Source organism: Emys orbicularis, chromosome 4, assembly GCF_028017835.1.
Source record: "Emys orbicularis isolate rEmyOrb1 chromosome 4, rEmyOrb1.hap1, whole genome shotgun sequence".
Taxonomy (NCBI): Eukaryota; Metazoa; Chordata; order Testudines; family Emydidae; genus Emys; species Emys orbicularis.
In genome coordinates, this window is record NC_088686.1 from 137333251 (window position 1) to 137477004 (window position 143754).

Here is a 143754-nt window from a genome sequence, read left to right on the forward strand (position 1 = left end):
CGACACATTCGGTATGTCTACACTGCAATCAAACACCCAGGGCTGGCATGAGTCAGCTGACTTGGACTCATGGGACTGCAGTGTTATAGCCTTGAGCCCCGTGACCCCCAAGTCAGCGGACACAGGCCAGCGGCAGGTGTTTGATTGCAGTGTAGACGTACGGTAGCCAGGTGCTGGTCTTTACAAGGCACGGAGAAGCAGATGGGAAGCCAAGCTTTTTAGAGGAGCCTAAATGAGACAGGTACCTAACTCCGATTGGATTTCAAAGGGAGTTGGGCGCCTCGGCATGAGAGCTGAGGAGCAGGCAGTGGAAACACTCTGGCTACATCTATACTACAGGGGGGGGGTCAATTTAAGATACGCAAATTCAGCTACGCGAATAGCGTAGCTGAATTCGACGTATCAGATCCGACTTACCCTGTTGTGAGGACGGCGGCAAAATCGACTGCCGCAGCTCCCAGTCGACGGCGCTTACTCCCACCTCCGCTGGTGGAGTAAGCGCGTCGATTCGGGGATCGATTGTCGCGTCCTGACGAGACGCGATAAGTCGATCCCCAAGAGATCGATTTCTACCCGCCGATTCAGGCGGGTAGTGTAGACCAGGCCTCTGTCTGCATCCCGGAGTTCGGATCTAGGCACTGTCCAAAGGCAATGCCTCGGCTGATTCACCCATGGGTCCGTGTGTGGTGGGGTGGGGGAGCAGTCTCTTAGGCAGTGGCAGATGGGACGCCAGGGCAGTTCACAGAGCACTGGCGCTATCTGTGCTCCTCATGGCTCATTCCACTAAGCCAGGGGGCTGCTGCCTCCTGCCCTCCAGGGTAGTGCCAAGCACAGCAAGTGGCAAGGGAATAGGGAGGTGCCCAAGGCCTGGATTGCTGTGATCAGATCTGCATCAGAGAGGAAAGGCACCCTGTAGGTGCACACAGAGGACCAAATCCCCAGTTGGGGTAAATCAAAATAACCCCATTTGCAAATGATGATTTACACCAGCACGAGTGGCGCTGGAAAATGGGCTTTCCCTTTTCTTCCCTTGAGTTCTGGGTTCCCGTCGCCCTGACTCACTGCTCCCTAAGACAGAAGCTCTCGCCTAATGCAGGCGCTGTATAACCGGCTGCCATATATTCTCCAGTCCCTTTCACTATTCGGTGTCAGCCTCTCATCTGCTTCCGTTTCCATCCCCAGTGCCAGTTGCTTCCCCCAGAGGCCACACTTCCCCCTCCCCCAGGAAACAACTTCTTGCATCTGAGCTATACCCTTTGAGATACCAAAAAAACAAAAACAAAAAAAACCCCAACACAGCCCACAACAAAAGCAAGGCTTATTTCAATCGCGTCTCCTCCATAACACGCAGCGTCTCTCCGCTCGAGGGCTTCTAGGCAATCAGTCCAGCTAATGGATGGATGAAAAGGGCTTTTGTGACATGCGTTTTGTTTTCTAAGCCATGGAAAGACATTTCTAATTATCGCATAAAAAGGGGCTCTCAGCCATGCACTCCTCCATTAACCGGCTCGGTGCAGCGCAGCCGAGTGGCTGCAGATCCTGGCCCCACCGTCGCTGTCAGAACCACACTGCATTTGTGTCTAAATGCTTCCCTTCCCTGGCAGATTCCTTCCATTTATGATCATGTTTGCCGCTTCTTCTCCCCCCTCCCTTCCCGTATGGCTGTCCCTCCTCCGCCCGCCCCCAGTCTCTCTGTTCCTCACTTTGCCTGTCACACTTACTCCCTTGCGTTTTTTAAAAACCCTTCATGAGCTCGCTCCAGCCGATCTCACAGACCTTGTGTCTCTCTTTCTATTTCCTTCCCTGGTCCCTCCACTCACTTAGTGGTGACTCAGCATCACTGGGGATGCAAGAGCTTTCTCCTCTGCAGTTCCTGGAAATAGACTTTTGGCTGGTTTCATCTGCTCTCCAAGGGCCAGACCCTCAGTTGGGATAAATCAACGTTGCTCTGATGCCATCACTTGAGCTACACTCAAATTTGCTTAATTTAAAGGCCCAGATCCTGGACTGTGGCCAAGGAGCACTTGGTGTAGCTCAGGATCCTGGGAATTCTGTGTCAGGCTGGTTCTCAACATGAATTAGAGCAGCCTGGGGGCTGCTCTAATTTACACTGGCTGCTAACAGCCCCAAGAAGCTATTCTGGAAGCTGGAGGATCAGCTGGGTGTAAGGAAGCCCCAGCCCCATACACTACAGGAATCCACCCGTGGTCAGCTAAGCCAGCTTTAGGGCGACACTGATCCTGTGGGTTAGTGAACAGCTGCCTCATGATGGCCAAGAATCAGGCCCAGACACTATTCCCATTAGGTTACACCGGGCCAGAGTCTCAACTGGTGTTAAGTTGGTGTAGCGCCATTGATTTACACCAGTGGAAGAGCTGGCCTATGGGCAGTCCACACACACGAGGAATTATCCAGATTTAACTTTTTGATACATCTCCTTACAAACTTATTTTAACAGACAAATACTTTTGAAAAGCCACTAATTGTGGCACTAAGTAATAATTCACTCTAACTGCAGTGAGCATGTCTCTTTCCCGTGACTAGTGTAAGACACAATTACATTTTTGGAACAGAATCAGTCATAACAATGGATCCTAGAAGGCATCTCTACAAGCACATGAAAAGACAACTATGTCGATTGTCACATGTCCCACAAGCAAGCCTCAGGACAGCAGCGGAACACATACAAAGAGGAATCACTTTCAGCAAAATGCAGCCACCTCTGGGATGGAACAAAGCAAGTATTTAACAGCCTGCAGCAACACTACCCAACTGTTCATGACAGGACAGGAGGATTTGCATATCCCTTGGAAAACAGAGTGGGAATTTTAGGGAGGCAGAGTATAAATCCCAGAGCTGGAAACTGACCAGGGCACCAGGATTCTTGCAGAATATACTGTGGTTGCTTTAATGACACGTACGTCCAGGGTCCTTGGTTTTCCATGGGGCTGGGCAGAGTCTTGGGGAAGGAAGAGGCCTTGTGCAGCTTATTTCTGTCTCCCACCCCACTCCCCAGAGTAATGGGGAAGTCACAGTTCATTCCCTGCTCTGTTCCTGGGGCAGTGCAACCACATGCTGCCCCTTACTTGGGGTGGATTGCAAGATGCCAGTCTAAGCCTGCGAGCTGGGCACAGAGAGACTATCAACGTCCTCCTCCTCTAGGGTGTGGTGCCTCTGCGTACACAGCTCAAGATTACACGGACCTTTCTTGCTGCTATATCACACTGCAGACCCATCTCTGTTCAGCAGGCCAAAATCCCTAGAGTGACCATACGTCCCGTTTTGGCTGGGACAGTCCCTTTTTTAGGCCGGGATAGTCCCTTTTTTAGGCCCTGTCCTGGCCGTCCTGAGTTTTTTTTACAAAACTGGACATTTGTCTAATTTTGGGGGGGAAAGTGGGGCGAGACCCCTAGTGGGGTGTAGAGGAACATGTGGGTGGGGGGCAGGGGATGAGTGGCAAAGCCAGCCCTGCGCTGGAGGGAGGGGAAGGGAGAGTGGATCGGGCTGGCCAGCCCCACATGCGGGGGGGGGGGGGGGGGGGCTCAGGCAGCCCCGGGTGTGGGCATGCGGCGGGGGACTTGGACCACCAGTCCTGTGCATGGGGGTTAAGGATCCGCAGGGGGAAGGGGGGGCTTGGGCTGGCCCCAGGTGCCAGTGGGGAGGGGGACCTCAGACTGGCCCAGCGTGGGCAGGAAGCTGGGAGGTTTTGGGTGGCCCTGGGTGTGGGGGAGCGGCAGGAGGTCTTTTGCATGTGCCAGGGGAGGTTTGGGCCGGCCTTGCGTGGTGGGGAGGGGCTCAGGCCAGCCCAGGGGTGTCCCATTTTCCCTTTGGGAAAATATAGTCACCCTAAGTATCCCCCTAAAACCCTTTCAGCATTACAGCCTCCTGATATCTCCCTCCAACTCGGTCTCTGGCGGTGCAATTATTTTCCCCTCATCTATATCATCTTGCATTCCCCTTCCCTCCCCCCACCCCCAAAATGAATTTGTGCCTTTTACAACCATGTAAATACAATCTGGCTCGCTGCCCCCCTCTAGTGGCTGGACCACATAAAGGTTTAAGGCTGCTGCAGACTTTGAGCCATGAAAAAATAAAACATCTTTAAAAGAAAAAAATCAGTTTAACCTTATCGGGGACCACAAACACTAAAATCATAAGGTTCCCGCACTACCGGGCTGAGTTACTGGTGTTTGGATGTGGTAATCGCATATCCATACTTTTTTTTTTTTTTTTAGTGCAATCTTAATGATGACGTTTCTGGGGTTTGCACTGGTTGAAAAAGATCTGGGGGTTACAGTGGACCACAAATTTAATGAGAGTCAACAAGGTGATGCAGTTGCAAAAAAAAAAGGCTAGTACCGTTCTGGAGTGTATGAACAGGAGTGTCGTATGTAAGACACAGGTGGCAATTGTTCCGCTCTACTTGGCACTGGTGAGGCCTCAGCTGGAGACCTGTGTCCAATTCTGGGCTCCTCACTTTAACAAAGATGTGAATACAGCGGAGAGAGTCCAGAGGAGAGCAACAAAAAATGAGAAAATATTTGGAAGACCTGACCTATGAGGAAAGGTTTAAAAAAAAGAACTGGGCATGTTTAGCCTTGAGAAAAGAAGACTGAGAAGGGGACCTGCTAACAGTCTCCAAATATGTTAACTGTCCTCTTTATAAAGCCCTTATCAATTGTTCTCCGTGACCACTGAAGGTAGGACAAGAAGTAATGGACTTAATCTGCAGCAAGGGAGATTTAGGTTGGATATTAGGAAAAACTTTCAAAGTCTCAGGATAGTTACGCTCTGGAACAGGCTTCCAAAGGAGGTTGTGGAACCCCCGTCATTGGTTGGACAAACACCTGTCGGGGTGGCAAAGGGGTTTACTTGGTCTTGCTTCAGTGCAGGGGGCTGGACTAGATGACCTCTCGAGGTTCCTTCCAGCCCTGCATTTCTATATTACACTGCAGCCAGAATGTCAGCATTCATCTCCAAGCCAATCTGAATTAATTTAGGGAGCGAGATTTTTATTACAGGCTAAATCGAATGTTTCACTCATCTAACTACACAGAGAGCAGCTGCGGCTTTTTGCCGCAGCTCCGTGGAGTCATGCAGGGATTGCACAAGGGAACACAGCTCCTACTCACAGGAAAGTTACTGCATTAGTATTATTAGCAATTATTTGTATTATAGTAGCAATACAAGGTCCTTATCAAGGACCAAGGCCCCCTAGCGATAGACACCTTACAAATAAGTATTTATATTGATCATTATTAGGGTTGCCACAGCACTAGGGTGCCCAGCCATGGACCAGGACCCAATCCTGCCTCCTGTACCGATGCAGGACAAAAACGCAGCCCCTGCTCCAGAATGCTTACTGTCTAGGGGTGACATCCTAGCCCCATTGAAGTCAATGGGAGTTTTGCCACTGACTTCACTGAGGCAGGGATTTCACTGCAGGGATCAGGGGAAACAAACAGGTGTGGGAGGAGGGGACGGGAGGAAGAGTAAATGGGGCACAGAAGAATGGACTTCCAGGCTTTCAAGTGATGGAATAGTGTCTGAAAATATCCATCCAGTTGGGCAAGATTTGCTCTTTAACCCCCTCCCCGTCCCCCCATGCACGGCCGCTTATCGCTCATGCTTTTACTACCTGTTACGCCCAGCCCCACTCGGCAAAGCATTTAAGCATATGCTGATCTGTGGCCTGCCTGTCAAGAGCCTGCTCCGTTACTTCGACGGTCTGAACCAAGGCTCCAGGAGCGGCGCAATCTTAGACGGGAAACTCTTGCGGGGCAAGGGCCGTCTTTTTTGTTCTACGTTTGTACAGCACCCGGCACAGTGGCGCCCTAGTCATAAATAATTCATGACTGAACTGTGCCAGATGCGGGTGGCGATTTGGTGGTCACGATAGGAAGCAGGTTCTGAAGATGCAGGAGCAGGAGGCCAAAGGAATTCAGGGGCCGTGTCAAACACCTAAGCATGCTGGAATGCAGTAAATTCATCACAGAACATTAATACGCCTCCGATCCTGCCTCTCCCCTGACTACACTTCGCTTTGCACAGACTGGCATCCCTCCCGTGACGCCTCAGCGTCTGCACACAAGAAAGAAACAGCACCCCCTGAAGGAAACCTTGCCCCTTGGCAAGTTTCAGCAGGTGACTGAAATATTAGCATCGGTGGATTTCTGGAGTGCTGCAATTTGTCTGTGCTGCAGGCTGTTCTGCAAACGCCATGTTCTCGGAGCAGAGAGGAAAAGATGAAGAATAGTTCGCGCCAGAAAGAAACAAAAGGCTAATGATGTAGAGAACAGTGAACAACAAGCAATGGCAAGAGGCAATTCATTTGTGCGGGGGTTTGGGGGTTGTTTTTTAGACTCTTCAAGACAAAAATGGATGTTTGTTATTCTCCGAATACGAATACGCTGGAGAGATGGATTTTTACAAGGCCCAAGCCAGAGAAACACCAGCTGGTAGGAGCAGCTGCTGGAGCAGCCAAAGCAGGGACTTCTGCACTGGGGGGAGGGGGGCCCACCCCTATCCCCAGCACCCCTCAGAAGTGTATAGGGAAGACCACTCACAGTCTGGGCAAAGTAGAACCACATGGTGCCTCCTCTCTTCCCCATTTTGTGGCTTTGGGGGAAAACGGAAGAGAGGAGCCAGCCAGAGACTCCAGACGGAGCGGGGACCTTCTGCCATTCAGAGAACACTGTACAGTTTTGATTGGACTTTCTGTGCCCTGTGCTGCTTGGCTGTTTGCACCAACCCTCTCCCTTCCCATGTGACTCAAGGACCTCTTGATGCCAACTGGCAGAGAGCATGGAGTGGTATCTACATAGTAGTTCGCCAAAGAGTGTCATGCGAGGTCACTCTTGAAAGCCTGTGTCACACTGGTCCTCATAACCATTGTGAGATGGATGGATGGATAATTGTAAAGAATTACATGTAACTCCTGAAAATCATGTTCTGAAGGTCTGTGACTTGGAGTGGTCACCAAAAGGCAAGAAACAGGTTTCTTTCCGGCTGATGATGTTTATCTATTGGTCTGTCCACATGTAAATTAAGTACTGCATACTTCACACCAAACGCCTATTTACAGTCTGAGCAACGTGCTAATCCAGTAATTGCAAAGTCTCCAGGGGAGATCCTAGATAGGGAAACACAAGCAGTGGGGGTTTGCAAGTTAGCTGGGAAAAGAGACGATTAAGGAGGGACACGAGAGAGGTCTACAAGCTCCCGAATGGTGGGGAGAAAGTGAATGGGGAAGTGTTATTTGCCCCTTCACATAACACAAGAACTAGGGGTCACCCAATGAAATTAATAGGCAGCTGGTTTAAAACAGAAGGAAGTACTTCATCACGCAACGCCCCGTCAACCTGTGGAACTCGTTGCCGGGGGATGTTGTAAAGGCCAAAAGTATAAGGGGGTTCAAAAAAGAATGAGGTACGTTCATGGAGGATAGGTCCATCAATGGCTATTAGCCAAGATGGTCAGGGCCACAACCCCATGCTCCAGGTGTCTCTAAATCTCCAACTGCCAGAAGCATCTGGCAGTGGCCACTGTCAGAGGCAGGATATGGGCCTAGAACCAGATGGACCATTGGTCTAACCCAGTACAATCGTACTTATGTTCAAGTGAAGATAATGGATTTTTGAACTATAACTGTGGAGACAGAGACAAACACTGGGGCGTGAAGAGGACAGTGTGCTTGTCTCATGAACAGAAGACCACAGCCAAGCCTGGCTGTGACACACACTGGAAGCATTGGGGGCGCACATTTGCTCTGATGATGGCACAGTGTGTTGGTAGGATAGCTTAGGCTCTAGTAGGTGTGTTATGATTTTATTTTTATTGTATCCTTTCTTTCCAATCTTTCTGCTTGTGCATTTCAATCTCTGTTCTTTGTTAAATAAACTTATAGTCACTGGAAATCCAAGTGCTGTGTTCTATGACATAACGGGGAAGCTGGATGGCCTGTTCCTTTGGGACCAAAGGATCTGGGAATTCTGAGAGCACCCAGTGGACCAGGGGCTGGGCACTCCCGGGAGATGCTTGGAGGGCTCCAGGTTTGGATTGTGCCTATTGTTAAGCTTCCGTCCTTCACTTAGGACAGAAGAATCCCATGCACTAGGGGCCGAGTGGCTAGGCAGCAGTTCTGCAGAAAAGGACCTAGGGGTTACAGTGGACGAGAAGCTGGATATGAGTCGACAGTGTGCCCTTGTGGCCAAGAAGGCTAACGGCATTTTGGGCTGTATAAGGAGGGGCATTGCCAGCAGATTGAGGGACGTGATCATTCCCTTCTATTCGACATTGGTGAGGCCTCATCTGGAGTATTGCGTCCAGTTTTGGGCCCCACACTACAAGAAGGATGAGGAAAAATTGGAAAGAGTCCAGCGGAGGGCAACAAAAATGATTAGGGGGCTGGAGCATATGACTGACGAGGAGAGGCTGAGGGAATTGGGATTATTTAGTCTGCAGAAGAGAAGAATGGGGGGGATTTGATAGCTGCTTTCAACTACCTGAAAGGAGGTTCCAAAGAGGATGGAGCTAGGCTGTTCTCAGTGGTGAATGACAGAACAAGGTGTAATGGTCTCAAGTTGCAATGGGGGAGGTTTAGGTTGGATATTAGGAAAAACTTTTTCACTAGGAGGGTGGTGAAGCACTGGAATCAGGGCTGGCTCTAGGCACCAGCACTCCAAGCATGTGCTTGGGGCGGCACTTAACAAGGGGCGGCACTCCAGCTCCTTTTTTTTTTTTTTCCTTGGGGCGCAAAAAGCCGAGAGCCGGCCCTGAGCGGAGGGGAGCTGCGGTGGTGGGGTGAGCGGGGAGGTCCGCAGGAAGTAACCCGGGGGGGCAGAGGAACCGCTCCCCCCCAGCTCACCTCCGCTCCATTGCCGCCTGCTCCCCCGAGCGCGCCGCCGCTCCGCTTCTCCCCCCTCCCTCCCAGGCTTGCCACGTGAATCAACTGTTTTGCGGCAAGCCTGGGAGGGAGGGGGGAGAAGCGGAGCAGTGGTGGCGCGCTCAGCGGAGCAGGTGGAGCGGAGGTGAGCTGCGGCGGTGGGGGGTGCGGGGAGGGCCTCAGGAAGTAACCCGGGGGGGGGGGGGGAGGGCAGAGGAACTGCTCTGGCTTGCCTGGGACAGGAGGGAGGGGTAGGAGGGGAAATGTGGCGCACCCAGGGGAGGAGGCGGGGCCTGGGATTTGGGGAAGGGGTTGGAATGGGGCGGGGAAGGGGCGGAGTTGGGGAGGGGCGGGGGGCACGGGACATTTTTTTTGCTTGGGGCGGCAAAAAACTTGCAGCCGGCCCTGACCTGGAATGGGTTACCTAGGGAGGTGGTGGAATCTCCTTCCTTAGAGGTTTTTAAGGTCAGGCTTGACAAAGCCCTGGCTGGGATGATTTAGTTGGGAATTGGTCCTGCTCTGAGCAGGGGGTTGGAGTAGATGACCTCCTGAGGTCCCTTCCAACCCTGATACTCTATGATTCGAACCTGTAAATAGGCAGTGAGGCCTGGAAGACAGCGTTTGTGTTGGGGAACTGACTCACAGCAGGCACAGCCGCGGCTTCCTCCCGCTAAGGGCAGGTGCTTCACAATCCTGGAAACCCACGAGAAGCAGCCCACCTCCCTCTAGTCTCTTCATTTCTGCTTCACTCCTCACCTGCAGCTCTTACCCTCTTCTCCCCTACCCTGTCCCCTTCCCTTCCCATGGAGCCGATCCCCTCCTAACTAAACCCACTGATCCCAAATCTAAACCTAAGTCCTGCACCCAAATCTTCATGGAATTAACATGGAGTTTGCTGCCATCACTTTGTTCACTCTGCTGGTGCATCCTACCTCCCCACCCGGTCTGTGTCTGGTATATTTAGATTGGAAGCTCTCTGGGGTAGGGACCATCTCCTACTCTGGGTTTGTGCAGTGCCTGGCACAATGGGCCCCCGCTCTTGGTTGGTCCTTAAGCACTACCATCATAAACATGATTAATAACAGCCAGATGTGCAGGTACGTGACAACCGAGAGATGCCCCAGTGGTCAGAACAGTAGGCTGGAACTTAGGAGACAAGTTTAATTCCCTACTCTAGCACAGATTCCCTGGGTGATCTTGGGCAAATCACTTAGTCCCCCAGATTTTTGAGGCCGTCTAGTGCCTTAGAGAGGAAGGACGGTTCAATGGTTAGAGCACTCTTCGAAGAGTTGGACTCAAGTCATTGCTCACCACAGATTTAGCATCTCTGGGCCTCACTCCCCTTCTGTTCAGTGGGAAGAACAGCACTGACCTAGCTCACGGGGGGGGGGAGGGGGAGGGGGGTTGGGAGGGTGGAGGGGGCTGTGAAGATCAAGACATTAAATATCAGGTGCTCAGACACTATGGTAAGGCAGGGGGCCTGTGGTGGGTGGCTCTTGTGGTGAAGGCACTGGACCAGGATCCTGAAATCCAAGCTCTGCTCCTGCATCTAACACAGATTCCCTGTGTGAGCTTGGCCACGTTACTTATGGTCAGTCTCTTCCTCCTCTTTAAATATAATCCTTCCCATGGCTGTTTAGACTGTAGCTCTTTGGGGCAGGGACTGTCTCTCACCAGTGCCTAGCACAATGGGACCCTGAGCTCAGTGAAGACTTTTTAAAAATAAAAACAAGAAATAATAAAGCTGGGACTGCTGCCAATAGCTCCCATTTTAAGCGGCTCTGTGCCTCAGTTTACCCCGTCTGTAAAAGAGCAGGGATAATGATACCAACCTCCTTTGTAAAGTGCTTTGAGATCTACTGATGCAACACACTATATAAGAACTAGGTGTTGTTATTAACCATTGCCTCCCAGGATAGCAAAGCTTTTGACAGACTACTCCAGCAGGTCGACAACAGGTGTGGTTAACGCACAAGACTATCCAGGTGTTTCAGACAGAGATCTTCCATTTGCAGCCTTTCCGAGCTATGCATCACGTCAGAGGCATCAGCTTTCATTTCAGGATGTCCAAGCCTAAATCTGAAAGGCTAGTCCTGGGAGCTGACAAAATCGTTAGGCATTTATAAGCATGGCAGATTGGAAGAGAGTTTCCCCAGTGCAATTCCTGCTCTTTAAAGCAAACATTGGTATCTATTTCTTACCTTGGCAAATCCAATAAACTTGCTGCACTAAATTCTTTAAATGGAAGGTCTCTGATCTGAAGGAATCTCGTGTTGCATTTGGTTTCCTGCATTCTGTTTCCAATGCAGCTCCAGGGTCAAATTTTTCTCTCGCTCACACAGGTTTAAGGCCCCCGTAGCTCCACTGAAGGCAAGGAGGGTTATGCTGTGTAGATCTGGAGTGAGAATTGGGCCCAGAGTGTCTATATTTGGCTTAAATCATATTCATACTGAGAAGAGAGACCCAGAATCTCCTGGGAGTGAATAATGATCAGCGCTGTGTGAGGTTGTTAGGAAAGTTTCAAGACAAGAGGAACTTGACTCGTTTGGAACTGACCTGGTTTTGTGAATTGAGCTGAAGGTGAGCATCTTTTCCATCTCCTGGGCCATTTTCACAACCAGCCAGACTCATGCAGGCCATTATTTTTCCTACAGGCACCCAGACTGACTCATGCAAGCTGGTACAGGTCACACACGTTCGCATACGTCATGATCCACACAACAGCGTTCTTCATGCAAATGGAGGGGGGTTGCAACTCATGCATAGCTCACATCACACACTCCAGCAGTTTCCACCTGCGACAGGGCAAAACTCACCCATTTGAGCTGAGCACCTGTTGTTGGTTGGGTCTCCCACCCCACCCCACCCCACTGGGGTGATAGGGCCCTGTGCTCACCCAGCCTCCCTTCCATCAGCAGCACAAGGTCCCATGGGAGCGTAACCCTTCCAGAGCTACTAAAGGTCCACAAGCAGGTGGGGAGAGAAACAAACTGATAAGCCCCCAGCTGACCTTCCTTCCTTCCTGGGGCAGTCCTTGCTCCTCAGCCATACTTTTCTCCTGGAGCTGACATACAGAGATCTGTTCTTCTTCCAGGGCTGTTGCTAATTGAGCGGCATGTCCCCTTGGTAGGCCCTTCTTCCAGGCCTGACGTGCCCTGCAGTTGCGGCGGGGCAGGGCCGCTTGAGCCCAGAGCAGTTCAACAACCCGCACCTGGCCCGTGCATAGTTTGTACAGCCTCTCACAGGCCCAACTTGGAGCACTTTGCAGAGACCTCAGCGGCAGAAATGAGACCAAGTAGAAACCTTCTACACGTCTCTGATGGTGATCATAGGCCTGTGGCTTGTCTGCCAGCTGGCTCCTCTACCGCAGGGCAGGCAGAATTACTTAGTGACTCTCTCAGTCGGATAGCTGGACAAATTGCAAATGCATCCCCCCTTGTGTCACTGTGGTGACATCTGTGGTCTGGAGAGGTAGCTGCATAGACTACATTGGAATAATCTAATGAGAGCATCATCAAGGCAGGGGCCTCTGGGGAGAGGTCAGCAGCAGAGAAAAATGGTTGCAAAAGAGAGGTGGGCACTTCCCCGCCAGTGGCACTATCTAAGCATCCAGGAACAATCAGGGCTCCAGCTGTGCCCTATAAAAGGCGTTGGGACTGTCCTTAAAGGGCCAGCACACTCTTTTACACACCCCCATGTTGTGAATTATTATGGTTAATTATTTGGGTTATCGTAGCACCTAGCAGCCCCAGTCATGGACCAGGCCCCCATCGTGCTAGGCGCTGTACAGACACAGAACACAAAGCCAGCCCCTGCCCCAAAGAGCTTCCAGTTGAAGTCAGGAATAAATGTCTGCCCTATTATCATGACGCCTGCCCCCCCTCACCTCCCGCCCCAGAGATTGTGTTGTGCAAACTCTCAGCCCAGAGATCTTCCCCCCAGGGACAGCTGGAACCAAACTTCCCACCCTGCAGAACCCTCTGAGGGGAGCGCTAAAAATATCCTGGGCCAGAGTTTGAATGGCTGTGTGACATAAGTCTTGCCTAGGTGCCTTGACAGCCTTCAACCTTCACCCCATGCCTAACAATGTACCTCGGTGAAAATTCTTCGTCATACCTTGCAATGGCTCATGGTTTAATTGTCGAACTGTCACCGAAGGTCCTTGTTGAGTGTGATTCTTGTCAGTTGCCAGGAGAAGACAAGTGGTTTACAAGGCCACAAGACCACAGGTGTCAGACTGAACTATTTTCTTTTATTATTATTACCCATAACAAGGGAAGCGAAGCATTTTCTGATGGTAGCCTGCCTAGAAACGGGCTGGATAAATATGCCACAAGCACAGATGAAGAGCCCACTGGCTGAGGGCTGTTTCCAGCTCCTTACTGTTATGCTGAGTGCATGTTTAGAATAGCAAACTGATTATTCATGAAAGCTGGTCACACGGCAATCTTTTTGGATGGAAAGTGGCTTTTAGCCCAAAACAAACATTCCCACAGAAAAATTTCAGGTTGGACAAAAAGAACAAACCCAACAACTCTAAATCAGAAGCTGAAAACTTGACAGTAAAAATGTTCAGCTTTCAGTTTGGGGGGGTTTCAGTTAAAAAAACCCCTCAGTGTTTGGTTTTTGAAAATCAATTTTTTAAACCAAAAATGGCTTTTGAAAACCCAAAAAATTGTATTAAGGAAATGAATCGGAGGGGAGGTTTAAAAAGTAATTTTCCCCCTAAATTTTCCAGGAAAAATAATTGGCCTTTTTCAACCACTGTTGTTACTCATTGGGAAAGTACCACATGCCAGAGGGCATGATCTTGTAGGGAAATACTGACTGTGGGCAGGGCCGGCGCAACCCATTAGGCGACCAGGGCGCTGACATTTGGGGGGCGGCGGCCGCCGTGGTCGTCGTCGGTATTTCAGGGGCAGGATCTTCCGCCGCCTCCGTCGGGGGCGCCATTTTGGGGGCGGGACCTTCTGCCGCCTAGGGCGCCAAAAAGGCTGTCAGCCCTCCTGGCTGTGGGTATGTCTGCATTGGAGTGGGGCTGTAATTTCCAGCTCGGGTAGACATATCTGCGCTAGCTCTGAGCTAGCATGCTAAAAACACCAGTGTAGCTGTGGCAGCATGGGCAGCAGGCTGGGCTAGCCACCCAAGTGCGTTCCGAGGGTGTCAGGTGGGATCATACTTGGGCAGCCTGGGGGTACACTGCTGTTGTTAGCATGCTAGCTCAAACCTGGGATTTACAGACCAGTCACTTTAACTTCTGTGCCCAGAAAGATAATGGAGCAAATAATTAAGCAATTTGCAAACACCTAGAAGATAATAAGGTGATAAGTAACAATCAGCATGGATTTGTCAAGAACAAATCGTGTCAAACCAACCTGATAGCTTTCTTTGACAGGTAACAAGCCTTGTGGATAGGGGGAAAGTGATAGACATGGTATATCTCAACTTTAGTAAAGCTTTTGATACTGTCTCGCATGACCACCTCATAAACAAACTAGGGAAATGCAACCTAGATGGAGCTACTATAAGGTGAGTCCAAAATGGTTGGAAAACCATTCCCAGAGAGTAGTTATCAGTGGTTTACAGTCATGCTGGAAGGGCATAATGAATGGGGTCCCGCAGGGATCAGTTCTGGGTCCGGTTCTGTTCATTATCTTCATTAATGATTTAGATAATAGCATAGAGAATACACTTATAAAGTTTGCGTACGATACCAAGCTGGGAGGGGTTGCAAGTGCTTTGGAGGATGGGATTAAAATTCCAAATGATCTGGACAAACTGGAGAAATGGTCTGAAGTAAATAGGATGAAATTCAATAAGGACGAATGTAAAGTATTCCACTTAGGAAGGAACAATCAGTTGTACACATACAAAATGGGAAATGACTGCCTAGGGAGGAGTACTGCGGAAAGGGATCTGAGGGTCATAGTGGACCACCAGCTAAATATGAGTCAACAGTATAACACTGTTGCAAAAAAAACAAATGTCATTGTGGAATGAATAGCAGGACTGTTGTAGCAAGACACAAGAAGTAATTCTTCTGTTCTGCGCTGATTAGGCCTCAATTGGAGTATTGTGTCCAGTTCTGGGCGCCACATTTCAGGAAAGTTGTGAACAAACTGGAGAAAGTCCAGAAAACAGCGACAAAAATGATTAAAGGTCTAGAAAACATGACCTATAAGGGAAGATTGAAAAAATTGGGTTTGCTTAGTCTGGCAAAGAGAAGACTGAGAGTGGACATGAGATCAGTTGTCAAGTACATAAAAGGTTGTTACAAGGAAGAGGGAGAAAAATTGTTCTTCTTAACTGCTGAGGATAGGAAAAGAAGCAATGGGCTAAAATTGCAGCAAGGGAGGTTTAGGTTGGACATTAGGAAAAACTTCCTGTCAGCATGGTTAAGCATTGGAATAAATTGCCTAAGGAGGTGGTGGAATCTCCATCATTGGGGATTTTTAAGAGCAGGTTAGACGAACACCTGTCAGGAATGGTCTAGATAATTAGTCCTGCCATGAGTGCAGGGGACTGGATTAGATGACCTCTCGAGGTCCCTTCCAGTCCTATGATTCTATGATCCAATTGGAGCTAGCGCAGGCAAATCTGCTTGAGCTGGAAATGATACCTCCAGCATAGATGATGTACCCTATCTTTGGAGAACAGGGTTCAATCCCTGGCTTGCCACTTGTGGCAAGTCATTCTTCTAGTCCTGATTCCCCACCCCTGACTTGAATGACAAAGAAGCATAGGGTGGCTCTGTCCTTTGTTTCCCTACTTTGAGATCCCTGGGGAGGGTGGGACAGAAGCATAGGGTGGCGTTAATTGTCATGCCCACAACAAGCTGAAGACCTGAACATGGAGTGTTTGTGTAGCAGGAAAGATCACTTGGGATTCAGTTCAACTGGAGTTCAGAGCTACAGACTACTGTTCATTTCGCCTGTTAGCTCCACGGCACGAGGGATGAACAGAGACCACAATCTCATCTTTGGGCTCACAGTTCACTTTTTTGTTCATTGTCTCACACCTGTCCCAGTGAGATAAGGCACAAGGTGAGAACACCGCTAGCAGGGCTGGTACACATGAAATATACTCTCCAACTGTTAACCCTTTCTACTCAGGAACGGAGTGTAAGCAGTGCGTAGGCCTTGCTCCAGCCCTTGCCAATGGATTTCCCCCCTTGTACACACCCAACTCAGATAGCAAGAAAATGCTCTGCACATGTACGTGGAAGGAAACTAATTTTGCCTCCCAGTCACTAAAGAAGACACCAGATGCTAGCTGCAGATGATGATGATTTATGGTGCAGTCGTGCCAACCAAGCTGTGAACCCCACTGCGCCAGGTGCTGTACAAATTCAGAATGACAGACAGCTGCTGCCTCCAAGAGCTTACAGTCTCAAAAGATAAGGCAAAGGGTGGGAGAGCAAAGTGACTTGCCCACGGTCAAGCAGTAGGTCAGTGGCGGAACTGAGGCTAGCACCCACCTTGCCAAGCTCTTAGTCCAGTATCTTAGCCACTAGCCCATGCTGCATAGCACCATCAAGGCATCATGAAGGCTACTGTAGGCTGACAAGGTTCAGAGCGAGGATACCCCGCAGAAGTTATGGCTTTGAAGGGAGTGGTGCCTAATAGTTTCCAATGGAGATCAGCTTTCTTCAGTGCTTTCTTCAAGGCCAATTTCAGAAGCAATATACATAAAGTGCAGTAAATGAGCCTAACAGTAACTTAGATAACCCCAGTCAAACTGGACTGGTCTGTAGCAGCATGGTTCTCTTCCCCAGGGTCCCCATCTCCATCTCGTGCTGCAAAGTGTAAGCTTTTTAAAAACTTCACCCTCTCGTCTTTTCGGTTGGTGAAGCCTCTAGAGTTGGACCTTCATAAGATGAGCTGAGAGTAATTGATGGGGCGACACTCACTTGAGTTTCCAGGCAAACTGCTCCCAATCATCTGGATTGTGAGCCAGCGGTTCTCAAACTGTGGGTCAGGACCCCGTTTTAATGGGGTCGCCAGGGCTGGCATTTAGACGTGCTGGAGTCCAGGGCCGAAGCCAAAGCCCGAGGGGTCCCAATCAAATACGTTTGAGAACCACTGGAGCCTACTGATGACAATCTTAATACCGACCTGAACTATTTCCAAGCAAACAAGACAGGAGAGGGGCAATCATATCTGGAAGGCTCGCACAATCTACAGTGAGTGGCGTCCCATTTTGGCATCACAAGTAGGTGAGGCTTAGGTGTGGGGGGGGCAGAGTTTGGAAGGGACATACAGTTCATTTTTTTTCTAATCCAGCTGGTAAATTCCACCAACTCAGCACATCAATTGAGTGGGTGTAAGTAAGTCTAAGGGACTCTGAGTGTAAGGGCATCTCAGTTTCACCACCTTACACATCACCTGTACATTTGGCCCTATAAGCCCAGTCCTCTGTAACTCAGCTCTTGTATCTAAAACCTCAATACCCATGACTACTTTGTCACAACCATATTGAGAACAATATCTCCCTACTGTATGGGTTTTTCAGCCTGCGCTGGTACAGCTACTTGTGAATCCCAGGCTGCAGTCATGTTCTGAATTGTGACCATAGTTCCTCTGGGTACTGCATTATAAACTGCCTGATGGCAACTGGGGGAATCTGCCAGAGTTTAAAGAGACAAGGTGATGTAAATGAGGCTGTCACAGTTGAAAGCATGGAATTGTGCTTCATTAAAGGTGCTTTGATTCTGTTTCTCAAGTCATGTTAGATTACCGCTGTGCAGCTGATGCTGGCATTGTGTGACACTGGGGGAAAAAAGAAAGGGACTGGAGAGGAGTCTGAATATTTGCAGCTCACCTGGAGCTTTGATCTTGTTGGAACTCAGAAGATAAATAAGGATGGCCCAAAAGGGCGCATCTCATGGTGCTGGGTGCTGCACAAACACAGAGAGTGTAGGTCAGAGATGGGCAAACTACGGCCCGCGGGCCACATCCGGCCCACGGGACCGTCCTGCCTTGCCCTTGAGTTCCTGGCCGGGGAGGCTAGCCCCCGGCCCCTCCCCTGATGTTTCCCTCCCCCCGCTGTTCCCCCCCCTTCCCCACAGTTACACCGCCGCGCGGGCGGCACAGCTGGCTCCGGCATAGTAAGGGGGCAGGGAGTGGGGGGGTTTGGATAAGAGGCAGGAGGTCCCAGAAGGATGTCAAGGGACAGGGGGCGGTTGGATGGGGTGGAGGTTTTGGGGGGGAGGGGGACAGTCAGGGGACAGAGAGTAGGGGGGGGTTGGATAGGCATGCGAGTCGCAGGGGGACTGTCAGGGGTGGGGGGGCCCCAGGAGGGGGCGGTGAGGGGACAAGGAGCAGGGGGGTTGGATGGGTCGGGGGTTCTGAGGGTGGCAGTCAGGGGGCAGAAAGTGGGAGGGGGCGGATAAGGGGCAGGGGCCAAGCTGTTGGGGAGGCACAACCTTCCCTACCTGGCCCTCCATACATTTTCGCAACCCCGATGTGGCCCTCGGGCCAAAAAGTTTGCCCACCCCTGCTGTAGGTGAGTCATATAGGACGCTCTTCCAAGTCAATATTGAACCAGCTGTGCTGAACAAGGCATAAAACCAACATCTTAATAAGAACATAAGAACATAAGAAAGGCCGTACTGGGTCAGACCAAAGGTCCATCTAGCCCAGTATCTGTCTACCGACAGTGGCCAATGCCAGGTGCCCCAGAGGGAGTGAACCTAACAGGCAATGATCAAGTGATCTCTCTCCTGCCATCCATCTCCATCCTCTGACGAACAGAGGCTAGGGACACCATTCTTACCCATCCTGGCTAATAGCCATTTATGGACTTAGCCACCATGAATTTATCCAGTCCCCTTTTAAACATTGTTATAGTCCTAGCCATTACAACCTCCTCAGGTAAGGAGTTCCACAAGTTGACTGTGCGCTGCGTGAAGAAGAACTTCCTTTTATTTGTTTTAAACCTGCTGCCTATTAATTTCTTTTGGTGACCCCTAGTTCTTGTATTATGGGAATAAGTAAATAACTTTTCCTTATCCACTTTCTCAACATCACTCATGATTTTATATACCTCTATCATGTCCCCCCTTAGTCTTCTCTTTTCCAAACTGAAGAGTCCTAGCCTCTTTAATCTTTCCTCATATGGGACCCTCTCTAAACCCTTAATCATTTTAGTTGCTCTTTTCTGAACCTTTTCTAGTGCTAGAATATCTTTTTTGAGGTGAGGAGACCACATCTGTACACAGTATTCGAGATGTGGGCGAACCATGGATTTATATAAGGGCAATAATATATTCTCAGTCTTATTCTCTATCCCCTTTTTAATGATTCCTAACATCCTGTTTGCTTTTTTGACCGCCTCTGCACACTGCGTGGACATCTTTAGAGAACTATCCACGATGACGCCAAGATCTTTTTCCTGACTCGTTGTAGCTAAATTAGCCCCCATCATGTTGTATGTATAGTTGGGGTTATTTTTTCCAATGTGCATTACTTTACATTTATCCACATTAAATTTCATTTGCCATTTTGGCCATTTGTGATCAACAACTCCAACTGCCTAATTACAGTGACACAAATTAATCCCTCCGGGTCTATCCTGTGGAGCAACCAAAGAATCCCCTGGGGTGAGATGTCTTTCCTTGGGTGTGACCAAGGAATAACTACGGCTCATTGTATTGGCTAAACGTTCCCCAGTGTTCCAGCTGAGGAAGATCTAGTTTTGCATTCCGGAGGATTGCTGTACTACTTAAAAACTGCCACCTTCCATCCCAGAGGTGGCTCTGTTTCAGCGATAGGTGAAATGATCCTTGTACGGTATGCCAGTGTTTCAGTGCTCTCTGGATGAAAGGGATTATATAAGTGTCCGTCACTATTATTGTGCATAGCAAGAGCTAATTCTTTTTCTAAACTTCCCAGGCAGCTGCGAGACCAAGGAGAAGGAGATTTGATGGGCCAGAAAATAAAGGAAACTGAACCATCCCAGTGGATGCTTCACTCAACAGTGGACTCATCGGGGCAAACTTTCTGCTGCTGTAAATTGGCCCACTGACATCAGTGGACCTGTACTAGTGGACACCAGCAGAGCATTTGGCCCGTCAACGAAGAATGGTCCTCTCTCCAATTCTCCTCCTGGAGCAGACAGTCCCATCCTTGGGCCGATTCAAAAACGAGACAGAATCTTTATTTTATTCAGCTGTTCATACAGTGTGTTGCAGAGCCCTTCTGAATAGGCCATGGGACGCAAGTGTGTGAGAGCCAAGCTGCTGGGAACTGGGCTGCTGGGAGAGGATAAGGTCCACGGGAGAATGTTACCCACAGAATGAAGTGCAGATCTGATTCAATTAATCTAATCCTAAAAGAGAGGCTCAAGGGAATAATTTCTTGTTCCATCATCCCCAGAAGGACCACCTTTCCCTTGGCTTTTGCTTCATGTAATTTCTTCCACAGCAGTTGTGTTTTTCAGGTCAAAGACACCCTGCAGCCACCTTACGGATCCTTCATTTTTCATACTTACCTTTCTGAGGGTGACTTTGGCTTTTTGAAATCAACAATGAAGGTTGAGGCAGCAGAATGAATTAAAAGAATGAGAGAGAGACAAATGAGCAGATCACTCTAGGAAGGCACACAAAAATCTCACCATATGCCTTTAGACCACCTTTCCTCAGGGGTGCGCAGCCTAATTGTCCTAATTTTCATTTATCCTCACGTATCTCAGATGAGAAAGGAGACAGGATTTATTGATGACATTTGCCTTCTAGAGATGAACTGTATGACACTCTCGAAGCTGCTTGGATTGCTATTGGACCATCTTTCTACCTGTGTGGCTGCTTTCTGACAAGAAGTTCTGTTGCCCTGGAGCTAGGTCTCCATGGTAACTCGCTTTTCAGACACTCAATGGAAAATGCTGGCACAGAGAGGCTTGTGCTGGAATACTGATTCACGCCAAGCGTCTGTAACACTGACTGCATTTTAATACCGCTCAGCTACCCGGTGGGCTAAAAATACACAGCGCTCCATCTCCTCCTGAACTTGAGTAAGCATCTTAAAGCAACACCATGTTGCTGAGCCTCTGAAATTCCATGAATCAGCTAAAATTAGGAAGCTGGCAGAACTGTTGAGGAAATGTAAAATGCGTATCACGCCTCTTCCCTAACGCTACAGTGATGGGCTTCTCGTTGTGTTCCGAGTGTTGGATTGGGTTACCTAGGGAGGTGGTGGAATCTCCTTCCTTAGAGGTTTTTAAGGCCCGGCTTGACAAAGCCCTGGCTGGGATGATTTAGTTGGGAATTGGTCCTGCTTTGAGCAGGGGGTGGGACTAGATGACCTCCTGAGGACCCTTCCAACCCTGAGATTCTATGATTGGGGGTCCACAGGTTATGTCTGCACTGCATTGTAAACCCGGGTCTTGGGGACTCGGGGTTGCCAAGCCTCATCCTGCATTGTAAACCAGGGTTTACAATTGCTGGGCCTGAGGTGTCTCAGCCATGTGAACGCATCCACAGTGCACTATGCCGACCTTCTGACCAGGGCCACCCAGAGGATTCAGGGGGCCTGGGGCAAAGCGAGGGAGCTGCGGCGCTTGTACTCACCCGGCGGCGGTCCGGGTCTTCGGCAGCATTTTGGCGGCGGGGGGCCCTTCAGTCGCTCTGGGTCTTCGGCAGCACTGAAGGACCCCCCGCTGCTGAAATGCGGCCAAAGACGCGGACCGCTGCCAGGACAGGGCTTGCGGGGCCCCTGCGGGGCCCGGGGCAAATTGCCCCACTTGCCCCCCCCTCTGTGCGGCCCTGCTTCTTACTCGGGTCTGCGGTTTGAGCGGCATCCACCCTGCAAAATGACAGGGCTTGGACCTGCATGACAGCTGGACTTGGGCTTTGACACCCTACACAGCAGAGCCCTAGCACACAGTGCCTGAGGGCTGGCTGACCCAAGTCAGACTGATTTGTGTATGGATGGAAGCAGGGCTGAGGTTCAAACCTGAGTCAGAGCCTGGCTTAGTGGGCAGTGCAGACTGGAGCTGGGACCAGTACTGGCTTCACTCTCTACACCCCCCCCCCCCCCGCAGAATGGAAGCACTTGAAGACCCAGTGACTTCCCCCCTCTCCCGTGGAGGATTTTCACAAGGATTTAGAGTGCTCTCAACTTACACAGATTTCAACTCTGCACCTCTTAGGAGGTTGTCACAGACATGCCTGCACCACGGTGCCCCCTGCTGGCTGAGCATGATGCTGCAGGCACTCCCTGCCTCACTTTCCTGCTCTGAGGTGGGCCCCCTCAGCCTTTCCCACCCAGGTTGGGCTGGTGATGTGATTTAACCCTCCAGCCAAGACACCAGCTAAAACAATCTCTTCCAGGGTAACAAAAGTCCAAACAAACACCCTGCTTGGGCTCCTTCTTCAGCCCACCCTCAGGGCTCAGTTTGCAGCCCTTTCTGGCCTACCTTTCAGTTCTCCCCACTTTGGGATAGAATCCTGAGGCCCAGCCTGCTTCCCTGAAGTCCTCCCAGATCTGCTTCAGGGCCTTCCCCAGGTGCCCAAGTTACTCCCTATCATTTCTCCCCCAAACTGAGCTCTCTGCCCTTTGATGAGGCCCAGCTGTTTATTAGGCTGTCATCTGACTCCAATTAGTCCTGCCTCCTTAGGCTGGGTGGCTGCTAATTATGGCACAGGCACTGCTGGTGTCATATCACCATAAAGGGCCAGTCACCCTGTGACAAAAAATGCACTCAGCACCTCACTGTTTTGGGTTCTTACAAAGATAGCCTGGTGTAAGAATTCCCTCTGACCTGAGGTGCCACGCCAGAGAAATATTAGTAATTCCAGTTCTTCTTGGATTGCTGGACACCGGCTGGGCTGCGTTGTGGCACACCATTGACTGGGGTAATGCACCAATCCGATTGATGCACCTCTGCTTCTTGAGGAGAAGGTCCATTAGGAGAATGACACTTTAAATCTAGGAGAGGCAGGGCCTGGATGGCTCGCAGGGCTGGTGATGGGAACTTTCATAGCTTGTTCAGCAGCTCAAATGTGGGGCCAAAAAATCATTCCCCTTTGAAGGGTTTGTGGTGGCCACCGTGAAATAATCGTATGTTGTCCTTCAGCTGAGGAGTTAAAAGTGCTTCAGAAGCTGTATTGGAATTGGAAGAGATACAGAAAAGGGCAACAAAAATGATGAGGGGGTATGGAACAGCTTCCATATGAGGAGAGATTAATAAGACTGGGACTTTTCAGCTGGGAAAAGAGATGACTAAGGGGGGATATGATTGAGGTCTATAAAATTGTGACTGGTGTGGGGAAAGTAAATAAGGAAGTGCTATTTACTCCTTCTCATAACACAAGAACCAGGGGTGACCCAATGAAATTAATAGGCAGCAGGTTTAAAACAAACAAAAGGAAGTATGTCTTCACACAACGCACAGTCAACCTGCTAGTCTGTATCCGCAAAAAGAACAGGAGTACTTGTGGCACCTTAGAGACTAACAAATTTATTAGAGCATAAGCTTTCGTGGGCTACAACCCACTTCTTCGGATGCATACTCTATATGTATCCGAAGAAGTGGGTTGTAGCCCACGAAAGCTTATGCTCTAATAAATTTGTTAGTCAACCTGTGGAACCCTTTGCCAGAGAAGGTTGTGAAGGCCGAAACTATAACAAGGTTAAAAAAAACTAGATAAGTTCATGGAGGACAGGCCCATCAATGGCTATTAGCCAGGATGGGCAGGGATGGTGTCCCTAGTCTCTGTTTGCCAGAAGCTGAGAATGGGTGTGTAATAGAGTGAGTCGGGGCTCTACCCTGCCGGAGGCGGAGGGGAGCCACGCCGACTCACTGCGGCCGAAATCAACAGCCGGTTAGCTCAGGGCTCAGGCCCTCTGGTGTGGGGGCTGAGGAAAAACAACAGTTCAAGGAGCCTAGGCCCTCTGTAGCAGGGGCTAGGCAAACGGTAGTTCAAGGAGCCCAGGCCCTCTGTAGCAGGGGCTGGGCAAACAGCAGTTAAAGAAGCCTAGGCCCTCTGTAGCAGGGGCTAGGCAAACAGCAGTCTAGGAGCCTAGGCCCTCTGTAGCAGGGGCTAGGCAAACAGCAGTCTAGGAGCCTAGGCCCTCTGTAGCAGGGCCTGGGCAAACAGCAGTAAAGCTCAAGCCCCTTTGGAGCAGGGGCGGATCAGGCAAGTAGGCAAAGGGGGCCCAGGTTCCTACCTGAGCGTTGGGTGAGGGGGAAGCCTGCCACCCGTGTGTAGGGGTGGCAGGGGGGGACGCAGGCCCACCCACTCCACTGCGTCCCAGCCCGGGGCCCTAGCAGCGATGACTCTCGCTGCCGGTCAGTGGGGTATCCTGACCGAAACACACTGACATCGGCTCACAGGCCTCTGCAGCCTGACCGGGGTCGGCTATCCCCGGGCTACTTCCAAGATCCCCCTCAGGGCCTACCTCGTCTGTGGGGCTGGGTTCAGGCCAGTCCACCAGCATCGGCTCCTCGGTGGCGGGGCTGGGGGGCTGGTTCGGTAGCTCCTCCCCGGGATAGCTGGCACAGGGCAGACTTGACTCCTCCTCGGGGCCGCTGGTCCGGGGCAGGCTGGGCCAGTCCTCCTCGGGTGGCCGGGTCCGGGGCAGGCTGGGCCAGTCTTCCTCGCTGTAACGGGTCCGGGGCAGGCTGGGCCAGTCTTCCTCGCTGTAACGGGTCCGGGGCGAGAGGGAGGCTAGACCGGCGCGGGGCGTTAGCAGGCGGTTCGCGGTCTGCCGGTGTCTCCCAGGCGGGAGCTTGGTCCGGGACGTCTGCTCTCTCCGGCCGGCTGGCTACTACTGAGCTTTGGTGGTGGGCTTTTATACTTCCGGGTCGGGGCCGTGACCTCGGAGGGGTGGGCCCCGGACCTGGAAGCTCCGCCCACGCTGGGGATGGAAGCAGCTCTACCCTGCCGGAGGCGGAGGGGCTCCACGCCTCACTACAGGGTGACAGGGGATGGATCACTTGATGAACCTGTTCTGTTCATTCCCTCTGGGGCACCTGGCACTGGCCACTGTCAGAAGACAGGCTATTGGGCCAGATGGATCTTTGGTCTGGCCCACTATGGTCGTTCTTATGTAGAAGCATTAATGAAGCCTCCCAGAAGCATTCCTGTAGCTAGATGAAGAAACTAACAAAGAGTCAGGGCGTGGGGCGCATGGTGAGCGCATTGTTTATCTATTGTCTTGACTTGGGCACTGATAAGGCCCCCATTAGCATTGTATCTGAGTCCCTCACAATCTTTAATGGAGTGAGGCTCACATACCTCTGTTCAGGCATGGCTTTTATGCCCATTATACAGATGAGGATCTTTTAAGGGCCTAATGTTCCCCCTACCCCCCAAAAAAAATTCTCTACCTTTCCCCTCCATTGCTCTTAGCCACCTTATCACCACAGGTGGTTGGTCATTCTTTTCTGTTTCATAGAAACAGAGAAATTAGGAAAGGTGTGACAGATTCCCCCCGGGGTGCCAACTGGAACTGGGGTACCATTGAGCCCTCTGATCCACCAGCCTGGGCTCCCTCTCACACTGTGCTGCTGTGACAAGCTGCAAGCTTGGAGGGCTTTGCACTTTCACCTGCATTCACACAGTTAGGGACACACCCAGCTGCAGTCACACGTGGGCTCTCTACCCACCAGCCTCGGACCCCAAAGCAGTACCATCCTGCTCTGGTCTAATCTGGCCAGTACATGGGTTTAATACCCACTCTGCCTCTCCCTCAGTGTGAAGAGGACAATGCACACTTGTGGTAACCAAACTGAGATTTTCCCCAGACACCTTAATCAAACACACACTGATTTGGATTAAGACATAAAATAAATTTATTAACTACAAAAGGATAGATTTTAAGTGATAGGAAATAGATCAAAGCAGATTACCTAGTAAATAAACAAAACTGCAAACTGAGCTTAACACCACTAGATAGGTAGGATATGAATTAGCAAACTCCCACCCCGACTGATAAACAGGCTGTCAGATTCTTAAGGCACAAGCTGCTTCGGCTTTGCAGCTTGGATTTCCCAGGTTTTCATACACAGGCTAGGAATCCCTTAGCCTGGGACCATCACTTCCCCCCCGTTCAGTATTTCTTCCTCAGGTGTTTCCAGGTATGTTGTTGTAGGCAGAGTGAGGTACCATCATGATGTCATTCCCCCCCCCTTCTCCTCACTTGCTGGAAAGCTCTTTTGCTGTGACCTGGGTCAAACAGTTCCCATTGTGTAGCATTATCTCTGAGAGCTTTCTATTGCATACAGTTCCTGGGGTAACCCTTGTGTGCATTTCCTCAATAAGCCATTAACATTGTTTGGCCTTTTTACTGTTGTACCTGAAAGGCTGCTTGTGGGTGTTTGCAACCTCACAACATGTTTCAGTAACACATACCTAGCCAAACTTCATAACTTCACATACAACCCAATGAGATATTACTGTCTAGCAGATCAAGACTTTTGGAATGATATCTTACAAGGCATACTTTGTACAAAACATATCCTAATGACATGACAGTGGTGAATATTGGGTGTCACAAAGGGGAAAGGACATTTTAGGTAATTTTTGTCTGTTCTTCGAACAGCTTCATCCTGACGACAAGAAGATTAAGGCAAATTTTCCCATCAATTCCATGTAAGAAGGAAAATAAAATAAACCTGTATGAGGATCTCTCTCTCCAGCAAAAAAAAAAAAAAAAAGTAGGTTGAGAGTTCCACTCCTTACCTGTAAAGAGAAGCCATTCAGGGTCTGATTTATTTATTAGCTTGCATCACATTAAATTACCGGGAACTGGACATAATCAACGAGCTGTCCTGTGACAAAATCTCAATCTAGGCCCCATTAGAGTAAAAGTCTGAAGTGTCAGAGCGGAAATGGACGTGCAGAGAAGGCACAGCCAGGAGAGCTATAGACTGCTGTCAAATTAAACTGCCAAGAGTCCAGGGAAGACAAGATGGATCTGCGATGGGGGTGGTAAATATTGATGGCAGAAGGCTTCGGACATTTAGGGGCTGGCTGAGTTCTTCACGATTAAGCATATTTGCTAGCAAACCAGGCCTCATCCACACTGGGAATTTGCCCTGATTTCAGCAGCTGGTGTAGTTACACGGGACGAAGCCCCAGTGTAGAGAAAGCAAAGTCACTAGTTGCACTGATGGAGCTGGGATAATCTGCACTGGGACAAGTCATGGTTCAAAGCACTGTAAATAGGGTTACACCTACTGTATGAATTGGTGGCCAGCCAAAGGTGGCTGTTATCAGGGACAAAATCCCTGTCTAAGATCCTTTTGCAAGCAGCTAACTTGTCCCAAAGGTATTTGTTATTCACCACGCTGTTCCAGAACTCATTTTTGGGTTGGTCGCTGCAATTAGTCACTGTAGGGTATTCATGCAGAGTGATTGGGCACCTAAGTCACATGGTATTGGGCCTGCTCCATAGTTATTTTCTGATGATGAATTATTATAGAGTCTAGATACCCCACTGGTCCAGGCACTTGGGTCTCATCTAGCCTTGGAGAATGAATGGTGTTTTCAAACGTATCCACTAGCACTTTTTAAACACATTTTTAAACTAAGGCCTTGTCTACACTATTAAGTTGTACCTCTTTAACTACACTGGTATGGTTAAAGTTTTACAACTTCCCTAAAATTCCCCTAGTATAGATGCAGTTATATAGGTATAAAGGTCCTTATACTAGTATAGTTAGTCCCATACAGGAAGGGGAATAAACTATGCTAGAATAAAGCACCTTTATACCAGTATAACTGTGTCTACACTAGGCTTTTACCTGTATAACTATTTCAGTTAAAAAAATAAATAAATCACACTCCTATCCAAAATAGTTATAGCAGGAAAATCTTTCCAGTGCAAACCAAGCCTCAGTGATGTTTAGTTAGCTAGTCGTGGTTAACCCCTTTGGGATATGTCTACATTAGGGCCTTGTCTACACTAAAAAGGGTTTATTGCTATAGCTAGAGAGGCAAGCCCCCCCATTGGAGATGCAGCTTATACCAGCCAGAGTTCTTTTGATGGCATAGTGTCAGCCAGTTCCCCAAATGGAATAAGCTGTACCAGCAACTGCGTCTACATTATGGTTTTTGCTGGCATAGTTATGTCGGTGATTTTTTCACACTCCTGTCCAACGTAGCTATGCCGGGAAAACTTTCTAGTGTAGACCAGGCCTAGAGTTTTTTACCTTGCGTTACTTACCAGGTTAATTGAGTTAAACCACAATTTTTTGGACACTCGCCAAAGGTTTGTTCACCCCAGACTTGCTTTTACTGATCAGCCTCTAATGCTGACATACCCTTTGGGGGTGCTGTGTTTTTTACCCTTTATTTACACAACCAAAATAATCTGAAAAAAAAAAAAAAAAACCACATGGGCACTGTCAGATCTCAAATAACCATATTTACCAAATATACCCAACATGTCAGGCCTAACTACGCACATACACTGCTGTGCTGGCTGGCAGGCATTCTGCAGCTTCTAAAACACTGAACACAGTGAGCAACACTACAGGGCTCACAAGCTTCTTAAAGGGATTCTGTCCTATTCCTGTAAACCACAGCAGTGTCAGTGACCAAAACACAGGCAGGCATCTCTAGTTGTTAGAGCAGGAATTGGAAGTCTGGAATAGGCACCCAGGCCAGAGTCGGAGTCAGGGGCCAGGCATCAAAGCCAAGGGTCAGAGCTGAAATCACAAGTCAGGAAACAGAGCCAAGGGACTAGACCGGGTTACCTGGAGTGAAGCAAGGGTGGGAACAGGAGCTGTCAGAGCCATGGGGGAATGCTTTGAGCAGCCAGTGAACTGCTGCAGAGCTTATGAGTGGCTCTGCTGACTCTTCAAACAATGAGGTGGGGTAGCCAATCAGGCTGTCAATCCAGGCCAGCTGTGCTTGTTAGGTTGCCCAGAGACTGGCTCTGCTGCAGGCCCTGCTTCCTGACAAGTGAGGTTGCTAGATTGTAAGCTCTTTAGGGCAGGGACTGGCTCACGCCATGTATATGTACAGCGCCTAGCACAATGGAGCCCTCTTGGTACTACCGTTAGACACAAAACAGTAGAGTAAGGGAGTATGATTATAAGTGTAGTGAATCAAGCACTCACCACCACGGCGCCTCCTGCTGGTCAGTCCGGGAATTAGCTCTTTCCAGGCTCAGAGCACTTCCTGCTGGCCGGTGTCTAGCCTGCCACAGGCCCCGTGTCCCTCCCGGACCCCAGTGCCCCATACCTTGAGGTGCTGCTCCACAGCAGTCCCCACACACTGGGTCTCCCCTCCCCCTATGCCCACCTTGCCTCAGTGGCTACTGCCAGTCATCATCTAGCCCCCTTTTCCTGGGGCACACTGCAGTCTGTTATGGCCATTCATCATTGGCAAGGGGGTTGGACCAGCTACCTCTGCAGCCCCAGTACCTCCTTAGGCCTTTAACAAGGCCTCAGCCTGGGGAGTTGCCAGGCTGGAGCGCCGCGCCCCGCCCCAGGTACCCTGTACTCCCAGGTAGCTAGGTCCTTCTCACTCTAAGGTTGAAATGAGACTCACCACCTTCACCCCAGGAGCCCTTCTTATACTGGCCCAGCTGGGCCCTGATTGGCTGCCTCAAGTCCGCTCATGATTGGCTCCCCGGGGCAGCCCTTTCCCAGGGCTGTTGTTAACCCCTTCCAAACTGGAGCGGGGTGATTGCCCTGCTACAGTAAGAGATAGACAAAAGGCCACTATCAGAAGACCTCCCCTGCTCTGGCTGCCCAGCATGGGTCAAAGGGCTCAGTATGATACATACCATCGATTTCATCCAGCGACTATTTGATCGGCTCCTCCCCATCGGGGAAGTCTGCGCTGTCTGTCTCTCTCTCTCTCTCTACCTCGAATCCCTTACATGAAAGAGGGCTGCTTCAATCAGCCCTTTCAAAGGCAGACTTGAGCATCAGCCAAGTTAAAACAGGGGCTGCCGGCAGATCTCTATCCCCCAGGGTGGGCAGGGAACAGCTTGCTACAGGCCACTTGCCTTTCGTTTGACCAGTTAGCGGCGGAATCAGAAGTGACTGGTGCATCAGGCACCTTTGAAGGAAGGTTGGTGGCTGAGCATGTTAGTTGCGGTGGGGAGAATTTGACGCACAAGCACAGCTCCAGCAAAGGGGGGAAACTACTTATTCTACTTGCCAGAGGCAACACAGCTACCTTAGGTGATAGGTCGACTGCCTGTTGGTCAGGAGTCAGGCCACGCCTCAGCTCCATGCTGCTCCTGTCTTCAAAGGAACTAGTGAAGAGCCAAAATTCTGCTCAAAAGTGCACCACTGACTCCTATTGCAACCAGCAGGGGCTTCACATCAGGGGCGGAATTTGGCCCAAAGGGTTTCAATGTTTCTATCTCACAGCATCCATCAGCCTTCTCAGTGAGGTTAGGATTCCTCCTTAGCCCCAGCCTGGATAGTAACATTGTGCTCTCGCTAATTATTATTTATTCCCTTTGTAGTAGTGCCTCATCGTGCTAGGCGCTGTACAACCATGTGACAAAAGGACAGCCGTGGCTCTGGCTAGCTAGCAATCTCAGTCTCGCTGCTTTGATTTTACAGTGCTAAACACTAATAGTCCCCTGCATTGAGCTAGCATGTGCCAAGCAAGAAGCTTGACACACTTCACTGAGGTGGGTAAATATAATTATCTTCATTTTACACATGGAAAAACTGAGACCCAGAGTGACAGACTTGCCCACGGGCACAGAGCAAGTAAGCTGCCGAAAACCCAGGCCTCCTGACTCCCAGTTCCCCGATTTAACTACTGACAGCCTTAATATCTTCCTTTCCTGTACAAGATTGGGATTGGTTGCAACAATAGCTCTGATCTGTGAACATAAGAATGGCCCTACTGAGTCATACCAAAGGTCTATCTAGCCCAGCATCCTGTCTTCCGACAGTGGCCAGTGCCAGGTGCCCCAGAGGGAATGAACAGAACCGGGCATCATCAAGTGATCCCTCCCCTGTCACCCATTCCCAGCTTTTGGCAAACAGAGGCTAGGGACACCATTCCTGCCCATCCTGGCTAATAGCCATGGATGGACCTATCCTCCATGAATTTATCTAGTTCTTTTTTGAACCCTCTTATGGTCTTGGCCTTCACAACATCCTTTGGCAAGGAGTTCCACAGGTTGACTGTGTGTTGTGTGAAGAAATACTTCCTTTTATTTGTTTTAAACCTGCTGCCTATTAATTTCATTTGGTGACCCCTAGTTCTTGTGTTATGAGAAGTAGTAAACAACACTTCCTTATCTACCTTCTCGACACCAGTCATGATTTTATAGACCTCAATCATATCCCCCCTTAGTCATCTCTTTTCCAAGCTGAAAAGTCCCAGTCTTATTAATCTCTCCTCATATGGAAGCCGTTCCATACCCCTAATCACTTTTGTGGCCCTTTTCTGAACCTTTTTCAATTCCAATGTATCTTTTTTGAGATGGGGCGATCACATCTGCACACAGTATTCAAGATGTGGGCGTACCATGGATTTATGTAGAGGCAACGTGATATTTTCTGTCCTATTATCCATCCCTTTCTTAATTATTCCCAGCATTCTGTTGGCTTTTTTGACTGCCACTGCACATTGAGTGGATGTTTTCAGAGAACTAACCACAATGACTCCAAGATCTCTTTCTTGAGTGGGACCAGCTAATTTAGACCCCATCATTTTATGTATGCTGGTACGAGAGCATCAGAGTGAAACTCAGGGAAGTGGACATCCAGAGCTAGATCTGAAATGTGTGGGAGGAGCCCTTCTCCAGGGCTAAATATATATAACATTTATTTTTCATTGGATGTTTCCACGGTCTGGCTTTACGCGCTTTTCACTGCAGTGCTGAATGATGCATAGGGGTGACAGCAAATGAAATGTGGGTGTGCAGTGCAATATGGCAGCTATATAGGCTAGTGCCGGTCTGCATATTCTGCAAAGACAGCCCTTCTCTATCCTTCTCCAGTGCAATTGCCACCATAATGATGCATTTAGTCTTGGGCATCTCTTTCCCTGAAAGCTATTGACAGATGGGAGGCAGCCCAGATGCTGACACCCCTGCTGGGTTTTGTTCCTGCCTGATCGGACACATGGGGCTACTTTCCTAGATTAAAAGTAATGCAATCAACCGTTTGGCTCAGCAGCACAGGACACTTCAGAGCAGCCCCCCTCTGCCCATTTTACAATATTGTTTTTTTGCTTATTAAATCCCTTTTATTACATTCTCCAGCTCATCGCAGGCTCACCTGCAGGCATGTGGTGCCCAGTGTCTATTTTTGGATTCGTGCCTTCGTCCCAGTTTGTCTTTCAGTCTCTGCTCTAGTCTCTCACGGTCTGTCTCGTTCTGGCTTTTTTTCTCCTCTCGCCGGCTGACTGCCTTTCCCTTTTTCCTGTCATTCCACCTGTATTTTCTCTCCTCTTGCTTTCTCTCTGTCCAGCGCTTGGAAATAAGATACAAAGTGCTTTGGGGGGCTATAAATCCAATCTGGTGGTGGGGAGGGGGGATTGTCTCTTTGTTTTCGGGGAGGAAACAGGGCTTGTGAGTATGTTGCGGACTCATTCCCTCCTGTCTCGTATTGCCTGTGATGGCTTTATACACAGAGGCACTGTTGAGCCGAGTAATACAGTCCAACAGCAAAAGTCTTGCCAAAAGAGACTTATTCCAAGGGCTTGCTGTCAAGAACGGGAGTCTAGAGAAAACACACACACGCCCTTAAATAAACAGCAGATTCCCTTACAAAACCCCCTTGATCAGCTGGAGTTCAGGTTGCTGCTGCACAATAGTGTCTTCTGTTCTCTGTGTCCTTTCTCGACTGTGGTATTTTAATCCCCCTGTATTCAAATATTAGAAATTATGATTAAAGTCTCCCTGATTATCCCCCAAAAGAATGTTAGCGTGGTAAGCAAAACCAAACAAAACTAAGCAGGAAATGCACCATTCAGCACCCCTGCTTCAAATGGGGAGCCAGGATGCCTGGGTTCTCTTCCTTCTGCAGAAGGGAGTGTGGTCTGATAGTTAGAATGGGGCATGGGGTGGCAGGACTGGTTTCTATTCCTAGCTCTGTCACTGCCTCATCATAGCATTTAAGGGAAGTCACCCGAGGCCAGATTTTCACAAGAGCTCAGGGTCAGATTTGCCACTTGCGCTGAGATTTTCAGAGTAGCTCAGCACCCAGCAGCTCCCATTGGGATACTACTGGTCAGATTTTCAGACAAGCTCAGCACCCACCATGCATGCCGCCTTCTTTTGAAAAGCTGGTCCTTAACCTCTCTGTCCCGCAGCTTCTCCTTCTGTAAAATAGGCACCCTGTCCAGCCTCCCAGGGGTTCTGGCGAGGACTGGTTAATTAATATCTACAAAGTGCCTTGAGACCTGTGGGTGTAAGGCTCACTAGAAATGCAAACGATTGTGATCATTATTACCGAGGAGAGCAGCTAGCCAGCTGCATCCTTCCCAAGGGGGAATGTGTGCGTAATTTACAAGCCATTCTTACCCCGGCATGGGTTATTTCTTTTATCTGCCAGGAATCCCCCTTTGGGCTTAGTTAAATAATTCATCTTTTCCCCACCATCAAACACTGGTATTGCAGCCAGAGCACTCATCTCTCTGTCCCTCTGGGCCAGATCAGAAAGGGTTAAATCCCCCCCCCGGGAGGGGATCCTGCCTCCTGAGTGTTCCAAACTTGCTATAGCAACTCTATAGCAACTGGCTTTAAACAACTACTTTGGGATGAACGCAATGCTTGGCTGGACCCAAGCAAGGCCTCTGCGTCTTGTTAGTAAGCAGCAGCTCCCCAGTGCAGCAGCAGGAGAGGGACTCTGCTGCACCCGCCGGCATCCCTCATCTCTGCTTCCTCCGCTCTGTGGCTTGTTCTTTCCCCCGGTGCCCTGCTGGCCTGCCGTGTTCACACTGCAGGTGCCATCATCAGCTCCAGCAGCGCGTGCTGATGAACAGCGGGCTTGTTGTATGGCTCTATCCCGCCACAGCATGAGGGCACCAGATAGAGCAGCACAGGAGGCCGCACCATGTCGCAGTTGGAGAAGGGGACCATAGCCTGGGGTGGGGGACTGGATTCTCTGCTTGATTGTGACCTGCAGCAGGGGAGAGGAGGTCCCAATTTCACGCTGGCTCCACAACTGTCACACTGGAGTGGCTCCACTAACGTCAGTGGAGTTACCCCCGTATTGGCACGGTTCTGACTGGGTTCTCTGGGCTCCAAGCCTCAGCTGGTGCAAACGGCTGCCGCTCCAGTGTCTTCTGATTTACACCCCGCGGAGGTTTTGGCCCCACATCCCTCTGCGACTGACAGACCCCATCTTTAAACTGGAGACAATGCTAGGTGACCCTACCTTTCTAACGCGCTTTGATCTCCGCAGTCGGAAGGTGCTAGGGATGTGCCAAGTATTATAAGGGCAGGCAGTGTGGCCTAGTGAATAGAGCACTCAGGAGAGCTGGGCTCTATTCTGTTGGCTGACTTTGGAACCAGTCACTTTCTCGCCCCGTGCCTCACTTTCCTCAGCTGTCAAGTGGTGGTGATGTTACCAACCCTCCTTTGCAAAGTGCTTTGAGATCTAAGATAATAAGAGAGAGGTGTTATCATCTCTGAGCAGACAGCACTTGAGATAAAGATATTTGTAGCCATGGGGGCTGGGATTTTTAAAAGGAGCCGATGGGAGTTAGGCACCCAACTGCCATTGTGTTTCAATAGGATTTGGGCACCTAACGCCCCAGGAAAGGTTGGTCTTGCTCTTGCCCCTCCAGGAGGCTGTGAGGGCTTCCTCCTATCTTAACACTAACCCAGACACCTGCCCCAATCAGGCCTTGTTCTCTCACGGGCTGCGGAGGATTATTTTACACCAGAATCACAGCCCTTCCTCATTAAGGCACAGACACAGCTAATCGCTTCAGAGGGGTTTGTTTGCTTCCAGCTGGATAAGCATGTATAAAGCCTTGGGGAAAAGCAGAGGCCACATCCAGTAGATTCCCACCTTACTGAGATTGGAGATCCACACTGCTGTCTCAGGATCAAGAAGCCCTACTTGGTAGGGATCCCACTTCTATCTCCACTGCACCTCTCTGGTCCATACTCCTCTGCCTAGACCAAGTGCAGGGAACACATCTGTTATGGAGGATGAACTTACTGGATCGCAGCAAGAGCCCAGGTTAGAAATGCCAGCAGGTTTCCATTTGTGGCATCTTCTGCTGTTTGAACAATAGCAGGTATCTTACCTGGAGTCTGCTACTGCAACTGCTGCATACACAACTCCCTGGGACCAGCCACTGGAAAGACTGCACCTGGTTCACCTGGCTTTAACTCCTGGAACCAAAGAAGCCATTTGGTGCAGCAGCCATGGCCCTGTCTGGGGCAGGAACCTCTGCATACATCTTAAAGGCTCTATGGCAGGGTGGGCCACATCGGGGTTCCAAAACTGTATGGTGGGCCGGGAAGGGAAGACTGTGCCTCCCCAAACAGCCTGGCCCCTGCCCCCATCCGCCCCCTCCCACTTCCTGCCCCCTGACTGCCCCCCTCAGAACCCCTGACCCATCCAACACCCCCGCTCCCTGTCCCCTTACCATGCCGCTCAGAGCACCAGGACCGGCAGCCGCGCTGCCTGGCAGGAGCTCGCAGCCCCGCCGCCCAGAGCACTGGCGGCACGGCGAGCTGAGGCTGCAGGGGAGGGGGGCAGCAGGGGCGGGTCTGGGTCCTGTGGGCCGTAGTTTGCCCACCTCTGCTCTATGGCAATTCAAAGCTCAGCTCCCATCCAGTCTCAGTGTTGCAGACCAGTCCAAAGGGTATTAGGCACCCAAAACCAAAGTTGGATGCCTGATTCCCAGCCATAGGCTGCTTTTGATTGAGATGGAAGCAGAAAGGAGTTGCAAGAGAGGGGCTTTCCCATCGGTAGGTTTACTTTCCAGATGTGTGAAGCCACAGAGAGAAAGGAGACGAGGGGAAGAAAAGAAAAAGGATTTCTAGTTTTCTTCTATTTCCTTTTTGTCTCCAGGCTACGTCAACAGTTGCTCTCTGGCCCACTCCTTTAGTCCCTTTCTTCTGATTCAATCTCTCATCAGCTATGCTGCGTCTCTACTGCTCCGCTCCCCTTTTCAGGATGTGCCATTTTACTCGGCAATCAACCCATTTGGTCTTCTGTAGCTAGGCTGCCCCCCTCACTCCTCTCTTCACTGTTTAACGCTGAATGGTTTGGTCTGGCTCTCAGCCTGAACATCTGCATACATGTCTGCTGGGCTACTTTCTATATGGCTATTTCAGTCATGTAGGGACCCCTCCGTATTTTAGCAGCCATGTTTCCCAAATGCTTTTCCAATCGCAAGGGTGCGCCTCTCTGTGTGAACATGTGTTGTGTTCTTGAGCATCTGCATGTGTGCATGGAGAGGCGTCCCACTCTGGCAGGGCACCAGGTACAACAGGGAGGTTCTGAACCCACACAAGTGACCTCAGCATTTCCCATTCTGGCCAAGATGCTGCAACAAACAAACCCACCACAACCCAACTGTTTTTTCTGCATCTGTTCCACAAATGGCCAGTCTCCTGCCACCTCCCAGCTCTGGCATGTCTGCCTGCCACTTGAACAGCTTTATGGTGTGGCTAGCTGGGATCATAAGGTGATTGGCACCTTAAAGCTATCTTTAAGGGGGAGGAATAGCTCAGTGGTTTGAGCATTGGCCTGCTAAACCCAGGGTTGTAAATTCAATCCTTGAGGGAGCCATTTAGGGATCTGGGGCAAAAATCTGTCTGGGGGATTGGTCCTGCTTTGAGCAGGGGGTTGGACTAGATGACCTCCTGAGGTCCCTTCCAACCCTGATATTCTATGATCTGCCACAAGAGAGATTAGGAGCAGGACGCATGCTGCAGCAGGAGGGACAAAAGGATGTTTTGGAGCAACAGTGTGGTGTCAGAAGGAGATGGCTGCAATCAGGAGCAACTAAAATGCTCAGGAGATATAACCCACTCTTGCATGACTTAGGAACATCCTTTGAAGCCATCTTCCCCAGCCATACAGCTCCTACCTTGCACCAGAATGGAGCCCACTTTGCAGAGGCATAGAAGCCCTGGGTAGCATCTGCTGTCTCATGCTCGCTCCATGTCTTCTGCTGCTACCTATCCTTCTCCCTGCAGGTGTCACAAGGGACAGATCTACCATTACCCATTGGATTCCAAAGGGAGTTGGATCAGGCCCCAAATGATCGCGTAATTGATGAACAGTGCTGGAGGAAGCAACAAAAGCCAGCAGAGCTCAGCCATAGGGCACGATTGTATCACATAGAAAGGGGGCAGGGGGTGGGGAGCTTAGCCACCAGCTGACGGGGAAGAGAAAGGTTTGGATCTACCTATTGGGAGAGACAGGAACCAGCGGGAAATTCCTGACCCAGATCAGAACTTCCTCAGTGTTTGGGTGTGTTCAGCCCTGGGGTTACATGTCTAGTTAGAAATTGGGTTATTTTGAAATTCCCGAGCAGATGCATGCCAGATCTGGGGCTGAGTGTGTTAACAAGCTGATAATTCGAGCTGGTTAACATTTGCCCCCAAATTAATTGTTTTTGGACAAAAATTTTAATCAAAAGCTTTGAATTCCAATGAGAAAAAAACAGGACTTCCTCCACGAGTTTCATCTCATTTTCTCGTTGAAGTTTCAACAAGATTCCAATAATCGGTTTGTTGATGAAAGTTTCAATGGCAGAGTAACAGCTTGGCTTTGAGCTAGTGACAGTGCCCCCTAGTGGTGCCAAATTGGATAAGGGACATAGCACCACTGCCCTCTAAAGGAGACCAAGAACGGCTGGGAAGAGAAGGTCCCTAATCTTCTCCTTCTGCCTGCAACGTTGCCCCAGTTGCTTCTTTCTGTTCCACACTTGCCAAGGCCCCTTGCAGTCTCTGAGCTGTTCATATTGCTTGCTGAGCACCTCCTCATACATGGCCCAGCCCTGCATTGACCTAGATAGTTTGCAGCAAATACTCATCTATCTTTGACATCTCCACCAGTGCTTGCCTTGCTTGACCTTTCTGTGATCCCTATTCTACCACCCTGGGGCTGCTGCAAGAGAGTCACTCTGGCTTGAGAAGTTGAACTCTGGGCTATGGAGCCCAGGCGTGGACTCATCCCACAGCACGGTCAATCAGCAAGTGCCACTGTGGTCCTGCATCACCGAGGTGCTCGGGCCCATTTACGCAGTGACTCTGAGCTGCTTTCAGACCCAGACAATGAAGCCACTTGCTCAGCATTGATCTTCTGAGAGCAAAACAGCGGCATTTTGGAACCGGGCCATGGAGTTTAATATAATTATGAAGCCAGTGGTGCAGCTTTCAGCCAACCTGGTTTGCAAATGGCTTTATCTCATCTGAGTGGGAAATATATAGTTTCTCTAAATGTCTCAGAGAAAGGTTTTATCTTTAATTGATGCTTGGCCATCAGCCACAAAACCACTGATCACTCAGGATTTGACACTGCTTTCTTTCCAGTGTTATGGAAGGCCTTTCCCAGTGATACATTCCCAGGGGCTGAAACCCTCTAGTTCTGTTTCTGATCATCGCATTTCACCATCATTCACAAAAACCAGCCCCCGCCTGTGTACATTCTCTCCAGAGTCATTCCCAACATGTGTTTCTTGTGAGCTTAAATGAATGTCCACAAGCTAATTGCAACAGTGACCTGGAACACTAGGCAGTGCAGTCAGGGCCCCCATGTACACTGCCATTCCATGCCATTTGCTGCTCAATCCCCGTCCTGTGCTGGAGAACCTAAACTGTCATTTAAAACTATTAGGGGCTAGATCCTCACCTGGTGCAAATCAGTGCAACTCCTTTGACTCAAGTGGAGCTACATCAGTTAACATCAGCTGAGGATCTGATTCTATATTTCTAGGCCTTATGACTGCAAAAAAAAAATTGAAAATATGAACCTAATGTAAAACAATATAAGAACATAAGAACGGCCGTACTGGGTCAGACCAAAAGGTCCATCTAGCCCAGTATCCTGTCTACCGACAGTGGCCAATGCCAGGTGCCCCAGAAGGAGTGAACCTAACAGGTAATGATCAAGTGATCTCTCTCCTGCCGTCCATCTCCACCCTCTGACAAACAGAGGCTAGGGACACCATTCCTTACCCATCCTGGCTAATAGCCATTAATGGACTTAACCTCCATGAATTTATCCAGTTCTCTTTTAAATGCTGTTATAGTCCTAGCCTTCACAACTTCCTCAAGCAAGGAGTTCCACAAGTTGACTGTGCGCTGTGTGAAGAAGAACTTCCTTTTATTTGTTTTAAACCTGCTGCCCATTAATTTCATTTGGTGGCTCCTAGTTCTTGTATTATGGGAATAAGTAAATAACTTTTCCTTATCTACTTTCTCCACATCACTCGTGATATAGTGCTGGCTTCCTGAATCTGCAGGCAGCCTGACAACAGCTCAGTGAGGTGTGAACAATTCCATTCCTTGCAAGAGGTTGTTAACTCTGAAACCTAAAGATGGCATTTAAAAGGTCAACATTACTAACTATTTCCCTGCTAATCATCTTTACAGAAAGAGCTAGTATGTGTTCTTCCACAATCTCGTGCTGTCAAGTAGGGACATTCATATTAAAAACAAAGAACACATAAAACCAGGAATCATTTAAATGAAGCTGCCATGGAATTTCCAGTCTGCTGCACCGAGAGCACTGTGGAACCCAGGTGTCCTGAGGCAGAATCCAGTGACCCTGTCACAGAGTCCAGGGACCTGGACACAGAACGTGGGGGACCGTACTGTAGAATAGAGGCCCAGGGTGTTGCAGGGTTATACAGAGTCTTGGCTGCAGTTTATAGATGCAGTGGGTTTGGCCGATAACCAGATGATTCAGCGAGCTTGCGCAAAGGAAATGCAGAGGCAGTGACACGTACAAGAACCAAATTTCAGCTCCCAGATCTCTTTATTAGAACTCTAGTACTGCTTGACAGGAAGAGGCGTGTGTACAGCATATAAGGTAATGGGATTAGTATTGCCTTGGTCACAGAGATATGTAACAGCATTAGAAAGAAGCTAGCCATATCAGGCCAGCCGGTCCACCTGGTCTCTGCTATTGCACGCAGTCATTGGCTACTCTAGTATTGCAACTTGGACTTCTTGGAGGCTTCTCCACCCCACCCCCATGCACCTCAGGAGCCATTGTCCAATGGGTCCCAAACCAATCCCAGGAGCAGCCTCTTTTAGAGAAGGAATCTGTACATTGGAGGAGGCTGGAGCAAACGTCACAGAGTCTAAAAATAATAATTAAAAAAAAATAGTCCACAGCTACCGCTCGGCGGATGGACACGGTGAGAGCACAGATGGTGCCTGCAACAGGGCGTCTGTGATGAGCAGCTGATGCCCAGCGATGGTCGTCTGCAGCGAGATCCGGGCGCCGTCTAAGTTACTACAGCAGAACGACAGCAATCACGCTGGCCAACAGGTCAGTCAACAAGTGACGGGGAGCGAGTAGGGTTCATTGGAACAGTCAGACAGCACGGGAGTCGTTAATGGCGTCGTCAGTGGGGGCAGGGCGGGGCGAGGACCGTGGTACACATCAGACAGACGGTCGTACGACACATGCACAACAAGCAAGGTTACAGCGCGGCGGGAGAATCCGGTCTCGTCCCCCTCTTCCCTCGCCTGCCCTGGGTACATTTAGACCTGGCAAATGGTCTGAGCAAATCCCAGCTTCCAAGGGAGTCAGAGGGGATTCGACAGTCCTGCAAAAACAAGGATTTTCAGAGTCTTTCACAGCAAAAAGATCTTTGCCCGTGCGGCTGAGAGCAGGCAAACATGGCCCCACTAACTCATCTTTTGTTCTCTCTGCCTGCCAGCGCATGACCAAAGCTTTAAGAGAAGGTGATGACCTCGGCTTGGGGATAATTAGAAGAGAGGACATCTTTGCAGCTCTCTGCGTTTAAAGGACACAGGTATTAAACACACCATGGTACGCTTTCTCCTCTCAGCACTTCCTGCTCAGGGACTTAAATAAAATAAATAATAAATAAATAGGACAGAAGGAGATCCGTGTGCCGTGTGGATCCAGAGACAGGGATGCTTTGAAAGGATGATTCATTCAGCTTTCTAAAGCCTGGGTAACACTGAAGCCGCCCAGACAGAACATATGGTAGTTTGGGTGAGTCAGAGGGAGAAGGCTTAGGCTAAATGAAGGGCTGACATCACCCAGGATGGGCACCCCTGAGGCTGGGTACAGTACAATCACTCTGCAGTTAGAGTCCCACCCCCTAGCTGAGCATCCCTGGGCACTGGATGAGCCTCACCCTGGCTGGCACTCAGAAGAGCAGTGGTTTTTAACCTTTTCATAGAATATCAGGGTTGGAAGGGACCTCAGGAGGTCATCTAGTCCAACCCCCTGCTTAAAGCAGGACCAATCCTCAACTAAATCATCCCAGCCAGGGCTTTGTCAAGCTGGACCTTAAAAACCTTTAAGGATGGAGATTCCCCCACCTCCCTAGGTAACCCATTCCAGTGCTTCACCACCCTCCTAGTGAAAAAGTTTTTCCTAATATCCAACCTCGACCTCCCCAACTGCAACCTGAGACCATTACTCCTTGTTCTGTCATTTGGTACCACTGAGAACAGTCTAGATCAGGGGTCGGCAACCTATGGCACGCGTGCCAAAGACGGCACGCGAGCCGATTTTTAATGGCACGCTGCTGCCTGCCGGGATCCCGCTCAGCCCGCTGCCGAACCCCGGCAACGGGCTGAGCCGGACCCCAGCAGGCAGCAGCGTGCCTTTAAAAATCCTGCCCGACCCAGCCCGCTCTTCTCCGCCCCCCACCTACCGCTCTCTCTGGCGGGGGCAGGGGGTAGAAGCAAGCTTGGTCCTGCCAGCTGCTGCTGTACGGCAGGCTCCGCCGGCAGCCAAGCTTCCCCCTCCCCCGCCTCTTCCCCCAGTGTGCTGCGTGGAGCCCCGCCTCCTCTCCCTCCCTGCCGCCGATGGCCCTTGCGAGGGAGGGGAGAAGAGCAGCCCCAGCGCCCTCACTGCTCAGACCAGTAAGGCGACGGAGAAGAGGCAGGGGGGTAGGAGCGGGGCGTATCCCTCCAGCCCCCTGCCATGAGCCACTCAGGGGGCAGGGAGCACCCCCCTGATCCCAGCCCACCCACCCCCAGCCCTCTGCCCTGACCCCTGCACCCCCCTTCCACCCCAGCTCCCTGCATCCCCCCCATGACCCTATCCCTGACTCCTGCACCCTCCACACATCCCCAGCCCCCCCACATCCCATGCCCTGACTCTTGCACCCCCCACATCCCCACCCCCTACCCTGAGCACCAGGTTGACAGCGGACTGAGCGGGGCCAGCGGCTGGGACCCCAGCTGGCAAGGGACCGTCAGCCAGAACCCCAGACCGGCATCGGGCTGAGCGGGGCCAGCAGCCGGGACCCTGGCTGGCAGGAGCCAGTGGATGGAACCCCAGACTGGCAGCGGGCTGAGCCGCTCGGCCCGCTGCTGGTCTGGGGTGCCGGCCCTGCTCAGCCCACCACCAGTCTGGGGTCCCGGCCCCCGGCCCCGCTCAGCCCGCTGCCGGTCTGGGGTTCTGGCTGCCGGCCTGGGGTTCTGGCTGCCGGCTCCTTGCCAGCTGGGGTCCCAGCCGCCGGCCCCGCTCAGCCCGCTGCCAACCTGGGGTTCTGGCTGCCGGCCCCTTGCCAGCCGGGATTCCAGCCGCAGGCCCCGCTCAGCCCGCTGCCGGCCTAGCGGAACGGAACCCCAGGCTGGCAGCGGGCTGAGCAGGCCGGCGGCTTAAGATCAGCATTTTAAATTTAATTTTAAATGAAGCTTCTTAAACATTTTGAAAACCTTGTTTACTTTACATACAACAGTAGTTTAGTTATATTATATATAGACTTATAGAGAGAGACCTTCTAAAAAAAGTTAAAATGTATTACCGGCATGCGAAACCTTAAATTAAAGTGAATAAATGAAGACTTGGCACACCACTTCTGAAAGGTTGCCGACCCCTGGTCTAGATCCATCCTCTTTGGAACTCCCCCTTCAGGTAGTTGAAAGCAGCTATCAAATCCCCCCTCATTCTTCTCTTCTGCAGACTACAAATCCCAGTTCCCTCAGCCTCTCCTCATAAGTCATGCGCTCCAGTCCCCTAATCATTTTTGTTGCCCTCTGCTGGACTCTTTCCAATTTTTCCACATCCTTCTTGTAGTGTGGGGCCCAAAACTGGATGCAATACTCCAGATGAGGCCTCACCAATGCTGAATAGAGGGGGAATGATCATGTCCCTCAATCTGCTAGCAATGCTCCTACTTCTACAGCCCAAAATGCTGTTAGCCTTCTTGGCAACAAGGGCACACTGTTGACTCATATCCAGCTTCTCATTCACTATAACCCCTAGGTCCTTTTCTGCAGAACTGCTGCCTAGCCACTCGGCCCCTAGTCTGTAGCAGTGCATGGGATTCTTCCTTCCTAAGGACTCTGCACTTGTCCTTGTTCAACCTCAGATTTCTTTTGGCCCAATCCTCCAATTTGGCTAGGTCCCTCTGTATCCTATCCCTACCCTCCAGCGTATCTACCACTCCTCCCAGTTTAGTGTCATCTGCAAACTTGCTGAGGGTCCAGTCCACACCATCCTCCAGATCATTAATGAAGATATTGAACAAAACTGGCCCCAGGACCAACCCCTAGGCACTCCGCTTGATACCGGCTGCCAACTAGACATGGAGGCATTGATCACTACCCGTTGAGCCCGATGATCTAGCCAGCTTTCTATCCACCTTATAGTCCATTCATCCAGCTCATACTTCTTTAGCTTGCTGGCAAGAATACTGTGACCCCCATATTGCTACAACTAGTTTGGGGACCTCAGTCCCAACTAGCCATGAAGAAAGAGGAGGTAGCTGATTACCGTTTGCAGCCCCCAGGTTGCGATCCCATGCTACAGAGTACCATCACCCCTCACGACGCTCCCTTAGGGCTCGCCACATGAGAACCCTTACCTTGGCTAAGAATGCCTGGGGCCAGATAGGGTACCACTCCAGCCATGAGCCTGCATGGACCCCAGGATTGTACATGCCCCTCTAGGGCTATGTTCTACTGACAACTCCCTGCATCATCCCACTGCCTGGGCTCAGATCCCAGCTGCCCCTGAGTTCACATCAGGCTGAGTGGAGCTGGTAAATAGCTGGCAATCTCCTGGGGCCCTTACCTAGCTAGTTAGGTGCAGGGAGCCCATGTGAGATTTGAGAAAAGAAGTTGCTATTGATTGTAGTCAGGAAATGCAACAAGGGAACAGATCCTGCAGGAAACCAAAGCTATCAAGGCCCCTGCTTATATAATCCTAGTTAATAAACTGACCAAAATGACTAACAGCATAATGGGAGTACGATTCTTTTAGAAAAGAGCCTTCACCTTAACATAAAGCTCGCATATTTCCTTAACAGGATGTTTAAGAAACATAGTCCTTCCTAGGTCATCAATACAGCACACTCCGAAATCACTCCAGACCCCTCATTGCCACAGAATACACTTGACGCTCCATGCATATTTGGGACCGGATGCTGAGGGAACCCACCATGGGACAGATTCTGTTCCCATCTATGCTGGTGCAAGCTAGAGTAACTCCACTGAAGTGAGCAGAGCCACATTGACACTGGTGGAAATAAGATCAGAATCCAGCCCTGTGATCTTTGAGGCTTTTTTTCTCCTCAGCAGGGTAGTGTTATTGCCATGGGAAAGGTGGGATTATCCACAGACAGGCCAGATCCTGATCATAGAAGATTAGGATTGGAAGAGACCTCATGAGGTCATCTAGTCCAATCCCCTGCTCAAAGCAAGACCAACACCAACTAAATCACCCCAGCCAGGGCTTTGTCAAGCCAGGCCTTAAAAACCTCTAAGGATGGAGATTCCACCACCTCCCTAGGTAACCCATTCCAGTGCTTCACCACCCTCCTAGTGAAATAGTGTTTCCTAATATCCAACCTAGACCTCCCCCACTGCAACTTGAGACCATTGCTCCTTGTTCTCTCATCTGCCACCATTGAGAACAGCCTAGCTCCATCCTCTTTGGAACCCCCCTTCAGGTAGTTGACGGTTGCTATCAAATCCCCCCTCACTCTTCTCTTCTGCAGACTAAGGCTTTGTCTTCACTACCCGCCGATCCGGCGGGTAGCAATCGGTTTTTCGGGGATCGACTTACCGCGTCTAGTGAAGACGCGGTAAAATCGATCCCTGATCGCTCTGCCGTCGACTCCGGAAATCCACCTCGGCAGGAGGCGGCAGCGGAGTCGGCGGCAGCGCGGCAGCGGTCGACTTTCCCGCGTCCTCACCGCTAGGTAAGCCGACCTAAAATACGCAACTTCAGCTACGGTATTCACGTAGCTGAAGTTGTGTATCTTAGGTCGGACCCCCGCTGTAGTGTAGACCTAGCCTAAATAACCCCAGTTCCCTCAGCCTCTCCTCAGAAGTCATATTCCCCATACCCCTAATCATTTTCGTTGTCCTTTGCTGGACTCTCTCCAATTTGTCCACATCTCTTTTTGATCTCTTACACCGACATAAATCCAAACTCAATGGACTTCCACGGAGTTATGCCAGATCAGACTTTGTCCTGAGAATTTGTCACTTTTCCCACTGCCTGATCTGCACAGCACAGGATGGTATATTCATTCAGATAGGGAGGGTGTTTTCATTGCATTAGTCTCCTTCTACTACCCTGCCTTCTTCGGTACTTAAACACCAAAAGACTGACGCTCCAATTCATCAGAGCTCAAGTGCAGGCTCACTTTTAAGCATGTAACTGTCCTCTTGGAGTCATGGGGACTACTCACACTCTTGAAGTAAGTGCTTTAAACCCAGCTCCTGAATAGTCATTGACCCCTAACTTCCATTGATTTCAATGAAGTTAGGAGCTTGAATACCATTGAAGATGTGGGCTTAGGTCCTGAAAGAATAGCTTGTACTCCCGGGGGGGAAATACTGGGACCAGGAGGCTGGGCTCCCAATAGGGTTGCCAATTTTGGTCGGATGTATTCCTGGAGATTTGATCACATGACATGATCTTTAATTCCTGGAGACTCCAGGCCAATCCTGAAGGGTTGGCGAACTTAGCTCCCTAAGAAGCTCCAGCTAGTCAGGGAAGTGTTTAATGTATCATAGAGGTGGGATCCAAGTTTTCCAGATGTTCCTGGCATTCTAAGATCTGGGGGGGTCGGATTAGGCTGAATACTGAGAAAGGAGCATGCGCAAACTCCGCTTTTGGGTCTCGGGGATGTTTGGATCCAGCTCAAGTACATAATGCAACTATGACTGCCCCATGCACTATATGTGAACAACGCATTGGAAAGAGGCATGAATGAGATCTACGCATTCAAAACAGCTTCAGAACAGTTACCAAGTAGCCAACCCCTGGCCGGGTACTGGTGACAAACACATGAACACGACCTCAGACTAGGTCAGTGTGATGAAACAAAAATGGACCGTGGATCCTTCCTCAGCGCCAGCTGCTGTGCAGAACGGCAGGTGCAGTGCCACTGAGCAGCCACCTTTCCCATATTAATCACTGTCCATCTGATTACATTCTTGCTTTCCCCAGGGTCCAGGGTAGGAATGTACAAAGGCTGTCTTCGCCCTGGTGGTCACTGCGGGAAAGGCAGCTACAGTGGGAAATGACTATGACCCCTGTTAACTCACATCCTGGGAGGAGAGTGGAGCTGGCCCCACTTGTGTGGGTGAGAAGGCAACGTTCAACCATAGAAATGAATGGTATGTCCCTGCCCACAAGTGGCTTTCCGGAGGGGAAGGAAGGAAGGCCCAGTAAGTAGGGCATTCAGAATACCGCTTTGCCACACATCCCTCTGGCAAATCGCTCAGGCCCAGATTTTTAAAGGTATTTAGGCACCTAACTCCCATTGATTTCTGGAGGAGATGGGAGTGAGGGGCCAGTGACAAGGCCAGGCTCTGCCCCAGGGCACAAGCCTCTACCTGCTCCCCCATGGAGGCCCCCTTTCAGTGGGAGTTATGTATTAGAATTAATGCCAGTCAACATGGGTTTATGGAAAATAAATCCTGTCCAACTAACTGGTAATCTCATCAAAAGACATATCATGTACTATACATAGACTTCTGTAAGGCATTTGACTTGGTACCACATGACATTTTGATTAACAAAACTAGAATGATATAAAATTAACATGGCACATATTAAATGGCCTCAATTGCAAATGAGGAATTATTGAGTAGATGTGTTTCTAGTGGGGACCTATTCTTGGCCCTACGCTAGTTAACATTTTTATCAGCGATTGCAGAGAAAACATAAAACCATCACTGATAAAGTCTGCAGAGGGCACAAAACTTGGCAGAGTGGTAAATAATGAAGATCACAGGTTACGGATACACAGTGATCTGGAACACTTGGTAAACTGGGCATAAGCAAACAATCTGTGTTTTAATACAGCAAAATGTAAATGTGTACATCTAGGAGCAAAGACTGTAGGTCCTACTTTCAGGATGGCGGATTCTATCCTGGGAAGCAGTGACTCTGAAAAAGATTTGGGGATCGTGGTGGATAATCAGTTGAACAGAAGCTCCCAGTGAGATGCTGTGGCCAAAAGAGCTAATGTAATCCTTGGATGCATTCATAGGGGAATCTGATGTAGGAGTAAAGAGATTACTTGACCTCTGTATTTGGCACTAGTGCGACCGTTGCTGGAATCCTGTGTCCAGTTCTGGTGCCCACAATTCAAGAAGATGTTGATAAATTGGAGAGGGGTCAGAGAAGAGCCACAAGAATGATGAAAGGATTAGAAAACCTGCCTTATAGCGAGAGACTCAAAGAGCTCAATCTATTTAGTTCAACAAAGAGACAGTAAAGGGGAGACTTGATTACTGTCTATAAGTACCTACATGGGGAACAAATATTGAATAATGGGCTCTTCAATCTACCAGAGGAAAGTCTAACACAATCCATTTGTGGAAGTTGAAGCTAGACAAATTCAGACTGGAAATAAGGCATATATATTTAACGGTGAGAGTAATTAGCCACTGGAACAATTTACCAAGGATCGTGGTAGAGTCTCCATCACTGACAAAAAGAACAGGAGTACTTGTGGCACCTTAGAGACTAACAAATTTATTTGAGTATAAGCTTTTGTGGGCTACAGCCCACTTCATCGGATGCATAGAATGGAACAGACAGTAAGAAGATATTTATACATACAGAGAACATGAAAAGGTGGAAGTAGCCATACCAACTATAAGAGGCTAATTAATTAAGAGAAGCTATTAACAGCATGGAGAAAAACTTTTGAAGTGATAATCAAGATGGCCCATTTTGGACAGTTTTCTTTGAAAAATAACAGAACTGTCACCTTCAACCCCCAACTAAAACCTCTCCAGCGCATCAAAGATCTACAACCTATCCTGAAAGATGATCCCTCACTCACAGATCTTGGGAGACAGACCTGTCCTCGCTTACAGACAGCTCCCCAACCTGAAGCAAATACTCATCAGCAACCACACACCATACAACAAAAACACTGACCCAGGAACCTATCCTTGCAACAAACCCTGCTGCCAACTCTGTCCACATATCTATTCAAGTGACACCATAATAGGACCTAATCACATCAGCCATACCATCAGGGGCTTGTTCACCTGCACATCTACCAATGTGATATATGCCATCATGTGCCAGCAATGCCCCTCTGCCATGTACATTGGCCAAACCGGAGGAATCTCTTCGCAAAAGAATAAATGGACACAAATCTGACATCAGGAATCATAACATTCAAAAACCAGTAGGAGAACACTTCAACCTCTCTAATCACTCAGTGACAGACGTTAAGGTGGCAATTTTGCAACAGAAAAGCTTCTAAAACAGACTACAACGAGAAGCTGCTGAACTTGAATTAATATGCAAACTAGATACCATTAACTTAGGTTTGAACAGAGACTGGGAATGGCTCAGTCATTACACTAATTGAATCTATTTCCCCATGTTAAAGTATCCTTACACCTTTGTGTCAACTGTCCGAAATGGGCCATCTTGATTATCACTTCAAAAGTTTCTCCCCTGCTGTTAATAGCTTCTCTTAATTAATTAGCCTCTTACAGTTGGCATGGCTACTTCTACCTTTTCATGTTCTCTGTATGTATAAATATCTTCTTACTGTATGTTCCATTCTATGCATCCGATGAAGTGGGCTGTAGCCCACGAAAGCTTATGCTCAAATAAATTTGTTAGTCTCTAAGGTGCCACAAGTACTCCTGTTCTTTTTGCTGATACAGACTAACACGGCTGCTACTCTGAAACCCATCACTGACAACTTTTAAATCAGGATTGGATGTTTTTCTAAAACATCTGCTCTAGGAAATATTTTAAGGAAGTTCTCTGGCCTGGGTTATGCAGGAGGTCAGACTAGATGATCACAATGGAATCTATGAACCAAATATTTTTAAACATCTGGATCCTAATCTTTCTGTTCCCCCTCTGTACAATGGGGATAACAGCAGTACCCTGGCTGCCTACCAGAGATGGGGGGAGGATAAATACCTTACAGAATGTGAGGTGCATAGATGCTATGACACTGCAGGTGATGGATAGTACCTTAGATCAGTAAGGAGTATCCCATGTGATTGTTCCCTGAGTCTGCCCATCAAGGGCTGCTTTCTCTGGAGAGCAGCAGTCTGAAGCTTTAAACCGCCCACAGAAATTCTAGCTGCAGGTTCCTTGATGCTGGGGGCGGCTTGTTAACAGTACATTAATGTGTGCCAGACCAGACCCTCTATGAAATCGCAAGGGCCTTCACTCAAATACATTTCCGTTTCTTTCACTAGACTCCCCTTCACGTGGGCTATTTGAACCGAGCCTCCGTCGAGACACCAGAGATTGCAGCTTAGGCTTTTCGGTTCCTTGTTTGGTTTCTTTTTTAAGGTTAGGGATGACCTATATTCCCAACATTAAAAAAAAAAAAACCTCCTTTTAGCCTCAAAGGCTGCAGTGGCAGAGATCAGTTTGCAGATTAACTGGAGCAGTCTGCCATGTGCCCGTTATATCTCACGGCCTTCACGGACGCAGCACACAGACCACTGGGTGCCAAGAGGTAGGGCAGGACGAGGGGGGGGGGATTGCATCTTGCACAGGGATCAATGCAGAAGCAAAGCTTCATTTTGGAACCCAGCGAGCAATTAAAGGGTCTGCTGAGCTTTTCCGTTGCCTGGATGGATCTCAGGGAACTGTTATGTTGAAAGGTGCTAATGGCTGCCCTCAGGAGAGTCATTGATCCAAGGACAATCATAAACCTCTAAACTCAGTGGGTATGTGACTCAATGGAAGGAGCAATTAAGCCCATTTTTATAGCAGACAGCTACGAACAATGCAGGGACTGCCCAAGGCACATGGCCTGTTGCAGCTCAGCTGTGTGGGCTGAGTTTCCCTTACCACCATCGCAGGAGCTAGGAGATTGGTTTTACAGCCTGTGTGTGTTGGAGGCAGGAAGCCTGGAGAAGCAGTTGTGAGTGTGACTCTGAGAGGAAGCAGAGACACAGAACTTCTTGGGCACAGAGCTCGCTGGAGTGGCAGGCATGGGGATTTCTGAGGCCCTGCTGTTTGCTTGATGCTACGAGTTAGGTAGAAACTACTTCTCATTCTAATGATCCCAACCCTATAAGGCCCTGAGTATTGGCCAAGCACTAGGCCAAAAGGACAGTGAAAATTTTGGCCCCACTGGGGGCACTGAGCAGTTAGAAATCTGGCCCTACAAACAGATCTCCGTGCCTGATGGTTATATTCGGATACGACATTACAGCCCCTGCTGGGGAAAGACAAACTAGCTCACATGCACCAAAGCCATGAGTGAGGTACGCAGGCTCCTCTTGTACAGAAAAAAACATACAGGGGAGGGATAGCTCAGTGGTTTGAGCATTGGCCTACTAAACCCAGGGTCATGAGTTCAATCCTTGAGGGGGCCATTTAGGGATCTGGGGCAAAAATCTGTCTGGGGGATTGATCCTGCTTTGAGCAGGGGGTTGGACTAGATGACCTCCTGAGGTCACTTCCAACCCTGATATTCTATGTCAACAGGAAGATCAGCTGTTATACATCTAAAACCTTCCTTTTTTAAAATCCCTCCTGCTGTTTGTCAGGGTGGGAACCGCCGAGATGGCACTTGTGGGAAGTTAAAACACTTGAGAAGTAGCAAGCTCAGTAATGAATATCCTTCAGGTTTGAAAAACTTGGGATTTGTTAGGGCAGCAATGAAATAACACAGGGATCAAGGGTTAGACTAGAAAAAAAAATAGTAGGGGGAAAATCTCTCCAAAAATATTTACCACTGAAACAATCTCCCCAGATGTGTTATCTGCAGGGACTGAACCCAGGAGCTCTGGATCTAAGGGCTTGTACCGCTACTGCTAGATAATAAATAATCAGCCCCATTCACTCAGACAGTGTAATTTAAATCTCCTTCCATGGTTTGGCCACTAGAAGGGGACAAAGACAGACTTAGCTCACATGATACATAACTAGGCTAGGATGGACTACATTTTTTAAAAAAATCAGTAATTGTTGGTAAAAAACAAAACAAAAAAACCAAACACATCACTGCCCATGCAGAAACTGACAGTATTTCCACCAATAATAATCAAAGTTGACAGCTAGGCAAAATAAGAAAAATGCTGCTTGAGAACATAGAGTTTGATTTAAGGCTGCTTACTGTGTATGTGTTGACAGGACATTGACAAATTTGTGTTTTAAGGGTTATAAACCCTTAACTTTTGAATCTCCACATCTACTGCCATTAAATCATTGTCTGACCCACTCATAATTTCTGACAACTGTGAACGTTTAAATAGATAAAAATAGAAAAAGTGCTTTAAAATAAATCAATATCTGTTAAAATGATAAAATAGGAAAATAAAAACTCAATTCTGCCAAGCCTATACATAATCAATCCCCGAACCCAGAGGCTGTCTTGTCTGGGACAGAATATCGTATCTCCAGCTCCAAGCACAGGTCTCTATCACTTGAGCTAATTCTCTATTTCCTGGTAGAAACAGCATGCTCTTATGCTTTATGTGGATTAGCCACTAGAAGGGGTCAGGACATGCTTAATTGATGAGTTACATATTGTTTACAGATGAACATGTGGGAGGAAAATGTTTTGGTTACTTCAGAGGTTTTCTGCTTCAGTGCTATTGTTATGGCCACCACCTCAGCCAACACACTGGGACTGAATCAGTGACCTTCAAAGCTAAAAGCCTAGATAACGAGCCAAGGCTCTGTAGCCGGAGGCTGTAACAACTAATTTCCTCTGTGGATCAGGCACAGGGGGGACCCGTAATACACACTCACCACTGTCACATTATCTTGTGGCAATGAGTTCCACAGGCTAATTGTATGATGTGTAAATAAAAATAACCTAACACTGTGCTCTTCAGGTGAAACCCCAATGCTCTTTCCCAAGGGTGTATCTCCCTGTGACATAACAGATCCCATGCATGCAATGAAGTGCAATTTGTAGCAAAAGAGATTATTTTATAGGCTTTAATAATCTCCTTGCTCACACTGAGAAAAAATGTCCTCCAAAGCTGAATGGGGAATAAACTAACTCTTGCTTTGAAGAAAGATATTTCTCCAGAAAATCTGGAGACCAGAGGGAGTTCTCAGTCCTTGGCAGTACAGTAGAGCCAGGAGCTTAAACTGGAGTGAGATCAGAATCAACACTAGTGTCACGCCAGTGGAGCCACTCCCAGTTTACTCCTGTAAGTGGCAGCAGAATCATGCCCCAGGTTTCTAATCAGAGAACCTGGCTCCTTGAAAGGAGCTTTTCTCCTCTGTTTACCTTTTAAAGTCCTATTTCTTACTTCATGTGAATTCCCCTAATTTTAGTGCTCACTAAATGTAGGGCCCAGATTACGGAGCTCCTGCCTGCTTTCCCCACCGCCCTGTCCTCTCACACCATCCTACCCCAAACTGTCTTCTCTAAGGAGCCTTATACCCCATCTTACAATGAAACCAAGACTCAATGGGACCCTCCATTGTCATCGGTTGGGTGAGTGATGCAAATGACTAAACTTCTTCACCCTAATCCTGCCCTGCCTGCTCCCCTTTATTTGTTGCTTCTTCCTGCTGCTAGTGTCTTAATTTAGGACCAGGTGGGGAGCCCTTTTCCACCCTGTTTTACACTTATTCATACGAGTAACTCCATTAAAGTCTACTGGGAGTCAGTGATGCCTAGTGCGGAGGGCATTGGACGGGGAATCAGACAGACCTGCGTTCTGCTCCTGGCTCTGTCCCTGACTTGTTGTGGGACCCGGTCAAGTCACGTCCCCTCTGTTTCCTTTGTCTGTAGCTCCTTGAGGCAGGGGCTGTCTCTTGCTATGAGTGTCTGCAGCACGCAAGACAATGGGGCCCTGATCCAGGTGGTATGGTGACAAAAATAAACTGTCTGCTCCTTGGATTTTAAGTCCTTCTGGGCAGGGACTCCATCTTTGTTTTGCAAAGCACCACGTACATTTCTGATGCCTTGTATATAACAAATAATTACAAGGCACGATATGGGAAATGAGCTTTGTAAGCTTCCCACCCACACAGCTCTATCAATACACTTCAGCCCTGACCTGCAGTACTCCCTGCTATTCCGGTGCTGGGCTCCCACATACAGCTCTGCTGATGCTCCTCCTTCTTCCAGCGGCATCTCCGGTTTTCCTAGCTCGTATCACCCACACAGGTCTGCTAATCAGCCCTGACCCGCAACTCCCATTGCTAGTCCAGTCATCAGCCCTCACCGAGCTCTGCTGCTGCATCTCAGTCCTGATCTCCCGGTCCCTCCGATAGCCCAGTCCTGGATCCCATCTTGGGCAGAGAGAGAAGTTGCTTAGTTCTCTACAGGCAAACCTGACCACCCAGCCCTGCCTATGCTGAGCTCTGCCTATGTCACACAGCTCTGCCCAGTCCTGACGCCCCATGACCCTGCCCAGACATGACCACCCAGCTCAGCCAAATCTGATACCTAATTTACAACAGTCTCATTATCCTGTTCCAGACCCCTGCATTGGGCAGGATGGTAAGATGCACTCATGGTGATCAGTGGGATTTTTGCTGAATTTCATGCGTCGTCATTTGCTTGCAAAGGAGATTCAAATGACTGATGGAAGAATCTCTAAACCGGTTTGGAATTTGGAGCCATGTGAGTCTCCAGAAGTTTGGCTGCTTCGCCGAGCCTCATCCAAACTACTGGGGCTGCAAGTCTGTCAGTAATGTCCCAAGAAGAAGATCCCTGGGAGGTAGGGTGACCATATTTCCCCCAAGGGAAAACGGGACACTGCATAAGGATAGCCCAAGTCCTCTCCCCCCGTGTATGGGGCTGGTGTCGCTGCTCACCCGAGCCCTGCCTGTCCCCCGCCCGAGCCCTGCCTCCCCCACATGTGGGGCTGGCATCGCTGCTCCCACACACACATTCCTCTTCACCCCACTTTTTTTGACAAAAATGGGTATTTGTCCCATTGATCAGTTGGCAAGAGCAAATGGGACAAATGTCCACTTTTGCCAAAAAGGTCGGGACGGCCGGGACAGGGCTTAAAAAAGGGACTGTCCTGGCTAAAACGGGACATGTGATCACCCTACTGGGAGGTTGCCACTCAGGAGAGCAGCCTTTCACTCAGAATTCCAGGGATTTCTGCATCCATCCGGGACCACACCGGGAGGCTCAGAGATTAGCAACAATGAAAGCAAAAGTTTGCCAAAAATTTTCACACCTCCAAAAAGAGTTGGTTCAGAGATAGCCCTGAGACCCAGTTCTTCTATAGATAGAAAGAAAGTTCCATTGATTTACCCCAGCAGAGGATCCAGCCCAGAGTTGAGATTCAGAACCAAGCTTCCCCGTCGGTCAGCGCCGGGATTCTGATCCGTTCGCACCCCCAGCAAACGTTCGGGTGGATTTCACAGGAGCGGTTTTGCTCCCTCGTGCCTCACTGAAACCCAGATGTCCCAAAGCCTAGTGCACTAGTAACCCATAGGGCTCTAGCTCTCTTTGTCAATGTATTGATTGGAGCTCTGAGTCATGCTGCAGCCTCCGTGGGTGTGCCAGCTCTGGGCTTCCCAAATGAAGGGCCAGCTTAGTGCTCTTAAGTGCCATTGACTCCAAGGGGCATTAATAAATGAGGTACAGAGCGGCTAAGTGACTTGCTCACAGTCACACAGGGAGTCTGTGGCAAAGCAGGGACCTGAACCCAGGTCTCCCAAGTCTGAGGCAATTTGTTTCCCTGCTACGGGGCTCTGTCCATTTGCCTCAGACCAGCCCGTTCCCCCAAAGAAGCTGAAGGCCAGCCACAAAGCTCGTGAGGCTGTGTGTGAACCTCTGGGCCACCACGCCGGGCGGATTCCATTGGAACCGCAAGCAGAGTCTGTTATCCAAGTGAAGAGAAGATCTCAGAGGAGGCTGAGTCAGGAATAGGATAACAGCTCACGTCTCCAGTTGATGGAAGTGGTGGGGCGGCAGGGCTCTAGACAGGGCTGAAAGGGGGAGTGTCCTAGGGTAGCAGAGGTGTGGGGTAATCCAAGATACCCGCAGGACTCTAGCACTTGGCAATACCATTCCTGTCTGGATGGGGAGAGGATTGAGTTTGGACCTTGGCTTGGGAGTGATCTCCCAGGAAAAGCCAACTATAGCCAGGAGCAGAGCTCTGCTCAAAGCATCCCCTCTCACCTGTGCAAACACCCTGCCCTGCTTGTGGAGAAAGGGGCAGTGTTTAAAAGCTTCCCGTTGTCCTCCAGTGCAGCTAGGGACACTCCAGCCCGCTCTACTGATTTCTCAGGACACCACTAAGCTTTTAGTTCCTCCAGCTTCCTTTACCTTCCCAGCTGTTTTTGCATTGAAGTTGTGATTGTCCAGGTCCCCCAGGGACTTGCCTTTGAAAACAGCTTCCCCAGTCTGAGAAATTAACCCAGCTAAGAAAGAAATAGCAACAACGGACTTTGTTTAGTCCCATCAACAGACAACAATGCCAAGAGTGCAATCTGCTTTCATAGAATTATTATTTGTATGATGGCAGAGACTATCGTGGCCTCGACTGAGATTGGGGCCCCCTCATTGCGCAGGCCCTGACTGAGATCAGGGGCCCATAAGACAATATAGTCCCTGCCCCAATATAAATAGACAAAGCAGAATTCTCCTCAGAACAGAGACAGAACTATTTAGTGACTTGCCCAAGGTCCCGTACAGAGTCTGTTGCAGATCCAGGAATGGCACCCAACTCTCCCGAGTCCAAATTCAGTGCCATGGCCACAAGGCCAGCCTTCTACTCTGAAGCAAGCTACCCCAAGTGCCCATCATATCATAACAGCAGACTCCCACTGAAGTGATCACATGACCCGTAATGGGAGCAGGATTGGGTCCTTATGTTATTTGCTACAGTAACGTCTCCTCGGGTGCTATCCTAGTGCACTGCCCACTGTTATAGCTTGGAATCGTCTGTGGGCATGTCTACGGTGTAATCAGAGGTGTGATTGTAGCTCAGGTAGAAATACCTGCACTGACTTTACCTAGGCTAGCATGGCAAAAATAGCAATATAGACATGGGGATACATGCTTCAAACTAAAAAAAACAAAAACAAAAACAAAAAAACCCCACCCCAGTTATTCACACAGCTTGACCTATGCCACATTGCTCTGATTGTGTGCATCCTACAATAGATCACCTGCTTTTGTTGGTTCTCTTTGTCAAAGAACCTGTTTGAGTGGACAGAGCAGCTCAGGAAATGCTGGAACCTGAACCCATTCAAGCAAAAACAGCACAAAACAAACAGGGATGGGAGCCGGAAAGCTTCACAGAATCCTTTCAAATGTAGGGAAGCCAATCTTGCTGGTTGAAAGGAATGGAGAGGTTTTCTTGTCAAGAGGTTTTCAAAGTTGAAACGAGTGCTGGGCCCTCAGGGGGGGCTGAATGCTGGATGTTCAGCACTAAATGGCACAAGCCTCTGTCACTTGAGCCAAATGCTCCTTGGCAGCTATAGTAGGCTCTTATCCTCTTGTGAGAGCCAGCCACTAGAGGAAGACAAAGCCAGCCTGGGTTCATGTGGGTTACATGAACACTATCGCCCTCTGGATACCACATGGTTCTCCCTTGGAGACACAACACTTGCTGGGGTGGAAGAAAAAGTCCTAGCAAGGGAAATCGCACCTGTGACTTCTAAGCAGCTTCTCCCCCTTCCTCTGCTGAATATCATTACCCAGGCTTCCAGCCCTTAGAATCTAACTTTAATCTTTCAGATACATGGCTTTGAAGGGGTTTTTCTTTCTAGATCTGGAACATGACACTTTCCGGGACCATTTTCCTTCATCCCTTTCATTTTATTTCAGCAAACTATGACAGCCTCTAAAACTGCAGGAATTAAAATACCCAAAGCAGCTCTCTCAGCAACCTCCTTTCTGCAGTCACTTCACAGTTGCATCCTCTGGGCTTGCCTTGTAAGTAACATCTATTGTTTATGGCTGAGATTTAAAATGGATTCCCATTAACACATCACAGAGATGGGGCAAAAAAACAAAAACAAAAACAAAAAACACAACACACACCTATAATCCCTCCCTTCTCCCCCCCCCATCCCATATACCACATGCTGTTACTTTAAAGCATCCATGTTCCTTGGGATTTGATCTCTAAGGTGCCCATGGCACTTTGTGTCCTAGGTATATTGATGAATTACTTATATTTTCCCTTTGCAGTTTTAACTGCTGTTTGATATACTGATACAGTGCTGTAATTCTTCTTTTCTTCCTGTCGTGAAGTGCCATTTATTGTTGCACTGGGCTGTTGAGCAGTTGCTGTGTTCCACCTGGGAGGTGGCTGCATTTCAACAGTCAGTGAAAATGGCCCTTGTATAAATGTGTTGCCAAGTGCTTTGTGGTCCTTCTGAAGGAATCATTACTTTCCATTGGGTCTTGGTTGGAAGGCAAGAGCATGGCATAACAAGAAGCTATTGTCCAGAAGGATGGAGGGGGACAACCTAATAATATATCAGTAGCTTAAAGTTGAGTAGAGAGCTCTCTTTATCCTAGGACTGCATCTTATACCAGTGGTTCTCAAACTAGGGCTGCCACTTGTTCAGGGAAAGTCCCTGGCGGGCTGGGCCGGTTTGTTTACCTGCCATGTCCACAGGTTCGGCCGATCGCGGTTCCCACTGGCAGCCGTTCGCCGCTCCAGGCCAATGAGGGCTGTGGGAAGTGGCGGCCAGTACATCCCTCGGCCCGCACCGCTTCCTGCAGCTCCCATTGGCCTGGAGCGGCGAACCGCGGCCAGTGGGAGCTGTGATCGGCTGAACCTGCGGACACGGCAGGTAAACAAACCGTCCCGGCCCACCAGGGGCTTTCCCTGGCCAAGTGGCGGCCCTAGTTTGAGAACCACTGTCTTATACCACATCTGCCTTTGCTCTTATTTCCTCATAGGCATTGCCTAACTGACATTTTTTATCATCATTAATTAGGCACTGCGGATTTTTACTGGCAGTGCTGGAGAAGCCAGGTACAGACTGTTTCTGGGCAATGCAATTATTTTCATGCCACGTCTATTTCTTGTCCAACTGATCGTTAGCTCTTTCCATTTTCTCAGCTCCTTCAGGACTCTCCTGAGAAACAGAGCAATACTTTGCACATATTTTTCTTCCTGGGATCTCAAAGGGCTTCACAAGCATTAACTGATTTCCAGAACACCCATGCATGTTTATCCCCATTTTACAGAGAAGAAAACTGAGTCAAAGAAGAGCCGAAGTGACTTCCTCAAAGTCATACTGAAGGTGGTGGTGGAGGAGTTGATAAAGGAATGTAGGATTTCTGGTGCCCAGTGCTCAGACAGTGTCAGATGAGCATGTCAGCACTTTGGTGGCAGGGACCATCTGTTTTTTCCCCCTGTGTTTGTACAGCACATATCACAGTGGGGTCCTGTTTTGGAGCAGTAATAGGGACTAATGCATAGGGCCAGGATAGAGGATGAGCTGGCTGGCTGCATATGCTCATTATCATTTGTGTTAGAATAGTGCCAAGTCCAGGGTCCCATCGTGTCTATACCCAGTGAGAGAGAGTCCCCCTTCTCAAAGACCTTGCAAACTGAAGAGACAAAACAGACAAGGAAAGGATGCAGACTTGCCCCAGGCCACAGGCAGATCAGTGATTAAGTTGAGAAGAGACCCTAGGTATCCTGCCCGCCCTCCAGTGCCTTAATTATTGGACCATACTACCCCACACCTTGATGGACTGTGTCTCTTTTCTGCCATCCACACCAGACCCTCACATGGTTTTCCAAGTGGGAGTTTGAATCCACAGCAGTGTGCCAGCAGATGTGTCCTATGGGTCATGTATGCAGATGTGGGGGTTGTGCCTGGGTATAGGTATGTGCAAACATAGCATATGCATAGACAGGCCTTGTGCAGTGTACTGCAAGTGTGTGTGCGTGCACACTGCTTGAGGGGAGCTATATCCTTTGCACACAGTGCTCATGCATTGTGGGTGTTAATGTATGGCTGAGTGCGCTCATATAGAGACACATGATGGGTCTTTGTGCAGTGAGTGTGTACGCACCTTGGATGGGCCTGTGTGTGCAATGTGTGTATGTACTGAATTTCAGTGCAGCGAACACGTGAGTTATACAGGGCTTCCCAGAGGATTCAGGGGACCTGAGGCAAAGCGGGGGAGCTTGTACTCACTGGGCGGCACTCTGAGTCTGCGGCAGTGGCATTTTGGTGGCGGGGGCCCTTCAGTCGCGCCGCGTCTTCGGCAGCACTGAAGGGCCCCCCGCCGCCGAAATGCCGCCGAAGACCCAGACCGCCACCGGGTGAGGAAAAGGATTCTCGGCCAGGGCCCCATTTGACCCCCCCCCCCCCCGAGCAGCCCTGGAGCTGTAGCAATCCCAGCCATTTCCAGGGCCCACCCGGGGGGGGAATTTAACATACTCAGTCACCATATTTTTAGCAGCATTGACCTGATAATGTATCTGTTAATATGAGAGTTTGAGAAATTACCCTGGATCCATAAACAACTTCAGGTAAAGTTACCAATCTAAATTTTGTGGAAATAGTCTCTGATCCCAATCAGCCTTCTCTGAGCCAATCAGGCTTCTAGCTTCAGAGCCCTGTCACAAGGGCTAATTGCAGCTGATTAGCCACAGCTGGCCTGCCTCTTGGTGACTTAGGGGACTACTGATAGGCTAAGGAGGTTTTTATTGCCAAATCACAGGTTCAAATCCAGCTTGGGCTAGCAGCAATGGCACGTTACACTCAGAGGGCTATTCAGTGAGCCGTGTGAAGCAATGACTCTATGGTTTCACGCCAGTCCAGCCAACAGGTGTCACTGCCACCCCCAGCCCTCTGTTCCTGCAAGCAGAGGTGCCAAGGACTGAATGGGCATGAAGACCAAAGGATACCTCCAGCCCAGAGCAGGTGCACATTTAATTAAAGCTGGCACTGCCATTACTTGGGCCCTGCAGTTAAACAGAGGAATCAGACCCCAAGGCCATCAAGCCAGGACTGAGTTCAATGTGAAAACCATACTTAACAACCAGGTCTTGTCAGAACTCTGGCAAAGGCAAATGAGCTATTTATTTTTTGGAGAATCTGAATAAAAAAACTGCCCTGCTGCTCTTCCACAGACATTTCTCCTTAATTGGAAATGTTTCTTCTCCATAGATCTCTAAACATCGTGAAGAGGAAAGGTCCTTTTAAAAGGCTATTCCAGGCTGGGGGGGCGGGGGAACAAACAAAAAAACCCCAACATGTAGAGGTTCCCCCCCCCCCAAAAAAAGTTACTTATTTTTTGGGTGGAAAAGAAAAAAAATCCAATTGATTCCTCAACAGTTTGGTGCCTCTCACTACAAAATCCCTGAGTCTTACTCTCTATTTCTGGTTTCTGTTGCTGTAGAAGCAGGAAGGGCTGCACGTTAGTCATGCTTTTTACCAAGTTACATAATGCCAGTTCTAAAAATCGCAGAGCACAACTACATGTCAGGTCTAATACACATTAGATGAAACATTAGTAGCTTTAGAGGGGTAGCCGTGTTAGTCTGAATCTGTAAAAAGCAACAGAGTCTTAAAGGTGCCACAGGACCCTAACAGAAGTATTGGAGCATAAGCTTTCGTGGGTAAAAACCTCACTTCTTCAGATGCATCTGAAGAAGTGAGGTTTTTACCCGCGAAAGCTTATGCTCCAATACTTCTGTTAGTCTTAAAGGTGCCACAGGACCCTCTGTTGCTTTTTATTAGTAGCTTTGCTGATCATAAGTTTCTTTGTCTGCTGAGGGTTTTCCATGCCACACAGAGCAACAGGCTTCTCTTTGGTGTTTGCAGGAGTCGGTTTCAGGAGCTCGGTAGTTAGCTGCAGTGACAGCAAAGAACAGGCTCTTAGGACTTGTAGATATAATGTAGGGCCAGGTTACAGCTTTCAAGTTTCTCAGAACCAAGGTTTTCCTTGGAAAGGGGGCAGCAGGTCTGGATTCTATTCCTTGGTCTTCCCAACCTTTCTGCGTGACTTAGGCAAATCACTTATGATTCACAGATGCCAAGGCCAGAAAGGATCAGGGTGATCAGTACTGTCTGATCCTGCATAGCACAGCCAGAGAATTTCACCTGCCACTTTCTGCAGCCAGCCCAATAACTTATGGTTTCACTGACACAGCTCTTTCAGAAACAGACATCTTATTTTGATTGAAAGACCTGAAGGGATGGAGAATCCACCACATGATCTCTCTGGAAGATGCCTAGCTACTTACTATGATGATGCACCGGTTATTAAAACCTAAATAGGCTTTTGTTCCTCACTGCCTCAGTTTCCCCATCTGCAAAACCCGAATACCAATATTGACTTATTGTCAGGCTAGAATTTGGGGCAGGGACCATTTTTCTGTTCTGTGTTGGTACAGCACCATGCACAATGGGGTCTTGGCCCATGGCGGGAGCTCCTATGTGCTATGGTAATACAAATAATAAGACATTGTTTGTAAAGTCTGTTGAGATACAATAATAGATGCCAGGGGAGAAGGGCAAGGCATTATTAGTGCTATGAGCTGTGGCCTTTTCTCTTTTCCCTTGGTTACATTAGAGGTGCTAACCATGAATATTCTGTGACTCACAAACCTGTTAAAAATCACCAGAATTGTTAGGTAAATGAATACGCTTAATTACCAAGATCAGACGCGTGCACTGCTACAGAATAGTTCCATGACGAGCTTGTTTGAGATAAATGGCAGATGAGTCACAGGCATGGCAGGGCAAGCCTGGCCCCGAGATTGGAAATGGAGGAAAACGCAGGGCTAGGTTCTCTTTCAGGCTATGTCCACACTGGCCTTGGCATGCACCCCGGTATAGCTACACCAGCAAAGTGCTCCTGGTCTGGATACAGCTATCGGCCAAAGTCATGCTTTGCACTGGCATAATGAAACCACTCCCTATGAGCAGAACAGGCAATGCCAGTAAAAGCACACTAGGAACTGCTGCCAGCATGGCTATCGGTCAGGTAGAGTGACCAGATGTCCCGATTTTATAGGGACAGTCCCAATTTTGGGGTCTTTTTCTTATATAGGTTCCTATTACACCCCACACCCATCCCGATTTTTCACATTTGCTGTCTGGTCACCCTACGGTCAGGGATCACACCCCTCCCTGATCCACGTAGAATCATAGGACTGGAAGGGACATCGAGAGGTCATCTAGTCCAGTCCCCTGCACTCATGGCAGGACTAGGTATTATAGCTGCACTGGCATTAGGCTGTAGTGTAAACACAGCCTTGGCCTGCACTGCTGCTCCAAATTTGGTAACAGGCCTGTGGGGGAGGTGGGGAAGGTACCATGTCAGAAATGGTTATTTAGCACTTAGCAGCCCCGACATAAATCTGTCAGTGATCTGCAGCCTAAAGGAAGCAGCTGAAGTTTGCTGAGTGCTCCCGGCACAAGTCCCTGCTTTTAATTTTTTTGTTCTTTTAATGATCCAGACAAGCTTGGGGGGCGGGGGAGAAAGAGACTCAACCACGACTATTCTAGTCTCTGCCCTGTGCTAACTAGGGCTCGGAAAAACCCACGTTTTCTTTCTTCTGAAAGAAGAGGGAGGTTTTTCTACACACTCCTGTGAGCTTGTTAAACTCGGCAGGGAAATCAGGCCAGTCACATCACCCTTAGGTAGTACCTTTCACACACACATCTCAATACCGAGGGAGGTTGGTATCATTATCCACCTTGTACAGATGGGGAAACTGAGGCAAAGAAGGGAAGCAATTACTGAACAGGTCCCCAGTAGAGCTGGGATTAGAACCCAGGTCTCCTGATTGCCTGGCTAGCGTGGATCATGGTGCCTCCAAAAATACAGCAGGAACAAAGAGCCCAATTGTTGAGTAGTACCCTACCCCTCAAGCTGTCCCATTGAAATAGAAGCACTCAGCTCTGCTTTGCTAGTGATAGAGGAGATTGGTCTCTGTAAGGGTCCCAGGACTTTAATTGACCCCATCAAAGGACCCAAAGGCTGGGCTCTGATCCCCTTCCTCCACTGGAGAGTCCTTTACTTCACTGCTACGTTCAACTGGGACATTTCACAAACATCAATAGTTTTCTTCTCCCCTCCTGCCCCCCAATTTTTCAAAGTGGAGATTTGCTGAAAAGGACCCTTCCCTGCAAACAGTGTCCTTTTTGACGAATCAGCATTTTCCCCAACTACAAGACATTTCGGCAGCAAATTCCTGACCAGTCCTGCTGTGGAATAAGGTGCTACCTAACGTGAGCAAGAGGCTCGCAGCCTGGCCCCACAGTGGCCAACACAGAGCAAGGATTAAGCCGTAGCCAATAACAGAGCAAGTGTGCAGGTCCTGCTTTGAGCAGGGGGTTGGACTAGATGGCCTCCTGAGGTCTCTTCCAACCCTGATCTTCTATGGTTCTATGACACAGCATGCGCAGGGCACCTGGCCCCATCAGCACACATCTACGGCTCCCAGCACCACGGCCTGCTTAGTAGGTCTACACTGCAGCTGGGAGACTTGCTGCCAGCTGGGGTTGTGGATGTCCCAGCTTGGATTCTCTTATCTTCAGAGCCAAGTTCCCCCCTGAGCCAGAACGCCCAGAATGCTGCTATTTTAAGTGCACTAGCTCAAGTCTACTTGGGCTAGGACATTCGTTCGTAGACATACTTTATGGGGGGAGGCACAACTGCTTCCCTGTTTCTCCCCCAGTACGGCTCTCCCTCCCCCATGCTTCCTTAACGACTAGCTCCCCTGACACAGCCAGCTGCCAAAGCCTCCTGCCCCTGTGGAGGCTACAGGTTTCTGCCCCCGTGCGCCATTGCTATGACGTTGCACAGGGCTAGGGCTACCATTGACCTTAACGATCCAGTTGTTGGATAGACAAAAACGGGCACAGACAGCAAGATGGAGACAGCTTAAATCACCAAAACTGGGGGTGGCTAAGGAGATGGGAAATAGAGGTCATGCCCCCCCCCCGCCCCTTATGTTGCAGTAATAAAAAAATAAAATAAAAAAAAAACCCACACACACACCCCTCACCCAACTCAGTGACCCTTTATGTTTCACCCACTCACTTGCACTCCTGGCTGTTCTGGGAGCAATTCGACAGAGAGGCTGAACATCCTTGCCCTGTTTTATTTAGGTTACACTTCAGGATTTGAGGAAAGCGGCAAATCTGCCCCTGGGGTTTTCCCCAAATGCACGTGGGAGAGAATAGATTTGTTCTCCTTACAGAAAAGTGAACGTGGCCAGCAAAACAGGTGGCTAGCGCCAAGGACTGCGCACTCAGCTGGAGGAGAGCACTTCCCAGTTTGAGTCTCCTCTCCTGGCACTCAGTTGTCAATGTCAACGTGCAGGGGAAGGGCAGAGTGGAGATGCAACGTCATGTTGTGTGATGGTGGGGGTGGTGGAGCAGAGACCAGTGAAGGACAATGAAATGACAGAGAGGTCCGTATGCTGTTAGAGACTGGAAGGTATGGGAGATTGGGGTTTTTTCAGAGAATAAGAGGAACTGTAGCGCAATGGGAGCAGAGAGAGGCCCAGGGTACCTGCCATACCGGCTATGTTGTTCAGACGCCTGGGTGTTTCCATAGCCTTTGTGAAGAAAATGGACACAAGTGAGGTTAGCGCCAAAGAAACTTCATTGGGCAGAGTCAGAGGTGACCGTGACCTAGATGTGCAGAAACCCTCAGAAGAGCATCATCAAGATTCTACATTTAAAAGGATCCATTCCTGAGTATGGTCCCCTAGAGACCACAGCCCACATCTACCTAAAAGCTATGAAAATAGGGCTCATCTGTGTGGATGAGAATCCTTAATCAACCTAGAGGAAAGAAGTCAGCTCAGGAAAGAACTTTCCCTGCTGGAAAGAGACAACCGTGGACGGGGCTTTCAGTCGGAGGGGCGTGAATTCTAAAACCAGTTTTGATTCAGCCATGTTCCCAACCATCTCATAGTCACTGTCCGTGGATGGTCTTTTACCACAGCATGAATTTTAAACTCATTTGAAAGTCAAGCATTCACTGAGGGTGAATATAGACTGGAACATTCAGTAGTAAATATGCATTGCTTTGGTTAATTACAGATATCATCCAATCAGGGCACAGACACTATGCCATATGACTCATATAGCAAACCAACATCTTGGAAGTTTGGATAACGAGTTGTTCCTAGGGGAAATTGTTTTTTTGTTTTACAAATAACTATGAAAAACAAATGAAACAGGGGATTTTGTGGGCTGCAAACAAACAGAGAAAGAGGCAGAATTCAACCAACTGATGATTTGTAATGAATTATTCCCTCAGCTCTCATTTTAAATCGGAGATAGCAGCAGCAGGTATCAACCCTACTATGTTTACATATCAGGCAAGGCTGATTGGAAAAAAGAAATCCAGTTGTTTTCCATGAGAAATTTTAAAACTGTCATAAAAAAGATTCCCACCAAAATTTTTCTATGAAAGCCAAAAAGTTTTAAGTAAAAAAATTCATTTTTTTTTGGAAATCAAAAGTGTTTTGGTTATTCATTAAAAAAAAAAAAAAATCAGAAAATTTCAACCAAAATGAAAATTCTCTTTTGCATCAAAAAACTCCCCCCGCCCTTTGGGGGAAAAAAACAAAACAATATGTCACATTGAAAAAAAATTCTGATTAGCTCAAATATCAGTTCTACTTTTAGAGTCCTCCAGAGTCCACTTCAGGCCTCAGAAAATCCTGATGCCTAATTCACCCCCAGTACAGCACCACCAAAGGATGGAGCATGCATCCTACACTGCATCCTCCATAAACGTTAATGACTGGTCCAGATTTTACCACCATTAACACAACCCAAGATCAATCAAGCTTCCCTCTGCTTAAACTAAGTGTGGCCTCATTCATGATCAGACAGTGTCCATTGATAACATGCAGGGCTCTTGGAATCATTCTGCATTCACCCTCCACAGTCACAAAGACAATAGATCAGTCCTAAGAGCCCTGCATTGGGGTTATCCCTTGAAAACAGATGTCTATGAGGTTTCCCTCATCACCACATTGAGAACTTCTAAGGAAGGGCAGGAAATCAGTTCTTTGACAGCAAAAACCCAAACTGTTAGTCAGTTTGATGGTGCCTCGAAACACTCTGTATAACCATCATGTTTCTGTGTGTAAGTTTAGACACATTTAGACACAAAAGGGTCTGATTCTGACCCCTGATGCACCCTATTCCAATTTCAGTGGTGCTAACTCCTTGTTTACTGGGATATAAGCAACAGCTGAATCAGGCCCACAGTAGAAAAGAGGCTCTGGTTTTGTAGAAAGCCACCAATTGGAGTTTGTAAAGAAAGATTACTACAGCCAGGTGAACTTATTGCAGCAAACAGCTTATTCAACAAATCCAGCCCTTTCTCAGACCACAAGCTGCCTGTTAAGAGGTCACAGTTCTGACTGATTTGAGCCTAAAATATTCGGGAAGTGGCCACTGATTTCTGGTGCCTTAATTTCTTGGTGCTCAACTTAAGGCCATTGGGCACCTGCAAATGGAAGTGCCCAAAATTAGTGGCTCTTCGCAATCATTCAACCAGAAGTTTGTGCAAACCCGTGTCAGCCTGTGGATTGCTTGCTACTCATTATTCTCGAGTTGTGCTGCTTAATTGGTCAGCAAGGTCACAAGCCAGCTCCCTGCCTGGATGACAGTAAAGGACTCTTTCCATTTACAACGTTAAGGTTTGCAAATTATCCCCAAAAGTTTAGTGTTATTTACTGATCTATTGCACATTCAGTTCTTCACGAGAATGTTCATTACACTTGGGATTTCCCCAAACATCCTGGTGAATTCAGAGATTCCTAAGGTCAGAAGGGACCTTATGATCTTCTCCTCTGACCTCCTGCATAACACAGGCCAGAGAACCTCACCCCAAAATCCTTACCTCAATCCCTACCCTGGTTGAACAGCTACAGATCTTGTAGACACCGAAGCATCTTTATTCAGGACAGTACTTAAGCACACACTTAAAAGTTAAGAGTATGCTTAAGTGCTTTCTTGAAGAGAGGTCTGTAAATGGGTCTCTGCCTCCTGAGCACTCCCTTGTGGTGGCTCTGCAGCACTCTGCCTCAGTTTCCCTCTCTCACAGGGTTCCTCAAAAACTCCACCCAGTATATATCATTTTAAAACATTCCCCATCTGGAAGGGTGTGTGTGTGGGGGGGAAGTGACAATTAATGTAGTCCATACACACACCGGCCCTCCAGGCCCCAACCCTTCCACCTAACCCAGGGAGCCCATAGCCATCTCTCCAGAACAATGCAGCACTTCACACCAGCTGGCCCCTTCAGACACCAGTTCTCTCCCTGAGTCAGGTGCCCCCAGCTCCCCTTCCCTGTTATAATCCAAACAGCCCCGATCCTTACAGCATTCACCGACAGCTTCCGGCTGGCTCAGATGCCTCCACCTGCCCTTCCACTCTCCCTTATATCCCTGAGCCTGGTCAGTCACATGACCTTCCTGCCACATGACCAAAATCATTTGTCCCACCTGGGGAGATGCGCTGATCTCACCACAGGTGGGGCGCTGAGGCCCTTAAGGGGCCAGCCACCCTGTGACAGGGCCCAAGAATGGGAGAATCCACCCCACCCCATAGTAAACTGTTCCAGTGGTCAGTTCCCCTCCCCGCCCCCCTGTTAAAAGTGTGCCGCTGGTGCCCAGTTTGAATGACACCTGGCTTATGTGAGCATTTGTGAATAAGAGGCTGATCAGCAGGCTTCTTTACCAAGGGAGCTGTCTCAGTTCTATTCGCCCAGCCCCAAGGGGTAGCGTTGTTTTCTAATAGGGCCACAGAAGCACCCGATCCCAAGCTGCTGCTTGGGCAAACCATCCAAGGAAAGTTGCAAAGCATCGGAGGGTTTTGCTATGCTAATTGCCATCAGTGCTGTTAGTTAGGGAGGCTGGTTTCCCAGCAACACATATAGGTGCTAACTGAGGTCAGCCTAATTGGTTTAAAAATGGGTTTGTTGCCAAGGAGCTGCATGGAGGCATTTTATAAACAGAGCGGCTGATGACAGTGGGCACCTTGATGGTCTCTTCCCATGCAAAATGGCATCAGAGGTTCCACCTTATCCACGTGCAAATACTCAGCGCTCAGTGACGCGCCTGCATGATCACACACGTGCACTGAATGGGGAACAGAAATGCATTGTCACGCAGACATGCACATGGACCCAACAACGCACACGGGTGGGGAGCTGCATTAACTCACGTACTCCTATACTTCTGGTCAATTACTCACATTCTTGCAACACACTCACGCACAAATACACAAAAACATATGTACTCACCCGCATGCCCTCTTACAGTCATCCATGTATATACACCACAGACACACCGGCACATCACAAATAACTCATGCACACATACTGTGTACTCACTTAGCATGAAAAACACATGGATGTTTGCACATCCATGACCCGGTCCATTAACTCATGCACACACACTCCTAAATGAATTATATACACATTCTCCCACATGCATAGCACTCAGATCAACACAGACTTATGTAGGTATCACTTCTGCATCACATATGCACATAATCTTGTACGTACATAGATGGCAAAACCCTCAGCTGCTTGGTGCACTAGGCTGATGCGGGACAATGGGACTTGGCGTATGTTAACACTGCACAGTTACCCAGGCTCTTACCCTCCCTACCTTCCACACAGAACAACCTCTAACCAGGGTTTGGAGGTGTTTGAGCCTGTGGGAAGTTACCCAGCTGGGAGTGTGGGTTAGAACCCAGGCTCTGCTTTAACTCGAGCGGAATCATAGAATAGAATCATAGAATATCAGTATTGGAAGGGACCTCAGGAGGTCATCTGGTCCTACCCCCTGTTCAAAGCAGGACCAACCCCAACTAAATCATCGCAGCCAGGGCTTTGTCAAGCCGGGCCCTAAAAACCTCTAATGAAGGAGATTCCACCACCTCCCTAGGTAACCCATTCCAGTGCTTCACCACCCTCCTAGTGAAAAAGCTTTTCCTAATATCCAACCTAAACCTCCCCCACTGCAACTTAAGACCATTACTCCTTGTTCTGTCATCTGTTACCACTGAGAACAGTCTAGATTCATCCTTTTTGGAACCCCCCTTCAGGTAGTTGAAAGCAGCTATCAAATCCCACCTCAGTCTTCTTTTCTGCAGGATAAATAATCCCAGTTCCCTCAGCCTCTCCTCATAAGTCATGTGCTCCAGCCCCCTAATCATTTTTGTTGCCCTCCGCTGGACTCTTTCCAATTTTTCCACATCCTTCTTGTAGTGTAGGGCCCAAAACTGGACATAGTACTTCCGATGAGGCCTCACCAGTGCCGAATAGAGGGGAATGATCACGTCCCTCGATCTGCTGGCAAAGTGGAAACCTGCCTACTTTGCAGTGAAGACACAAGCAAATCACTTGAGTTCTAATAGTCCTCCAATGCCTTCCCACAATTCCCCCCGAGGGACAGAAATTCTCTCGCAATTGACTGGGAAAGAATCCTAGAGCATTTCAGCCCAGAGAACCATGAGATATGCCCAGACAGATACGGGTGAATGCAGAAACAGTGAGGACACAGTACTGAGGGCAGACTTAGCAGCGGAGATGCCAGGCTAGGCTAACCAGGTTAACTGTGTAGTATAGACACAGCCTGAGGCAGTGGGAGTTAGATGGCCGGACAGTCTGCAAAGTAGCACACAGGTGCTGGGTTAGGGGTCTGGCTGCCATGCCTGCTGCCCAACTACAGCCTCAAGGGGATGTGGTCTGCACATCTCATGGCATTGCCAGGCCCTGAAGCCCTCCAGGCATATGGGGCAAAATTTACCCTAATACCAAGGGCCAGCACCAGCGGTAAATTTTACCCATAATCTGGTTGGCCGCTGCTCCTCTTGAAGAAGTACTAAGATGCTTATGAATCAATGTCCTAACATATAAAGTACTAGATGGGGTACTACAGACCACCAAATCACACTAGGGAACAGGATGACTGGGTTCCTTACACAACTATCTATAATGTGTAGGGATAAAAAACAAATAAAAACTACTGTGACCATGGAAGACTTCAATTTGCAAGACACATGCTGGAGTCTCATGCTGCCAGTATTAAAACACCCTTAAAACGAACAGGAGTCCTTGTGGCACCTTAGAGACTAAGAAATTTATTTGAGCGTAAGTCTTCGTCAGATGCTTCATCAGATGCATAGAATGGAACATAAAGTATATATATATATATATATACACACACACACACACACACAACATGAAAAAGTGTGTGTGTGTGTGTGTGTGTGTGTGTGTGTGTGTGTGTGTGTGTGTGTGTGTGTGTGTAAGTAGCCATACCAACTGTAAGAGGCTAATTAAATAAGATGAGCTATTATCAGCAGGAGAAAAAAAAAAACTTTTGTAGCGATAATCAAGATGGCCCATTTTAGACAGTTGACAAGAAGGTGTGACGATACTTAACATGGGGAAATAGATTCAATATGTGTAATGACCCAGCTGGGGTCATCTATTTCCCCATGTTAAGTATCCTCACACCTTCTTGTCAACTGTCTAAAATGGGCCATCTTGATTATCGCTACAAAAGTTTTTTTTTTTCCTCCTGCTGATAATAGCTCATCTTAATTAATTAGCCTCTTATAGTTGGTATGGCTACTTCCACTTTTTCATGTTCTCTGTATATATAATCTTCTTACTATATGTTCCATTCTATGCATCCGATGAAGTGGGCTGTAGCCCACGAAGGCTTATGCTCAAATAAATTTGTTAGTCTCTAAGGTGCCACAAGTACTCCTGTTCTTTTTGCAGATACAGACTAACACGGCTGCTACTCTGAAACACCCTTGGAATTCCTGAACATTATAGATGATAATTTTCCAACTCAAAATGTTGCAACCAATACAATCCTGGGCAAGATAATGGAGCAGCTGATATGGGACTTGATTCATAAAGAATTAAAAGAGGGTAATGGAATTAATGCAAATCAACAAGGGTTTATGGGAAACAGATCTTGTCAAACTAACTTGATATCTTTTTTTTTTATGAGATCACAAGCTTGGTTGATAAAGATAGTAGTGTTAACATAGTATACTTAGACTTCTGTAAGGCATTTGACTTGGTATTGCATGACATTTTGATTAAAAACTAGAATCCTATAAAATTAGCATGGCACACATTAAATGGATTAAAAACTCGCCGACAGGCCTCAAAATGTAACTGTAAATGGGGAATCACCATTGAGCGGGTGTGTTTCCAGTAGAATCCCGCAGGGACTGGTTCTTGGCCCTACACTATTTCAAATTTTTATCAATGAGCTTGAAGAAAACGTAAGATCATCAGTGAAAAAGTTTGTAGGTGACAAAAATGGAGAGAGTGGTAAATGATGACGAGGCTAGATTACCGACACAGAGTGATACGGATCGCTTGGTAAACTGGGCACAAGCAAACAATACACATTTTAACATGGCTAGATGTTAATGCGCTCATCTAGGAACAAAGAATGTAAGCCATACTTGCAGGATGAGGAGCAGAGACTCTGAAAAAGATTTGGTGTCCTGGTGGATAATCAGCTGAACATGAGCTTCCAGTGTGATGCTGTGGACAAAATGGCTAATGCCATCCTGGGATGCATAAACAGGGGACTCTCAAGTAGGAGCAGAGAGGTTATTTTACCTCTGTATTTAGTACTGGTGAGACGGCTGATAGGATATTGTGTCCATTTCTGGTACCCACAATTCAAGAAGGATGTTGATAAACTGGAGAGGGTTCAGAGAAGAGCCACGAGAATGATGAAAGGATTAGAAAACCTGCCTTCTAGCGAGAGACTCAAGGAGCTCAATCTATGTAGTTTAACAAAGAAAAGATTAAGGGGTGACTTGATTGCAGTGTACAAGCACCTACATAAGGGACCAAATATTTAATAATGGACTCTTCAAGCTAGCAGAGAAAGGTTTAACACGATCCAATGGCTGGAAGCGGATGCTGGACAAATTCAGACTGGAAATAAGGCATAGATTTTTAAATAGAGTAATTAACCATTACGAAGGGTCGTGGTGGATTCTCCATCACTGGCAATTTTTAAATCAAGATTGGATGTTTTTCTAAAAGATCGGCTCTAGGAATTATTGTGGGAAGTTCTCTGGCCTGTACTCTAGAGGGGGTAAAAACGAGATGATCACAACGGTCCCTTTAGGCCTTAGAATCCAAGAGCCATGCCACACCTTTCCCGAGGGCTGCCCTGAACCACCCCGCCTGGTGCTGGCGGGATGAGTTCTGGACCTGCCGCCGGAGTGTACCTTCCAGAGCCCTGGGTGTAGCTCAGCAAAAGGGCAGCATGTGCACCCACATGCAGGGTACACGCAAAGGGAAACGTGTGCACAGACACATGCCAGAACAGACACACACAGCCATGTTTCAGGATAGCAACAAGTGATTCCCCCACTTCTGCTGCTGAGATGGTTTCAAACACATCATCTGTATGGACAAGGGATTGGGGTCATGCCCTCTGAAGGGAAAAGAGGGGAAAATACTTCATCTCTGTTAGGACAGGCTTGCCCTTCTCAGGACCAAAGAAGAAGAAGGGTATTATGGGAAGGAGAATTATATTCTCAATCTTCCTGAAATAAACCATGCTCAGTTTGCAACATTTCTACTGGAACCAGGACCAAAATCCTGTCGATGGCTGATATCTGCATTATTCTTCCAACCAAATGCCAACGTCCTGGCTTCCAGAGCTTGTAATAACATAAGTACCTGTCCCCAAATTTGACAGAAGTCTCTCAGTGAGCTGGGCTCAGAACCAAAGTACTCTGACTTTGGAGCATTGCCAGGGTGTCCAGTACCAGCACAAATAGCCGCAACAGGAGATTAATTAGGGCCTGAGCAGTCACAGCTCCCATTAACTTCGTCTAGGACTGAGAGCGCTCAGCACCTCTGACAATCGAGCTAGAAGGTTCTAATATTTGGATACAAAGCATCCTCCTAAGCATATCTAATCCTCTCTCTCTCTCCTCTGGTCCGAAGAAACCTCTTTAAATAACAATGCGTGAAACAAAGGCCGCAGTTAATAGAAACAATCACTAGTCTCCAGGCTAAATGTGTTTCATGAAGCATGTTGAGAAATGGCCATCTCACCCCTCAGAGACCTATCATTCATCACATCACACAGTAACTGGAAGTCGCATCTCCAAATGAGCATCTTCCCCAGTTCTCAACCCAAGTCATCTGATACCAAGTTCTGACCGCACCTCAACCAAGAGGTCTAGATGTTTTAGGGGGGGACATTAAAGGAATGTGCTGGTCCATTTATTTTCACGCACCACGAACGAGTGGTTACATTGATTCTCAGAGCTAAGCAGGGCCAGGCTGGGTCAGTCCTTGGATGAGAGATCTCTGGCAACCAATGCAGATGCTATAGGAAATAGTATTGGTGATCCAGTAGGGTGGGTGCGCTTTGCTTGGACTTGTTAGTGAACCAGTGCCCCAGCATGGTGTTAGGGGATACTGTGCTCTGTTGGGTGAGATGTCCTGACCACATGTCATCATGAAAGATCCCATGAAGATTTTCACCAGAGAAGGGATGCCAGTGCCAGGGTCCCAGCTAATGTGGGTAATTGCATCCCATCCACTTACATTTCCCAGTTGCTCCAGCTGGTTACAGTAATCTCTCCCACTTTCAGTTTTAGAGCACCCTTGGAGTGTTGCTCAAGCTATTCTACTGCCACATCCCACTCCAGAGGTGATGGCATTTCAGCTGAGGGTAATGGCAAGTTACCACTGTATGCATAGAATTCATACCTTTGTAAAGCCCCTTGTGCTTGCAAAAGGAACCATATAATCAATCAGCAATCATGACTTTATAAAAGATAGCTCAAGAGTCCATTGTACAGGTCTGTCTCATCTTACGCTGGGGTTACGTTCCGCGGTCAGCGCGTAAAGCGAAAACCACGTATAGTCAAAATTACATTGAGTGTAATGGCGGGCGGAATCGCCCGCACTACAGGAACAATTTAAATACTGTTATTTCTCTTTTTTTGTTGTTTTGTTTTTGTTTTTGCCAACCGCGTAAAGCTGAATTCGCGCATGTTAAATGCGCGTAAGATGCGACAGACCTGTAACACGCACTGAAACTTCCTGTTCAGATCCCACTCAACCTTCTACAATTGACTTGTGCAGTTTAAAAGAGAACAGGTTAGATCCTCAGCTGGTCTACTTCCAGTTTACGCCAGCAGAGGCTCTGTCTAAAGAGGTTTTCCTGTAAAGGGAAAAGCCCAGTGTTAATTCTTCCTTGTTTTCCCCAACCTGTTTCCCCATCTGGTCTGAAAGTTTACAAATCAGAGCTGGTTGACACTTTTTTTAATCAAAATGTTTGTGAATGAAAAAATATGGCTTCAGGTCCAAAATAAAAAATTTGCAGACATTTTTCATTTAGGTCAAAAAACCCTCAAAACCATTTTGGGGGGAGGAGGGGCAAATTTTTTTTTAACCAACCCCTCCCCCCGCCAATTTTATTCTTTTAGTCAAAAAAGAATATTTTTATTTGGTCTAGTAAACATTGTTGGGTATTTTTGGCTTACAAAAGTCAATTTTTCTTTAAAACCAAAAACTAGTTTTGAACACTGAAAAAAAAAAAAAAATCCTTTTCAGTTTTGCTTTTTAATTAAAAAAAAAAATAAAAGGCAGGAAAATGTTTATAATAAAAAATGTTTCAACGTTTCCCATGAAAAGTAATTGACCTTTTTCTTCCAACTCTCCCAAAAATCTGAAAATCCTAATATCTCTGAGTTTCTAATTCCTTCCTTCACCTGATAAAGCACGAAGCTTCATATGTTATAAATTCCATCTCCTCTATGAATCATAGAATCATAGAATATCAGGGTTGGAAGGGATCTCAGGAGGTCATCTAGACCCACCCCCTGCTCAAAGCAGGGCCAACACCAACTAAATCAAAATATGCTGCTCCAATTTCCTAGCTGACCCAAAACTTGATCCAAAGCCCAGTGAAATCAGTGGACTTCAGTGGCCTTTGGATCTGGCACCTAATCTCCATGTTAGTGGAGAATAACAGAGGGTCCTTCCATGGCAGAGTCACACAGAAGGCTCCAGCTCACGTCTCTGCTGGAGGAGCTAGAGAGTTTTGATCTAGCAATGTTGCTTCTACATCACAACAATGGGCTGGCAGTGATGCCCAGTCCCGCGTAGTGTTGGATTAGCCAGGAGCTGTGATGGCAAAGTGAGGATGGAATTGGCGAAGCTACTCAGGGCTCTCTGCATTGCCAGAGAGAGACTGGATCTGACACAGCGACACAGTACTGGATCCACATTGACCACTGGAAAGGCAGTGCTGGTCCAAAGCTCCTCAGAGCTGGATCAGCTATTGCCACGACAAGGGAAACTGGAGTAAGGTGTGTCAGGTGGCAGCCCCTCTTCTGGCTCCTCCGGAACCTGGTATTCAGGTTCTGGCTGCACTTTTCCCTGCATTCCCTGATCTATGCACAAAGTCACGGGACTGGGACCTCCTTATCAACCTCCTCCTGGTGCTGGCCAAGATGGCCTCCATCGCTGCAGGAGGAGGAAGCTGGGAGCGGGGGTGCGGTGTGCTTTGCAACTGTGGGACCTATTTCCATTCCCTCGTTCAATCACACCTCTGGGCAGAGTTCCTTTGGGCAGTGTCCACTGACGGCCTCATGCCTTTGAGGAGCAGTGGGTGCTCTCCAAGGGTGTCCCCATCTGGTTCCTTGACTTTCAACCTTTGACCTCACTCCTGTTCCTGTTTTCCCCTTCGTTGTCCCACACACTCCCTTGTAGCGTGAGCATAGCGGCTACTCCCCCGTTAGTTTTGGGGGGGCCTTGACCCACCTGTCCCAGGTCTGCAAATAGTACAAGGGGAACAGGAGCGGGTTATTTATTCTTGCCATAAGAGAACACTGGAACTAGACTCTTGCCATTGGATTAGCCATTCAGACTGCAAGAGAGACTGGCACTGGTGGAGTGGCCCACGGTTCCCCAACCCTGGGCACTGCTCAGTGCTGGCTCACCCAGTCTCTAATGCCACAAGAGACAATAGCGTGGCAGCCAACGTTCTTGGCTCACACCAAGGAACAAACGGAGTTCCCTATAGGTTGAGCTAAACTGCCTGGGTCCATCGCTGGGACCGTGAGAGACTCATCTCCTCTGTAGACTGGGGCACAGAGGGGAATGTGTAACACACACACTGACCCTGCCTACTGGGTTAGAACTAGCAGAGCACCTAAGCACTGGATCATGTTACACCATCAGAGAGAGAGAAAGGGGGGGAATAGGCCATGATGCCTCAGTGGCAGATTTAAAGAACAAAGCCACTGCTTAGAGCTTCTGAGCTCTAAACGCAGCAAGAGAGGACGGAGCCAGCAGATCGCTTTATGCAGCTCGTTAAATAGGAAAGAGAAAAATCTGATTTGATTTATTTTCCAAGTTTTCAGTTAAGCTCTTTGCAGAATTTGTTTATGAAACAACAACACACAAAGTGATCATCTGATGGACTGGAGGAGCGAGGACCCAGTGCAAAACCATCAGACCTGCACGAACCCACCTGGGTCAGTCCCTTTGGGCTACTCAGTCAGATCTCTCAGTAACTCCATTGGCTGGATCCTTGGCTGGTGTAAATTAGGGTAACTGGAGCTAGTTGGAAAAGGCCAATTGTTTTTTGCTGGAAATTTAAAAAAAAAAAAAAAGTTTCAAAATTTCTCATGAACATTTTTTGTTTTTTCATTGAAAAATTGAAATTGCCCAACATTTCAGTTTTCAGAAACAGTTTTTGGTACCGAGGTCTGGGTTTCGAAACCCATACACTCAAAATGCTTATAGAAAACCAAATATTTTCACCGAAAAATGTTCCAATTTCTATTTCTATTTTTTCAATCGCAAAACCTGAACATTTTGACCAAACCCCGCCCTAGCATCACTTTTGTGCTAGAAAACATTTTCACCAGCTGTAGCTGGAACTCCATGGACTTCAGTGGAGTTTGCCCGGTTTACACCAGCTGAGGATCTAGCTAGCTGAGTGGCATCAGAATGCCCTGTCGGGAAGTGGACAAACAAGGTATGGGCAGAGCTGGAGGGTAAGGAAGCTGGCACAAAAGTCAGCAGCTGCAAAAAGAGAAGAGAAGATACTGGTGGCAAGGTAGTTTCACAGGCAGGTAGTCTAGCTGGATGGGAGGCAGCAGGGCCGGCTCTGGCTTTTTTGCCGCCCCAGGCAAAAAAGCCTCCGGCCGCCCCCCACCCCCGCACGGAGCGCTGGGAGGAGGGCGGAGAGCCCGGCCGGGGGGAGGGCGGCGAGCCCGGCCGGGCACTCTGCTCTCCCCAGCGGCCAGAGCGCCGGGAGGAGGGCGGAGTGCCCGGCCAGGGCTCCGCTCTCCCCGGCGGCCAGAGCGCCGGGGGGAGGGTGGCGAGCCTGGCCGGGGGCTCCGCTCTCCCCGGCGGCCAGAGCGCCGGGAGGAGGGCGGCGTGCCCGGCCGGGGCTCCGCTCTCCCCGGCGGCCGGAGCGCCGCGGGGAGGGCGGCGTGCCCGGCCGGGGCTCCGCTCTCCCCGGCGGCCGGAGCGCCGCGGGGAGGACGGCGTGCCCGGCCGGGGCTCCGCTCTCCCCGGCGGCCGGAGCGCCGCGGGGAGGGCGGCGTGCCCGGCCGGGGCTCCGCTCTCCCCGGCGGCCGGAGCGCCGCGGGGAGGGCGGCGAGCCCAGTCGCGGCCCCGGTCTCCCCGGCGGCCGGAGCCCCGCGCCACCCCCCTCCAGGGGCCGCCCCAAGCACAAGCTTGGTGGGCTGGTGCCTGGAGCCGGCCCTGGGAGGCAGGTAGATAAAGCAGACCTGACTCTCTGGGCAAAGTGAGCGTAAAGCACTATCATGCTGAACTGGTAGCTTATTACACACGCTTTGCACAGGTGTAAATAATGATTAGACAAGGTGCAGGGAAGTACCAGAGGTTCTAGGTAATGCTGTGGCTAGTGAAGCAGCTAGGTGTGGATGGGGAAGAAAGACCCCGAGAATACAGGTGAGGATTACGGGTAAGAGAAGCCCAAAGGGGATTCCAATTAGCACAGAAAGACAAAGGTAGAGGGAGATGGAGTAGGCGGGAAGGAAACAATCCTAGTGGTCTCCTGGGGACAGATGAGAAAGAGGAAAAAGGTCACACAGGACAATGGAAATGGATCACATAGTGCACTGGACAAGCCCTTTGTAAGATCAGCACATGCCTGTGGCACAGAGTGAAGGAATGAGCCCGGGGAAGCCAAAGCTCAGGGCAAGGTGGCATTTTATGGGCAACCTCAGCTCCGGCATTCACTTCTAAACAGTCATTCTCATGCAATGGTGGAGGGGTTTCTTCTGAGAAACGAAGCATTTTGCTTTTGAAGGGGACTGCTATTGGGGGAGCTAATGGGGAAGTGACTGGGAAATGCCCTCCCCCCGCCTTCCCCCACCCCCGGTGGGAAATCAGCTTTACGCGTCCATACTCGACCCTCTGTCCTCCATCTCCCCCACCCGTGCTGTCACTCTGTCCACCAGATGCCTCTGGGTCTCGCCTGTACCTTTCCGGATGCCGCCGTCGGCCGCACAGGAGAAATCACCGGCGTTCAGCAGAAAGCAAGTGGCCGCTTTCTTGGTTTTGTCCCTGGTGCTGGAGCGCCTCATCGGCCGCTTCTCCTCATGTGAGGACGAGAGGGGCTGCTCCTCGTCTGACAGCACTGTGTTGGCATCGCCGTTCTGCTTGGAGTCTTCAGGGCCAGGATAGGAGGGGGAAGAAGGATGAAAAATATCAATTTTCCAGAGAAATTGACAAGCCAAGATACTTGTCTGCTTGCTCCTGCTACTGGCAACAGGGAGGCTGTGTGGCTGACTGCCCGCTAGCTACAGCGTGGGAAATGGTAGGGCAAGCTTCCCCCTTATGTGGCCCAAGTTGATGTGAGTGGAACTGAGGCAGCAATAGGGTTTGCTGGCTCATCCCCCAGAGAATTTAATGCTGCTCTCCCATAAATCAGAAATAACTTGAGGGGCTCTGTTCAAACCTTCCAAAAAGTAAAAATCCACCATTAGGTAGAGACAGAGGCCACCTTCCAGCAGGTGTAAACCAGAGAAGCTCTACTGATTTCATTGGACCTATGTCAGTTTACCCCAGTTGAAGATCTGGTCTAGTAACGCCAATGGAGTTGCGCCAGTTTATACCAGCTCAGTACCTGGGCTCTCTGGGTTCAATCCTCAGATCAATCCTGAGGCGGCTCTGAATTACAACAAATAGCCACCTGCAGGATTAGGAAACTATCCCCCAGCTCCTTTACAACTGTCCCAAGCTGCACCCAGTGGATTTTGGCTGAGAGCTGGGTCCTGTGGATGGAAATTTTCCGTTTAGAAGGGAAATGTTCCATGAGTGTGGACAAACATGGGGTTAGAAAGGAAATTCCTGCACCTTTAACGGAGGTGCTCAGGTCCTGTGCTGATGAGTATAAAACACAGGCCTATAGCAGGCCCCACTATTCACCCAGGAGGGAACATGAGCAGGGCCAGATCTTCGGTTGGTGTAATTCAGTGTAGCCCTTCAGTGGAGCTACAGCAGTTTGCACCAGCTGAGGATCTGGCCCTGTACATGGTGCGAATTTAGTGCTGGTGAAGACACCAGATTAAGAGCCCTGGAGGGTGGAGATTCCTCTGTAGGGCAAGTACGATCAGGGGAAGTAGCAGGGCCAGCTTCCCTCACAAACATGTCTTAAATACCACCAACTCCTGGGGCCAGAGGGCAGTTCAGTCTCCACAGCCCATTCAGTCCTTGTTTTCTCTGCTGAGATTGCCAACAAGGCGGCCTGCTGGTGCCAGTTATGCTAGTGTCTTAAGCAGGGCCGGCTCCAGGCACCAGCCTAGCAAGCAGGTGCCTGGGGCGACCAATGAAGAGGGGGGCGGCACGTCTGGCCTTTTGGTGGCGGGGCCGTCACTCCCTCTCAGAGCAAAGGACCTGCCGCCGAATTGCCGCCGTAGAATGAAGCGGCGGTAGAGCTGCCGCCGCTTGCGATCACGGCTTTTTTTTTTTTTCCTTCTGCTTGGGGCGGCAAAAATGCTAGAGCCGGCCCTGGTCTTAGGGTACATCTACACTGCAAGCGAAAGCGTGATTGTAGCATCGGTAGGCATGCCCATTTTAGCTTCAATCTAGCTGGCCTAGGTAACAATAGCTATGTAGACATGATGGCATGGGCTAGCAACCAGAGTACAAGTCCACTGGGGTACATACTCTGGTTGCTAGCCTGTAGCCAAGCCCACGCCACCACGTCTGCGCTGCTATTGACACCCATGCTACCATCACCCCTTCACTTTGCAGTGTAGACAGCAGCTTTGTGATGAAGACCCCTCTTCATTGGGAACTGGATTAAGACCCAGCCAACTCACTTTCAGCCGGCCCACAAGCTATTGGTCACCATCAACTTGCTATTGTATCTATTTGCTGCTTTGATCTACAGCCTCTCACACCCAGAACTGAGCTCAATAGATTTGAGCCAGTGACCTAGATGGCTCCAGGCCTGCAACAGGCCAAGCTAAGGATGGCTTTTCAGCTTTCGCTCTGGATTCCTTGGCTCTAAGCCAAGCCTTTCCATGCAATTTAAATGCATCTTTTGTTTGCAATTCAAAACTGGAGACAAACATCAGGGGCCAGGCTCCCAACGGAGGCCTCAGAGTGCCTTCCTCTGCCAGCCAGGAGTCTGTAGCAAGAAATCCCAGAGAGGCAAACCCCAGGCAGCAGCCACACTGAGCTTAACTACTGCCAAGTGTTGGCACCAGGAGATACAGCACAAATCAGGAGCATGCAGCAATGTGCTCCAATGACAGGCTGTGCTCTGACGACACCCCAGCAGTGATTCCAATCTATTACCCTGTAATCCATTCCATTGGGGGCTGGCTGCTAACCTTTGCACGCCAAAGACACGTGGATGCTTGGTGCTGGCAGCTCGGTGCAGTGTGAATAAGGCTGGACAAAACAGCAGAGGATTTGCTAGATGCAAGTGGGACTAGCAGGAAAATTTTCGACACAACCATTTTCCATCGGAAAATGCGGTTTGGTCAAAATCAAAATGTTTGCCAGGATCAGCGTCCATTGCAACAACATTGTCAAGAGGAAAAAGTCAAAACAAATCATTTCAAGGTTTGTTGCAATAACGTAAAAACCATTTTGTTTTGCCTGTATTGTTTTGATTCATTTTGGTTCGACGTGTATATTAAAATGCCAATTTTAATGTCAGGCCACGTTTGTGCAATTGGGTATGGTCACGTTGTAACATTATTGAAAGGAAACATTGTTACCATATTGAAACTAACGATTCGATGGCCCCAGAATTTTCATCCACTAGAACATTTCAAAATGTTTCGCTTTTTGCTCCAAAATTTGAAATTAAAACAAACTTTTGATATGTCGGAATTTCCCAGGGAATGGAAATTCCATTTCCTGACCTGCTCCAGACGAAAGGGATCATTGGAGCAGCTCAGGCAAATCACGTGGCACAGGACAAGCTGGGCTAGCTACTAGGGAACAAGGTCACGACATGGGTTTGGCCAGCTATCAGGGCCTAGGAGCACCGCATGGGCTGGGCTAGCTGCTAGCTACCACACAGGCCAGGCCAGCTAGGAAGGTGTCAGGGCAACGCACAGGCCAGGCTAGCCCAAAAGACACTGAGGCATAGTGCTTGGCTAGTAACTGGCACTTTCGGGCTAGCTGCTAGCACAGAGGCACTTAGAGGATTTGCTGATGGCTTAGTGCAATTCTCTTAGCTAGCCATTAGCAATGGGAAGCATGGCACATGCTAGCCACCGAGACAGAAATGCCAGCCATGGACAGGAAGCAACACTGAATAAAACTCATCGCTACTACCTTCACTCTCGGGTTAGGCAAAATGGTTAACACACTGGGGTTGCTTCTGATCCCATGGGGGCTTTTAAATCAGGCAGTCCTTCAGTGGAGTTACTCCTGGTTTACCCCAGGGGCAGAGAGAGAGAGGAATTAGACCCTACTGATTTACTCCTAATCTATGCCAGCGTGAGAGCAGAATCAGGTCCATGCGGCTCCGTTCCTAGTTGCTTTCCAGGGATTCTGCTTCCATAATGTTGCGATCACCTGAGCCAGCTGCCTCTGTCGAAGGCCTGGAGTCCCTCTCAAAAAAATCAATACCTGAGTGCCACTGGCCCTTCTTGGGACAGCCTCGCCTTGAGGTGATGGCATCAGGCCAGATTCTGCTCTCGCTCCAGCATGAATCTGGAGTGTCCCCATTGAACCATAGCAGTCAGCCAAACACCCCAGTGGGCATGGACTCTTCCCTAGAGTCTCCATTAGGCGGGACTTACATACCTGGCACTTTTTCCTCCCTCTTATTGAGCTTGGGCTTTTGCATCTCACCTGATCGCTTTCTCTCCACCACCACCTCCTCCGCTGCCAGGGGGCAGGTGTCACTCTGCGTGCTGTTGCGGGGCGAGTTGTCCTCGGACTTGCAGTACGTGGGGGAGTCCAGTGGGGCTGGACGGGGTATATGCTTTTTCTTCTTCTTTGGGAGCTTCTGCTTGGCCATAGCTAGTGAGTAGTACATTCCAAAGTTGTTGACGATGACAGGCACCGGCATGGCGATGGTCAGCACCCCGGCCAGGGCACACAGCGCCCCCACCAGCATGCCCGACCAGGTCTTGGGGTACATGTCACCATAGCCCAGCGTTGTCATGGTGACCACCGCCCACCAGAACCCAATGGGGATGTTCTTAAAGTGAGTGTGGTCGCTGCCGCTGGGGTCGGATGGCTTGGCCCCAATCCTCTCGGCATAGTAGATCATTGTAGCAAAGATCAAGACCCCCAAGGCCAGGAAGATGATGAGGAGCAAGAACTCATTGGTACTGGCCCGGAGCGTGTGGCCTAGCACCCGGAGCCCCACAAAGTGCCGCGTCAGCTTGAAGATCCGGAGGATCCGGACGAAACGGACCACCCTCAGGAAGCCCAGCACGTCCCGGGCAGCCTTGGAGGACAGGCCACTGAGGCCTACCTCCAGGTAGAAGGGCAAGATAGCCACAAAGTCAATGATGTTGAGCAGGTTCTTGATGAAGAGCAGCTTATCTGGGCAGCAAATGATGCGCACCAGGAACTCCAGCGTGAACCACAGGACACACACACCCTCGATGTAGGTGAGGACAGGCTCCGTCTCCACCTTATTTGTCAGCAGGACCCTTGTGGTGTTGCCAATCACCATCGTCTCAGTCACATTGACATTTCTATTAAAGGCCTCATGTGTCTCCAGGCAGAACGTCGTGATGGAGACCAGGATGAAGAAGAGTGAGGCGAAGGCAACTACCTGCAAGAGGAAATGAACTCAGTGATTAGGGGAACAACCCGGGGCAGACAGGAAAGGGGATGAAAGCACTTCAAAATAGACTTCCTTCCCCTTCTTATCAATCACTACAAGGGGATAGGAGGAAAGACACACACTGTGTCCAAATCTGAGGGGAAGGGTTCAACCACAGGACATTCCTGGTGTCGTTTGTATTTCGTACACTCCCTCTGACCCAAGCCCTGCTCTTATCTCCTTCAGTTCCCCATCAAAGCAGAGCCCAGAAGCTTGCCCTGCTAGAGGTCACAGACAAGGAGAGGACGCCGCCCCTCCAGTGACACCTAGGAAACTAGCACTGGGTACCTGTCACCAGAGCCCAGCATTGTCATGGTAACCACTGCCCTCCAGAACCCGGTGGGGATGTTCTTAAAGTGGTCACCTCTGCTGGGGTCAGAGGGCTCGGCCCTGCTCTACTCTTCATAACAGACCCTGGTGTCAAAGATCAAGACCACAAGGACCAGAAAGATGATACAACTACAGAGCGCTTCACTTCTAGCTCCCCTCTTCATATCAGATCGGGAATCTCGGGTGGCTCTTAGACCATTTCCCAGGGAACAGGCCAGGACGTCACAAAGCCACCACTGCCTGACCCTCCCGTTGAGGAGAGGTGATGGACTGAACAGGCCGGGGGAAGCTTGCACAGCTGATCGGGGTGGTGATGTATCTTATAGGTCTTTGGCCTCAAGGGCTTTCAAAATGTCAGCCCGGCACCTTCCACTGGTACTACCAATAAAAAAAGAAGACCCTGATCCTACAGCTAGGCCTCTGCGGTTGAGGTGACCTGGGTATGTTTGTGCTGCTGCATCTCTCTCAGTCCATTTGCTCTTCACCTGAGCTCGCAGCTCCACATGAGAAATTAAAATTCACAATGCCACTATTCGATCATTAGACTCCCCCCTAAATCGCAAAGGGCCACGGTGTGGTGTGATAACGACTCCTTCCCCGGGCACACGGTGACCTTGAGTTAAAGCTGGGAGACCCTGGGCTCATCTTTTACTAGGGTAACCAGCCGGCTTCTCAGTTTGTATGAATGGCAGCAGCTCCATTCAAGTCAGAGTCCCCTCCGGCTCGAGCCCTCCCGGGCCAGAATTTCAAGAGCTCATGTTGCAGCAGCTCCCATTGAGAACAATGGTTGCTCCTCACACCCCCCCTCCTGTGCACTGTTGAGAACAATGGGAGGTGCTGGGTCCTGAACTCAGCTGAAAATCTGGCCACTTCATCCAGATGTCTGAATGGGAGCAGATGACGTTTGAAATTCCAGCCCCACAGTGGTTTTGACCTCTACCACTATGCTCTCGTTCAAATCCAACTCTGGAACCAAATCTCCATTGAAGCCTACGGGAGCATCCCAGGGGTGCATTTGACCCCAAGCCCAAAGAGACTCAGGTATATAAGTCATCTAAGGGCTGTTTGGTAGTCTAGGCGAGATCAGTGTTGTGTTCCTACTAGTAATAACAACACCTAGTTCGTAAATAGCACATCAGTAGCTTGCAGCACACTCTACAAAGGAAGATCAGTATCATTATGCATATTTTAGAGATGGGGAAACAGACACAGAGTGAGGCAGCAGCTTGCTCAAGGTTCCCCTGCAGCTCAGAGATAGAATGCAGGTCTCTTGAGTCCTAGGCCAGTGCATTATCCACTAGGTTGCACACACACAAAGCTGCCCAGCAGGCAGAGGTACACATCCGAATTGGGAGCCTCAGTTAAAAAAGGGCAGTGCTGAATCGTTATAGAAGGGACGGGCCAGCTCTTCCACTGATGGAAATCTGCACGGCTCCATTGAATCTGTGCAGCTCCAGCTAGAGCCTTAAATCCCACTCCTCTCCCAGGGCTAGAATTGGCCCCGGATGGGCTCTGAGGATCATGTGCTGGGATGCTTGCCATGCCCACGTTGTACCCGTCCTGTGGACTCCGAGCTCCAGGGCTGCCAGGCCAGATCCATTTACAAGAGCTACAATCCGGTGTGACCGCAGGGCGTGTCAAGCTGCAGCAGCTGCTGGAATGAGGAGGTGGAGATTCTGAAATGGAACTCCCTCTAGTAACAGATTTGTTTAAGTGTCCATTATGAATTCACATGAAAGGCTGGTGTAACAGCACCAATTAAAAGCCTTCAATTGCTCTGCATGCAAATGCCACATCTCTTGCTGGAACTGATAGTGTTGCTATTCACAGCTCCAGAGTTAAGGATCTGTCTGGGTTTCCATTAGAATAGAGAAATTAATTTTGCCGGGGAGGGAGGGCTTGTAACTCTAGTGTAAGAATCTCCTGAAATTTGTCAGACCCAATTGCAGCAGGAGGGGCCAGATTTTCAGATGGTGCAAATTGGAGTAGCTCTAATAGCAATTTACACCAGCTGAGCAGCTCCCAGGCTCTTATGTCCAGGCAGGATGCTGCTCTCCATTCATGTCTCCACCCCCCCAAATATGAACAGGGAGGTAGGGTGAGGTGGGGAGAGGCGGGTAAGGGATGGAGCCTGTATAAACAGCTGCCAGAGTTGAGCTGGCACTGGGGGCGGGGTGTTAATTTTCTGCTCACATGGAACAGCTGCAAATTACAATTGTTCCAGAGCAATTCCGGCTCTGGGATGATTCTGGAGTCTTGGGGCAGTGCAGGCAGCCCAAACCCATAGGACCACAGGAGGAATCTGGCTTTCCTGTGCTCCTTAGACAGACCTTTAACCCTGGTTTCAAATGCTTAGCAAAGCTCCTCTACTAACAGTGACAGCAGTCAGGCTTCTCATTCATCTAGACCACAAGCAACTGCAAATGAGCCCAAAATAATAAGCTGGAAAGTAAACGCTCTGTGGAAGAAATGGGTTTTATTCCCCAATCAGCCATGCTCAGACCTCCTTCCTGACAGGATGAGTTCATCATGAGTCCATTATCCAGGGCATGTTTCCAAAAGCACCTGAACAGCCTCAGAGCAGAAAAGCCCCAGCCGAGGAAGCTTGCTGAATCTTCTCCAGTTCCTCTATTAACAGCACATACAGGCTTTCCGCTTTACATGGACCTGATCTGCACTGAAGTGACGTGCAGCATTAAACACAAGCCTGATTCTGCTCCCATTGGAGTTGATAGCAAAACTCCCACCGCTGGCTGCAACACGAGCAGGATTGGGCCAAGTTAAGTGCTCGGTCTCTTCTGGTCAAGAGAACTGGACCAGTTTGCGTGTCAGACCTCCTCTTGACCACCCTTGTTGCATCAGACCATGACACTGCAAGACAGTTAAAAATTACAGGCCAGATCCTCAACTGGAGTGAATCAGAATCAACTTCCAGCTACCTCAGTTCACACCAGTGGAGGGGCTGGTCCTAAATGCCAAGACTTGAGGGCTGCGGGAGGCTGAGAGGATCTGTATCCCGGAGCCCCATCCTGGGATCCCCAAGGAAAAGAGCTGTTAGAAATGAATGACCTCATATCACACTGTGTTCAGTGCAGAGAACCACTGAAGGAAAAGATACTGTCTCGCAGCACACAGAAGGAGAAGAAGATGGAATGAATGAGACAGAGAGAGAGATGGAGAAGGTGGCAGACAAAGGACCTCATTTTGATCTTACCCAACCACCAGTGTAATTTGTCAGCTGGTGAAAACTGATGTAGCTCTGTTGAAGTCAATAGGCAATTAATAGGATCCAGCCCACAATTATGGACTTAAAAAGGACTGACTCCAGATTTACACCAGTGTAACTTAGATCCAAATCAAGCCCAAAAGACCAAAGGAAAGAAAGAACAAACGTGATTTTGCTCTCTCTTGCACCAGTGTAAAGCTGGAGTGACTCTGCTTAAGACATTGGTGCTACACTGGTTTTAGACTCAACTTAGGGGAGATCAGAATCAGGTCTGGAGAGTCTAAACACAGAAGGGTTGGATCCCCCGCCGGTGTGAATTGGTGACGTTCTACTGAAGTCAGTGGAACTGCTCCAGTTTTATACCAGTTGAGGATCTGGCCCATAATCTTTACCTTGGCTCCAACCTTTGTCTAGTAGCAAGTCAAAGTGATTTTTTTCTTTTAAAAGGGCTCCTTTCTGAGTCTGCTATTTAGAAGGCCCCAGCATGAGCACAGGGAGATCACATCACAGGAGAATTCCAGACCCCCAAATATTTCATTGTGATTTCAAGGTTTAAGGCTGGAGCATCTTACATGGGCCTGTAGGAGCTAAGTGTCCAATTGCCACTGACTCTCACAGTGCCAGGCATGCTCTTTGTCCGCAGAGAGCCTGAAACACGACCTCTGAGCGGGTGACCTGCCACGTTCACCTCATTGGGATGTTGACTCAGATTCCCAGTAACGACTGTTGAGATGTCAACATTGTTAAAGCACTTCACTGCTGCCTGAGGCCAGGAAGGGGATGGAGCATATTAGAAAGCGGATATATTACATGTGAATGACCACTCATTCTGGTGCCACAAGTGGGTGGCCCTTGGGGAGAGATTTTTACCCCTCATTTCCTGCAATACTCAAGACGGCACCAAACCCAAGAAGCCTAGCAGAGCCCAGGAGGGCTTCTAAGTCCCACCAAGGGGGCCCAACAGAACACATGGGATGATATCTAGAACATCTGCATACATTACTGTGAGCAGCACCTTGGCATCTTAAAGTGGGCAGGGCTTATTTTGCAGGTGGCACTTGGAAGTGTCCCAATACCTCCCCTCCCCCCACCCCAAGTGACCTGTCTAGAATACAAGACTAGAAAACAGTGTCTGCTGTGCTGAAGCTATGCCCAGCTAAGGATCAAGCTCTCTCCACAGAAGGGGGGGGGGGGGAATAGCATAAACTAGGACCAATCTTGCACCAGTGCCAGGGAAGTTGTACTAGATAGATGAGCTAATGGGTCTATGAGCCTGCGGGCACTGATGCTGTCGTCTTACTACAGGGGAGAGAGGTTAAATGCTCGGGGGAACCTTGTAAGCAGATGCTGAGTCAGTTGCCAAGCTCTACGGGTGGAGATACGAATAAAAAACCCAACCCACAAACTCCGTGCAGAGCAATACCCCAGCCACTGAACCAAGCAAAGTGCCCTGAGCTACAATTTAGCTGCACTAGACAGGTCTACTTTCCCCAAAAGGGGCTCTAGGGTGTCTCACAATCCCCAGGCTGGGGGGGAAATTGCTGCGTGCTGCTTGGGTGCTCTAGCCATTTAGCCAGGTTCATTCCCATCAGCCTTGCTTGCTGCCAGGCTAATTCAGAGATAATGCAGAGCGCCTAGCAGAAGGTTAAATACCAAGAGGCCAGGCTGGCATCTAATCTCCATCTCAAGGGAAGCAGCCTGTGCTTTCTCTTGCTACCCTGCTCTTTCCCTCGCATCGCTTGTGAAAATAGTACGTGTAGGTAAAGAAAAGAACCTGGAGACGAGCTGTTCAGAGACTTCTAGAGCAGGACACGCGAGTTCGATTCAGACAGCAACAAAAAGGCTGAAGGCTCCTCAGTCACTTTAGTGATTCGGTGCCAGTGAAAGATGCCAGGTGGGCAGCTCTGGGGACTCAGCCGCAGAGACGGACAAGGGCAGCATGAGGTTTCTACCCTGCAGAGAACTAAGAGGGGATTTCAGTTATTGCTCCCCTGGGATGTGGGAAGGGCTAATGGCAGCGATAGTCTCTGGGACACCAGCATACTGTCAACTCATTTCTCCTTGGTTGTCAAACCACCATTGCCTGGCAGCAGCTTCTGATCGCTGCCACTTTGGGCTGGACTTGAATCGATGATCTGGGGCGGGAGGGGAAGGGAAGGCTTCTAGGGCCTAATCTGAAGCTCACCCTGGTCTCTGTATTGACTTCAATGGCCTGTTGATCAGCCCCTCAAAGCCACTGAAGAGCGTTTGTGCCTTCCAGAAGTAACCCTCAGTGAAAGGGCTGGTTAGGAAGGAGCCTTGGATCAAGGAGTGGGAGAGCCCATCTGTTCCTAACACTTCAGTCTTGATACTTCACAAGGACTGTGACTCTGCTTGGGAGATCTTCTATTCCCTCCTTCTCCTACACTTGTAATCCAAAGGGAACTTGCTGCTCCACATCTGGCCCCCGGCACAGGAAGGGTTAAGCACTCATGGGCCTGAGTCTCCTCTCGTTTGCACTATTTTTACACTGGTGTAGCTCTATTGGCATCAGTAGAGTAACAATTGACTCACATTGGGGTTAGTGAGGGAGCAATCAGGCCCAGTGGAGATGCACCTGATTTACACTGGGAGGAGAAAGAGGGGAATCAGGCTCCCTTCTCGGTCACCTCCTATCTCTAATCTCAGCCACACCGGCGCCTCATTTCACATAGCATCACAGATGCCTCCAACCGTGGACCTGGGCCGTGCACTTGTCCCACCTGGCTTCCAAGATCAGGGAGCCTCAGTCTGCTTCCTTTGAACTGCCCTGGGAAAACATCACAGCCCATCTCATGCTCACCCATTGAGAAAAAACATCCAGAAAGACACTGCTGTTGGGAAGGAAAAGATCAGGCTCCCAGATGAATTAAATAACTGGCTTCTGCCCTGCCATCAACAGAGGCAGCTAATAGAAGGGCAGATGTGATCTTCATACACTGGCATGTTTTGACAGAAATCCAAAGGATAATTTTTTCCAGCTGATCCTAAATTATTGGTTACATCGACGAGTGAAATCTAATAAATTTGACATGCGAGGCACGGGCTGGATGGGCTGAGATAAAGCAGGCAGCAGACCTGCCTGCCCGTTGCAACACAGCATCAGTCCTAGGGACCTAAACTACAGTCTAACAATGGAAAAACTGTGCTGGGCACAGAGGTAACCAAGCAAGACTCTGGCACCATGTGCAATAGCACTGCGCTGCAAGAGACTAAGATGGGGCACCGGGGCCACAAACAGGGCGGGAGATGGAAGCCATCAGCTGGCTCCCAAGTCCAGACACCCTGGACTTTGTGATTCTGGTGAAACAGGACTTGAGTAAGCAGGAAACGGGCCAGTAGCTAGGCAACAGGTAGCTCTCATCAGCTCCATTCCCCACCCCTCCATCCTGTTTACTTTTTGCTTAGCTTCGGTGGGAGCAATCTATTTCTCAAACTCAGGGTGTCTGAATGCTCGGCTGCTGGCGAGGAGGCCTGCAGGCCAGGTGGGATGCGTGAGTCGAGCGACTGTGACCACGCGTCATTCACTTCCCCACCAGCACTGGAGTGCACTAGATTTACTCAGGGTTCAGTTCACATCAGCAGCCTCGGAGCCACTCTGTCACTTCAGGAACGCACCCTCCCTTTCACCTGACCAGGGTAATGCCAGCCCCAGGACAGGCTGAGTCAGCAGATCCACACAGGAAAGGACAGCCTCACGATTAGCCTTCTATAGTACTTAGATGGCCCTGTTATTGGGCACTGCTATTCTCCTCATTGTACAGAAGGGGGACTAAGACAGAGAGAGGCTAAATCTGGGGCGGAGCAGTGTCTTCAGTCCAGTTCTCCCAAGTCCTCTGCCAGTGCTCTAACCATCCTTCCTCTCTACGGCACTAGCCAGCAACTCAAAACGTCTGGACTAGCTTCCTGGCTTTGCCACTGACTCCCTGTGTGACCTTAGGCAAATCACTTAACTTCCCTACACCTCAGCTCCTTTACAATGGGAACAGTAATCCTTCCTTTACTTGTTTTGTCTGCTTAGATCATAAGCTCTACAGGCAGGAACTGTTCTACTGTACAGTATTTGTACAGTTCCTTGCACCACGAGGCAACTAGGTGCTACCATAAGACAAAGACAAAGTCTCCCTTCTACTTCATGTGGATATTCCTGCTTCCATATTTCAGGGAGTGTTACTACATGCTGCCATGCTCCACCTCGGAGGTGACTGTATCTTGGTGGTGGGTGACAAATTTTCTATAAAGGGCCAAATTCTGCTAAGCGACACTGCTAGAAATCTGGAGCAACTCCAAGGGTTTCAATGGGCTTATTTTGCATTTACACTGGTGTAAGTAAAGCAGAATTCAATCCAAATTTTTGTAAGACTCTTTGGGATCCTTCAGGATGAAAGATGCTACATAAACACCAACATTCTGACGTGGTCGAGTTTTTACACTCACTTTGCACCGTTGACAGAGACTTTACAAGGCATAACCCCGTGGGGAATTACTCCCAATGAGGGGTGTAAATCAGTCTAGCTCCATTGATTGCAGCAGAGCTATGTTCATTTACACCCACTGAGGAGGTGGCCTGCTGAGGCTTAGGTGTAACATATTCTCCTTTCCCCTCTCGTTCCCACAGTCAAATAAAGATCCAAGACTCACTGTGCAAAGACTTCAATAGAGCTACGCTGACTGACACATGCTGAGGGTATGGCCCTGTACCTATATATCCTATATAGCTATAGGGGAGTCACCTCCACATCAAACTGGTTACCACATAAGCTCTCCCTGGCCCTACCAAGTCAATTACATCCTCTGAAAAAACAACTTGGGCCAAATTCTGACCTTGCTTACGCCAGTGTAATTTGTGCAATTCCACTCAATGGGTCCTATTCAGCAGTGGTAAAATGGTGTATGGGATAGATGGGGTGTGGGCCTCATTCTCCTCTCACACTACATTGGCATAATGCCATGAGATCCAATGGAGTTACTCTTGATTTACACCAGGGTGAGGGAGAGGAGACTCAGGCCAAGCACTGACAAGTCCTGCCCCAACAAAGAGCGTAGGATTGCAAAATTCATTGCCAAGACAACACAGATGTCAGAGGGGACCTGCTGGTCACACTCTTCGGTTCCTTCTCCTCCAAGCACAGAGTCCAGTAGGCAGAAGCATTTGTTTATAATCCTGCTGGTGGAATACCAAGGCCTGGCTCGAGAAGGGCTTTAGAACCCAATCAGATTTCAGCATGTGTTTAAATGCTCTTCTAGCCCCCAGCCTGTCAGGTTACAAAGAGGTTTGGATCCTCAGCACAGCTCCACTGACTTCATTACAGCTACTGATGTAGGTCAGAGTAAAGGTGACTATGAGACCTAAAGATGGATTGGAAACAAAGCCCCAGTTTAAACACCCCCAAATTCCAGTGTGGCTTTTTGGAATGATACTGTTTATTCCAGCTGAGGATGTGGCCCCAGTTCACTACCCGTCCTTTAACCACCCACCATGGCTACCTCTTTAGTTACTCTGTGCCAGTGAGACTGTGGTCCAGGGGATCAGTCACTGACTTGAGAATCAGGGAACCCACGTTCTGTTCCTGGCTCTGAGCGATCTGGAGTAGGTGATTTCACTGCTCGGTGCCTCGGTTTCCCTGAAAAAAGTACCGTTTGCCATCCCAAACTTTTGCAAAATGCTGTGAGCTAGTGGAAAGGAAAGCATTACAGAAAAGAACCCAAGATCACTGCAGCTCTATGCTAAGTAGACTCCTATTATAAAGGGTAAGAAGGAGCCATTTTTATAGTCACTTGTCTACCTAGCTGCTCTATAGCCTCCCAGCCACTGCACCCAGGACATCAACCTCTGCTCCCAATGAGCTATGCCCGAGGCTCCCTGGCAGCATTGGTGCTGCCACACCCCCTGGCTTGAAGTAGTCATAAAAAATACCAAACGCATGGTTTCCATCATCAGCACCCCGGCCTGGCAGGGGGAAAATAGGAGCTCAGTGTGAGGGAAATGCAGTGCAAAAAACTCCTAGGCAATTGTTTTCAGCAGAGTCTATTTTGGAGCAGTTCTCAAAGCCAGATATCCCTCCGAGCTGAGACAGAGGTTTGGTTCCCTCTTTAGAACAGGTCTCTCTGGAAAGGCTGTCACTGCCTAAGCATTTTATTCTGGCGTCTGTTGGGTTTCCCTTTTAGTTGAAAGGAAACACTCTCGAGGAGCATCTCACTCTCTGAGTTTGAGTGTGGTTCCTGCCAGGAGAAGGCTTGGAGCTTAGAGTCTATTTTTTGTTGCTGTTCCTTTTTGCGCCTCCAAAATGTCAAAAACTCTTTTAGATCCCAAGTGTGTCAGCCTGTTGGTATTTATGAACTGGGTGTGACTAGGGGAACGGACGTGCGAACAGGAGCGGTCGAGGAAGCAGGGGTAGATGGGGACGTGCGTGGCAGCACGTGTGTGTGTGTGTTTATATGAGTTGGTAGTGTGTGGGCTTGGGGCGGAGTGTGTGAAGAGAGGCACATGCTGGTGTGGGGGAGGATGAAGATGGGTGCAGCTGAACTTCTGTGGGACTGGGTAGGGATACACTGTGTGTGTGTCTGTGTTGCTGTGTACACACGGATGGGTCTGTGTTCATGCATATGGGGGTGTGTCTGTGCCAGTGTGTTAATCGGTACGGATGCTGGTATGCGGGAGTGAGGGAACAGGCAGGAGAGTTTGTATGGAGATGTTCCATGTATTTGAATATGTACAGATGGGTGTGGGTGGGTGCGTTTGCATGAGTCCCCTTAATGTGCACAGATGTGTGTGTGAGAGAGACAGGCTTTGTGGGGGTGTGTTGTGGGTCTGTCCATGTCGGTGGGCATGGCTGTGAGAGCACTCCAGTCCTGGACTCCCTGCTGTAACCTTGTGACATTAAACACCACTTTCAGCACGTAGATCCACTGAGAATGACAAGAGGAACTGGATAATCCACCTGCCTCTGGTGCCACCTGGAATTCTGCCAGGACTTAGGGCTGGCAAGGACTCTCCCTAGCAATCCCTCAGTCCCCACCGGCTGGGATGGCAGCCGGGGACGTGTGTCGGGGGCTGGCTGCTGATCGTTTGGTGGGTCAAACCACCCTCTGTGCACGGCAGGAGAATTGGAGTAGAGGAAGTTAAAGAGGAGCATGGGTGGTGGGAGGGAGGAAGAGTCAGCATCTCTCAGGGGGGAAACATGGGGAGGGCCGCAATGCAGCTCAGATGGGGTGGGGGAGATGAATGGGTGAACCAAGGCACCCATGTTGGGGTGGTAGATGAATGACAGGGTGAACCAATGTGCCCGGGGAGCAGATCAATGAGGGGGAAACCAATGCATGTCAATGACTCTGCACCTGCTCCGATCCCTCTCTCCCCACCCCCACCCCCAACCCCGGGGTTGTCTCTCACAAACTCACCCTTGCTGCCCTGGACGAGTAGGGATCCTCGAAGAGCGCCCACATCCTAGGCTGCCAGTTGCGGCAGCATCCACCCCCTCCTGTGGCCCCAGCAGCCCCCGGCGACCTGTCGTCCATGCCCAGGCGCTGGAGGGCCATCTCCCTGCCCCCTTCCTCCTCGGCCTCCTCTCCCCCTGCCCCGGGCTCGGGGCTCTCAAAGATGTCCAGCGCCTCCTCGGCATCGCGGTGCTGCCTGTAGGTCATCCAGCAGCAGGGCTCCACGTCAGTCTCGTCGATGCCCCAGTAGGTCAGCTCCTCCTCAAAGAGGGGCCCGCAGATGTCGGCGGGGCAGTGCAGCTTGCCCGTGCGGTAGTAGTTGAGCACGTAGGAGAAGATGCCCGGGTGGCGGTCAAAGAAGAACTCGTTGCTCTTGCCGTCAAAGTCAAAGTTGCTCTGGGCATTGGGGTCGGCCAACCAAGCCAGGCGGGTGCCAGGCAACGTCCGCAACGTGCTCTTGTAGGTCTCATGCCTGGTGCCCCCTACGTTGATGGTGATCTTGTCCGACTCTTCCCCTTTGGCCATCTCTTCCTTCAGGCATGTTTTGGAGGGTGGTTTGTTCCCAGACTTGCGTCCACGGTACGATGAGACACACACCGAGCTGATCATAGATTTAGGTGGATGGGAAATGCCCTCTAAACACCCTTCCTCTAGCGAGGAGCTGGGAGGGAAGGGCGATTGTGGGGGGAGGCCTGAGGGGAGCTCAGATTTCTCTCTCCCCAACCTCAGACAGCTCTGCCCTTTGGCTGCCTCATCGATCCCTCTCCGCAGGAGGAGACGGGGCACAGGTGGTTGCTTTGGAGAGAAGGTAGGGGACAATATAATGGCCTGGCGCCCTTGCTCCAGACACCAGGAAGCAGCAACGAGGAAATCCCCACCAGGAAGAGAAGGACAGTGACAGAAGCTCCTGCCACTGCGATGCAGGCTGGAAAGTAGCGGCAAAGGCACTTTGATTAGGGGAACAAATAGATGTGGCTGTTGGGCAAGCCACAAAAACAAATCTGAGGAAGAAAGAGAGAGAAAATGAGAGATTTCGACAGCAGCAAGTGTCGGTCTTCCTCTCTTTGCTGGCGATGGCCAAAAAAAACCAAAAACCCAATCAATCCAAAAATCAGAGTCTTTGGGAAAAGATGGGAGAGCTTTGCTCTGCTTTCAAATAGATCTTAAAGTTTGGAAGAGCTGGAAGGAAAGTGACTGAGATCTATGCTCCGGGAAGATCTCTGGCTTTCTCTCTCTCTCTCTCATACATAAGATGAGTAGAGACCTGGTCCTGTCGATATTTAGAGTAGTTGGTTCCCTGTGTTTATACTTCCCTCCAAGACAGGCTTAAGAACCAACAAGAACGGCTGGCTTTGGTTTATTCCACCTTCATCTGCTGTCAGACACTCCATAGAATCCGCTTCCCAGCAGACAGCACCGGATGCATCGGGATCCTGGATGGATGCTGAGGAAGAAACACAAAACTCGGCTGGATTTCCCCTCCAGGTGCGCTTCGGGGAGAGAAGGGAGCGGAGGGTTGGCTTGGGAGTCGCTAGGATCTGGGAGCCGGGTCAGTTTCAGGCGGAGGCGCTGTAAACACACTGGCTAGGAGACTTGCCCGGTCTCTGTGTGTGTCTCTCTCTCCGAGGCTGGGTTTTTTTCAGCCCCGAGACGAGCTCACACGCGTGGATGGGTGGGATCCAGGAGCCGCTTGTTTATCGCTCGCTGCCAACTCACGGTCACTTTTTGCCTCGGCAGGAGGGAGGGAGGAAGGGAGGCGATCTGGGGGGGCTGGGCTGGGCTGTGGCAGCTGCAGCTTCCTCACACCCAAAGTATCCTCTTGCATCACCCAGCAGGCGCTGGCTTCCCGGGGTTGGGGCACGGGGATCTGTTGCTTCTTCTCTGTGCTCGCCACCTTCCCAGGCAGGGCGCCAGCGAGGGAGTGCTGCAGGTGGCAGCTGCGTCTGGGGTGGAGGCCGATTAGAGACCCGGGGGCAGCGGCACAGCCATGTTCTGGGGCTGGTTTGATGAAATGCCTCCGGCTGCTTGTTGCTTTTATACTCGGCTCCTGCCCTTCCAGCCAGCGCTAGCCCAGCCCCTCTTTCCTCTCCGGTTAACCCTTCCCGCACCGCCTCACAGCTCGCCTTGTATTGATCAGTCCAGCCCTACCCACCCTCATCCATCTCTACCCAGATAGAGATTTTACACCCCGGGACCATCTGGGGATCTGCCAGCACTTTACCCCAATGAATTAAGACTGGCCACACTCCAGGGAGGGATGGAAATGTAATGATCTCCCTGGGGAAAAGGCAGCAGGGAGCTCTGGAGGGACCGGCCCAGGGATATCAAAGCCAGCTACTTCCAGAGGCTGGAGTAAAAGACCCATTGACTTTCCCCACTCAGCTCCATCCACAGCCAGACTAATAGATGCCACCAGCAGATAGAATGGGCTAGATCCTCAGCTGCTGTAAATCTACACGACCCAGTTTGACCTTCTCAGAAGACAGTTAGCAGATAGTCTCCCGCTTTCCCTTATGCCCTGGAGCGCTGGCATGGGATGTGCCAACCGTCTGTTGGCACTCCATTCCCTCCCAGCTAGCTGTGCCCTGCAAGGCAAAGGGCTCTTTATCCCTCCCAGGGTATCTTTCAAGATGCCGTGAAGTGCCAGGGGAAATTTGAGGAAGATTCAGAAAGTGCCTGGGCTGCCAGAATTGGGGTGTGTGTGTGTGGGGGGGGGGGTCTCCCAATGGGAAATCCAACACCAGGCACTTTCTGCTGAAAATCCTCCCCCAGGGGAAAGCTGGACTGCTAGATGTTGGATGGGACCTCAAATCAAAACCTTCCTTTGGCTGGTTTCTGGTAACTGTCCAGGGAGAAGCTAAGGAGCCCAGGAACCTTTTGGGGAAAGAATGAGGGACAACCTCCTTTGTCAAGGCCAGTGCCCACGGTCCTGGGTGAGCAATCTGCTCATGACCTGACTGGCACGGTGAGTGCTCAGCCCCTCTGCAAATCAGCCCATACAAATCAGCGGCTTACGGGTGCCATGTTTACCTACATAGTCATCTCTGGGCCTTTAGGACTGTGCAGCCAGGTCTGTAGGATGCCCACTGCAGCTTGCTGGAGCTCAAAACCCAATACAGTGCCGGCAGTTTGGGCTGAGCGGGAGGCCAGGGCTTTCGGGAGGCTCTCTGGAGCAGGGCTAGGGGTAACCCCAGAGCTCAGGGAGTGAAGTCTTTCCCTTGAGCGTATTGGGCTTTGGGATCCAGCCCACAGTCAGAGGGGAGATCCAGAATGGACCACATGGCTCTTCTGCCTCTGCAGGGAAGTGATGAATGACACAGATGGCACTTTTCTCTCCAGCCAGGGGGTCATCGCATATGAGACGAGAAGGAAAGGGGTAATATGCTATGCAGAGGACACTTAATAAAAAGCATGGGAAAGGTGCAATCTACACTCACTTCCTGTTCCCCTGAGACCCCTGGCTGCTGTGTGCGGGGGTGGCCAGCCCATGGTCCCAAATACACCTCCCTGGCAGTGCTGGCCCCTCCCTCCTTTGCTCTTTTTAGCATCCGCAGCCCAAGTACAGCTACCTCCTGCATGGGGTTGGAGGTACCTGGCATCCCTCTTTGTGGATCCACAGCAGGTCGAGCATAATTTGGCCCGTAGGCTTGAGAGAAAAATGTTCAATTATGGATCAGGTATTAAAAAAAAAAATCAAATGGCAGTACTAGACCCAAACTAACCCCCCCCCCCACACACACACACACTAGCCATGGTTCACTCACTGCCCTTTGGGGGCCAGATCCTCAGCTGGTGTAAATCAGCATAGCATTGTAGCAGTCAATGGAGCTACCCTAATTTACACCAGCTGAGGATCTGGCCCTGGGATGCTTTGAAGGGGAAAGCTGCTATGGAAAAACAAACGGTCTCTCCCCTTTCTATGCATAATAAATCTGTCATAACAGGCTATACCCTGCCATCCTTAATGGATGGTTGGCCAGAATGAAGTAGGAGTGAAAGCTGTGGGATGGGACCCAAAATGACAAATATTTTACATTTATATAGTGCCTGTCATCCCCAGAGAGCTTAATGCACTGAGCAACCCATACTCATGTGGCACTACTGGACTGCAGCCTCCTCTGGGGTGCAGGGAAGCAGCCAGCCAGAAAACTAGCTCACATCAGGAGGAGGAAGGGAACTTTTGGCCAAGGACACCTGTGCCAACCTGTGCTCTGTTCAAAAATGCCATCAGATCTTTAATGTGCATGCAGAAAGACAGTGAGCACATACTGTCTCCCCCGCAAGGTGCCCTTAAACTGAGTTCTATGCAGGTATCTACATCAGAAGGATGAAGGAAGGTGTCTCATTCATCTTTCAGATGAGATGTGAAACTGAGGTCTGGCCCACTTGGTCATTAAAGAGCTCATACAGTAGGAGAGGTGTATTAACCCCACTGCCCTGTTTAAATTCCAGATGATGTATTTACATGCTTCTGACCACAGTTGCAGTGGGATGGATTATTCTGCCTTACAGAAATAACTGTTCTTGCAGGAGTCACTTGGGTCCCTGTTACACAGTCTTACAAGGTTTCTTCCCCCCCCCCTTTCAGTGTAGGAGCAAGTGTACAGTCTTTGAAGACATGCTCTTTTGCTATTAGTTTTTGTGATGCAGATTTGCCTCAGGGCAGCTGTTGCAAGTCACAGGAAAGTTTGCTCTGTGCCCGAATCTCTCTAACTAGAGTCAGTTCTCAGGACTGAGTTCTCCCTGGGAACTGGGCATTGGTGTTTGGGCTGAGATTCTTGAGAGAGGGGATTGCTTGCATGCTGCTTGTGACCATCTCTGGTCCAGGACTGGTGTATATAATGTAAATAAACAAGTTCCACTAAGAAAATACCCTGGCTCCATATCACTGATTTCTCCTCCAACAGGAAACTCAGCTGGAGGACCCAGATATCTGCTACAGCATAGCAGAGGGGCATTGATATTGCTGTTGTGACGGGTGTACCTTGTGAAGCCTGCAGGGTAGAGAGAATTATGGAGGCAGACAATTTAGAGAATAGACTATGGATAAAGCAGAAACCCAGGTTCTATTCCCAGCTCTGCAGGGTGACCTTGGGCAAGTTGTGTTCCCTTGCTGTGCCTCAATTTCCCCACCTGTAAAAAGGGACGGACCTCCTTTGTAAAGCACTTTGAGATCTACTGATGAAGAGCACTAGATAAAAACTAGGTATAATTAGTGGTAGCTGTAGCACCCATTAGGAGGTGGGCCCTTCCCAAACCAAAGGAACAGCCAGGATGGGGACATTTTGGAGCTTGGGGACAGCTCATCCTGAGCCCTCTCTCACCTGAATTTAGCTTTCCACCAGCCTTGTTGTGACTCCCCCTTGGGACCCTTCTCTCACTTCCTTCAATTCACCCATTTCAGCTGCATCCTGGAAGCTCCCATTCAAAGGAACAGGAAGGGGCTGGCAGAGGCTCTCCTTCCCCAGACAGCACTCCAGGAGGATGAGTTGCGTGCCTGCTTTCGGAGGGACAAAAAGAGGAGGGTGGACTGCACAGCATGGGGGGCAGAAACCCAGGGAACGCCTTCAGGACTGGTGGAAATGCTCTTCATCTTCTGTGACAAGTGGCTCCTACAGGCTCCCATTGATGAGCCCAGAGCATTTGTCCCACTTGACAAGGATACTTCTCTGAGAGTAAGTGTTACACCATAAATTAATAACCCAGTATCACCATCCCCACAAATTCAAATATCATGCCTGGCATTGGCCACTGTTGGAAGACAGGATACTGGGCTAGATGGACCTTTGGTCTGACCCAGTATGGCCGTTCTTATGTTTTGTTCTTATGCCAGATCACCAAAAATAATAATAATAAAAAAATCACAAGATTGTCTCAAAAATCAATAGTTTGGCTTAAAAAGAAGAAATTTAGGGTTCTTTTTCTTTGCCTTCTGGGTTCTGAGCCTTTAGGTCACATGCCGATCATATTTCCAGGGTGTTTTCCATCACCATGAGAGTTAGATACGCACTTTTGTCTTCTAATGAAAGCCAAGATTTTCACACAATCACATGTCTCCAGGAGCTGGGGCTTTACTAGTCATACTTGGTGTGTTAAGACTTGCCAGAACATCGGGAGAGCTGGCCACACTATGAACCAGCTTCAACACTGAATATCTATGAAGCTATGGGCCAGCGTCTCAGCTCAATGGGAACACACCAACCTACACCAGCTGGGGATCTGAGGCAGTATCTGAACTTTGTGATGATGGAAATCCAAACTCAGCTCCATATCCAAGTTTCGCACATAGTCCTTATCCTTCTAAGAGACCGGTTGGAAACCCTGGATCCAATCCCTCTGAGGTATTTAAAAGCCAAACATGCATCCAAAGCCAAGTTTTTGCAAATGGTTCTCGTAACAGAAGCCACTGGAGTGAGTGGAAAACGGCGCCTGGCATGTAACCCTAACCCCTGCAAGATCTGGGGCCTGGCAATAAAGATCCATCTCTTACCAGCCCTCTTGTGAGCCTACACCCTTATTACAACCCCCTAATGGAATGAACCAAGAATGTGGATTAGTATAATTTCTGTTAGGATAGTAGCTAGTAACTTCTGAGATCCAGGAGGTAGTGTTTCTTAGTGGGCTGAGCACTGAACTGGGATTGAGAAGACCTGGGTTCTATTCCTTGTTCTGTCACCGTGTGCCCTTGGACAAGTCACTTCACCATTCTGTGCCTCAGTTTCCCCATCTATAAAATGGGGATTGTAATGTTGACCTCCTTTGTAAACCAGTTTGAGACCTGATGCAAAGCACTACATAATAGCAAGGTATTATTATTGTGCAAGGTGCTGTACAAACACAGAGTAAGAGAGACAAGAGCCCATCCCAAAGAGCTTACAATCTACCAAGAAGAGGGCGGGTGGGATGGGAAATACCAGGTCAGAGTAGCAGAGATGGGAACAGAACCCAGGTGTCCCAAGTCCCTCTGCATAGGGACAAGGAAGGGGAATAAAACAGGATTGGAGCAGAAGGAAAGGAAGAAGTGAGTGGGCAAGGAGAGGAGGCACACATAGGAAAGGGAGCAAGTGGAGAAGGGCGAGGAAGAGAGATGGCTGGGTGGATGGTTGAAGGATGAAAAGCAGAGCTGCAGTGTGGGGGGGAGCAGTGTGAGTGCAGGAGGGGAGAGAAGCAGTGAACAAAGCACAGACGGGGTGGGGAGGAATTGAGAGAGTCAGGGCTAAAAAAGAATCGTGGGGAAGAAGGATGGGGGCAGGGCCGGCTCTAGGTTTTTTGCCGCCCCAAGCAAAAAAATGTTTGGCTGCCCCCCACCCCAGCCCTGGGCTCTCCCTCCCACCCGCACCCCCTGCCGCCCCAACTCTGGGCTCTTCCCCCCCCCCCCACCTGCACCCTCTGCCGCCCCAGCGTTGGGCTTCCCCCCACCAGCGCTGACTCCGCCCGCTCCCCCCTCGCCTCCAGCCGGTCCAGCACTGGCAGGGTCGGGGTAAGCAGCGGGGCTCCCGGGCCGCGCCTCAGCCCAGGGTCCCTCCAGCCGGGACTCCCACCTCCAGGACCGGCCGGGACCGGGGAGGATCGAGCCGGGGGACCGCCCCGGCAGGGGCTGGGTAGCCGGGACAGGGAAGCCCCAGAGGGAGCGGAGCCCTGGAGAGCGGGACGCGGGCCCTGCACGGCAGCGCCCCGCCCTCTATGGCCCCGCTCCTGCTGCTGCTCCTGGCCTCTCTGCCGCAGTCCCTGGGCAGCTCTGGCCGCTTCGCCCAGCCCCGGCTGAGGCGCTGGTGGGGCGGCTGCCCTGCAGCACCTGCAGACGGCTCCGTATGCCCCGAGGGGCGGCCCCCAGCCCGAGTGTCCCGCGCTCGGAGTCCGCCCGGCCATAAGGTGCGGGTGCTGCTCCCTGACGCGAACCGCAGCGGCCACAGGGCGCCCCCGGTGCAGGACGCGCTGCTGCTGCCAGGGCCGGCTCTAGGCTTTTGCTGCCCAAGCGCAAAAAAAAAAAAAAAAAAAAAGGCTGGCTGGAATGCCGCCCCTGAAAATGTGCCACCCCAAGCACCTGCTTGGTTTGCTGGTGCCTGGAGCTGGCCCTGGATGGGGGATAAGCAGAGAACTCAGGGATTAAACAGCAGAATCCGGGGATTAGACATGGGGAGCTTCATAGAAACACTCTGCCCTCTGGTGGGTTTGCGAGGATCTGAAAGTCCTTCATCCCAAAGAGATGGTGCTCAGCACCTTTGCATTGTAACAACCCCCCGACCCCAGTGTGGGAGGTCAGCAGGGGCAGAAACCAAGACCAGCTCCAAAGCACCCGGCTCTGCCACTTGGGCTAAAGGAATGACTCCACTAGTTGGCAGCAGTAGTAGGCTGTTATCTTCTATGAGGACCAGCCAACAAAGGGGCACACAACACACTGCTATTCCAACAGTCAGCAGAACAGAGCGGGCCCAAAGCAATGACTTCATGGCTCAGAAAGGGGATGACACTCAAATATTTGCTGCTCACTCACTAATCACCAAAACTCAAGGAGCAGAGGGCATGGGAGTCTGGGAGCATTGGCCCTACACCCGCCTCCACCCCCCCAAAGGGACCCCATGACCAGTGGAGAACCCTTTGTGGATCCAGGATTGTGGGTGTCATGGGGGGATTTGTGCCAAGGACCCCGGAGGGCAGACAATCTCCCCTCACATTAGGTGCACTTGCCTCTGAGCCAGGACAGCTTCATGACGGATTCTGCAGAGCAATATAAACCTATACAGATTAGAATGGCGCTTAGGTTGCCAGTGTGACATGATGTAAACATCCTCATGTCAGGACAGGCAGGCTGGTGGAGGCAGGGCTCCATGGGTTGAGGCCCTCCCTGCTCTGGAGAACGGGCTCCTGGAATGCATGGCTCTTCTTGGCTGGCACGAGGAGCGATGCCATCACACACCTGCCAGGTCACCCTGTGACGTCAGCGGAGCAGCCTCGAGCTCGGCTTAATCGGGCTCCCGAATTGTTCACTCACCTCACCGCTCCCGCCCAGGGCCAACATCCCAAAGGGCTTCTGAAACCCCCCCACTGCACAATCTGCGTGTGCAAGACGCTGCCCATAGGCCTCACATCCTCAGCCCATTTCAGGGCCACATAGAGGACCAGACCCTACTACAGCTGGGGTAGCTGCTTCTTTAGCTCAAGAGGCAGAGGTCAGTGCTGTAAGCCACAGTTCAAAGCCAACTGGCAGGGGGGTTGTAGCAGCACGGGATGCATGCCAGATCCTTGCAAACACCCCAGGTGCGTTTCCAAGAGGCCCGGCTTTCTAAGTGTGCAAAGACGGCCTTGTGTGACTGACCTCGGTTCAGGTGCTGCATGAACTTGGGTAAGGCCCTTCATCCTGCCTGTAGGACAGGCAGAATAAGCCTTCCTTCCCCTGGCTTTTCTCTATCGAGTGGGAGCTCTTTGGAACAGAGGCGGTTTCTCATTGCTGTGTGTACAGCATCTAACACGAGGAGACGCCTGTCTCAGGTGCTACGCTAATGCCAATCATCCTGGGAGGCTCCTATGCCGGCAGAGCCCGCGGCTGGCGGTGCAGGGCGCCCGTATCTTTTAAACGCGGCAGCGGCCCCATTTCCACTGCCCGTACTGCTAATTTAATTGCTTCCCTTTATCAGTCCCCTTCCACTTCAGCCTCTGCTAATAGAGCCTCTCTCGGCTCTTTCCGCCACATAGGTCAGGGTGGCTCTTTATCGCCTCGCTCAATTACAGCCTTAGAAGCCGCTCGCCGCTGCGGGATGGACGAACCGGGATCAGAGAGGAGACAGCCATGGGGAACGCAGCGGTTTGTCGTGAAAGGCTGCTCCGGCCTCGGAGGGTTTCAGTCACTTGTGCTTCCTGGGGCTACAGCAGGGATGGCCCTTGAAGAGAGCAGGGGTTCCCCCCCCCCCTTGTGACTAATTATCTGTCTCCCATGTGAGGAGGTCACGGGCCAGAGGACAACCCAAAGATCAAAGTGCTAAGCTCAAAGGCCAACAAGCCTTTCCCCCCGGAGCAAGATCTGCAGGGAGCAGGTAGGATCCTGCGGGAGACATGTGTTGAGCTCTTTGGATTTGGAGAAACAAATCTCACCCCCTAGAGAGAAGGGATTTGGCTGCAGCTGCTGTTGGGAGTTGTTTAACACACTGGCCAATGAGCTGGCCCCACTGGCTTACAGACGGGCTATGGCCCCTCCCACTCACTGGCCAGCACACCTGAGCTAGCATGTGGGGGATCTGTGACTACCCCCTGGAGCAGAGCAGAAACCAAGGCAAGAGCCGTGCCTCTGTGGTGCCCTGGGGTGATGCAGCTCCAGGCAGTTCCTATCTGTGCAGCCCATTAGATGTATAGACCCCCTAGGACGTTTTTATAGAGGGTTTTTTCTTATCAAGTGCTAAGACGTCTCAGTCACTGGCAGCTTGTTCTTCAGCTTTGAACCCCGTTTTGGACCCCGTTTCCGCCAGGGCTAGCGGCATCCACTGGGTCTGTGCCCCCACTGCCCAAGGGCTGGGGTCTATGCTCCTCAGAGGACTAGGGTCTGAGTGACGTTATGTACGCTGCTATAGCTCAGGAGTGACTGCACTGAAATTCATGGAGCTGTGCTGATCCACGCCAGCCGAGGATCTGGCCCACCTGTGTCCAAGAGTGAAAACATGGAGTTTGCCCCACTGGTCCTTGTCCAAAACTTCCCAGTGGCTGGCAGTGAGCCAGCTGTCTGCTTGGTTGCTGCCTTCCACCCCAGAGGTGGCTGCATTTCAGTGGTATTTGGGGGATTCTATCCTAAATTCTTACTGCTCCAATATGGTGCGTGTCCCTAGGCATGCTGGGCTAGATCCTCGGCTGCTGTAGCTCACGGAAGCGCCATGGCAATGTTCCTAATTTATAACCCACTGTGGATCTGGTTCCTTGTATTCAGCCTTTCTTCCTCATTCAGTCGCCATCGCCCCCCCGATGGATGGGGATTAATCCTCTTCTTTCTCAGGATGGTGAAAATCAGGAGTAACTCCAGGGAAGCGGAAGGATTTACACCCATTTTCAATGGGTGTAAGTAAAGAGGGAATCAGGCCCTCAGTGTTTTACTGGTTGGCCTTTTCAAATCCAAATAACTCCACGATTCTATTACAAAGGCCTATTATCTGGGCTGCTGGGGTTGTATTTTGGGGCACTAAACATCCCATGGATTTTTTCCCAGGAGCAAGACCTGGTGGCCAGGTCAAATTTCACCCAGGTGAAATACATCCTGCTGCTCTAAATTCTGCCTGCACTTTCAAACGGATGCAGTAGTCTTCCTGGCCTTTGGCCTGTTGCTGTGCACTGTTAAGTGGGAGCCATGCTTCACCCTAGAAGTGGCTGCATTTTGATGCTTGTATGTATGATTTAGTTGGGGATTGGTCCTGCTTTGACTAGATGACCTCCTGAGGTCCCTTCCAACCCTGATATTCTATAATTCTATGATACAGGGCCACATCCTCAGTTGGTGTAAACCAGTGTAGCTCCACCGACGAAGCGGTGCTGGTTTACACCAGCTGAGGCTGTGGCCTGTAATTTGCAGGTCCTGTGATGACGTGCTCTGAGATCGCGTCGGAAGGAAGGCCCAGAATCTCAAGAGGTATTTCGGCTCCTCACTTCCACTGGTTGGAGTTTCTGGGCCAAAGTCGCTATGAAAATTAATAGTTTCTTATGTAATCACAGAGTCGAGGGCATTTTTGTGTGTGTTCTTTTAATGTGAACACACACCATGGCAAGGATGAGTGAGGAAAGTGACTGACTGTCATTTGCAAATTTCAGACACAGCAGCGAGTCCTAACAGCTCATGCAATTTGTACAGTGAAGTGGCTCCCAGTGGTTTTTTGCAGGGAGAGGGCGCCCCCTTGTGGCTGGAAGTGGTTTAGACAGACGTGTCAACTCCACCTGTGGTTTAATCATCCTAACCACCCACACGCTAGAGCTTTGGGCGGGAGGAAAACTCTCTGAAGTCTACCTGGGATCGTTCTGCCCCACCAGCATCCCTAGGGCAGGGATATACCTCTGAGCAAGCCCTGTGGCTCTAAAATCCCCCGTTTCCCACCCCCAACCTCTCGGCAGTATCTCCCAGTGGCTGGCTTAGGTGGCTCCCTGCCTAATGTGGTGGCTTTTGTCCACCCCAATCTTAGGTGCCTGTCTCTTCCCCATTCACTGATGAGCCTAAGCACATAACTCAGGCTTAGGGGGTCCCATTGTTCTTCCAATGGTTTTCTAGGCATTTAAAAGTGAGGGCCGGTAACATTGTATTGCCACACCTAAGTCCCTGTGTGCTGAGACACAGGGAGCTGAGTCTACTTGGCCCGTATTACAGGCAAGCCACATTGCGACTGTAAGGGGGCTGAGAATGGACATGACTCAGGCAAACAGCCCTGAGACCAAAGAGGAGTGGTTGAGTTCATACCACAGACACACTGCCGAGTCCCCAGGAGCAGAGAGTGGGCCTGCTGAATGCCACAAGCACGGAGATCACTGGGGAATGCAGAATAGGCCCCATCAGTGCATGCCAGAGCCTCACCCCCAAAACCAGGGTGGGGAATTGAGAACAAGCAGTCTCAATGCATGCCCTAGACACATCCCCTGAGCCTGGGATGTCCAAATGGGGGTGTGAGAGGCATTCTGGAGCTCCCCTTTCCCCATGCTCCTATGGGGCGAGGGGGAGGGCAGGGGGAGAAAAGCACTATACAAGCTCTAGCAAGTAGTGGTGCAGTGATTGGGCACTGCTTATGAAGTCTGCCCGCCCATTCTGCACTTCCCGTCGCTTTTCCCTGTGTGCCTTCTCCACAGCTCCAAATGCTTCTCTGACTGTCTGAGCTTTCTCCAAAACGAGTCTCATCTCATCTTCTGGGAGAACATCATTGCTCCTGCAGGCGCCAAGTGCCAGCCAGTTCAAGCAATTCTCTGCCTCATTTATGAGTTTGTGGATTCTACTGCCATGGTTATATGCTTTCCTCAGAGCCTGGCTGATGACTGAAGGACCATATAGGAGATCATATGGCGATAGACTGAGCTCATTAAGTATTATTTGTACTGGCTGAAGGCCCTGACCCCCTGTGCTAATTGCTGTACAAATAGCTAAAGAGATGGTCCCCACACACACACACACACACACAGACACAGACACATAGGGTGATAGACAGACATAGACAGAGGGTTTGTTGGATGGATGGATAGAAATTTATACTCTCCATTTAACATCTCCTTCTTCCATCACTGCAGCCAGATCCCTCCTTCAGGCTCAATCTGTATTGCCCTTGTAAGCATTGCCGTGACCCCTTAGTGCCCACTGGCGAAGGGGTCACTGTTCTGGATCAGCAGCCCGTGGCTGGCCTGAGAAACTCACTACACCCAACACTTCCCTGTCACTGTATTTATCTATAAAGAATGCTATGTGAGATCTGAAATGAAAGCCAGTATCACATTGATCCTTATCCTTATCATGGCGTGCTGTATGGATGGATGATATTTCAGAAGTTGTGTCTATGTACTAGACATATGCTTTAAAACCTGTGTCCCAGGCAGAGCCGGCAAACAGGTCTCCCCCACACAGGAGAGAAAAATGTGTCTCACTCTGTCATGTGTAAATGAAGCATTGTAAGGCAACACAATAGAAGCCCATTTGCACATGACTCAACATGAGGTTGTGAAGTCAACATGAAGCCACCAGACGCCATGGAATAGACATTAGGGGGTTTTACTGACTCTGGGGAGAGCAACGATGGAGTATAAGGGGACATCTTTATCCAATCGCGGAGGGAGCCAAAAAGACAGCACTTTTTGCATCCAGGGATGGAGTCACTGGGTGGTTGCTTTAAGTGATAACCTACTTTAGACAAGGATTCCAGCCTGGTAAAGTTAAGTTTCGACTTCAAGAAGCGTGTTATACTTTTTGTTTTATATGTAACCATTTCTGCTTCCATTATCCATACTCGGTGTCTCTTAAATCTTAATCTTTGATAAAACACGTAGGATTGTTCCACTATAAATCTCTCTCCGTGCAAGGTGGTTATAAAGGACCAGATCCTGAGTTGTACTAATCAAGCTGCGAACAGCAAACCTGGTAATTACTGTGAGTGTCCAGTGACAGGGGCTGGATACTACAGGGGGACACTTTGTGAGGGGATTGGGGTACACCGAAAAGCACAGTCGGGGCTGGCAGAGCTGAGGAAATGGAAGTGGAAGCGGCTAACAGACTAGGGGCGTCAGGGAGCTGACCCCAGTTAAGTACCAGCAAGCCTGTCTCTCACTGAAGCCGGGGGGTAACACGGTGGCTCACAGTCCTGGGTGCCCCAAGATAGCATCACAGCTGCTCCTGTTTTTCGTGTGACATCCCGGTTCCCCGAAGCTTTGAGTTACGCAGACACGGATCGCAAGAAAAGAAGTCCAGGAGGCGGCGCTTGGTAAGAAGAGACTTTTAATGGGACTCAGTTATGGTTGTTACAGTATCTCTCTCCTACTACACATTTTCCTGCCGGCACAGGGTGTGCTTTGTAAATACACCGGCTATGTTCTACGTGAGACGACGAGTTCTGTGCTTTGCCCTGTACAGTAGGGGTTCGTCAGATATGTGCTTTCCAAAGTTTAATCACCACAGCAGCTCACACAACACACCGCAGCCACTCTAAGGGCTCTTCTCTGCTACAGCTGGGGCCATCTCACCATGGGGCACGCTGGCCTAAAGGCCTTGCTACTCAGGGTCAGCCCTTGGCTCACCGGCAACTAGACCTCTTCCCCATCTCCCTCCCCTGCTTCTTGGCCCTTGTTTCTGCTCCTCTGGGGCCTGATCTAAAGCTCTTGGAAGCCAATGGGAGTCTATCCATTGTCTGCACTGGCGATCAGGCCCTTGGTTTCCAAATGCAAAGGATTCTGGGACATACACCGGACACCGCGTTTGCCACTCCGCAGTACCACAGTGCCTGCTAGGCTCAGGACAGGAAGACCCCATGCTTAGGGGAATGGAAAGACTCCCATTGATTCCCAAAGCCTTTTGGTTTGTAGGAATATGTCTACGCTGCAAGTCGTGGGGTGTTTGCAGCACAGGTAGGCATACCCCTGCTAGCTTTAATCTAGCTGACATGGGTAACAATAGCAGTGTCAACATGGTGGCAGGGGCTAACAACGCAAATACGTATCCACTCTCCCCAGCAAGCTTGTCTTTGGGCAGCTGGCCCCTGCCAAATCCCAGTCCCCTGTCTTCATTCCTATGATTACCGCTATGCCTACCCACCTGCAGTGTAGACAGAACTTGCATCAGGTAGCTGGCCTGGTGGGTGCTGGGACTGTAATGGCGCCCCAGCTCACTTCACTCCCACAGGCTCTCATTGACTAGGAGTGAACAGAACCAGGAGCTGAGGAGCAGTTCAGAACTGGTCTGGGGGTGAAGTAGGCAGCCCCGAAGGTCCCCCCTCTACCAAGGGTTGTGGTGGAGTCTCCATCACTGACCGTTTTTAAATGGCGGAGGGATTTTTTCTAGACGATCTGCTCTAGGATTTATTTTGGGGAAGTCCTACGGCCTGTGCAATACAGGACTTCAGACTAGATGATCACCATGGGCCTTTCTGGCCTCGCAATCTATCAGCCTATGAGGTGCCCCTTGCGGCTGCCTCCTTCGCGCAAGGACACCCCTGGCCAGCAAGATTCCCCTCTAGGCAGGATGAAAGGCAGGGGATGCAGAGAGAACATCTACAATAATAAACTCCACAAGATAGTGAGATCTGGCTCCCGTCTAAACGACCTGAGCAAAACACGAGCAAGGTAGGGACTGTGGGATCAGCTGAGTGCAATGCTGAGTCACCAGGTCCTCTATAGGTAACGGCGCAGGGGGATGGCATCACCCAGTAATACTGCACAAGGCCAGTAGGGGGAGATGTGGAGACTCGCTCGCCCCGTTCTCGCGGTGGCAGAAATGGCATCCAGTTTGTATCGTTCCCAGAGGAATTACACCACCTATTCAGCCACTAACAGGTATTGACAAAGACAATGATGATCTACAGTATATTACTAAAAGCACCATGCATGGGAATGTATTGCCGGAAACCATTACCCACCCCACTTACTGCCACCTGGATAGAAATATCACTTTGCAGAGAGGCTGGGCTGCCACTCGGTCCTGCCAGTGGTTTAGCAGCAAAAGGCAAAATCAGCTGTCTGTTCGGGGGACACTTAGCAGAGTCAGACGCAAGCTCCCAAAATTCTGGATCTGGATTCTGAACATCTCCAAAGTTCAGATCTAGAGTTTTGTAAAGAACTGGACCATGTACTAAACCAGGATTGGGATTTTGACCTCCCCACTCTCCCAAAGTTGGAAGTGTTTTTTTTGGGGGGGGTATTTCATCCTCATTAAAAAGATAGGGGGGGAGGTGGCTGCCCCACACAGGCAGGAGAAGGGTTAAGGCAGCCTTGGAGAGACTGCGCAGAACCCAGCCAATCAGGAAAGGGTTTATTGGGAGAGCCAATCAGGAGAAGGCTTGCTGGAGCAGCCCATAAATAAAGGGCTGCTCAGCAGAGCAAGGGGCAGTCTCCTCCTGGAGGGCAAAGGGGGAGGACTGTCTGCTGAGGAGCACCGGAGATACTGTGGGGCTGGGCTGGGCAGGGTAGGGCAGCTGGTGAGAGTGGAGTTACAAACAGTGCTGGTAGCTCCCAGGCAGGCTGTGCAAGTCGGCCAGGCCTTAGAAAGTCAATTCTTCCTTAGAGGCTATTGTGCTTGTCGAAGTTGTATCCTGTGCTCGAGTAAACCAGCCTCCCCTCAGCAGACAGGTGCCAGCTAAGTGTCCCCTCAAGGATAGGTGGGGACACTTTCTGAGAACACCCCTTATTGCTCCCCAATCCTCACTGACCCCATCCCACGCCACAGGGTTTCAACCTATCAAATTTTTGCAATCAGAAAAAAAAAAGTGCATGCAGTCATAATATTGGCTCATCCTCATGTCTGAGAGAGCGTGATAGAAATTGATCATTGGCTATAAAACCCTGCAGCTGATCAGCTTTAACCCTTCCCCTGCCAGGGAGAGAGCAAGATCTGGGAACGTACCCTAGGCCATGTTTGCTGCTATAAACAGACTAAAGTTGGTTGTTAATAGAAACTGAAGAGTGGCTGGATTACAGAAAAGTTTTAACATAACACACACGTAGCATCTATTAACCATAACACACACACAGTGACTGCATACAGCACCTAACACTTAAACCCCGCCCCGAACCTAATATCTAGCAAGCGCCACAAGCAATACTGTACTTCCACGGGAAAAAAAATGAAGGCAGCTCCCCCTTGTGGCTCCCCACTGTGGGCAGTGTGGCGGGGCAGCTGCCAATCACACACTAGAATAAGAAATTATAAATATCTCAAATATACAATGAAAATAGATCTGTACAGCACTGAGAATGAAAACAGCCCACGGGTCACTTTGGAATAGGTTCGTCATTTAACAGAATTTACACCAACATTTACAGAGTAAATATACAATAGAAATAGAAACTATAGATTACTATGTATATCTGTATATAGGTGACAGAGCTGTTCTTCATCTTTCTACCACCACGGCTGACACACCACAAGAAGAGGGAGGGGGACTGAGTGGATTGGTTGCTGGCTCGAAAGCGTTAACTCAGGAGATGGTGGGCGAGATCTCTAGCTGGCATAAGTCAGCATTGTTTCATTGAAGTGGCTGGAACTACGTGATTTTACACCAGTTGGGGATCTGGCCTCATTAACATCAGCTGGGGATTGCTTGGGGGCGAACTGACTCCAATGGAACTACGACTGATTTACACCAGCTGGGGCTCTGGCCCCATTGACTCCAATGGAGCGACACGGATTTGCACCAGCTGATAGCCTGGCCTGGTGGCTCTACAGACACAGACTGGGAAGGCTACACCGGGTAGAATGCTTGTGCTCCTTTGATAACCCCCTGCTTGGGATCCTGGGGCCCACTGGGAGCGAAAAGACCTGGAGGGGGAGAAATAGAGGGAGTTTGGAAGGACCCGCCCCCAATGGGCACATTATTCCATGACTGAGCATGAGGTGATTCCTTGGACCGTTCTCTAAAGCAGCTGGTGCTGGGCCCTGGGGGAGGTGGACCCTGGTCTGATGAGGGGAGGCCATTCCTGTGTTCCTATGCACTGTGGGAAGGAGAGAGAGAAAGACACAAAGGGATGGAGAGAGGGAGAGGGGTGGCTAAGGCTTTGATTCTGCCTGCACATGGCCAGCTGTCCCAGCAGAAGCCCTCTACAAAGCTCCCCAGGGACAGGGACTACGAGCTGCAAGCAGAACGGACTCGGCTCTGATGCCATCGACACCCTGCTCTCCCCTGCACTTCTGACCTGCACTTCTGTCCCGTCTGCTGCTCTCCTGGTCCTGCGGAGTGGGGTCAGATGACAGGTTTGCAATTCCAGGCTGAGGTACTGCTCAGCTGAGCGATTCAAACGCCAGGCCTGATTCTCCCCTCAGTGCAAGTCAGGGGTAATGCTATGGAAATCCGGGAAGAGACGCCAACGTAAATGAGAGCAGAAAAAAGGGAGGTCCCGGTCACAGCTGGTGCAAATCACTGAAGTCAAAATGAGATTTCCACCAGCAGGGGATCTGGCTCTGTGTTTCTCCCATGAAGTTTGGAAAAGAGCCAATTCCTAACCCTTCTGATTCCCACTTGGGTTTAAATTCTCTCTCATCTGAGGTGGAAATTTCTTAGGGATGCTGGCGTCTATCAAGCAGCTAATGGACACGGAACTGGATCCTTCCAGGGCCATCCTGCAGCTGCTCCATCCCCATCTGGAAGCAAGTGCACCAGCTAGGCAAAACCAGCCTCAGATGCAAAGAACTCAACTCTGCACAGGGCACATTCGTCACTTTCACTCTGCTCCGAAGGGCAGCGGGACCCACGCGGTGACTCCTAATGCATCGCCCAGGAAAACAAGGTGAATCGAGAGAAAGAGTCTTCACGGTGATGGTACAAAAGCCAGAGAAAGTGACACAAGCCTTAGTGGCTTGTGGGAACCCAGTGGGTCCTACTGAGCAGAAGTGAAATGGTGTTTGAGTGTAAACGGGCGGGGGTGGGCCTGATTTGCATCTCACGCAATCTTTTTTTAGTGTGTTTATCCTCAACCCCCTGCGAGGTAGAGCAGTGCTGTCACAGCTGGAGAACTGAGGCACAGGGAGACAAAGGCCCAGATCCTGAAAGGTATTTCTGTTGATTGCAATGGGAGTTAGGGGCCCAAATACCTTCCAGGATTGGGGCCTGAGGGACTTGCTCAAGGTCCCACAAGACGTCTGTGGCAGTGCAAGGAATGAAGGTCTGTCTCCCACGCCATAGGCTAACACCCTAACCCAAAGGCAGCGGAAGATCGCTTTGAATGGGGGTGGAGGGATGGGAGGGAGGCCAGTGAGCATGCAAAGCCAGTGTAACTTACCCCCCTGGGGCAAGATCTCCAGCTGGTGTAAACTGGAATAACGACTGTGAAATCAGTGGAGCTACACTACTTTACACCAGCATGGATTTGGCTCGTTGGACCCAATTCTGATCTCATCGATACCAGTGCAGATCAGGAGTGTCTCCACTGGCATCAATGGAGTTACACCAGGATAAAACCACTGTCAGATCAGAATCGGGCCCGTTTGGCATTCTGGGCAGCCCTCATTCAGCTCCGACGTGAGCAGGTGTAGCTTCCATTGAAAGCAATTGGAGCCGTACCCACTTAAGCTTGAATATGACCCCAGTATATTAGGGGAGGGTTGGGAGCACAAAATAAAGGAGGGGGATGTTCTACTTCATCGTATACCCATTTGCTAGTTGTCTCTCCAGCTACGCGCCGTTCCGCCCCATGGTACATAAGTCACCCTAACTGAATGCCACACTGGTGCACGAAAACAAAATTATGGCCACATTGTTTCTGACTCAGAAGATTGCAAGGGAGATGTACCCCTTGCCTGTGGTTGCTGAGTCATGTGACCTTACCTTGGAAAAGCACCATGGGTGGCTTAGGGGAGAAGGCCTGATTTTTAGTGCAGGGATAGGGAATCGGGTGTCAGGGGTTCGATTCTCAGCAGTGCCACTGCTTCACACTGTAACCATAGCCCATTCTGTGCCTCAGTTTCCCCGCCTGTAAAATGGCTACTGCGGGGCTCAATTAATGTCCGTAAAGTGCTTCCAGACCCTTGGATGACAGGTGCAATAGAAGGGCCAACGGTTATTATTTAAAGGCTCACAGGTTGCATGAGGGAAGCCTCAGAAGAGATGGACCTATGGGCAGAAACGGTGCTAATGGAAACGAACGAAGCAGCAAAAAGCTCCGAGGCTTTTCACCCGTCCTTCAGTCTTTCCATGTTTCCTCAAGAGGGGATGGACTCTCAGCAGAGGGGAAAGCAAAGGATGAGAGGGGAGAAGGTCTCCCAGTCTTTGCAAGGACAAGGGGAGATCAGCCTGGCCTATGCGTTGGCATGAAATACCATCGAGCTGGCGCTAAGTACAACAGGAGTAAGAAAGGGCAGGTTAAAAAGTGTACTTAAATGGATGGGAGAGACCCACGATTATTTCCCCCACCCAAGCCCTAAATCTCATGGATGGGTGTGACAGACAGGGGCTCGCCACCAGACATGCCAAGACCTCGCACTAACATACAGGAGACTCCGTAACACACAGTGCACGCTGCAACCTACGTTTCCATCCCACTGCAAACTCGGCATGGAGCCTCTGAGCCAACTACACCCCTGCTGTAAGGCCACTGATGTCTACGGAGATACACCAGGGAGGAATTTGGACCCTTGCTTTTAGATGCAAGAAACACACACAGTCAGCTTCCATTACACCCAGATGACACCACTCTAAATAAGGGCAGAATTTAGATCATGGGACTCTATTTCCTACAAAAGCTAACCCAAGATTGTAATCAGAATCCAATACCCCCAGCTTCTCTCTACTCATCTCTGTATCTAGGAGGGCTAGGGTCTATCATTCACCAGTCCAGGGGGCTTCTTTCACACAGTGCATTGAAAATGAAAATCCTGGGGCTGGAGCTTGCTCACAGTTACCCAGTTGCAAATCAGGAACAACTTCAGGGGTCACTCCTGATCTACACCAGTGTCACCCTGCTCAAATTCTGGCCTGTGGACATGGCACATACTCACACACCTGAAATCGTGGTTGCACCAGAGGTCCTGTGCCACTTTGGATGGAGTAACACTGTATAATAAGTGGGTGTGCTCACTGCAGCTCAGTTTAGAATGAGATCCCACCCCACCCTGACATGACTCATGGACATATTCCCCATGTGTGTTGAACCAACATCCATAGTAACACAACAGATACCAAAGGGTCAGCTAGTTGCTGCCGCTCACTGTAAAGTGCTGTCCACTCAAGATGCGTCTCCGCTGGGTAAAAAATGTCCACTAAAGCTGAGCTCTTTGAGTGTCTCCAGAGCTACAAACCCAAAGGAGGTGCCACGACCACCACCCCAGCTAAAACCCCATCAGGTGATGGCTGTCCATCGGGCTATGAACATGGGTGGTCAAATGTGATCAATGGAATAAGAGCCATCTCTTCTCCTAACTAGGGGAAAACCAAGAGGAGGGGGAATAACTCCAGGTTATAAGAGGAAACGTCTTTGGCTGTCACCTCATTTTGTATCCCTTCTCTGTACTCCCGATGCTTGGAAACCAAGAGATGCTTGGTTTGGTCTCCAATTTTCTCTCTGGAAACACACCCATCAAATTTATTGCAGTGTCTTGTTGTTGTTTTTTTCCACAAAGGCAGCTGACAAGGGATCCTGCCTGATTGGAATTGCCGAGAGGGAAATCCAGGGCTCTCCCACGATCCCTTCTTCCCGACCTTGCCTGGGAAATGGCTGCTTACTTGCTAACATTCTAGAAAGGGTTTCTTCTTTTTTTCTTTTTGTTCCACAAATGGACAGGATCCATTCCCCAGTTGCCTCCTCTCCTAGGTGCTGGGGGTGGCGGGGTGGGGCGAGGGCTGGTGGGTGGCCATCACAGTTCAGATTCAGGGGTGCTGGCCAAGTGGTACCCACTTCCATAGCGTCCGTTGGGTGCACTGCTCATCTCCATTGGGGAAGCGTTTCCCGGGCCCAGGTAGGAACGGTGCATGGGCATCGGGGACGGGGTCTCGCTGGGCACTTTGCTCAAGATGAAGCGAGTCTCGTCATTGTCCTCCAGGTTGGAGATGTCCTTCATCATCCGGCCCTTCTTGTAGGTGACGGAGAGGGCGTTGGAGCCATCGGACACCAGGTGGAACTGACGGAGGATGAAGACCACGGGCAGTGGGAGGGTGGCCAGGATGATGAGACAGATGAGGATGGCCATAGCCCACGTTGGGTAATAGAGAAACTTCTCTGTAGCCTGGAAGAGAAAGAGGCAGCTTCACTACAGTGGACGTGAGTGTCTACACCTCCATGAAGGCACATGGGCAGATGACAGGAGGTTATCACTGTGGAGTTAAGTCAAGGTCATTGAGGTCTTGGTCCTCCAGGTCCTAGAGAGGACCAGGACATGGTGTATAGGGGAACTTAATAAAGGGAGGCAGGAGGCCATTGTCTAGCTCTCTGCCGATTCACCTGATGTCTGAGGGAAGGGGGTACAGAGAGATCCATCTACTGTAGGTGTGCTTATCACGAAGGAAAACTTTCCCAGAGTCTGGTTGTCCCTCACCCATCGTCTCCTGCCAACTGTATGGTCTATATAAGAAGGAAAGGGCAGTTTGGAGCTTCAGGGATGGAGGTGGAGGTGGACAGGAAGTCAATTACCGAACACTGTGGAAGCAGAGAATTCCCAGCCGCTAACCTGGAACCAAACCTTCGCTCAGTGTTTACCCAGGCATTACGCAAGCAGACTTCCCACGAGGAAGGTAAGGACCGAGTGAAAACTGAGTAAGGGCCTCAGGGTTGGAACTGTGGAGGAGAGGACTCACTAAAAGCTGGTGTTCCTGTACTCACCTCCTCTCTGATCCAAGCGCTGTAGCCCGGTGGGTTGACTCCCAGCTGGATGATGCTGGCTGTCATTAGCACAGCCATGCAGAGGGGAGAGATGTACTTCCAGGTGTAGAAGTAGAAGATGTACGGCCGGAAGCCCAGCATTTCTGTCAGTTCCTGCATGAACCTGGAGAGAAAGGAGAGGAAATCCAAATGGATGGAGCACAAGAGTCCTGCCTTCTCCTTTCTCGCCACTTCAGGTGGAAAACTCCTACCCAGTAACCGCCTCGGTGAACTAAGCATTGGGTGACCCTAGAAATGGTCAGAGGTCAGCTTAGGTCCAGAGAAGGATCCAAAAGGTTCTCTTAGCTTTTTGAAGCTGCAGAGCTGGCCTGGGAAAAGTTCACACGAGGGACTCCTGGAGCCCCCAGATGCTCCCAGGAACAGCTACCTTGGGACTGCAGCATTCCTGATTCCGGACCCCTCTCGAATCCTCAAGTGAAGGGAAATGAAAAGCAATGAAGACAAGTGGAACCAAACATTTCAGACACAGTTTGGTTCCAGGGTGGGGTTACGTTTTCCAAATTATTTTAGCCGTCTGTACACTTAGACCAAGTTCTAGATCCCCTCTTTAAATCCGGGTGAAGTGCTATGGCTTGCCTTATATGCAGGAGGACAGAGTTCACGATCATAATGGCCCCTTTCTGGCCTATGGGCCAGATTCTCAGTTGCCCTGTGCCTTATGTGGTATTGTATACCAAACCACAGTGGGTGCAATACACGACCATTCCGATCTGTACTGCTTTTGCATGGGTGAAGATGACTCCACCAATTGCAGGACCAGGGAGAATCTGGCCCTGTGAGCTCGTGACTATCTGTCGACCCCTCCAGGGTTAGAACTCCTTGATGGGACCTCTACAAATGCCTTCAGGACTGGCCCATGCTCTGGTCCTAGCCCTGGGATTAGAGAGGGGGGGAAATTGTTGATCCCTGCCTCAAGCTTTGCCTATCATTGCTCCTAACCTTGAGGTGCCACCTTGGGACAGAGACAGGTGGCGTGGCACTAACCCCTGTACCATTACATATTTGGAGCAAGAGGTTAAAGGAGAAAGCTTAGGAATCCAGCCGGGCTAATAGAGGCAGCAGAGGTGTCATTATTGCCATTGCGTGAGTTCTTACTTCTTGGTGCCATAAATCCAGGCCACGGCAATGTTCTCCAGGATCACCACAACCGTGAGCGGCAGCGTGGCAGAGTAATCGTCAAACATGGTGACGAAGTAATTCCCCGAGTGCTGCACGAAGATCAAACCTATCAGGAAGGCGACGATGCAACAGCCAACTGCAAAGAGCACATGGTCACCATCAGCATACTCCTCCAGGGGAACGCAGAACTCAGGGAGGGGGAAGAATGGGGTTCTAATAACTCCCCCAGCCTAAATTAATACATCCTCAAATCTGCTGACAGAATAGTAAATAATGACAACAACAAGCATTACTGAGCATCGGTGAGTCTAGCAACCTGCTCAGACCGCTGTGGCTACAAACCTAGGCTAATGCACCCGTCTCTACTGTTGCCTTGTCCTCCCACTGTTTGCCTCTTTTGTCACCTGGGCCCTGATCCTGCAAAGTCTTATGCACGTGCTCAACTTTCAGCTCTGGGACCAGTCCCATTGCAATCAGTTGCAGGAGGAGGAAGGATGGGTCAGTGGTTCTCAGAGAAAAACAGGAAGTTTATTATTATTAGATTTGCATTACAGCAGCAAGTAGGAGTCCCAGCCATGGTCAAGGTCCCATTGTGCGAGGCACCACACATACAGATTGTGAGATAGCCCCGCCGTGAAGAATTTCTAAAAGACAAAGGGAGGAAGGGAAACTGAGGCACAAAGCAACAACATGACTTGCCAACTGGCAAGAGCTAGTCAGTGACAGAGCCAGGAATAGAACCCAGGTCTCCTGAGGCCCAGTCTAGTGCCCTCCCCACAATTCATCTCCCTCTGCTTTGGGATTGCTAGGGACAGCAGGTGCCGTGTTAATATTAAATAATGAAATGCATTGAGGAGAACTAGCGATGAACATGTATGGCAGTGGAGAAGGCACACTGTGTGTGTCCAAAACACTCCCAAATGCTGAGGCCACTAAAGGTGCAGATCTGGATCTGAAACACCTCCAAAGTTTTGGGTCTGGAGTTTCGGTTCTGGCCCATCTCTAGTTATGACATAAGCTGCTTCAATGTTATTTGCAGTCACGGATCCACAGCCTGGCACTCCCAAGAGCCGAAGGAAGCAGGGTTCTTCCCACCTTCCAAAGGTCGTCACCTTTCCAACCCGCTCCCAGCAACTCAACAGCCAATCCAGTGCCTAGGTAACCCTGGGCCTCACTAGATCCAGAGTTCCATTCCTCCCCCTACCTCCCTCCCACATTCAGCCCCTTCCTCATCCAGGTTTTGCTCAGGATCCCTCTGGGAGCAAGCTCTGCTCCCCTGGTCCTGCTAACCTTGGGCTCTTCCTATAATGCAGACAGAGAGATGAGGTATCTGTGCACGCTCCTGGGACATCCTAAGCTTCATGAGATGAAGGTGGAGATGAGATCTGACTGGGCCTCACAAGCCAGCTGACGCTGCAGTCTCCAATCCACCTGCTCGAGTCACCGTGCCCACGCCAAGGAAATGGAGAACCCCCTGCCCCCAAGGCAGTGCAGCCAGAAAGAACCTCACCTGTGAAAACTTCCTTCCGCACCTTGAAGGTGTCAATGATAGGGGTGGTGATACCTGCCATGGTCCCAATCATGCTGCCCAACCCCAGGTTTATCAGCATCAGGAAGAACATCACGGACCAGAAAGGAGAAGCTGGGAAGTGGGTCATGGCTTCAGTGAAGGCGATGAAGGCCAGGCCGGTTCCCTGCACTGACTGCATGGGGGGAGAAGAGGGACAGCTGTGTCAGACTCGGGAGAGAAATACACTGGGGACATGTGCATAAAAACAGACATGCATCTGCAAGCCCAACAGCTACACCTACACCCAAATCCCACCCCCTGCCCCTGAGCTACCCCTAGCTCTGAAGCGAATGCAAAGGACCGTCCCCAGGCACCTTGTTGAGCTCATCCTCTAGCAGGCAGGGGTCCAAGCCCAGCTCCTTGAAGTGATCCTCCTTCACCGTCATGATCACTTGGTACATCTCGCTGTAGTCCTTGGCCGTGAGATGGGAGAAGTTCACGTGGGGCGGGATGAGGTCGTGGCTCAGGACGTGGGTGTTCAGGTAGCCCAGGATCTTCTCAGTGTTCCTATGGGGAGCAAAGCCAGAGTCACCCATGGAGCCCCCACCCTGCAATGGAGACGAGGTGAGATGTGATCACCCCCTATGGGCCAGGCAGGGCACTGCGTGTGGAGGCAGGACAATGGGAGCAAGGCGGGGCATCATCAGCAACATTCTCCCGCAACATAGGTGTGCCGGGAGGCAACCCTGCCATCAAAAGCACTGAGGGTGGTACACTCCCTCTCCTCCTGCATCCAGCGTTAGCCTCCATCTCAGCAGCACTCGCTGTGAGTACAAGGAGAAAAGCTGCCTTGGCTACCGACTCTAGACCGTGATCTCTCTGGGATCAACAAGCGTCAGACCAGCCTGTGCAGCAGTCCCCAGACGCCAGCACTGCTCCAACGCTTGCCCCTCAGGTTTATAACTTCGACGTAGGTAGTGCCACTCATCCAGAGATCCAAAAGCACTGTGCACTTTTTAGAAACTCGGTATAGAGCTCACTTCACCCAGCGCTGAAACGCAGCCACTTCTGCGGTAGAGTGCAGCAGCTCTTTAACATCACATAGTTACGCACCAGGTGAGGAAAGGAAGGAAAAGAGAATCCCGTCTCCAGCTGAAATTGGAGGAGGAATTTAGAATGTAATTAGCCAAGTTGGATTTGCCCAGGACAGTCAGGCCAATACCTCAGCTTTAAGCTTGGATTTCCAAAGGGATGTAAGGTCTCATTAGAAGCTGATGGGAGTTGGATACTTAGCTCATGACTCAGAGAGAAAGAGCACCCTGCAGTGAGTCACCAGCAATACCCTAGACATGGAGACCTCCCATTCAGGCCCAGTATAGCTGCTGAGATCAGCTGCACTAACCGGGTATTATGGTTTCATTTATCCCTGTAACAATCTTTTCATCTCCGTTGGGTCATGAGTGGAGACTGAACTGGGAGCTCCTGGACCTAAAAGCATGAGCTTTGAATGCATGCGCTAAAGGAATAGGGCCCAGATCCTCAACGGCATTTAGGCACCTAACTCCCATTGAAATCAACCTTTGAGGATCTGGGCCCAGAAGATACTGAATATGCATCCCCATTTGTGTGGGTTCACCCCCTGGGCGGGAGACCAAGGCCAGGAGAAGGGCCCTGGGAAGTGAGAGGAATCCACACGTACTCCACCACACATTTCTCATTCATGATGTTGGCCTTGAACCCCAGCACGGCGAAGACCACCAGGGTGGCCAACACGGAGGTGAAGAAGTTGATGAAGGAGACGAGGGTGGCGTCGAAGTGACAGTTATTGTCCTGCTTGTTGTAGCTGGAGAAAGCGATGACACCTCCAAAGCCCAGGCCCAGGGCGAAGAAGACCTGAGTGGCCGCCTCTCGCCACACCTGGGGGTCCAGCATCTTGTCAAGCTGGGAGAGGAGAGAAAGGGGGAGGAGCCTGGTGAGTCGCCCCGTCTCCCTATTCACTCAACCTGTCGGGTCCAGGGAAACCCAGCACACCCATCACTGGCACCAAGCCAGTGACGTCCCTTATGGTAATGGGTGGGTGGAGGCTCAATATGTAGAACCTTGGGCTCCATGTGCTAGCTGGGGCCATGGGCTCATGCCCACTGCACCTTGGACTATACTTGATCAGGATTTTCACATATGCATATGGACTTGGAGAAGCAAAGAATATAATTCCCTCCCAAACAAACACCCCCTCTAATGAGGGTAGTGAGCCCATTGTGCTTACGTAGCCTATTCCACCCACAGACCTCTAAGAGTTAGGTGTCACCATCTCTAATTTACAGCTGGGGAAACTGAGGCACTGAGAAGGGGGAATTGCCATACAGTGACTGAGCTGGGAATAAGAACCCAGCCTGCTTGATGCCCGAGCATGTCTGTGCTCCAACCACGAGACCAAAGTGCTTTTCATGGATTTCAAAGCCCCTTCAAAGCAAGTGTGGTTAGCTTCCTTTCAGAGACGGGGAAGCGACTGGCCCAGGGTCACACATTGAGTCAGCAGAGCTAAGAAGAGCACCCAAGTCTCCAGACGTTCACTCAGATCCCCCATCCACTAAACCATCCTCTCCATGAGCTCCCTGTCTTTAATACCTCCCCTCCCCACTACTATATAGTTACACCCAGGCACCCGCTTTCCTTGCATTCTGCAGCGAGCTCCAATCTTCCCATCAGGACCACTGGCTGCTGACTTGTCCCTTGCTGACTATGCTGTGTTTGCTGCCACGGGACCTGGAGTGCTGCAGGGCCCCGCACTGCGTGGAGTGGGAGCTGGATGCTGAATTGCGGCGTGTTCATATATGCAAAGCAGCCGGAGGATGCACAGAGCCAGTTCTCTCTAGCTATTTCGAGCACACGTCTCCCCATGGTGCCGAAGTACCTTAGGAGTGCCCTACGCATTAACATTAATTGAGAGCTAATGCCTGTGTGATTAGCCCAGTTTGTTTTAAATTCTCCCCTCCCCCCATCTCAGCATCCCCTTTATAATAAAAGCCAGAGCTGTAGGACTGAAGTGTCTGGGTATCTCTCATCAAGCTATCATCGTTAATAACTCGCAACAGCTTTGTGGGATGAGCTGATTCATCTACATCTCAGATTCATTAATTAATTAGCTAGTTAATTACTTGATACGTAACACTGATGGCTGCCTAGGTTTGTAACTGTGGAGGTTTGTCTGCCAGCCAGCCTCTGTCATAGAGGCAGCCCCATGAAGTTTTAAAATGTAGCCCATGTCAACAAGCAGAGAGACTGCGGTGCTAACCAGCAATGCCCCACCTTGAGCTAAGAGACCTGCCCCCCCCCAAAAAATATTGCATGCTGGGAGCTGTAGTTTCCTCTAGCTGCACTCCTATATTAAAGATACAGTCTGCCCCACTTGTGTAAGTTAGGTGTGGTCTTGGGGTTCCTGACTGTTTCAGTGGCACTGGGTTTAGGCACCCTGATCTCCTGTAGGGGGCGTGTGTAGCACTGATTGTATGTGCCTATAGGGTTGTGTAAGGCTGTGTGCAGCTGCATTGCATGCATTTGTTTATGTGTGTGATTTGGTGTGTGTGTGTGTGTGTGACTCTGTTTCTAGTGTGAACCATGATATGTGTAAATGGGACTGGGTTTGTGCACAGGGCTGATTGCATGTGTGTAGTTGTAGTTGTATGTATGTAGGTGTAATTTTGTGTATGTGTGTGCACCTGCCTATGGTTGATATAGGAAGCAGCCTGCTCCTCCAGGGAAATGAAGGAGCAAGCCAGAAGGAATGGGAGCCTGTATCGTGATCATGGACCTCTGCCTCTATCTCCCATCCAAACTCATCATGGCAAGCAGCCTTGCGAAATGGCCCTGTCCCTCTCTGATCAGGCAGAGGGGCTGTACAGCGAGCGCTGGTCACTTACCTTAGGAGTGAACATGTGCAGGATCCCATCTATCGCCCCTCTCAGGAGCAGCCCCCGCACCAGGAAGCAAAGGAGCACCACATAGGGGAAGAGGGAGCTGAAGTACATCACCTAGGAGAGAGGAGACCCAACGTGACAAGGACCTGTGCACAGCAACTGCCTCCCACACTGGCACTCAGGCAGGGCCCGTCCTCCGTTCCCCTCTGCACACAATCCCCCGACAGAAAAGGAGCAGGAGGGGGAGAGAATGCTACTCTGAAAGAGAAGCATTGAGCCTCTATAAGTCAGCATGAAACATGTTGCAGCATTAAGGGGCATTGTGCTGCTGGGAATATTGCCCTTCAATACCTAAATGCCAGTTCTATCTGCCATGGCACAAGGGGGCGCTGTGCTGCTTGGGATGCTGCCCTCCATAGCCTGAACCTATCCCCTTTATATTGTAGCATGGTGTAACAAGCCCCCAGTACAGTCTCTCAAAAAGATTTGAACCTACCACCTTTAGCACTGACCTTTACCACTGGAACAGCCTCCATTTGGTTGTAGCAGCAGTAGTAGGCTGTTATCCTCCTTATGACCCAGCCACTAGGGAAGAGCGGGGATGCAACGCATACTTGACTGGCATGAGGGGGCCCTGGGCGGCTAATGCTGACTACCTGTGTAACCTGGGCCTATTTCTAGTGCTCAGGTGAGCATGCATTAACAGAGTCCAGTGTGTCACACTTAATCTGAGCAGGGAAGTTTGGCTGTTAATGCTCCGCTTTTGTTCTCTGCTTGGTGCAGAGCATCTGGTGCCTCTTTGTATTGCTGGGATGGCAGCCTGGGGACTCATTGCCCTGATGCTCTACAGCAGAGTTACGGGGACACACAGTGTTCCGGCATCTCAGCTGGGATTTTACCCTTCAGAACTCTCTCGCCTTGCTCCGCGATGAGATGCAGCCGTTTTCATATCGCCAAATGTGAACATCATCGAAATGTTCATTGCAGCCTTCTCTCCAAGCCTCTGATCCAGCCCTGGTTCGGTCTGGTGCCTACCAATGCCCATCGGTGCTGCCTGCCAACCCAGCAAGACAGGTTGGGCGTTGTGGCAGCTTCCTCGGAGCAGAGTTTCCTCAGCAAAGCCAAGGGCAACTAACGCAAAAGGTCAAACCTCGCTCTGGGCCCAAATCATCACACGTGGGTGCCCAATGTGTCATAGCCAGGCACCTGGCCTGATTGTCACAGGTGCAGAACATGTACAAGCCCCCCTGAAGTCATAGGGACACAGGACTGGAAGGGACCTCCCAGGGCATCCATTCCAGTCCCCTGCTATCGCAGGCAACCCCATTCATAAAGTGTTTGCCCCACTACTCCTATTGGAAGCCTGTTCCGAAACCTCACTGCTCTGATGGTTCTAATTCTAATCGCCAGCCTAGATTTATTCCTGGCCAGTTAATCTCCATTTGTTCCTGGGCCAGCATGGTCCTTTAGCTTAAATAGCATCAGCCTTTTTCACAGCTGGTCAGTGGGGAGCTGCAGGTGGCCAGAACCTCAGAACACCAGCTCATTTCCATTAGGGGACCTACAGGCTGAGATCTCAACATGGTGGCAGAAGTTAATACCCTATCACACACCAGAGGTATCTGCAGAGGTCAGTCATGATGGTTACATCAGCAGGGCCACATTCCTAGCAGGAATAAACTCACCAGCTGTAGAAACCCCCTACCTCCAGGCACAAGCAGCTGCAGACATTCCTACCTTCTCAGACACTCCATAGCTATACTGCTACCCAGCTGCTCTTTTGCAGACACTCCCCAGCACTGGTTGCATTTACTCCTATTATCCTTGGTTCACATAACATCACTTCAGCCACCCGCAGGAAACAAGAGTTGTGGCTCTGGCCCTTGCTGATCCTCACCTTCCCTGAGGACTGAATTCCTTTGATCACGGCCAATCCCACGATGCTCCAGGCCGTCAGCAGGCACAGGGTCATCTTCCAGTTGAGCCCTCCGCCCTCTGAGATGGAGCTGGAAATCTCCAGAGCCTCCCGGTACCAGAAGTAGGTGGTAGCGGAGCTCTTCTCACATTCTGCCTCCACAACTGAAACAAACACGGGTCACGAGAGGTTGGGTTGCTGGAAAGCACCCCCCTCCCTTGAGGGTTACATGTCATTAAGGACCCGCCTAAGTCCCAGGGCAGCCAGCCGTAATTTACAAATGTCTGTACAACACTTGGGGGATTGGATCTTGGTTGATTTTTAATAGCAAAGAGGGGATAAGATGTTAAATAAGTGATGCAATTTACACCTGCCATAAAATATTCCCAAGTATACCAGGGAGATGTTCAGATGTTACTAAACACGCTCTGTATTGGGCTCTCAGGAACCAGCTAGAGGAGCGCTCCGAATGCAATTACCAGCTGCCAAATCCATCTGCAATCCCGATAGCAGGCATGCCACAGTGGCTGTCACCTTAGAGCAACCAGGCAAACATGTCCCAACACAACGCCATGTCCCACCAGTGGGGAAATACCCACAAAGAGACAGCAAGTGTCCCATGCGCTGCCACATCCCAGCATCCCCTAACCACGAGCATCCCCATCGGTGACAACTATCAGCAATGGAAACTACCCACAACCCCGGAAGCAACTCCCCAGATCCAATGCCTTGTCCCAGCAGCTGGAACCATTTGCAACCCTAACAGCTCTTATCCACGTCCCGTCTCCCAGCACCTGCCGAGCTGGAGAGACAACAAAATTACTCACCAGCCACTGTGCCATTTTTAACGATGGGGCACTCGCTCCAGGGGAGCGGATACTGGAAGGATTTAAAAAAGTAAAAGATGCTCCAGCCGATGATCACGTTATAATAAAGACCGACAAAGAAGCAGACCTAGGGGAGGGAAAATAACACAGTGTTTAGATCCCGCACGGTGCGTCCCTCATACAGACCTGACGCTGACCAGGAAACCCTGGGACAACAAGGCAACTGGGGTGATGAGACGTGGTAATCTGGGCCTGATCCCAAAGTCTAGTGATGTGAATGGAAAAACTCCCACTGACTGCAATGGGCCAATGGATCAGGCCATTAGAATGTTCACTTCCAATGACCATGAGAGACCCGGAGCTTTACTACGATGGACCTTCAGAAAAAGTAAATTTTACGCTTGAATTCCAATTCTTCAATCTCTTTCTTCAATCCAAGGTCTAACATGGTCCACTGGCTGGGAGCTGAAGCAAGACCAATTCAGACTAGAAACAAGGTGCACGTTTTTAACAGTGAGGGGAATTAACGACTGGAACAACTGGTCAAGAGCTGTGATGAATTCTCCAGCCCTGGCCATTTTGGAGTCAGGATTGGATGTTTTTCTAAAAGATCTGCTCAAATTCAAACAGGAATTAATTCCGGGAAGTCCGATGGCCTGTATTATGCAGGCGGTCAGACCAGATGATTACAGTGGTCCCTTCTGGCTAGATAATCTATTCATTGCATCTTCCCCGAAGCGTTTGCAGTTTGTGCTGCGCAAGCTTATTAAATACATGCTGTTGTCTTTTGCTCTTTACACAACAGAAACAACGTGGAGAAACCACACAGGCACAGCTGGGTCCCAAATAACTGTGTTACTAACTATACACAGATAGGACTGGCCTAATCACAGACACATTGCTGCTTCTTTCTGGCACGTTCTAAGACACAGAATCCAGCGAGTGTCACTAGCCGGTTGGCAAACCGTTTAAAGGGACACTACCTTATTTTCTGTATGCTACAATATGTGATCCAAGCAGGGAACAGGCCCAACACCACCCAACCCATGTAACTAACAGACACACAGCAATCCTTGGTGAAAATTCTTGCTGCATTATCCTCAGTCTGAGCTTTATTTAGAGAAGAAATTAGCAGAGAATTTCATCTAAATCGGTGTGATCACTTTGCTGTCTGCTCGCAAGCTGGAAGCAAAGGTGACATTGGCTGAACGAAAGATTCATCATGAATGAGTCGCTCGGCTGTGATTACATTCCAAACTGAATTCTGAATTGCCTGTGTAACCCACTGATCAGGATGTGTTGTGGGTGTCGCCCTCTGCACCTGATCCGCAGGGGACATGAGTCGGATACAGCCCTAATTTGAGAGGCTGGCTTTTTAGCTCATGATGTAAAGACTCATGTTTTCAGCTCCCGGTTCAATCTCTGGTGTTGACCAAGGTGGCAGCTGTCACACGTGTTTTTCAGTTAAGTTGCTTTTGACACGTAGTAGCCAAAGCTAAGAAATGAAAAGTTAAGGAAGAAACCAACAGCTCTGGGCTGCATGTCTGAGGTTGTGCCTGGATTAACACAGTCTATACTGGTGTAATGGACATCACACTCTGATCTCAAACTCCTGCAAAACCCACAGGGAATTGCTAGTGATGGTAGTGCTGTGTGCTCTGGGAAAACCTGGAGCCAGGAGATAATGAGGCTAGAATGGGTGCCATTTATTACCACTTTACAATTGCACCTGCTGCAATGCACCACAACCAAATGCTCGGAACTCACCTGCAAGGGACTATATCTGCTAGGGCAATCCAGGATGAACCCTCTCACCCCCATCATGCCCTGGAACTAAGGTGAGAATCTCTATCCATTCAGAGACTATCCAAGGGACTGATTCTGTGAGGTGCTGAGCATCTCCTAATGTCCATAGGCTCCATTGAGGGCACTCAGTAGCTCTCAGGAGATGTCCAGCCCCCGGCTAGATGGGTCCCTGTTTGTGCTGAACTTTTCCTCTTAGAAGCCCAGGTGAGACTGCCATGTTGAGCTCAGGTGAGACTGCCACGTTAGCCCAGGTGAGACTGCCAAGTTGACCTCAGACTGAGGTGGAGCGTTGCACCCCATCACTCACTAGGCTAATTATGCAAATGACAATGCACTTGAATTTCTATGTATAGGAATTACCTCCCCTGCTACCAAACTGCAGCCACCTCTGGGGTGGGACATGGCAGCTGTTTAACAGCACTCCTAACTGCCCAACAGAGGTGAAGAATACGATATCCGCTAGCTACGTAGTGGCCCACACTGGCGTCTGACCAGGACATTGGGGATAACACCCTGACTCTTGCAATAAGTGCTATGGGATTTTGATGACCACAAGTGGATACAACCCTGGTTTTACATCTCAACATCCTCAGACAAGTACCTCTTCCCAGGCTCCATGATGACTAAGGACGCTGCCGTGGCAGCTGGAAGTCTGTCTTGCTATTGCTCCAGTTACCGTAGCTAGGAACCCAGCTGTTTGTGGCCTGCAATGACCTCCCTGTGACTGGACAAAGAGATCAACCCTCCTCCCTTCCCACAACCACACGTGGCACCGGGTGAAACTCATCTGAGCACTCACGAGACAGCTGGCGTATCCAATGCCCCCCAGGCGGGGGCAGATGTAATTCCACACGCCGATGCTGCCCCGGCGGATTCTCTGACCCACGGCCAGCTCCAGGAAGAAGAGGGGGAGCCCGATGATGATGAGCAGCACCAGGTACGGGACCAGGTAGGCACCTGGCAGGAGAAAAAAGGGCCATTACAGATCCCACCTGCGACTGTGAGAGCCAGTGTTCTTCCACGTGGTGGGACAGACGTGGAGGGGGAGAGGAAGGAGGACAAGGGGGAAGGAGAGAGAACAATCTCAACCGTGATGTCTCACCAGCCGCCTGTTCATTATAACCCAGAACCATCAGAGTCACCCCCCTGCGCCTGTTGTTTTTCTTACACACTGACAGGTGCCTAGGATACTCGTTTGCAGAGGAAACGGACACAGAGCAGCGCCGGCTCCAGGAACCAGCTGAGGAAGCAGGTGCTTGGGACGGTCAAGGGGAAGGGGCGGCACGTCGGGCTCTTTGGCGGCAATTCGGCAGCGGGTCCCTCGGTCCCTCTCGGAGGGAAGGACCTGCCGCCGAAGTGCCGCCAAAGAAGAAAGCGGCGCGGTGGAGCTACAGCCGATCGCGGCTTTTTTTTTTTTTTTTCCCCCGCCGCTTGGGGCGGCAAAAACCCTGGAGCCAGCCCTGACACAGAGACACACAGATGTTTACATGGACACACCCCCAGCCACACCCCCACACATACATGATGGGACTGACTGACACAATACACACGGATACAGGAGTGTACACACACACACACACACACACTATTCTGGCACCTACAGACACTTGATTTATCTGTCTGCTTTCACACTTGTGCTTGGCACAATACTAGCTTCTGCACTTGAGTGAGTAGCTCCTAAGAGGGCTGAATGGCAACTCTCCAGGCTGGAATGGCTTTCAATAGAAACCCCATTAATCTCTGTCTAATTGGGGAGACCAGAGCGAAATCAGCAGTTCAAGGAGCGTGACCAGATGACCACAAAGAACAAAATTACTCACGCTGGAGCTGCCTGCTGATAAATCCCCCAGGCATTCTGGAAGGCTCACAGCAAAGAGGCCATTTTTTCAGCATATTTCTGATTCTTATTGCGTGGGAGGCTGTGGATATTTAGATGCAGATTTCTGATGCAGTTCTGGGACACCAAACAAGGACACTCGTGCCTGGTTGGCAGGATGGGCTGGCTAGAAATAAATATATAGCGGCCTCGTGTCATTACTGACCCAAAGCACCTTCCAGCAGTGAGCAGAGCCTCAGCGTGTTACCAGCACACACCTACCGACTGTGCTTGTACATCTTCCCCTCCCGGACACCACAACACATCACACTGAAGCCGCTTCTGAGCGACGACAGCACAATCGCTTCTCCGCCCCGCTGAGAGTCTCACCCTGCTCCCAATGCAACCCTGTGGCTGCACCCAGCCCAGCAGCCTAACCGTTATCCACCATAAAGCCATACCCTGCACGCAGGCCTGGATTAGCCACTGTGCACTTGCACAGGTGGGCCCCTGCCCACTGACACAAACCTGAGCCGCGCTGTAACCCTGTGCGCCCATTGAAATGTCTCTCACTCAAATTTGGCCTCATGACTCCCCACCCCTATCCTGACAGAGGGGCGGCGGGGCCAAACCTGAGTGGTGCGGGGCCATGTGAGTGCTGGGCAGGCCATGGGAGCAACCGGAGCTGGGCAGCCAAGATCAGAAGCAACTATCCTAGCCCAGGATGGGAGCGGAGTGCTGCGCTGGGGGGTGCTGGTGAATGGCCCCCTGGAAGATCCTGGGGTGGGCAGCTGAGGGGGTGGGGGTGAGTTGCTGGTGGGCTATAGGACGAGGGAGTGGGGGTGAGTGAGGGAGGTCGGGGGCAGTGGGGCAGGGGGATAGGATGTTGGGGCCGAGTGGGGCATGTTGGCAACTGTGGCCAGTGGGGCCGAGGTGTTGGGGGCTGCGGTGAGTGCGATATACATCAGAGCGGTTGGGATGTGTCTGTGGGGGGGCTGTCAGGATAAGTGGGGGCTGGTGGAGGGTTTTTGGGGTATATGTGGAATGGAAGGGGCATTCTGGAGTCTGTGGGGCGGGATGGGAGAGCATTCTGGGGGGCTGTGTGGGGTGAGGAGGGGGGAAATTCTGGGGTCTGTAGGGGGTGGGAGGGGCATTTGGGTGTTGGTGTGTTGTCTATGTGGGGTGAAGGTGGGGAGTATTCCAGGGTCTGTGTGTGGTGGGAGAGGCATTTGGGGGTTTGTTGGGGATAGGGACGTGTGGGGTAGGGTTGGGGGACATTCTGGGGTGGAGTACATATGGGGCGTGCACTTTAAGGAAGGAGGGGCAACTTCCATAGTGCACAGGGCCCCCAAATTCTTTAATCTGGGCCTGCCTGCACCTCACACTACAGTCTAGCTCTGCCGCTGGCTGCAACTTTTCCTCAGGTTACAACTGCACCTGAGAGAGCTTCCCAGTCACATCAGCCCAAGTCACAGAACCCTGCCTTATCGCCGGCACGAATGGCCACATGCGCTCAGTGGGGCAACACCAGCCAGTGACCAAACGACAACGTCACTCTGACCCTAGGACAAAGGCACTTACAGCACTCAGATACTACAGTGACCAGCAGTGACAAAGGCTTTAGAAGTACAGAGAGAAAGAGAGAGAGAGAGAGAGAATCATCTCTCATTAACAGAAAGCAACTCCAGTACATGCACCCGAGATGGTAACTTCCTCTCATCACTGATATTAAGGCTTCCTACTTGCATAGTCCCTTTCATCCCAGGATCTCAAAGCACTTTACAAAGGTGGGTGAACTTTACTATCCAGTGCCCATTTCAATCAGCCCCACCCAGAGCTGCCGGATTTCATTATCAAGACTAAACACAGCTTAATGCATCGGTCATGTCCTTATTGGGCCAGATCCTCAGCTGTTGCAAATAGACATACTCCAAGATATTTGGGTAGGGAAGAGTTTAGTGCAGAAACTGCTTATTATTGAGATGGGAAACTAGAAGTTTGGGATCTAGAAGGGTGGGATTGTTTAGTCTGCAGAAGAGAAGAATGAGGGGGGATTTGATAGCTGCTTTCAACTACCTGAAAGGGGGTTCCAAAGAGGATGGATCTAGACTGTTCTCAGTGGTACCAGATGACAGAACAAGGAGTAATGGTCTCAAGTTGCAGTGGGGGAGATTTAGGTTGGATATTAGGAAAAAAAAATTCACTAGGAGGGTGGTGAAGCACTGGAATGGGTTACCTAGGGAGGTGGTGGAATCTCCTTCCTTAGAGGTTTTTAAGGTCAGGTTTGACAAAGCCCTGGCTGGGATGATTTAGTTGGGGATTGGTCCTGCTTTGAGCAGGGGGTTGGACTAGATGACCTCCTGAGGTCCCTTCCAACCCTGATATTCTATGATTCTATTCTATGATTTACACCATCTGATGATGGGGTCTATTATTTCTAGTGCAAACCTAGTCTCTGCTGCTGCTGCCATAACCTCATCCCACAGTAAAGCTAAAGCAGCTCATTTATCACCCTTTTAGAACCCCTTGCATTCAAGATAAGCCCACCTCAATACACAGTCCATCACAGCATCCCCTAGTACAAACCTGCCCGTTGTACCCAGGAGTATAGTACTCTGCTTTCTCAGAAGTCTGCACAAGCAATTGCATGCACCAAAACGCACACGTGTACATGTCTAATTTGCATGTGATAATGCTCCGATCATGATCGTAACCGTGGCAATTGCACATGCCAATCAGGCAAACACATTGCATCATTGTGTGTGCTTTCATTCAAGCACACAGAGTTCTGAAGATCTGGGCCAATATCACTCTGTTACCAATACAAAACTGTTCTCTGCAACATATGCACACATGGTTACCAGGATAAAATCCAGTTTGCCGCCCCCACACATCACAGCATTTCCAACACATACCCTCTCATTGTACCAAGGAGCACGCCCACCACACACCAGCTCTCTGCATCCATTGCTCTCACATCATCCTCTGGCTAAAAGGACCCAATGGCATGCAGCTAACCTGCACACTGGCCCAAATCAGCCGGGTACTTAAGGACATAATGATAATAAATAAAATTTTATTGGAATATAATGCAGCTGCATTCCCATCATATACCCTGTAAGTACCTTGCTTCGGCTGGGGGAACCAAAGCTACAACTAGCAAGTCAAAGGTTTCAGATTCTCAAGCAATCTCAGTGATCTTAACCATGATTAGGAAACTCTGGACATTGGCCCATGCCTGAAAATCCTTCAGCTAAACGTTGGAGGTCTCTCAGCTGGTAAACCTTCCATTCTTCAGCCCCTAGCCTCCAAACAGAACATGGGAGAAATCTGCCTTGAAGAGACATGTCGACTCCCAATCAGCCAGCCGCCTGAATGTCAAAGGTTATGACCTTGTGCCATACTTTTTGCATAGCCAACATGGCTGTGCTACCTATGTTGGAGCAGATCTTGCTGACACAGAACCGTGCTCATCAAATTCAGACCTCTGGGACATTGTGAGAACTAGTCATTTCAGAGAGGCAAATGCGTACCAGCCCCCTAACGAATCCTGGCCTACCCAAATATTCTTCATAAACTCCCACGCCCTGTCATTTATGTTGGAGATTTGAATAGTCACCACATCAGCTGGGGATACAAGGGGTCAGCTCAAAACGGAGTTGACCTTTTGGATCAGGCTTCACTCCATGACCTTCACCTTATCCTGGCCAGACTAATGAGGTACTGTTCATTCTGCCAGATGGAAGCAAAACTACTCCCCTCCCCTCACCTGAAGCACCAGCACAATCAATCATCCATGTCAAGTTATAAGCCAGTGTACTGAACAACTTCTCACTTAGTCAACACCGTCCGACCTTTGCCACAGCTGGAATAACCAGAGCCTCGCTGGAACTGGCCCACCTTTACACGTATCACGGCCCGCCACATCGCTTGGAACGTCTCTAGCGAAGAAGCTGACACACAGTTCACAAAAGCCATTTACAGAGCTGTCACCAAGTCAGTTCCAAGAGGCCATCAGACCTACACCCCTTGCCTCGATGAGGAGTGTGCAGAACTCCTCAAGCAACGTGCAGAAAGTGGCCACCCAAAGCACCACCCAGCCTTTTAGACATTTCTAGAAGAGCAAAATGGGATCAGGCTACCACAGAACTAAACGTGCTAAGATCCAGCCGCAAAGCCTGGGCACTAATCAGAAAACTTGGTGCAGTTCAGGAACTTCCAGCATGGGGCTATCCCCGAGCGTCTTCCAATCGCATTGCTACCCACCCATAAAAGACAAGAAGCTTGAAGGAGAGGTGAAGAAGAAATGGTGACAATACAAACAGCGCATACCTGAAACCAAAGCAGATTTCCAGCCTTTCACCCAGATGAAATAGAGAGGCGATCAAAACACTGAAAACGGGGAAAGCCTATGGGCTTGCTCATCTCTCCCCCAAATTCCTGAAGAACCTAGGACAAGCTAGCAGGCCATGGCTAGCCATCTTTCTAGCTCAAGTCATCCAGAAGAATAAAATACCCAAGAGCTGGTGTAGAGTAAAAGTAATAGCCTTGCCAAAAGCAGAGCGAGACCACCCACTTGTAACAAGGTACTGCCCCCTCACTTGGCTAAGCTGTGCGTACAAATGACTGGAAAGGCTAGGCCTGCTGAGAATTGGTGGTCCCATGAGTGTAGAGCAAGCCAGGTTCACACCAAATCGCAGGACCTGTGATCAAGGGCTGGCACTCACCGCCTGCACCGAGAGTGGTTTCCAGCCCAGGCAGAAGACAGGTGCAGTATCCCTCGACTGCACCGCTGCACAGGGCACAACCCAGCATACAGGCCGACTGCACAGTCTGTCTTTGGCCCTGGCAAAGTGGGTTGTTGTGGCTGTGGAACTGTTGCTGAGAGGCTGCTGGTTCCAAGTTTCACTTGGGCAAAAACACAGCTCCTGGAGGCCCCAGAACAGCCGTCTACCTCAGGGCTCAGAGAGGCACCATGGTATTAACTGACTATTCTTATTCAAAATCACCATCGGAACCACTTATCTAGAACCCTGAAAATGAAGATGGTGCATTACGGAGGCTGAACAGGGCAGGTTCCCCCCTCTGAAGAGCTTATAATCAAAGGCCCCATTCCTGCAAAGACGCGTGCTTAACTTTCTGCACTGAAACAGAACTGCTTGCGCTGCGTACAGCTCAGCACACACAGGACTGGGGCTTAGCCAAACTGACCTATCTTAGGCACTTGCCTGGCCCCCATCATCGTTAACGGATTGAGCCTCACGACACTCTTGTGAGGCTATTACCCCGTTGTGCAGATGGGGAGCGGAGGCACAGAGAGACACTAAGTGACTGACCCAAGGCCACGCAGGAAGTCCACGGCAGAGCAGGGATTTGAATCCAGGCCTTCCACTAACCACTGGACCATCCTTCCTCTCTAGGGGACAGAATGTATAAATATGTGAAGGAAGGAGCTGGAAGAGGGGTAGGGAAAATTGAGATGAATGACAGGACCACAGACAGTGGATATGGGAGTAAGGAGAAGTGACAGCAAAGATGTAGGTCGGGACAGGATGAGACAAGGTGAGGATGGGGAATGTGAATGGGCCGTGGGCCAGATATTCAGCTGGTGTAAATTTAGGGAAACATTAATTCATTAGGGACCTGCCCCCAACTGCTTTGAGATGGGTCAATGTTATTATACCCATTGTGCCAATGGGGAAACTGAGGCACAAAGTGGTTACGTGACTTGCTTTAGATGATGTAGCCAGGAAATGGCAGTTTTTGGAATACAACCAGGAATCCTGCCCCCCCACCAGTCACGGCTCACACTCTGAGCCTGGTTCTGATCTCCCTTACAGTGGTGTAAATCGAGAGGTCCTCCATGGAAATCACAGGGCCAGATCCTCAGCGGGTATAGATCAGCATAGCCCCATTGGAATCAATGAAAATGGAGAATCTGGCCCAATAATTGCATTCAACCTCCTCCTTGTTACCAGTACAAACCCACTCAATGCAACCAATGCATATCACTGCAGATGCAATGCATGCATATCAGTGGGTACACAATGTAACCTGTGCATGCATATCAGTGTGCATGCAATGCAACCCTTGCATGCATATCAATGTGGAGGCAATGCAGCCTGTGCACACATATCAGTGCATATGCAATGCAGTGCAAGCCATGCAGGTCTATCAGAGTATTCTCTCTTTGACCCAAACTAGGTCACTGTTTGCTATGTATGTGAGATCACAAGGGGAATCAGGTGATGGGGAAGTGCTGGCACACTGGAGCTGGCCTGAGGTGCGGCTCCATCCAATTTGGGATCGAAAGGTGAGGGGCACGTGAGCAGACCCGGAGTGTGAAGTGCTCATTGTACAGGTTCAGCTAGAAGGATGACTCATCACCGAGATGACACTAGAGACATTTTAATTATTGAGATTACTGCAGCCTTCGCCGCTGAGGAGATGCTGAATTATGCAGTGCTGGGAATAAGGACAACAGGGAGGAGGGGAAGTGTCAGAATAGGCTCCCCAGCTTGGTGACTTGCGGGGGGTGGGGAGGGGTAAACTGTGATGGAAATCAGAGTTTGGGTCCTGCTGCCTGAATTCCACACCAGGGAATTTAGCACTGACGGAGCATCTGAATGTGAGCTCTGGAGATGGGTTAACGCCATTCTGCTGCAGCTTCCTTCCACACTCTGAAAGGTTATCACTGCAGCACAGAAACACCGAATGCCTGATCTTCCAAGGTGCTGTGCAACCTTTTACAGTAGAGCCTCAGAGTTACGAACGGACCCGTCAACCACACACCTCATTTGGAACCGGAAGTACAAAGTCAGGCAGCAGCAGAGACCAAATTAAAAGCCAATGCAATACAGTGCTGTGTTAAACATCAACTACTAAAAAACCAAGGGAAAGCAGCATTTTTCCTCTGCACAGTAAAGTTCCAAAGCTGTATTAAGTCAATGTTCAGCTGTAAACTTTTGAATGAACAACCAGAAGGTTTTGTTCAGAGTTAGGAACAAGCTCCAGTCCCAAGGTGTTTGTAACTCTGAGGTTCTACTGTACTGACTTTGTTAGGTGCTGTGGGTACTCGGCGCTGCAGCAAACTAAGGGCTAACCCAGCGGGCTTGATCCCGCCCTTTGACATTAGTGGGGATCATGTGGGGTTATCTGAGAGCAGAATCTGGTCTGCATGATTAGGACAGGGGCTGGGTGGAGGGGGTTGGGTTGGGCTGGGGAGGGTGAGGAGAGGCCTATCTAAATCATGGATATATTTTGCCTGTCAATATGTAAAATTGTAGCAATTATCAACTGAGGATCTCAAAGCACTTTGGAAACATTAGCTAATCAAGCATCGTCACAGGCTCCTCTGAGATAGGTCACTATTATGATCCCCATTTTGCAAACTGGGAAAACTGAGGCACAGAGTGGTTAGGTGACTTGCCCAAGGTCACAGAGCAAGGCAATGGCGGAGCTGGGGATAGCAGTCAGGAATGCTGTCTCCCCGTCACTGCTCCGTTCACTAGATCACATTCTCTAAGCCGGATTCTGATTTTGTGTGTGCTGGTGTAAATCAGGAGTAACTCCACTAAAGTAAATGCAATGGTGTTGGTGTCAAACCAGCCTGAGAAGAAAATCAATTCTCCCAATTGCATAAAAACAAAATTCAGGTGTCTGTTTCCTTGTACAGAAGTCACCATTAAAATGCCAGCGTTCACCTACATTGTGATGTCTGACGTCACTGCAGTGAGGCCTTGTTCTACTCCTGCAAAGAAAAATGGCACAATAATGTGCTCATAACTGTGAATAAATGCTGATACTCTCTAATGGATAGATAGATAGATAGATAGATAGATAGATAGATAGATAGATAGATAGATAGATAGATAGATAGATAGATATTCATTTGGTGTTGATTTCAATGGATCTATCTAGGCTGGTTTACACCATTTGAGGAGCTGACCCCATAGGTTGACCTGGTTCAAAAATCTAATGCAATTTGCTTTCCTCTAATATGGAGTGTAGAGATGAGCGTATAATTGATTTTTTGGTTCTCTGGCAATTTTGGAGAAAAAAAGTTTCATGTCAACCTGAAAACAAATATTTTCTAACTTTTCAGCAAATAGAACAGTCAAAAAATGTCATTTCAGGTCAAACAAAAGGTTTAGTTTCACTTTAATGCTTTTTATAATAAAATTAAAGAAAATTTTGAAAGAAAAAAATGGTTCCAACCTGAAAAAAAAAAATCAAAACATTTTTCGGTTTCTGGATTTTTTTTTTTTTTTTTTCAAATGAACAAGTCAGTAAAACGGACACAAATTCGCTAAAAGCTTCTGTATCACTGAATCTGAAGTGTGTCCCCCCCCCAAAAAAAACAGTTTCAGACAAATAGTGGCACCGCCTTCAACTCCCAGTAGGCTAGAGGAGGAGATCAACTGAGCTAAGTCTGCACTGCAATAAAAAAACCCGCAGCACCGAGTCTGAGAGCCCAGGTCAGCTGATTCAGGCTTGCAGGGCCCGGGCTGTGGGGCTGTAAAATTGCAGTGAAGGGTTCAGACTCAGGCTCTGAGACCCTCCCCTATCACGGGATCGGAGAGCACAGGCTCCAGCCCGAGCCTGAACGTCTACACTCCAATTTTACACCCCTACAAGCTTGAGCCCCTCTGAGTTGGCTGACCCGGGCCAACCACAGCCGTGCCAGGGATCTTTTCTCACAGGGCAGACATACCCCATATGCGTTCCAAGCATCCAGATAGTGCATGTGGGTTAATCCTGCCCTTGGCTATGCATTCCCACCTGCTACAGATTTCAGCAGGAGCTGGATGCGTGCAGGAATTGCCCCCCTCTCTACCCCAGTGGCGTTGTGTTGTACTGAGCTGGCTGCGCCCACGCCCGTGGTCTCTTACCTCCGCCATTTTTTTGACACAAGTATGGAAACCGCCAGACGTTCCCCAGCCCCACCGAGTACCCGATCTGGGCCAGGATGTACTGCAGTTTGCTGTTCCACGCTGGCCGCTTCTCAGTGTCCAGATCTTCCTCCACGTCCTTCTGCTTGTCCCAGGCCTCGCCCGTCACGTTCAAGACGCTGCGCTTGTAGTCCACAGGCTCCTCGTGGGCCAGCAGGTCGGCCACCGATTCGGTGACATGCTCGCTGCTGTGCTCTCGCTGCGTCACTTTGCTGTTCTTAGGCATTGGGGGTTTGCTGGCTCTGCAGCCCCACACTTCGGGATGGGATGAAAGGGGGGGCGGCAGGAGAGGCAGGCTCTAGCTTTGGAGATCAGCCCCCTCAGCTCCTGTTCATCAATGGGACCTGCAAAATAGACATGCCAATGGGCAATGAAAGCAAATGGTCTGTTTGGCTTTGCTGTGATGGGAGATGCACACTTCACTCGGGGGGGTGGGGAGGCGGATCACCTAGCTTGGGGAGGGGCTTCACCTGGTTTAGATGGGACTGCTGGTGGCCTCCGAGCTGGTGTGATAGCCAGAGGCCAGATGGGCTAGCTACAGGCTTCAGGCATCTCACGGCATCGGGGACCTTCATCTGGTCCAGATGGGATGGGTAGGGCCTTCAGTGCTAGTAGGAACCTGCACCTACTCTAGGTTGCACTGAGATATAACCCACCCCTTCCTCCATTTATCTCCCCACAGACTCCTGCTCCATCTGATTCCACGATATTCGGTCTGCAGCCACCGACTGCCTCCTGCAAGGCCTGACGGGCATATCCAAGGGTGGCATGATCCCTGCTCTCTGTTCCCATGGCTGCTTCCTGGCCAGCACCTTCCACATCCTGCTTGGGTTAGAGCCGAGGATGGGCACTGAAAATATTGTTCAAGACAAGAACAGGCATCAGCTGTGTTCATTTGACAGCGACAACAGCCAGAGTTCTCTCTCTCTGCTGACGTTATCAGAGCAATTGAAATGGCCAGGAAGCCTGTAGCTAATTCTTCCAAGGCAGTTTTACAGCAGATAATGTCTACAGAGCCATCGATTGTGCCTTCCCCTTCACATTGCAAAGCTGCTGCTGCTAATCATAGGACCACATCCTCAGCTACTGCAAATCAGCACAGACCCATTGACTTGGATGCTGCTCCAGCGACCTACATCAGCTGGGAATCTGGCCCATAACGTTTCAAAGATCTATGGCGTCGGCGTCGTTTGAAAGTGTTTCTTAATTAAAATGATGAGGGGGAAAGATTTTTCAAAGCAGTTTTCACCAGTGTATTTCCAGGGCAGTAATGACTGTCCGGTGGAATTGTACTATTACAGGGAACTCCGTCTTCTGAACTAACCTGTATTCAGCATATTCTGGATTGCACAGGGACCTGATCCCATACCGGTCATACATGGAGGATTTGCATGATGACAGCATCTAGACACCCTGGCCAGGATCAGAGCTCACAGTCCAAATAGACAAGGCGGACAAGAGGCAGAGAGAGTGGAAGTGACGTGTCCAAGGTCCCCCAGCAGGTCAGCGACCGAGCCCGGAATAGCACCAGGGCTTGAGTCCCACTCCCGGGCCCTAGCCAGGAGCAGAGCTAGGTTTTGCAGCTAGGGGTGGTGATGGGTGGTGGGCTGGAGAATGAGCTCACCCTACACTCACCCAGCAGCAGCAGCTCCTGTCCTGCAGGACTGGGCCTGGCTCCCCGCTCCGGGCATTTTGACCTGGTGCACGGGGCTGCAGTGCCATTCAGGTGTGGCCCATCACGATGACGGGGCAGCTGGCTCAAATTTGAGTGGATGCCGTTGCAACCTGGTCACAGGGTTGCAGCACCATACAAGCCTATTGCCATCTCACAACACCTGGAGTGGGGAGCTGGGCCCAGCCTCGCGAGATGGGAGCTGCCACGGCTGGGTGAGTACTGGGTGGACTCGCTCTCCAACCCTGCCTTGGCCACAGGAACACACTGCCCGTGGTACCCACACACCACACCCTACTGCCACCCTTACTCATGCTGGGCCAGGTCCTCAACTGGTGGAAACTGGTGTAACTCCACTGAAGTCAATGGAGCAAGACCGATTTACACCAGCTGAGGATCTGGCCTGTTGGACAGTAACTTAGGGTTCAGTCCTGCCCATCCTGAAATCAATGGCAAAACCCCCGTTCATTTTAATGGGGTGGGATTGGGCCCGTCCTCTGTGAATTGCCCCAATGAAATAAATAGGATTAGTTGTGTAGGAAAGTCCTGTTCCACGTGATCATGAGCAAGAACCTAATCCTTAATAGCTGTCCAGGCTCATCTCCTGCCACCAATGTTCATGTAGCAGGTGTTTTCCAAGAGCTTCAGTGCATGTCGTGGGCCAGATCCTCAGCTAGGAAAAGCCAACAGAGCTCATGAGACATCATCTCTTCCAACTGTGCTAGCAACTCCGTGAAGAGGATCCTCAGCTAGGAGCTGGCAGCCAGACTCTGAGCTGATGTCATGGGAATAAATCTGTGCTCTGATCCAGTGACCTGTCCTTAAACGCTTTAGGACCTTGGATGAGCTTGTTCTACTGATCCAGGGCTCCCAGAACTTGACAACTAGCAGGGCTCTGCCAGGTGTCCTGTCACAGAACATGACCCAGAATAGTTAACACCCTTGTTAAGTCTGTCTTGCTACATGGTGCTGAAACATGGAGACTTATTAAGATCTTACCAGCTAAACTCTGAGTTTTTATAAACAGCTGCCTCAGACAAATCCTCAATCTCAGGTTAGCAGAAAAAAAAAAATCACAAATGAAGAAGGAGGAGGACAAAGCAGAAACTGATGGGCCTGGAAATTGAATGAAAACAGAGGTGGCTAGAACACACATGGAGGAATGACCCACACCACATAACAAGACAGGTTCTGGGCTGGAATTCCTGGGCAAGAGGCAACAAGGTAGACCAAGAACAACTAGGAAACACAACAGGAACAGAACTGAAAGTCGCCCCGACGGCATGGGAAGAAGCTAAGACCGCGGCAAGAGATCATCAAGCTGGAAGGCGGGTGAAGGTCCTGTGCTCCACATGGAATAAAGAGGCACAAGTAAGTCAAGAACTAAGTAAGGATAAGAAAGTCAAGAATGAGAAGAGAATGAGGCCCAATGGAATTACTCCTGATTTACAATGGGGTGAGAGAGAGAGAGAAACAAAGCCTTTTGTTTCCTTACAGATCTGTGCATGTCAACTCCATGGAGCTTTATCAGTAACAATAACCACTTTTTCCTCTCCTCCTTTCTGTTTATTCTGCCTTCTCTCCTTTTCTTCCACTGAAAAAGTGTGTGTGGGGGGGGAGGGGGCTACCTCCTGCGTCTGCAGTTTTCTCCCGGGTCCATTTGCCCAGACGCCCACTCCTGATCCGCTGACAGATCACTCTAGAGCACATTTCTGCATCCCCTTCGGGCTTTGCATTCTCCGCACTGCTCTTCCCGGTGACCTTTCCCTTTAGTCTCCCCTGTCCCACTCGCTTTCTCCTCTTCCCAGCCTTGGGGCCTTTCCACAGGGCTTATGCCAGAAGGGATCATTCGATCGTCTAGTCCAGTGATTCTCAAACGTTTGCATTGGTGACCCCTTTCACACAGCAAGCCTCTGAATGCAACCCCCCCTTATACATTAAAAACACACATTTTTATATTAAACACTTGCAAATGCTGGTTTGAGGGTGGAGGCTGACAACTCGCGACCCCCACGCAATAACCTCACGACCCCCAGTTTGAGAATCCCGGATCTAGTCTGACCTCTTGTACGGCACAGGTCATTTCCCCCCAGTGAGCCCTGTATTGAGCCCAGTACTTGTGTTTGGCTAAAGCATCTCTTCCAGAAAGACATCCAAGCTCGGTCTGAAGCTATCAGGAGATGGAGATTCCACCCAAGGAGCTTGTTCCAATGGTTAATCACCCCCACCGTTAAAAATGTGTGTGTCATTTCCAGATGGATTTTGTCTGGTTCAGTATCCAGCCGCTGGTTCTTTCTCCCTGTGCTATCCAGCTCCCCTGCCAGTATAACTGGGTCAGGCAGCAACCCCTCTGGGCGGGCACATTAAAAAATCAGGACCTCCATCCCCTGGGTCACATAACAAACCTCCATGTCAGTTCCTGTGCGCGGCTCTTGCTCTTCCTGTAGAATGAGCAGGTCCCTTTAAAAAGGGGCCATGAAGTAAGGTCATTGGCTCATGGAATATCCATCAC

At 50.0% G+C, this 143754-nt stretch overlaps 2 protein-coding genes across 3 annotated transcripts; both read right to left on the reverse strand.

The window, feature by feature from the left end:
• Positions 1 to 26397: 26397 nt before the first annotated feature.
• On the reverse strand, positions 26398 to 95308 carry KCNC4 (potassium voltage-gated channel subfamily C member 4). The gene is made up of 4 exons (XM_065403642.1): positions 94664 to 95308; positions 82701 to 83637; positions 78862 to 79047; positions 26398 to 26567 (listed from the first exon to the last, which is right to left on the reverse strand). The coding sequence occupies exons 1-4, from the start codon at positions 95306 to 95308 to the stop codon at positions 26398 to 26400; spliced, it is 1938 nt and encodes a 645-aa protein (XP_065259714.1).
• A 21379-nt stretch (positions 95309 to 116687) lies between these two features.
• On the reverse strand, positions 116688 to 139796 carry SLC6A17 (solute carrier family 6 member 17). Of its 2 annotated transcripts, none has more exons than XM_065403601.1 (11): positions 139511 to 139796; positions 129603 to 129760; positions 126998 to 127124; positions 126153 to 126334; positions 124259 to 124369; positions 122038 to 122279; positions 120713 to 120905; positions 120339 to 120522; positions 118805 to 118964; positions 117650 to 117812; positions 116688 to 117056 (listed from the first exon to the last, which is right to left on the reverse strand). In XM_065403601.1, exons 1-11 carry the CDS (start codon positions 139794 to 139796, stop codon positions 116688 to 116690), a joined length of 2175 nt encoding a protein of 724 aa, XP_065259673.1. The 2 variants fall into 2 exon arrangements, with proteins under 2 accessions (XP_065259673.1, XP_065259672.1); XM_065403600.1 differs by having other exon boundaries at positions 120339 to 120531.
• Between the last annotated feature and the right edge of the window lie 3958 nt (positions 139797 to 143754).

Coding starts and splice junctions, on each gene's coding strand:
- KCNC4 (XM_065403642.1), bottom strand. CDS start 95,308: ATGATCAGCTCGGTGTGTGTCTCATCGTACCGTGGACGCAAGTCTGGG. Junction 83,638..94,663: donor ACTCGTCCAGGGCAGCAAGG/GTGAGTTTGTGA, acceptor TTCCTCTTGCAG/GTAGTTGCCTTCGCCTCACT. Junction 26,568..78,861: donor CGACGGCGGCATCCGGAAAG/GTACAGGCGAGA, acceptor TTCTCTTTACAG/GTAAGGAGTGGAACTCTCAA.
- SLC6A17 (XM_065403600.1), bottom strand. CDS start 139,796: ATGCCTAAGAACAGCAAAGTGACGCAGCGAGAGCACAGCAGCGAGCAT. Junction 129,761..139,510: donor GTGTCAAAAAAATGGCGGAG/GTAAGAGACCAC, acceptor TTCTCCTGCCAG/GTGCCTACCTGGTCCCGTAC. Junction 120,906..122,037: donor AATGAGAAATGTGTGGTGGA/GTACGTGTGGAT, acceptor TGCTCCCCATAG/GAACACTGAGAAGATCCTGG.